General features: G+C 39.2%; 1 protein-coding gene across 3 annotated transcripts; it reads right to left on the minus strand.

Moving 5' to 3' along the window:
* Window positions 1-9,123: 9,123 nt before the first annotated feature.
* SLC2A9 (solute carrier family 2 member 9) lies at window positions 9,124-117,718 on the minus strand. 3 transcript variants are annotated; one of them, XM_074865772.1, is made up of 12 exons: window positions 117,618-117,718; window positions 113,807-113,905; window positions 105,565-105,725; window positions 98,715-98,839; window positions 97,149-97,294; window positions 79,408-79,540; window positions 70,324-70,511; window positions 64,721-64,831; window positions 54,433-54,534; window positions 52,036-52,111; window positions 32,249-32,376; window positions 9,124-12,605 (listed from the first exon to the last, which is right to left on the minus strand). In XM_074865772.1, the coding sequence occupies exons 1-12, from the start codon at window positions 117,696-117,698 to the stop codon at window positions 12,348-12,350; spliced, it is 1,608 nt and encodes a 535-aa protein (XP_074721873.1). In that variant the 5' UTR covers window positions 117,699-117,718; the 3' UTR covers window positions 9,124-12,347. The 3 variants fall into 3 exon arrangements, with proteins under 3 accessions (XP_074721873.1, XP_074721876.1, XP_074721874.1); XM_074865773.1 differs by lacking the exon at window positions 9,124-12,605 and adding an exon at window positions 18,682-18,780; XM_074865775.1 differs by lacking the exon at window positions 32,249-32,376 and having other exon boundaries at window positions 12,377-12,605.
* Between the last annotated feature and the right edge of the window lie 26,461 nt (window positions 117,719-144,179).

Genomic DNA, 144,179 nt, shown 5'->3' on the forward strand with positions numbered 1-144,179 from the left:
TCCAACCTTGATGATTCTGTGATTCTGTGATTCAAAAGCTATGTATCAGTTTCATTTTGTGTCAGTGCGGCTTTGTCTTGTGACCTGCCAGACTGAACTGCACCTCGTTGTGAACCCTCAGTAGTGGCTCAAACACGCTTGGTGGCCTTGAAGTCTGAGCGAAAATGTGTAAATCACAATTCTCATCAAAAGCCTGCAGGACCACAGGCCTGAAAAACGCTGTCTGTGCCAACGATGCATAAGCTGACAGAAAGCAGAAAACAATGTGATAGATAGTATAAGGAAAGGGCTGGAACTGTGTGAGGAGTGAAGATGCTGTGGGAATTGTGCTTAAAAGAAGCAGCTGAGACTAAGGAGAAGGATGTTCTCAACGGGTTGGTGTCATTTTGAAATGGAGTCAACAGGTAGGCTGAATAATGTGATTTTCCCCTCCATATCCTTAGCGGTTTTTCTGAAAACATCCAGCAGGAGCAGTGATTTTGAGCAGGCCAGGCAGGCTGTGAGCACCCACTGAGCAGCTGTAAAGATGTTTGGCCAGTTCAAACATGGAGAACAGTTCCAGTCTGTGCAAAAAAAAAAAAAAAAGTGGATTTTGCTTTAGAGGACTGAATTACAAATTGTTTTACTGTACCTGAGCCATCTAGTCATGTGTAAACCTAGGCTTTAGCTGTCAAACCCCAAAGAGTCTGAACCTATTTATCACACACATTTTTTTTATGAACATTATGCTAGAATATATAAAAAGATGCAGGCATCAATAGATGAATATAGCTCCCCATTCTAATGCCAAAATAAACTAAGCAATACGGAAAGACCTTCACTATTTCAGTATTAACAAGATAATAAAAATTCATGAAGCATTCAAAGCTGCTAGTTAAGCTGTGTGAGAATTTCTGAATATGCTTTATATAGGACTAGGCTGAAAATAACTAATGAAAACTTATTTTCAGTGGCTTTCAGTTTTTTGTTTTCAGTTCAGCAAGAGCTATGATTTGCAGCCTATTATTATTTGGCCCTAGATTTTCATGGACAGCTCACATGGAAGTACACTGATAGTTACCACAAACTTTGCATCAATAACTGGGAATGAACGTAGGAAAATCCAAACCAGCAGGGAGCTGCAATCCCTCTTCACTAATTGTACACAGTTGCATTTATATTTCAAGGACTAGAACTATACGAGTGATGATTTATAGAACTTCTCCTTTCTAACTCAAGAAAGCAAATCACTAAACTCTTGACAGATACATAAATAATTTAATTTAAAAATCTGTCAGCTGTTCTGGAGAAGTGCTTCAGTTTGTGCAATTTAATAAAGTCATACTTAATCCAATGTGTGCAAGGAGATACAGTTTACTGGATTTTATGGATTACTGCTATTAGCATATGGAAATTTATTTTTTTAAAATCTTGTAGGGCACATAAAGTTGCACTTATTTTTATATATATATATATATATATATATATAAAACACCATACAATGACAGGCCATTTTTGTACACATTCTCTGTTTTGAATAAAAAGATCTCTGCACTTGTAATTTTGGAAATGACTCACATAGCTGCACTATTAACCCAAGAGCAAGACTCTTCTTGACTCTGAGGTGCACATTTCTCTGTGCATAACTATTATTTGAATCTATTGTGGAAGAAACAGCTGGAAACAGCAAAATTATCTGAAAATAACTATTAAAAAAAATCAACTACCATCATAACAACAGAAGGCATTTAAAATTCATGAGCATTCTTTATACTCTACTGAAAGTATACAAGGAATCACTGACTATCTAGCTTTCTAATGTATGTTTTGCCTTCTGTTTTGTATTGGGATACATCCCATGCAGAGCCATTAGTCACTACAGTGGCAGAACTGTATTTGCTCCACCAAATAAAAGTGAGGTCTAACCAAACGGGTGTATGATTGCAGTGTCATTGGCAGTGGACTATCACACCTGAAGATAAACAAACTTTTGACCATTACACATTTTTTTTTTTTTTTTTTTAGCAGTGATTTTTCCTTGAGCTAGAAATGTTTGTAGGTGTTTATGCTATCTTTTAAGTCTAATGTGCTAAGGATGCACCTCAGGTCAGAGGGTCAGCTGGCAGAGCCTGGCTGGTCTGAGCTTGGCATTTAGCTGCTATTTCTGCTTCTCACATCTCCTTCACAGTTTGTTTTCTGTCTGAGAAGCTGTTGGAAACATTAGCAAAATGCAGCGAGGTAGAGTGGTGCTGCTCCTTCTCCTGACATGTGGTAGGAGCTTTGCAGCCCCCAAAGCTCTCTTGCAGGTGAGAGGTGAGCTGGTCCTTCCAGGACAGAGGCAGCTGGAGGAGGAGGGACTCTTCCAGCCTCAACACCTTCATGTATCTTTATGACATTTGTCTTGCGCTGCTTTGTCCTTGTTCTCTTATAGCCCCCAGGTAAATCCAGCTGACAACAACACAGACTTTGAAAGGGGTTGCGAAGATGTTATTTGATGAAGTATTAAATAAATACAGTGCAAGGTTATTTTTTGGTTTTATAATGCAAAAGAATCTGATCTCCCAGCTGTCTGCTCCAGCTTAGAAAGAGGCAAGGGCTGGAGTTCTTTTGCTATGAAAGACATCTATACAAATGAAGAGACCACCAAAAAATACAGAATAAAGCAACTCTTGAGTTTCATAAATATGAAGCACAAAAGGTCATAGAGCACATTAAGCATTTATGATGTATTATTTCACTCAGTTTTATGGTTTTTGTCATTTAAGTAACTGTTAAAGGACTAAACCAAGCACTTCTGCCAGGCTGAGGGGGAGGGACTGGATCTCAGATCTGCTGCCAGCAGTGACAATGTGTAGGAACTCGGTCCAACCCAATCAGTTTTAAGGAGGGCAGATCGCGTGCTGGTCGAGTTGTGTATGTAGGTCAGATGAAATATTACAGATAAATGCCCAGGGCAAATCTGTTCGTTGTACTAATTCCTACAGAGCAGTTTCTCAAAGCAGAAAACAAATTGTAGAGGCGGTTTTAATTTCACTCTTTTTAGGTGGTAGCAGTAGTATTCTGGTTAGCTCTGTAATAAATATATAGGACCACAGAAGGGGGAGACTGGTAATATCTGCTGTATCTTCTGTTTACTGAAAAAAGGACACACTCTTGCTAATTTTTAACATTCTGACTAGCCCTCATTTATGATGGTAGTCAATCACTTTCACACTGCTACAAGCATTTACGTGAATATTCAATGCTGTGTAAAAGTTTTGAGTGAAATCCTGACCTATGAGGAAGGGAAGGGTAAAATACCAATTAGCTGCCTTCAGCATAATGCCCACCACTACATACCTCAGATCCCATCTACAATATTTAATGGTAAAACCTCTCCAGGAGCTACAGCCTGGAACCCCAGAACTGTATGGCTTTTATATTTGACTTGTCATTTTTGTTTTGATCATGAAATAGGAGCAACCTAAAAGAGATCTCATTATCATGTGGGGGCTGGAAAGAGCTTTCTGTTGTTGGTCTGGTGGAGCTGTTCATGGTATAATTGATCAAAAGTGGTCATCAAATAGACATCCATGATCTAATATTGTGTACAGAAGAAAGTGTTGTCAAGAACTTTTGTTTGAAAGAAAAAAGAAATGTATTTGTCTTCAAAATCTTATTTTTGAAGTAGTCTTGAGCTTAATGACAGTGAAAGGATGTATGATGTGTTACAATTTTCTGTCACTTCTAAATTTAACCAAAAAAATTGTCTTAGAACTGTGAACAATTTTGCATTCCAGAGTGATCATCTCTTCAGCACTGCATACATCCCACGTGCCAACATCACCCATTTCATTTGGACTCCATTTCTTCAAGCCGTTAGTTTGGACTGCAAGGCTGACCCCGTTTAGCAATATAGTTTGAGAATATTTAAGAAGCCTACTTATTAGACTTTTTAAATTTCAAATAATTGAAGCCAGCTGTCCTAGTTCATAGAAAACACACAAGCTTGCCAGACTTGCTGATTCTCCTCCTCCTATTGCTGAATTGTTACCACTTTTTCCTGTCTTTCCTGACGCTCATTTCTAATGCTTATTAAGCCAAGGCTGTGAGCAATCAGAAGAGGCCGAAACTTGTACCATAAAACAGCTTTGCAAAATTGAGTTAATAAAATGTAGCAAAGCTCTTAAAAGAGCAAAGAAAGTTCAGCACACAATTTCCCAGTGATTATCACTAGACATGATGTTCCAACTTTCATCTGAAAAGCTCCCTTGTATAGAGAAAGCTTAGGGTTTTTTTTGTTTTTTAAACAGTTGTGAGACTTTATTTATATGGGGAGACCTTATAGCAGCCTTTCAGTATGTAAAGGGGGACTTACAGGAAAGATGGAGAGGGACTCTTAATCAGGGAGGGTAGTGATAGGACAAGGAGTAATGGTTTTAAACTAAAAGAGGGTAGATGTAGATTAGACATAAGGAAGAAATTCTTCACTGTGAGGGTGGTGAGACACTGGAACAGGTTGCCCAGAGAAGCTGTGGCTGCCCCCTCCCTGGCAGTGTTCAAGGCCAGGTTGGACGGGGCTTTGAGCAACCTGGTCTAGTGGAAGGTGCCCCTGCCCGTGGCAGGGGGGTTGGAACTAGATGACCTTTAAGGTCCCTTCCAACCCAAACCATTCTATGATTCTCTGATTTTACAATAACTTGGTCTGATTTATTTATTTATTGGGTAGTGCTGGGATTTCCCCACTTCTATTGTATTCTGGGTCAGCTCATAGTGCTTACTGCAACCTCTAAGAATTATGACAGCATGTCTGAGCAATGATCCAGGTAGAGTGTCATCTTGTCTCCATAAATTATCCGTACATCTCAAAAGGTGAAAGAATGATCTAACGGCCAATTATAGGCTACTCAGCTCCTTAGAGAAATTTCTTATCTCCTATTAGCTGTAGCTTTCCCCTATTTTATTTCTGTTGCCTAATTTAAATTTTAAAGTTATCATAAATTTAAATATCTAATCCTATAAAAATTCATTAATTCTAATTTGTGCCAATGAATTCTACAGCTTTAGTTATGCGTTTTTGAATTTTATATTACTTTTAAATTTGCTTATTGAATAGATCCTGTGTTATGTATTGTAAAACCAAGACATCCATCTTGCATCCTGTTTTCTCATCCGTGTTTCTTCTTAACTTTTAAACTCTCATTTTCCATTAGAAAACTTCAAATAATTATCACCTGCCTCCTCCTATGCCCTTTTTTAGAAAGGAGGACCAGATTTGTAATATTATATTTTTCTTGTGATGTCCTTTGCTATCCCTTTGGCCCTTTGTTTTCTTTGATTACTGTTGCAAAATGAGCAGTGCTTTTATCATTAGCTCAGAGTGATACCTGAGATGCCTTCCTATGTTTTATACTAATTAAATCAACAGTAGCAATGTCTAAGCCACTCAAACAATTCCTCAGACACAGATTTCATCTGTCAGCAACTGCTCGGTCACAAACTCCATATCTCTACCACCTTCTTCATGGTTGCAGCGTTCATGCCCTCTCTAAAGCCTACAAAAAAAGTTTAACAGTGAAGCCATACCTGTCTGCAAGAGGGCCACACACGGGTTGCACAGCATCATCCTTTTGTCCTGCTGAGTGATGATCCCCCCTTTCTTCCTCTCAATACTCTTTCACTTCTCAGTTGATGAAAATGTCATTTCTAATGACACGCTGGCTCACCTCATCCTGGAGCGTGTCAGCACAAGAAGCAAAGCACAGTCTGTGGCAGGGGAAGGTGGGGTGAGAAGAGGGAAAGGAAGTGAGAGGGTGGCAGTGAGACCTTCCCACCAAAAGGTTGCGAGCTACTGGTGTACAAAATACATCTGAGTTTCACTAGATACTGGAAGAGTATATTTGGCTTAGCCCAGACTGAGCATTATGCTAATACATCCTGCTTCTTAAGGGCCTTCAGTAAAAATTTTTTCTCTAGTTGGATAAAGAGTTTTAATATTTTCCTTTTATGTCTCAAAAGAAAACCTGAAAGTTACAATTAAGGATAACTCTTTTATTCACAAATTCCTCTTGAAGCCTATTTGATGAAAGGAAATTTATTCTCTTACTACATGTTAGCAATTATTTTAGTATCAATGTCCAGAACTGGAGCTACCCTGAGAAGGATTTTCTCCAGCTTTGCATCAAGGTGATTCCTGTGCTGTGCAACAAGCACGTGAAGATCTCTTGCTGACTGTTACTTATCCAGATGATCAGTCTATCACAGCTCAGTGAGTGTATCGATTAGGAAGAGAGGCTTCAGCCAGCCAGCGATAGAATATAAATTGTCTAACCTTGGTTTATTGGAGTGTTGTGTTAAAGTAATATATAATTTCTTATATTATCTATTTACCTCACATTTGTTTACAAAATACAGTTCCACAGAATTCAGAAAAACTCTATTATTTTTCCTTTGAGGAAAGTAAATTATATAATATTATCTATGTATCAAAATGTTATATATTTTAATACATAATACACATACACACACATGAATATAAATACATTTTATATATGTAAAAGGGGACAAAATTTTTGTCTTTTTTTCTCTGTCACCATGGAAAGGCCACACCTTCCTTTTTTTTTTTTTGATAATTTTTCTGTTGCTAGCACCAAGGTGCTACAGAAGATATATCCTGACATTGCCACTGCATTGTATTCTTTCCAGAGTAATTGCAAATGGATAAGGAACTCATACTCTTTTGATCTGTGAAATCACTATGAGTGAGATCCAAGTAGCAAGAGATATGTTTGTGTTTGTACATATTTGTATATATAATATATATTTTATATATATTTCATATATGTATCTTATATAAGTAAATTTTTTAAATATATATAAGCATAGTAGCCTCCACCTAGCAATTTAGAAAAGTGCAAAAAGAACAATCTAAGGCTGGCCAAAAGGAGACACCAGACAACTTTTATAAACCTAAGCTCATGCAAACTTTAGCTAAGTTTGATAATGCAAGTATCTGAGTACCATCATAGTCTAGTTCACAACTTGACATAATATCCAAATGGCCCAATTTCTTTTATGTATGAAAATTAAAGCCGCTAAACTGCGGCTATATGCATATATATAGTCTGTAGAGTTTAATTCAAAGGGATGAAACCATATGAAATTTGTATTTAAGTGATTAACTCTTGAACTCATCTTTGAAAATATCAGCCTCTAAAGAAAACTGGTTTTATCATTTTTATAATCTTTGGCATGTTTGCTTTTCCTAAGTAACTACTGCTTTCCTGTTTTCAAATCTGAACAGTAAAAATATTTATGTAATTGGGTGGACCAAGTCAGAAACAAAAGGTGGCACAAATGCGAAGAGGTGAGCATTATTTTTAGTTTGATTTTTTAAATTGAAACAAGAGAAAAATGAAACAAGAATCAATGTCTCTGCATGGCAGCTGACATAACAGCAGACAAATTATCTCCTACCTCCATGCTCTTAATGTATTGTGTTTCAGGAGTCTGACAAGAGTTATATTTTGCTTTTTACCTTTTGGGAATTACCTTAAGACAACCAGCAACTCCAACAATCTCATGCTTGGTACTCTGGCATATGAACCAGACTACTAATGCTCCCACTTAAATTAAAAAACCCAGAAAATCACCAACCAGCCAACCAACCAATCCCCTGCCCCCAAACTCAGAAGAGAAGCATCAGGTTAGTGCTTTTGAAGCATCTGAATAATTATATTGTTTTCCCAGACTGAGAAAGCAAGCCATCGGTTTACTATCTAAAGAAGCTAAAAAACTGCAGGGTTTCCTAAGCTTAGAATTCTAAATATACCATGCCTTTCTTGGGTACATTTGTACAGTTGAAGTCACTGGAGATTTCTGTTGACTTCACTAATCACTGGATAAAAGCTTCCTGAAAGCTTTTCTTCTGTGCTTTTTAAAAATTGAAATCCTAGGTTTAAAAGAATTTGAATGTAGTGCAGCTTTAGCAGGAACATCTCAAGAAAGAACTTGACTATCCACTGCCTGTGTTTCTCTTAGGTCATGCAAAAAGCAAGGTTAATGCATCTTAGCTTGCAAGAGGGTTGTAGTGACTCACGTTATGCATGATTGCTTATTGAGCTGTAATAACTTGATTAGGAGTCCAAGTCCCAAGCTTCTGCCATGAAATTCACCTTTTCATAGGGCTCACTGCCAAATAAAATCACTTGCAGAGAGAATTAAGTATGGACCCAACCCTGATTTTTTTAATAGCTTGAATATTTGCATTAACAAACCTGCTTCATAGTTTGGGTCTATATAGTTCAGGGTTTTAGACTGCACCAGAACTCTATTTTCTGGAGTCAGGCTGAAAGTATAAGACCACAGGCGTTTTCTAAGAATGCTTTACTCAGATTTGTTCTTCCTGCTGTGTGAGGTGATGGGAGTCCTAAGAATCTATATGGTGATTTCTGTAAGGAAGAGCACATAAAAATAGCCAAAGGGAAGAAAGCAAATTTCAAAGGAGTTGGTTTTGGTGTGGGGATTTGGTTTTTTTTTTGTTTGGTTTTTTTTTCATTTTACTCTGAAGATGAAAATTGTCCCATATGGCTGAACTACTCACATCTTCCCCCACTAGAAAACAGATCCTTGTGGAGTGAAAATTCTTCAGAACCTGAAGTACGACATTCAGTTTTTTTATACATATTTCAGATCTTTGGTTTTGCATATCTTTGTAGCAGAAATAGTCATCTGACTGAATTTCTCATCCAAAAGTAAAGCTATAGCAATTCAAAGTCATCCATTGCAAATGACAACTTTATGCAAAAAAGCCTCTCCAGATTCAACAATTCTTATACACAGTAATTACTACTACTAGTCAGTTTTAATCATTCGCCTCTCGCTGATGTCTGTGTTTTTATTTCTAAAGCCCAATATAAACATATGAAAGTATGAAGTGTGGACTCTGACTTGAGAAGCTAAATGTAAAGAATAACCCCCAAAATATACAGTTTCAGGAATTATTTTCTTCCCCATAACTCCCAAATACCCAGCTGTAGAGTCCACAATGGCTGGGGTCATCCAGGTGTAGGACTGCACAGTCTTGTACCGGGACACAGAAAACCCCAGGGAATTGTACAATGAAACTTGCACAGCTGTAGAGATTCAGATTTATCCAGAACAAAATCTACATCATTTTAGTTTAATTCCAAAGGTTCATTTTGCAATCACTGTGCATGGACATAGTTGATCACACATGTGTAACCCACTTGCGGTACTCGTACAAACACCATCTCACAATACCTCATCCCAATGTGACAGACAGGAAAAGAGAACATGACACCACACAACACTCACTGACAAACACATGGGCTGTAGACAATTTGATACATTCAACAAGAAAAACCAAATGATAAATTGCTGACATTTTCCATTTTGTCCTCTCATTGCTGGAGAAGCTATAGCAGCATAACAATGGAAAAAAACATTATGGAACAACTTGAAGAACAACACAAAACTCTAATTAGGGTCCGAGATGAAAAAGTTAATGCAGTACTGGCACATCTGAAGTGTCCTCAGAAACTTACACAACCCAAGGCAGAGGCGGCTGCAGCCACCTTCCCTGGCCAGTGAGCAAAGCACCTGCACACATACACATCTGGAGACTGGAATTGCTTTTAACCTGTACCATGGGCTGCAGCAAACCGCTGGCGAGACATGCAACCACTGTCCCACGGCGTACTCGTCTGTAGCAGCTTTCTTTGCAGCCGCACAGCAAATGCCTCTTTGGAGTGTGTCTATCTCAGGTAGGGCAAGAGACGGGCAAACGGGGTTGCAGAAGAGGAAAACACAACCCCCTGTTGTTAATGCTGTACGAGCCCCTGAGCTGTGACAGGAAATTCTATCGAGCCATCTCTTTCCCAACACATTCAGAGCTGGGCTCCAAATGCAACTGTAAGCAACTGTAAGATGATTTTATCTCATTGATGTATCAGGCCAACATGGTATTTTGTTGAAGTTATCAAGTGGCAACAATTATCAACAAGTAATGACTGTAATGTACATTAATGAACATCACAAAGTGCTGAATTCTCCTAATTCTAATAATAGCAATAATAATAATGGTTTCCAATCTTGCCACCTTGACTCAAATCAGATCACATCATACCATGCTACTAGCCCTAACTAAAAGTAAGGTAATTCTCAATATGAATGAGAGGGTCTGAATTTGCCAGTCTCGGCTTACGGGCGGAAGAGAAGAATTTCTTCCTGAAGTTGTCTGGAGGGGTGGCATTCAAACACATTTTTTACACAGCCATTCACTTAGCAAGCCTCATGTAACACATGGAACAGGCAAATAGAGCCACTGAAAGATGACATGTTCATTTGTTATATATATAATTTTACAAGTGGTTATTAGAAAACATTTTTCTTCAGCTTTCTCCATTGTATTTGATTAACTTCTACCTATGATTATCAGTTAATATAAACCTGATTCACTCTGTTTCTTAACAGTAGCACCAATATCATAAATCTGATTTTTCATTCTTAATTCCCTTGCTCATATATATTTTCATTTTCTTACTTGCTGCTGTACCTCTATCCCAGTAAAAGAGCATAAATTCTGGCATAAAGGCTCAGATCAATTTTTTTTCTATTACCCAGTACTGAAATTGCCCTGTTAGGTCAACTTACAATGTATGCAGTAAATATGCCACATATAAATAAATCACAGTATAAAACCATACACATAATTTAGTAGTAATAGCTGAACATTAGGATCTCTGATTTTAATTTACAGTGTAGAACAAAACAATAAACAGCTTATCACTGAGGGAAATCTGAAAAAAAAAATACTGGAAAACAATTCTCCATTGTGAATATATATATGAATATAAATATTTATATTTCTATATTTGTAATATATCTATTCATATATGTATGTGTGTGTGTATATATATATATCAATATATATACTTTTTTTTTTTCCAAAATGCTCCAAACGTATGAACTTCTCGATTAGTAAATATAACTTGTGGAAGAAGCTGGCTCTACCTACATGCTGCACGTGCTTCTTGTGCCTTACTCGTGAGAGCAGCTCTAAGACTTACTGACTTTTCATATAAAACAGCTAACTAATTTTAAAAGTGCTTATTACCCCCTCAGCATCCAGGTACCTAGAAGAATCAAGAAAAACTATTATCAAAATTATAAACTCAAAAGATGATGTTCATAAAAAAAAAATCCCCTGTGGTAGGGAATGGATCACCTAACCACCGACAGCCTGATGAGTCTTTCTATCACAAATTATGCAGACTCTGAGGAAAGTTTTGCAAAGGATTAAATAGCTTAGAAACTTATTAATGTGAACTAGGCCTGGATCCTCAATCTAATGCCCAAATGAAAATCAGTGTTTAAATAAGAAATAGGTACCCAGATTAATTTGGAAAGATCTGAGTGTTAAGAAATGACATTTATTGGGTCCGGGGAAATTTTGGCTCCTAAGACTTGTTTTAAAAGGAACTTGTAAATAAAAGCAAAAAAACAGTCAAAAAACCCCAGCCCTTGGAACATTTGATGTTTGATTTTTTTTTTTAATGCTACACCCTACAACGTACCATCAGAGTTCTCTCACTTCACCATGAGGTTTAGTTTTCTTTTCATAATAAAGCTTCTATAGCTATTCTCAAAAAATAACATTTAAAAAAAAAATATATCCACAGAAATGCAGTGCCAGCAAACCCAGACACTAGGGGCAACTCTATTACTAGTTGATCAGGATTTGCAAGAGAGACAAGGAAACCCATCAGGACTGGGAGCTCCCCATTTGTGGGAAGGTGGGAGATGTTCAGGCAAAACAACTGAAAGTCAAAACAGCTAGAAAAGGAATGGGAGGTCAGGGGAGTGTCACGAGTCTTCTTTCAAGTCTTCAGTTCTCATGTGCAACTTGAATGATGTACTGGGAGCCAGCAGCACTTCAGATTCACTTGCATCAATTCTTAGCAGACTCCTACTGGGATCTCTTCCCTTTTCCCTGCCTCCTCCTCCCTGGTGACTTCACACACACCTCCTTGGGAGCACACAGGGTGCTCAGCGAGCTGCTGCTCACAACCCCACCGCCACTTTACTTCTCCGAGTCTATATTCCCCACCCCACTCACCACAGCACCGATTTCATGGGTGCCCAAGAAAACTCTGGCTCCTAATTATTTAATCAACTGCCACTACTCACACCTCTCATTTCCTCAACCACCACCCTAGCTGCTAATGAGTTTACCCATACGCACTTAAAACATATTCGGGGGAAAGCAGTTCATGCTGTCACATAAAAAATACAAGTTGTGCACTGCTATAAGCATACTGAATGAAAAGGGCACGTTCTCCCCCATCCTCTGAAACAGCATCCTGGGTTTACACAATCCCTTTTTTGGTTTCCCCATTGTTCACTGAAGATGTGAAGGTTGATTCTTGTTCTGCACTCGATTTCCTCTCTCCTGGATAGTGGTTCATTTCTTGCATTTCCAAAGACACTTTATTCCTTTTGGCGAATGCCTGGCTGATCTCATGAAATGTCTTATTTTTTGTTTCAGGCAGGACAAAAAACAGGTAGGCAGCTCCTGCAAAGCAGATGGCAGCAAACACTAGGAAGCAGTAGGTCTGTAAACCACCCTGCAAATAGAAAACAAAGGAGATGGTCCTTACGAAAGAGACAAAATTCAGAATAAAAGCAACATCAGGAATGGTTTGAAAGAAAAAATGGGTGGTATGGAGCAATTTTTAACAAAGAACAGTAAGTGCTGGCATTCATTGCAAGTCAGAGTGCTTAGAAGTTCATAAAAATGCATGAATCATTAGTTCTTCCAACACTGCCTGTGGCCCATCAATGAAAAAGCAGGTTCCTGGCAGAGGCATGTAGATCTGCAATCTGGGTGACACCAGGAGACACCAGCCTGAGCTCAGGCACCGCGGGTGCGAGGGGAGCAGGCGGCAGCAGGGCTCCTGCTACACGCATGGCTTGACCGAGCCTTGTGCTGCTGCAGCACTTCTGGAAATGAGGCAGATGTTTCACCGCGCTGTTCTGCATACTGTCTCGCAATTCCTAGGTACAAAAAATGAGGCATGCTTTTGCAATACTGTGCACCTGTACACAACACATGGGAAACCTGCCATAGCCAGTGGCATCTGCATCGCAGTAGGGACAAGCTTTGAGATTTGCAAAATAAAAAAGGAAAAAGCCCCAAATGGCAGACGTTTGTATCATTTCTAAGGTTACGGGAGCTTACAGCAGGAAAAAATCCATAAAATACAGTTCTTCCATGCTAGAAACTAGTGTAAGAATTAACTGAAAACAAACTACAGGCCATATTTGAATGTTTTGTATTTTACTTCACGGCAAAAAAAAAGAATATGGACACAAATAAGTTAATTTATAAACTGATTATAAAGGGTCTAACCAACTAGTAGGAGTTACACTTCATTGAAACAAAGTATTTCTTGCCTGATGATTATTAGATCCTTTAACAGCTTTCAGTTATGTTTCAACAGTACAGTTTTGAAAAGCATTTGATAATTACAATATTTCCATCTGCATTTTGTTCAACTTGAAAGAGATTTGGTATTGTGGCTCCAGTTAAGCCACCGCTGGCCTTTGAGGAAACCTCTCTTCCTCCTCTATTGATTTACCTCACTCTGTGTCCTGAAACCAAATGTCCAATGAACCTATATTTTTGACTTGTTTTTATTAACAAGGCTGAATTCAACCAAAAGGGGTATCCTCCAGCTCCAAAAATAAGGCAGCCTTTCTGTGGTGCCTTGTGGGAGGTCATGAACAGTGAATACGAGGGGAGCTGGACCCTTCACACATCACCTGAGGTATTGCAAGGTAGAGGTTACCCCCGGGGAAATCACTCAGGATGGAGGAAGCAGATGTGGCATGTTTATGATTGCCATTAAAGGTATGTACCTGAAACATTTAGGACATAGTGAGATAATGATGTAACCCTGACTTTCCACATTTTTCTAATATACTCCCATCATCGTTAGTTAATACCAGTCCTACACAGTAGGCTGGTTAAGCTCCCTGTTTTGGGGGCTCAGGGTTTGCGCAATTCGTAGGACTATTTTTATGTTTCACTTGCTCAGTATACATCATATACGGCATGGAAGAAGAACATGAATTGGTGTGTAAAACAATAAAGAAAATAAGGAAAAACCCTTTTCTGCAGCTGTTTTTTAATACCATGGCTGATTGCCAGCCTGCCTAGTCACAAAGTTTTCCGTGAATAATTCATTACTTAGTTCAGCCCTTCAACTCCTATCTGTAACAGGAAAAGCTGGAAAGTGTATGCTCTGATATTGACTGTGGACTCTTGAGATCATCAATGCTTTTTTTGTTAAATCCTAGAAGCACGAACTCCTGAGCAACCTGACAATCAGAAGCCAAAGAGCATGGGTGATGGTGGGGGGAAATATTCTGGCATGGGAACAGATACAACTTTCAAGCTTTTACAGAGGCAGAAGCAAATGAATTTAGTAGACAGGAAAAAATAACTTCACAGTGCCTCATAAATCATCCTGTCATGTTAAGAATTTAAATTTTGCATCTGGATCTTCTGCATTTGAAATTGTTGTTCAGCTGAATGTTAGAGCTTCAATCTGGAATCATGTTTTTCCCTTTTTAAATTCTTCCTTGAACTAGATCTCCGTGATGAAGAGGAACCATTAATGCCTACTACGAATAAGCCCAGCAATCAGATGCCACAAGTTACCTACATCTCTTGGTGGTGCAGCCACAACTTTGTCCCACCTTTCTTATTCCCATTTATTTCTTTGCTGTCCATGATCTAAATTAGCATTTATCTTCTTCTTTGATTCATGTTTCCTTAAACCTTTTCTAACTGAACAAACACTCTCATGAGTGTTTTGTTTGCAATTATTTTAAATAATGTATTTACATTTATTGGTAATAAACCTGCTCTCCTTAATTCTTGCAGATCCCTTTAGAAGTAGCCCCCAAGGATCTCCAAATGAAGTTCCACAGAAAATAAGCTAAAAATTAAATTTTGTTATAAATCCTACAAATGGGATTGTGGGAAGAGACCAAGACATTGCACTCCTTGTGTTCAGAAGGATTAGCACAATGGAGCCCTAATTCCTGGACAGGAACACTGCAGGGTGATCACAAAATGCCCTTTTGTTACTTGCTAATATTTCCTTAAAGCTGGTTATTATTTTACACACAGAGGAAAGACAAACACTCATATTCATAAGCCTTTTGTAAATCATTCAGAGTTCAACTCATATCATCCAAACCTGCATTTGGCACAGAAGAACGTCATGTGTGAGTTAAATTACTCATTATACGCATGAAACCTTCTACCTGCACTGCACGCTGATAAAGGATGTAGGACAGAAGTACAGGATAAAGTGGAAGGAAAAATGTTAAATCCTGAATCCTAACTCAATAGAAACCCTTAGTGGGACACAGGTGGGATACAGCTCAGCCTAGATGTTTAATTCATTTTTATCTGTTTCTGATATATTCTGAATTGCCTGGCACCGGAGAAAAAATTAACAGATTGGCCACAGCATATCTGATGTGCCCATCAAGGGATGAGAAGGTAGGATAATGTGCTGGGAAAAGGGTAAATGCTGAGTTATTGAATGATAGCTACTACAGAAAAGGTACTGATAGACAGATCTGAGAGGAAAATGGATCTGTGTCTTTGTTCCATGAAATTACTTTCTCTGATTTAGATTATATTATATTATACCCATGAAGCCTGTATCTCTCATTTACTCTTTGACATCTGTAGTCTCCAAATCCATAGTCTCTCTTTGTTTTACGCCTTCCAACTTGCTAGAGACAAGACATATATACAGACTGTGAAGTTGCCACTCCAGAACTAAAATCCCAGAGTTTTGCTTATCTTGGGCTGGAGTGAGAGTGAAAAACAGGAAGAACTTCAACTAAGTCTTTGTTGGCAAAGCACAGATACTCTGCAACACTGTGTATTTGGCCCAACAGACATGGTCTCGAGATCCTTTACTGACATGTACATTCTCAATGATATGAGAATAATGACAATATATATGATAAAATTTGAAAAGGTAAATATTTTTTTACACTTTGTGACATTATTTCACTAACTACATAGGATAGAATCCTCAGTTTTCAAAAACTGAATACCTGTATCCACCCGAAGAGTAGTTTGACTCAATAAAAAAATACCATATCCAAACAGCTGAAGGGGAGGGTTAAAAGAGGAAGGGAAGGGCAGGGGAAGAAGCAAAAGCAGGTCAATTCTGAATGGAAATTCTAACTAAACACAGAATGAATTCAAGGGAAGTAAGTATGTGGTTTCTGTTACTTCTCAGCTTTCCCATGTAAGGATGGGTTATTTCTTACACTCAACTCCCAGCAGCTGCAGCATCAACTCTGGCCATGCAGGAGGCACTGAGCCAGCCCCATCCATATACCCCTGCCACATCCACTCAGGCAAGTCTCTTCAGACTGCCTGCATGTATTGCTCAGGTTCAGAACAAGCTGCCACCTTCACAAAGGTGCTTCTCCTCCTCCAACACCAGACAGGCTTGCCAGACCTAGGAACACATTTCTTTAGCAATATCTGAAGCCAGGCTTTTACATCCAAAGTTAGAAACCAAAAGATTAGAAGGAAGACAGAACAAAGCACTACATTAGTCCATGCTTTGTAGATGTTTTCCCCTGCATGAACATCCAAAGTTCAAAGTCACCCAAGGTTTCAGGTGGTTTCCTAAATAACAGCTCTATCTCTAGGTAAGAGCTTTGTGCTTCACAGCTGTTTTTCCCTGCATGAACATCCAAGGTTCAAAGTTGCCCAAAGTTTCAGGTGGTTTCTTAACTAACAATGGCTCTATCTCTTGAAAGGCTCATAGATATTTGTTCAGAGGTAAGGTCAGATACACAGGTGAAGATCCTTGAAAGGCCAGGCTTTCTGTGAGTTATTGAAGGTCACCTGCCCTCCCAGGTGCACAGGGAAGGGCAAGAGAACAGCAGACACACTGATGCAATCTCCCAAGGAAAGCACCTTGTATACCTACAGCCTGCTCTCAGTTAGTCAGCAGGCTAATAAAACCTCTCCAAAGGAGGATTTACATTGGATTTTTCAAGGGTGGTGAGGGCTATTGCTATACAGGATACTTAAAAGTTAAGTATAAACTTTTAAACGCATCACCTTCTATTTTCATACCAGCTTTCTAAGTAGGCTATTTAAAACACAGCATTTCTGAAAATGTCCTGGCAGCTGAATATTGAATTACTCATTTTTATCTTTTTTTTAATCACTTTTCTGCAGCTGGTCAAGGCTCTGTATTTGTCAAAAAAAGGAAAACCAGGAAACGATTCACCTAAGACATGCATGCAATTACCACAAAAAAGAATCAAAGAACTCAGGCAATTCCCCCAAATGAGATCCCAGGCGTGGCAAGCAATCAAACCTGACTTTGAGGATGAGATGTAGCTGCATAAACGAGCTGTATGAGTAAGCAGATGCAGCCCAGACATATTTTCTTAAGTAAAGAGGTTAACAAACATATTCCCAGCTTGTGTAGGGCTGCTATATACATTAGGCAGAATGCACAGGCATTTCCTTCCCCTCCCTTTAAAGAAAATGGTAAAAAATACTTAATTTTTACCACTATGAACAGACTTAAAGTGCCCAGAATGAATAACCAAAAAAGCTCATGTTTTCAAGCTAAAAAGTAAGCTGAAACAAATAAAAAAACTGGCATTGAAATGGTAATATTTCTGGTTTTGATTAAAAAAAAATTAACAATTTGCCACTTCTAAAGTCTGCTAGCTGAGAACAGTCTTCCTGCTAATAGCTTACGTGCTGTGAACACTGTAGTCTGGAAAAATATAAAAGTAGTTGAGTAGAACATCATCATGTGCTATTTAATGATGGTTGCTTACTGCCTTAACTCATTCCGTAGCAAAGGTTAAATTTTAAGCCAGACTGTGATACTGAAAAGAGGGAAACAGATATTCTAGGGCAGATATAGCAAAATAAGTGAGCAAATGAACAACTTCTGAATCAGGTTTAGCAAGATTAACAAATTATTATTTTTTAAAAAGAACTTTCAGCTCTTCCCAGCAAATGCCAAAATGCGATTCTAAATTCTCAACTTGCAATGTCACAGCCCCTTAGCACTGGTAATGGGTGCTTGCATTTGGAAGTTGCCATGAAGATTAGAGTCATGAGATGGGGGTCAAACTGGATTTTTAAGTGATGAGGTCAAATGATAATGGTTAGATGTCTTACTAAAATGATCAGCAGCAAAACAGTTATTCATGTAGACATTTGAGTTTACTTACTTTGCTTCACATTAATATAACCCACTGAAACAAATGGATGAGTTTGTGTCCTTTACCCCTTGACCTTCTTCAGTTTCAGAGATAATTTAAGATTCTGCTGAAGGTGCAGGACAGTGAAGAAGGACAGAGCACTAAAATATAATGTATAAAAAATACTTCTAAGAAAAAATAGTGACATTTCCAGACATGAACTGCAATTTCAACCTGAACACTCACACATTCACTACCTCCTCATAACAAACTTAACAGATCCTTGCATTTTATATTTGGAGTAGGTTGCTTTGAATTAAGAGCATTTTTTCTCATATCTAACCTTCTGATAGCTTATATTGCATTTTCTCACCTTTTGAGGGGAACTTTAGCCATTTCCCTTAATACAGGTGGACTGTAGTTACTTTAAACATCAGATGAATTTGCAAAAGCTTAAAATAGCTTGGCTGAAGGAATCTATAGGCTTCTGTGCACATCTTTGTTAGTGAAATTCTTGTACTGCATAATAGAAAAGGTCAAGGGGTATTATTACACAGTAATCTCGCTGGGTAAATGAATCTTGATGCATGAGAAGGAAAATCTAAAGTGTAAAAATAAGGAAGAAACAGAGCAGAAGTGCAAGAGAGCCTCCAGTAACAAGTATAATGACTCAGATTATTACTTCACAGGCAGAAATAAATCCGTTTCTGAAAGGGGGAAAATAAACATACAGATCTTTGCATCGTACTAGTAAGCAATATGAACTAAGGCTACAAGCCTTGTAGCACCTGTATCCTATGTGATACTGAGTTCCCTCTGGATCACAGATCCAAGCAGGTCATTTTTCAAGACACTTTAGTCTAAAAATAAAAGAAAATCAAAGTTTACCCAATTTCTAGCTAGTGACGATTTGTACTTCACTTCTTTCAGATGCCTTCTACCCTAGCCTAAGTAAAAAGCTCATATGAAGAAGACATGAAAATTCAGAGTACTGTCTTGGAGTTCCTCACTTAAAAACCTAGCTAGTAAAAACACTCACACTTTGAGTGACGTGATGTCCAACCAGCTATTTGTTCTCCTCTCCTGTCATCTCACCATCTGCCTACCAAAACAGCTCTGACCTACTACACCAGGGCGCAAGAATTAGACCTCCACCCACCATCTCAGAAACTGGACACAATCTGACTATGACAGGCTGCAGTGAGCTGCACATCTACAGCTTTGTCCTAATTTTATTGCCCTTGTTGATGCAAACATCAGCACTCAATGCCAAGGATTTCTTCACTGAAAAAGTGTTTTGAGCCACAGCTACAGAGGATATAGGCAGCTCTTCATAATAAATACTTAAAACTGATCTTTTGTCACACACTATTTACTGTATAATCTTCCTATCTTTCTTTGCTCATGCTCTTACACTGTTCATTGTTTTAATTTTCTGAGAATGAAGATATTAATAGGACTTTTAATTATTTTAAAGCTTTTCCTAATGTTTGCTACGGCTCAGAATATGCTATCACCTTGTTGGCTGAACCTTCCTGTGAAAACACACCGTTATGGGAGGGACACTGATGGGGAGCGACAGGACAGCCCTAAAACTTTCCATCAATTTCTCAGAGATTATTGAAGCCTGCCCCAGATCTAGTGACTTGTTAGTCCATCATAAAACCCACATAATTTTCCATTGCCAGTGAACCGGACAGGAATTACAGAGGTCATTTCTGTCAGTCACTTGGTTCCCCAGCCTGAAGAGCCAGGCACCTATCTAAAACTTAAGCTTTTTATGCAAGTCTTCACTGAGGTCTGAGTATTCATCTCTGGAACCTACAACACAATATATATCTGCTTTATCAACATGCCCCAATTTCCAATTACAGGGAAACAATGCAAAAAACCACGTGATGGAGGATAGATATAACTATTATTACTTTGTAAAATAAAGCTGTTTTTTTATAAGTGGGCAAAACATGCAAACTGCAAAGAGACATTTATTAGTCCCTGCAAAAGTGAGATTGTCTACGTTACTGCTCTGCCAGAGAGCTGCAAAACATCTTGCAGTTTATTACTATTATTGCCTCAGTCTTGCTGCAAAAATGCTGTAAGAGAATGATGCCTTTGTATCCCATTCTGGGATAACACAAGTTTCTCCTGTGGGAGAAAAGAGGGGAAAAATTCCTGCAGTCCTCAGGGGCTGTATGTAGGCTTGCCAAGATGAAAAAGAGGTTCCTCATAAATGAACCTCATTTAAGTCATTTCTTTTTCCTAGGAAACCATAGCAGCAATTCAGTTCTTTGTCATTTCGATAGGGAACACATAATTTTCTAGTACAACCGTGCAGACAGATTTGAAGACCTCCATCGATCACTTCCCCAGCACTTCTACTGATTTCAAAACTCTCTTTCCTTGCTGCACACGTGTAGCCCCACAGAGTCAAAGGCAAAAGTCAAACCCCAGCTGGGAGTAAAATGAGCTTTCCACTTAGTGGTCCTGTAATCGTAACCGGGTATTGCTCTGTGATCCCTGATTATTGGAAACATTTGTATTAGGAGGAAAGCAGAAGATGAGTTGTTCTGGAAAATTACTGATGGGATAGAGAGGGAACCAGAGGAGCAGTAAAGATGCAGTTGGTCTCTGCAGGGCAGAAAGGTGAAAAGGAGAGCTCTGGGTGGTCAGTTTTGGTTGCGGAGATGGAGCAACCAGGCAGAGGTATCTCCCCAATAAAGCACTCATCAGACTGAAGGCCAGTTGAATGAGGATGGCACAGGGTCTAGCAAAGAAGGGTACAAAACAGAAGCAAACATAAGCTTTGCCAGCCGCTACCACCATAACCCAGGGAGAGGGAGGATATGCATGGCGCAATGGGGTGAACAACAGGCAAAGGTAACACAAGAGATGTTTACAGAACCAAGTATGAAACCCCAAGAATATTCATGAAGGATAAAAATGACTTATTTCCTTATTTCCTCTCTGGCTAACATCTGCTTCCAGTGTTACTGGGAAAGGAAAGCATGTTATTCTACAATGTAGTTTAGTGTATCCATGCTAAGATTCCCATTTCAATAAAATACATAGCAATTTAAGTATTTCTTGAATATGCACGGAAAATATACCATGACTTTGACACCAAAAAACCCCTGCACAGTCTTCTAGAAAGAGAAAGTATTATGACAGAAAACTTCTGGAGAAATCTGCTATGTTGTCCTACAGTATAATACTAATTTATCATGTAGTCTTTAAGTGCCTTATAACAACCTAATGGAACAAACTGAAACATGAAATAAGAATGCATCAGCATGTAATGAAAATAACGTCATAAAATTAATTGCTTATTACTAATGCTTAGTAATTCTTTGTATTTACACAATGCATTACAAAAAATAAACAGCACCTTTTTCTAAATAACATGTAATTTAAGGCCCTGCTACACCATCGGATTACAGAAGTCTGTCCCTGCAAACTTACTGTTACTGAAGGGCAATAGCTTAACACATGCCTATTCTATGGCACCAGAGGGTTTCAAGCCTTTTAGATTGTGCTTTTTTGCTGCTGTTTGTTGTCCCCTCTGTCTGCTTCAGCTCATTGCACCTATTTCCACATATATTTACACTCTGATTTCTGATTTACCAAGTGTCCCTGTTCCCCACTCTAACACCTCCTCAGCATACCAATTTCTACCAGCTATCACTCACTCTTTAAAACAGATTTTTGAACTGCAAGCTCCAGCAAAATCAGGCACGGCCTCAGATTTTGTTTTCAGCAACATAAAACAGAATATCTAAAGAGGTGGTGCCAAACAATATCCACAAATAACAATTTTGAGTTTGGCTAAATTAATAAGGGTGTGCCTGTATCCATTTGTGTACGTACACATTTACAAGATTTGGGGTTTGTTCATCTGAGTGCTTTGGAAATAGTTTCTGTTTATACATGTGCCTGTGAGAAAGAGAAAGCAGAAGGCTTATGGACAAGCAAGCTTATTTGTTTTCTATGTTCTTTAGCCATTCATTATTCTTCTGTTTGAGAAGTTCTTCATTAAATCAAGGACTGGAATAAATATCCTGTGGGATGATGAACTCCTCATGGTTTGTGAGTGACTTAGAGGAACTTTCCTGCCTGAAATACATTCACATGAACTCCTCAGCCAACAATTAAAAATTTATCAAGCCCGCCAGTCTGTTTTATTCAACAGAAGATTAAACAAACAAAAATTTGCAAGAAATAAAGTATCTGATGGCTGAAGGATGAAATTTGTTAAATTTAAAACAGAAATAGATGCAATTTTGAATGCATCAATACCTTATTGAGAAATATGAAATCCACTGGAAACATTCAGTGGTAACTGAGTACTGTACACGTGAGACACACTCTTATGCAATTAGGAAATACTAATGCAGAAGTAAGTAATATTTGATGGCTTGTACCTTAAACCAGACAAGAATATATAGGTTCCTCTGGACATATTTGTTGTGTTTTTCTTTTTTTGTAATGAGTCACTACTGCCAGAGGGAAAATGATCTGTTTCTGCTCATTATCCATAAAAGAAGAATATATTAAATAGTAATAAGCTTACAGAAGGATGACTAATATAACCTTGAAGGCCTTCAGGTTAGAGATTCCTCAAATTTCCATGAATGCTTGATTCTTGCAAGGTTTTCTTCACAAGGTTTTCTCTGATATGTTAGAGAAGTTTAACACGTTCTAATCCTTTTAAACTGAATAAAATAGTGATCTTTTCTCCCTCCTCAATTGTTCACAGTAAGCCTTTCCTTTCTCAAATCTTTTCTCCAGATGGAATATTTTTAGGTTTGCTTTCTTTCACTCCAAGTTCATTGCAATTTTTGTTGTTCTTCCTCTTAATTTTTCTGCATTTTTCAAGATAATTTACCCCAAAGCATCATTACAGTATTCCCACTATGCTGTCACCATTTCCAAGGAGAGGAGTAATTGCAGTTGTCTTCTACTATTTTTTGGAGTTTGGATTCTCCTGCCATCACAGCCTGCAACAGCCCTCTTGCAGCGACACTGATGTATCACAGTAACAAAAGTAAAAAAGCTTAAAAGATCCTTAAAGGAGCCACATGCTGTGTGTACACTTAATGAGAGACACTTCCTGCTCTGAAGGCTTTAAAATGTCAATGAACTCATAGAAAACCAGGAGCACAGATGCCACCCCGTCTATTCCCATTACTAAGGCAGCCTCAGTTCTTGAAAAACATCTGTCTGCCTGTCTTTTATAGATTTCCAGTAATGGACGAGCTACAATTTCTCCACACATCATTACACAGCTACACTATCCTCATGATTAAAAGGTTTCTTAATATCCTTCTTGATGCAGTTATCTGAAAATATAACATGCATTCTCTCTGCTTCATCACCATTCTTGCTGGTGAAATCAGTGAACAGAAACAGGCCTGGACTCAAGATAAATAAAGAACGGGGAAGCAACTGCAAGTGGGTCTGGCATGCCTGGAAACTTTCTAAACTAAACTGTCTATCAAAGCATCTCCCTACTACAGCTGTTATCTGAACTAAATCTTTACAATGCTGTTAGTGCAGAGGACCTTGTGCTGGACTGCATTAAATGTGAACTTCACATTCACTGTAGTAATCAATAACAGAATCAATTAATTCCAACGGAGTTTGATAAAAAAGGTTTTATTATGCTTCATGAGGGTTGCAGAAGCATGAAGAGCAAGGCTCTGCTCCTATCTAACAGGCAGCAAAAGCCACCTGGAATGGGGACACATGCAGCTGAGGAGGTGGAGTCTCTGACTGCTATCATGGTGCAGACAGTAATAAAACAGCATCCCCTTTTTAAAAATACATACTAACAGTCTCTTAAGTGTTTTATTCCTTCTGTATAACCACAACTAAAAGGAGTATCCCACCACCACTGCCACCACCTGACTTTCTGAATGTGTGGTCTCATCTACCATTGAGTACTTTGTGCTTGTCTTTCAGATTAAGGCATGGTATCAGCATCTAGCAGCTCTGCTCTTGATTAGGTTAATAAAATTCCTAAGGACATACACTACTGATCAGTAAACACTACTACCAGTGAAGCTGGGTCCAAGTGCCCTGATGAAAGTGAAACACAGCTTCCAGATGAGCAGGGATGCAAATCTAAATTGCACACATTTCAAGACTCTTCTGTGAGAAGAGGTTTAGGTGCAAATGCAAGCCCAGTCTGTTTTGGGGTGTGGGTAAGCAGGGAGAGAAAAAGCATCATCGCTGGAGATTGGTAATGCTAATATAGAAAGGGAAATACAGGCACTAATATTGTTCCTAATGTGTCCATATTTAGTAATCAAGCAGCTCTGTGCAGGAAAATAGCTTTGCATGTTTTCCAGACTAAAACACCCTTCCCACTGACAGTGATGAAGATGCTCTTAACTGACTTTGACCTTAAAGAATACTTCTTGTGTCTACTATTCCAGCATGCATGCTTTCATAGCGTGGAGTCACTGTCCAGGAAAGAAAGTTAAGATTTGGTATCTATCAGGCTCTACGTGTTGGAACAATAGTCAGCAAACTTCAGCCACATAATCTATTACCTTGGGAAAAACAGAAGCCACATAAACACTGCTATAATTAGTCTAATTTTAAAAGGCCTGCAAGTGCAAGTCTAGATTAAAACCGCACATTGCTAGGAAGAAAGCCCACAGAGCACAAAGAAGAGACCTTCAAAATTCTCCTTTATGCTGCTTATGAACAAGTACAGTTTTGCTCCCCACATAAAAACCTCATTTCTTTTTTTAAATCTCTTTGTGAATTCTAGTAAAAGACTAATTGATGTCATGTATTAAGCTTCTTAGCAACCTGGAGGGTTTATAAAATACCTACAATGTAATTATTGAAAAGAATGCTTCGGTCTAACCACACAAATGAATGTATTACACATATTGAAATACCTGGAATTCCTCAGTAAAACTTACATATTCACAAAAATAACAACAAATTAAAAATATGTATGTTCTTTCCTTAGCACTTCCATTGGCTATAATAAATTATGGAATGACGTACTAATTATTCTGCTAGTGCTATCCATCCTAGTCAGCTGATTTAACCTGAAAATCTGACATCTTCAGGTTTGTTATCCTGAGCTGTGATTTAGTTACATATAGTTGTTAAGATTAGAACAGAGACAGAACTGAGGCATTTAAAGAGGAAACCCTTTGTGATGAGGAAGACCTTCATGTAAAGTATGTCTTGGTGAAGATGGCTTCCTGCTCCCCTAGCTGGGGACAGTGCTAGTTTTAGCCCCAGCATGAAAAGGTCTTCACAATGGCTACTCCTACAGGAAATAACTAGCATCATCGACACTCGTGCTCTCATCAAAATGGCATTAGTATTTTTCTCAGGAAGAAACTAAAGAAACTGGTTGCTTCCCACTGATTTCTGCTGACCATTAATATCACTGATCCATAATGCATAAGGTAGGAAGCGTCCCAGTGTGGATCTGTGTATTGGAAAGAACCATTTGGCTGCTGCTTTCTTATTCTGAAACATGAGAGAGCTTGCAATGCAAAAGTCTCTACTTCACTGTTACAAATATTTTGCACTCTGATATGCACACAAAGTTCACAAAATTCACATTATACAAGAACTTAAAATGGTCCTATTTTGATTTTGTTTTTCTTCTATACATCTAACTGTACAATCTCCCTTTTCTCTCAAGATGATCAGCGATTTTGAGAGAAAAGGGAGATTGTACAGTTAGATGTATATATGTCCCATAGACTCTCATAGACTCATTTGCCCACAGACCCTGATTAATTTTCTAAATATAGTTTCACAGAGGAAGAGTAGAACAGATTCACCTGTTAACATTTATTAAGACAGAGTGAAACATTTGTCATGATTTACCCTATAAAATACACTGATGAGTAGCAGGAAGTCTCAATTGCTTTTCCAACTTTTTAGCATGTTTTATTCCAACTCAGGCTTGACAGTGAATAATATTCAATTTTTAAAACTGAGATTAAAACTGTTCTCAGAAAACAGCCAAATTCTGGTCACATTTTAGCTACCATCGGTTTTGATTACTGAGTCCTCTGAATTTAAACACAAACTAACATAGAAGTACCAAATCTTGGAGGCTTTTAAGACACAACCGGACAAGGTCCTAAGAAACTTGGTCTGATCTCACAGCTGATGCTCTCTGAGCAGGAGGCTGGACTAGAGACCCCATGGGGTCCCTTCCGGTAGGAATGATTCCATAATTAAATCCACAATTGCCTAAAACTTTCAATCCAAAGACTTTTTTGGTTTGTTATGTCTGCTCACTTGAGACATAAAATAGTATCCCCATTCCCAATGGATGAGGTGAATAAATGATGAAATGGTTTGTGTGGATGACTACAGATGCTCACTCTCAACACGCTTTCTGAACACAAAAAAAAAAGGTAAATTGATTACTCATAGGTTTGCACACTGAGCATAAACTCTTTTCAACTATCAGCAAACACTTAAGTCTGTTTTATGATACTCTATTTGCTCCAGGTTTACAGCTAGCTTAGCATTTACTTAGAAGGAAACCACAAAAAGAACCTGTCTTATAGTCCCAGAACCTAAACCCTTAGGAAACAGAACTTACACTAGCAACACGTGGAGAAGGTGACTAATCCTCTGAGCTTGCCATGTCACATTCATATGTTGAAATACTCTGTCTATATCATAAAGCAAACAGAAGTCATTTCCATCAATGCATACTATTTTAAAACAAGTACGTGAATTTTATCAGTGGGGACAACACCTAACACTTCTTCTCAAGAAGACAGACAACAAACTGTCTACAAGCGAATTTCAAACCACATTCATGCTCCCACTGCAAGCTCAACTGTGACACAACTTATGTGCCACATAAAGATTATGCTTGGGTGATCAGTACACAAGATGTCCATGATGGAAATACTTATTTTATATCTCAAGAAACTGCATTATTTGGAGGTCTCAGGAGAACTGCTAGCCTTTGGAAGACTTGATTTAATCTCTTTTTCATTTTCTAAAATAATTTATTAGTCAAATTTTCAAAGACTGATATGTAACGAACATATCAAAAAGACCAGTTGTGTTTTTATATGCCTTCTCAGCGAGAAAGTGCTTTAAAACATTTTTCAGAGGATATTAGTCACAAAAGGAATAATGGATGGTTTGTAACACTGCGCATCAAAACTGCAATATAGGGCTGAAGTACGAATCAATATGATTTATTATGATTGTGAGACAAGCCCTGCTGCTGCCTTGAATTATCTACAGCAACTGAATCATCACAAAAAGCAAACAAGGGAGAAAGATCTGGTGTTTGAGGGAGTTCAGCTGAGTTGGGTCTCCACCCAGCCAGCTATTGAATGCTTTCTGTGAGATGCTGAACCTGGAGCATTTCTGCTGAGATTTCAGCAACATTGCTGAAAATCAGATAAATTTTGTAATTTGGATTAAGAACTTACAGGAGTCTATCTTTAAAACTTTTGGCCATATAGTGTGTATAGTGTGGCGTTTAGTGTAGTAATTTCATTTATGTGGAGGAACACACTACAAAACCATGCATTTTTTTTCTTTTCTCTTTTTTTTTGCTTTTTAAATTTGAATCATTTATGTAAACTTTTTAATAAAAGAAAAGGTTTATAAATCTTTTAGGAAAGTGAAAAAATTAGACACGAACAAGCAAAATGCTATTATTTCCACCTCTACATATTGAAACAATGAAAAATGTAACAAACAACAGAAAACAGACATGATTTGAACAGCCAGTATTGGATATTTTAGGTTCAGATCTTTCAAAGGCAGATGAATGCACATTGATAGCTTTACGAATGTAAGCTGCCTTTAAATCAAATGCCGGAATTAAGCATTTGCATAAGGCTCTCTAAGAACAAGGACACAACATACCTATTTAGATATGACAATATATTCAATAAGCTTTTCATCAGCTCAGACAAATTTTGAACCTTTCTAAATGGCAAACTCATTTTGGTTAGCTCACAAAAATTTAAGATTCAAATCCAATCACAGTGCATCAAGACTATGATCAAGTGCATCAAGAGTATATAATAGAAAGGGAAAATGAAAAGTGTTAAAATTGCGATTATTTCAGATAGCATTTTAATTCCTTCCACGTCACACAAGCACTATTGTGACTTCCCCAAATGGGTAAATTACTTCTTTACTATGACATGGTTGATTCAATGGCTCCATTCTGAAGAGAAGCTCCCAGCACCACTGCTCACAGGGTGTGAAGCAGAAGGTTGCTTATGGACTGCTATGATCTTCTGACATGCAAGCGCCATGCAAAAGCATGAGATATGCAAGTTAGAGGAGAGGGCAGAGCGCTGAAGTGTTTACTCAACTACTCCAAACGCTCATGAATGGGTATTTCGAGGGAATGAAAATTTGGAGATTTGGCACCCAAATAACAGAGCACTGCAACCTTGCTTTAGCACCTGTAGAAGCACTGAAATTCTTTGAAAGGAGGGGTCACCAAATCTTGATGCTCTGGTCTATCACCTTATTAAAGCTGTCTTTGTCTCTTAACATCTCCTTGTTCAGAAAAGCCTCATGCCTTCATTCTCAAGTGACAGCAATGGGAAAGAGACACTGTTGAGCTTCACTCAAGGTGACATGTTTGATATTTCATAAGCTCAAGCTCTATGTTAAACACAAGTCTGAAATGCCTTCATACCTAAAACAAGATCTTTTATAATTTCTCTGGATGTTGCAAGATCACATGCAATAATACTTTTTCAATTACTCTATTTTGCACTAAAAAAAGATTTTTAAAAATGTACATTTTTTTGACACGTACAATCAGACACGTCCTAGGAATCACACAACATGAAAAGTACTTGTGAATTCAATATAGTATCGGTTGCCATTTTAACCTCAGTTCCGATCCTTCACACAAATGAATTTCTCAAATAGGCAGTGATGAGGGCTGGAACAGTAGCCATATTTAAATTGTGTTTTAATGTGTCAAAGCTTGATTTGTATACTAGCTTTTCAATCTCATCCATACATTTTAATGTATGACTCAAGCCTGTGTTTTATTCTATTATATGAATCTACAGATGGTTGAGGGGAAAAAATATAGGCATTCAAACTAGTTAATTGGTGACATTTGGAGAACTAACTACTGTTGATTTTTTGAGTACCTCTAAATTTAACTTATTTGTTTCCCAAACATTTGGGATAATTTTGTAGAAGCAAACCAATGATCAAAAAGTGGCCTCTGTTTCTCAAGCTATCAGGTTAGCATTTAGATACACAGAAGGGATTAGGCATTCGTTCTGTGAAGGCATTTTAAAGATTTTTTTCCCGTTTTAGACTTATAAAAATGAGCTGAGAAGAGGCTATTACCTTTCTGTAAAGGAACAGGTGACTCACAAACTGAATTTTGAGAATAAGGTTGACTGAAATATGAAAGAAGTGAAAGTTAGGGAAAGAGGAGATGTTATAGTTTGATCTTGTGAAAAAGCTTTAAAAATCAAAGTCTGAGTAACATTGCTTTCATCTCTAGGTGCAAACTCTAAGACTTTTCTCTTTATTACTTTTTAAAGAAGAGAAAACCAAAAGTCCTGCAAGGTGGAAATATAATTTACCTTCATTGAAAATAAACTGGTAATTTTGTAATCACACAATGGGAAATTTTTATGACACAAAATTATAAATGCCCCAAGGCTACAGCAAACTTCATATGGATGCATACTAAATCACTCAAAAAGCTTTAATATGCATACGAAAAGTTAGAGAATGTAGTTTGACTTCTTGTTCGAATTAACTGAGGACCTTTTTAAACAGTTCAACCAGGTGATCTGTCAGGTAGGACAAGAAGAGGAGAGCCCTGAGTTGCATGAATTCAGATCCGACAGACAGCCAGAGCTCAGGTAACTCCTCAGTTTTGTGCAGGAGGCAGACACTGCAATTTTTGAGAAACATGATTATTCCTTAAATGTCTTTGGATAATTTAAAAATGTAACAAATAAAAGTATTCTGATTTTATACCCCTACATTTGAGACCTTGTTCCCTGCCACCTGCCCAGCTGCCACAGAGGAAGGTGGTGGGTCTGCTACTGCCTGGCCAGCCGGGGTGGAAGGCAATGTGTAACACTGCTTAAACAGTCAGTGCCCATCTTCTTGGAGAAATAGCTATTAAATCCCAGAGAAGCATCTGCTTGCTGGATGAACTCATGGCTGCCTCCTGGACCATACTGATGCTGATGACTAAGGTTAGGTTTTCAAAAACACAAGGGAATTGGCTAATTCTTTCCATCATTCAGTAGATGTTCTAATGACCTCAGTGGAAAAAGAATTATGTGTCTACCTGCTTTTGAAAATCTCACCTTAAATGTCTAAGCTGGCAAGCCCTTCATCGTGAAACTGGTGAAAAACACACATTAATTTCAGTAAGCATTAAAACAAGCTCTTAAGACTTATAGCTCTGAGCAGTCTAATTGAAGTTAATATTAGTAGAAGTGCAGAGTTTGGAAGGATGACAGCCTTTGACTTTTGAAGGTGATCCAAGCAATCAAAATGACTAGAGATTTTTTTCCTTTTAGAAGAATTTTAAATTAAGTGTCAAACTTAAATCAAGGGTCAGACTTTATAAGGCTTTCAAGTTCTCCCATAAACTATCTCATACAGGTAATTTTTAACAGTACTACTTAGTAAAAGCAGTTCTACTTGTCAAATGAAAATGAATATATGAAGTCTTACAATATGATATAATTTTACAGTATCTGCAAATACTGTTATGCATATGGTATTGCAGTATCATATAATTTTAAGTTGTAAGAAGGCACAAACAGCAGTAACACCTCCTTGCCTGTTATTCAAATCTCTTACTCTGCAATGATTTGAAGAATATTCCAAAAATCTCTCTCCTGGGTGTTAGAACCTGCAAGCAGCCTGGAGGGCTTGCTCCCCCCGTGCCCTTCCCCTGTTCCTAGTATCTTCCTCTGTGCATTTTAAAAAAAACAATTAGGACTTCTTTATTTTGTTGTGTAGTTGTAAGACTCATTCTTAAAGAGTTTGGACATGGTCAGCCAGGGGACTGATCAGCTGTCCTTCAGCTCCTGAGACAGAGAATCAGCTCCTGTGTGAGCTCCAGAGACTGCAGACGGTCCCTGGGAGAGGTTCATGGTCAGGAAAAGGACCTCAGTGTGGCTTTGAATGAGAAGCTGCTTGAAGCCTCTTTGCCATACAACAACAGATCAACAGTGATGAAGTGTTCTTAGGAATCAGAGAGGAAAAATGCTGTTCTATGTTGAACTTTGAATTTTATTTTTAAATTTTTTTAAATAACAATTTTTTTTTAAGAAAATAAACTTATGTTGTTAAAATAAAACCACCAGTTATCAGAGAGCTCTTGATGAAACCGGCCTCTGTCCTCCATGCGACTACTTCAGTCAAGCAAACAAAGCAATCCACTAACAGCAAAGCTTATGGGAGCCTAGGGAAGGCTGGGACAGGAACAAATTCATCCATGCAGCAACTAGGCTGCAGCAAGAAGTAACCAGCTGAAGATGATAAAAGCCTGACAGGAGGGACCAAAAAAAAGAGCGCCATGAAGCCAAGCTTAGACGAAGGAGCACAGAGCACCTATCCCCCAATGAGACTAGTAAAGATTCTCAAAGAAAAGGGTATGCAGAAGATGGGTAGCCTGAAGGCTGAAAAAAGGCAGTGACAATCACCATGATGACTGTGACCTCCAGACACAGCCATCAGACTGTGGCTAAAGCACTCCCATGGGGAATTTGCCATATAGGGTTGTCCATGATTACAGTCATTTCTCTCCTGCAGCACAATTTTTGCTGAGACATTCAAACAAGGAGACATGTGGGTAGTACAATTGAACTGTATCACAAACATGGTGGTAATTTCATCTACTTCAATAAAAAGACATTTATTATTACCTGAAATTTTTATTCAAACATCGTATGTCACACTATACCAACTATATCATAGTATATCAATTATCAAGAATGTTCAGTACCTGAATGAAAGGGAAGAGCAGTCCAACTGCAAAGTTGGAGAGCCAGTTGACTGTCCCAGCTATCATGAATGCGGCCGGCCTCTGTGACTGCTGGAAAAACTCTCCAGTGAGGACAAATGGAATCCCACCTGAAACGGGGTCCAACAAGTCAGTGGTTTTAGTAAACTTCCTCTGTCAACAGCTGTTTCACTTACAAAGATGAGCATGCTCTGTGTTGCACACTCAGCGACTAGCACTGCTCTACAGCTCTCTGCTCAGGTGTATGCAGGGGCTTCTGAGCCAGTAAAACATGATTTGTCAAAATTATACTTTAGAAAAATGACACATCTCTCTTTCATGCCACTGCACCTCCTGTTTTACGTCCTTCCAGTGATGGCAAGCAGGTAACAGAGCACTGAAACAGTTTCCGGAGTACCACATGATGAACCACTTATTAAAAATAGGAATGTTTCTACAAATGCTTGAAATTCTGAAAATTCAGAAATACTCCAAAATACTTTTAGACCTTAACAGTTGGAAAGATGGCTCCGAAGAGGTTAAACAATATTTTTTAATAAATATTGTCCACTTTATTTCAGCAATAAAAAAGGCAAAACATTTGCTTCTCTATGAGCACACTTTTCATTGATGCTTATTTAATACACTCCCTTACTAGATATACTGCTGGCACTTCTGGCAAGGTCTATTTCTCCCATCAGCCAAGGACTGTGATCTCCGTAATAACAAGCTCAGTTAAATACCACATTTGTCACCCATGTTTCCTTCCACTTAGGCAGTGGACTATTTTGTACAGCACTGGCATACTGCTGGCCTGACAATAACCCCCAGGGAATAGCTGTCTAGTAGCTGAAAGTCTCAATTTATGATCTTCATTCCAATAGGATATTTCAATATAAATATTTCTATTTTTATAGAATAAAACATGGATTGCATTTGCTGATTGGTTACATATTTCAGTTAATGTTGCACATTAGACATGCATCTACTTGCAGAATTATTTCACCAGTTTGGAGAACTGTAAACCTAGTAACATCAGTCAGGTGCTACCAATTTCTACCTCTAAGTCTTCATGTGTGCCAGTATTATCTGCCTCACCACTTAGCTTTGTAGGCAAGATCCATGTACACACATACTACGTAAGCCCTTTCTCTATTTTAAGCATTTTAACAAGTTAGTGTGAACAATCAAACATACACTAATAGACACACTTCCTTTCAAAAACCTCTATAACAATCCTGACTTCCAAAATATGTATCAATTAATATAAAAACACCACCAAAGACTTATCCATCCACCAGATCTTCTCCTTGTATGTCTCTGCTTGATCTATGTGCTTATCTTTTGCACTACCCTTACTCTTGGGCAGTTGTGAGCACATCTTCAAGTGCTTTATAGCGATGCACTGTCATGTAGCCCTTTGTATTCAACAGCACCAGAAGCTGTCCTATGCGTGGTATGAGATAGGAACTTGTAAACACGTAACAGGATATAGAGATGACACATGGCATCAGATATTCCTCCATTCCAGATCTTTCAAATGAAGAGACCATGAATGTGTGCATAAAAGAAAGGCAATGTGATGCAGCAAACAGCTATATACATTAGTAGGCATCACTCTCCATCACCAGCTAATGTGACTTTGTAAGAACATATCTACAGTGGTAGCAAAGGCTTCAACTGAACTTTCGGTCCCAAAGACTGCCAGTATAAATTACACCAAAAAAAGTATAGAGCAAATAAACTTATTTACTCCTACTTTATACAGGAAACTGAGATATGGAGAGTTTAGGCCATCCAACTGCAGCTTAGTGTTTTTCTACAAGCCATATGTAGTATCTGAATTCTGTGACTGAAAAAGTGACCTCTCCCAATAGCACTTTGAACACTTAGAATAAGCAGCTGATCATGCATAACTTAAGGAAATTTGAGCAACATGTGGTCTATCAATCCTTGGTGGCTTCCAGTGCCTATTCTTTCATACACTTGGGATTTGGATTCAATCCTAAGATATAGCAGGCAAAAGAAAAATCACATCTGTTCTGTCAGCATCTGTTTTAGGTCTCAAATGCCATGCAAGGCAGTGGTTTGCCAGAGCACTTGCCCATTGGAGAGAGGAACTGAAGGACTGGAAACACAGAAATCATCTAAGATGATTTATTTATGATCATTTATTCTGTCATGCCTTTGCTGTAGGACAATCTACAGAGGTGTTGCTGTTCTTGTCAGTATAATACAAAATGCTGTTTGAGACCCATTTGGGAAAATACACATTGTACAAGAGAGGGAAAAAAGCCAGAGGCAAAAAAAAGAAAAAAAAAAAGTACAAAAGGACAGAAACACATCAGAAAGCATAAATGTTATGGAAATAAAAATGCACAGACACTATCCTGGAAAAAGGTTCCTTGAAATTCAAATGTAATTTCTAGATACATGTTAATTATCACTAAAATTTATTATTAGTCACACTTGCCAAAAAAAGCTCTTAATTAATCAATTAATCTAGTGATCATAAAAATAGTATTTTGTGAAGTCTAAAAAAAAAAAAGAAATTAGCAGCTCCTCTGAGCTTTCAAATGTTCTGTAGAGGAATGGGGAAGGTGGTACAGACAGACCTCTAGACTTCCTTGTAGCATAGACAAGCATCTCTATAGCATCACAAAACAGAAAAAGTCAGTTTCCGTAGAGGGATGACTTAAAAATTATATGGAGGAATCAAGGAACCTGAAAAGCAATAGGTGAGTTATCCGAAAGACAGACCAGGTCTAGAAACATGAGAAACCAAATGAAGCCAGGTCACTGCTGTATATCACTGTATGTGTGGAAGAGCAAAGTCTCGACCTTCCTAGGTTGCCTACCAATAGCGATACCACTGTAAAGAACACACTTACACAACTGAGTGAAGTGAAAAAGAAATCTGGACAAGCCAAAGGAAAAACATAAAGCCTTAAGACACAAACAGTGAAGGCACCTGACATCAGCTGAACCTATAGCCCGAGGAGTGCACCCTCAGACATTTTAAGATGTCAGAGGTGTGCTCAAGGACCCCTTCTTTCCTGGAACTTGGTTTCTTTGAGATAGAAATCTGGGTGCATGGGGTTGAAGGAAGCTGTCGCATTCCTTGACTAGGTCTGTTGGATCTGGGCTGCAGAGATCAGATCACAATATTATGGCATCTCACCGACCATTCCTTTCAGAGTCAGTCTCCTTGCAAGGTCCTATGATCACTAGGTCAGATGGGTCCATACTGGCCTGCATTCAAACATGGATGTTTGGAAACCACAGCCAAAAGCAACCCAACCAAACCACTGTATTTTTTGAAACAGTCTTTAAACATTTTGTCATGGGTTTTGCAACTTTAATATGTGTTTGAATGTGGGTGAAATCATTTCACCAAAAAACTAGCTGATGTTCTTTCTCATGGGGGATGAACCTGGCATTAGCATTTCCCCTGGAAGGCTTCCCACACAATTTTCAGTGAAACAGCTTTATTTCAGCTCTGATCATAAAAACAAAAACATATATTAGGATTTCCTGTAGCAGTTTTTCAGCAAGGTAGCTTCTGAACATGAATTTAAAGAGGTAATGCATTGACTACAATAATTATAGTGATTTATTTCTAATACTTTGTTCTTTTCAGCATTGCAGTAAACATAACGGAAGAAGCTCTTCACATACTGCAGTGCCATTAAAGAAAGACTGTTATAGCTGTTAGCATGCTACACCTATTGGAAACTACAGATCATTTATTGCAGGACTTGTGTATCAATGGGCTGTGTAATGAAACTAGACCACGTGACACAATTAGACATGCAATACTACTTCTACATCTGTGTATTTTATTAATTTCCCTCTGTAATTAATCCAGTTACACTTAGAATCACTGTCAACTGCTGGTAAACATCCAGAATCTCAACCCAATAGTCTTTTGTGCATGAAACTGGAATACTAGAACAGAAATAAAATTCTTGGTATACATGCTATAGATTTTCAAATATATATTTAAATTTGCACAAGTATTAACGTGTTGTCTTATGAAAAATGAAGTACACATATTTACTGTTTTGTTCAGTGAGCAGCTACAAATAAATACTGCTTAGCAGAAGTTACTCAGTTCAGTACAAAAATCTGAATACAGAAACATGAAAAAGGAAGGCCTTATTCTATTTTATCGAGTACTTAACTGGGAGTTGAAGTCATGGCTATATATATGATTTATGAAATGAGACTGTTAAAAGAATAAATGTCTAATACAAATCAGAGAGATATATTACATTGGCAAGTTGCCTCTAAAGGCAATGGAAACTTTGTACCCTAAGAAGTCACTCCCTGAGCCCGCAGCTCATCTTTCTATACACACTCAAGACAAAACTCTGTGTGTTCAGGCAGAGGCTCCATGGCCAGCCGTAGGGTTGCCAGCCCCACCAGGGAGACCACTGGTGGCCACGCAGCCTAGGGGCCTCCTGCACAACTCAGAACTCCAAATTCTGCCCATACAGGAGGAAGTCTGGAAATCCTGAGAGCCCTGATTAGGGCAAGAGTTCCCAGACTTTCCAACTCCATGCTTCAAGAGAAGGAGTCTTCAAAGTGAGATGTTTTGAGAAAACAGACAAGTACTTTGGAACAACGTTCTGTTTTTGGAAAAAAAAAAAAGTCTGTGCAGCTCTAGACAAGATCAAGTAAAACAGCTTTAGACTTCAAGGCAAGGCACGTAGAGAAGACTGATATACCTAATAGGGTTGGGAGATAAAGTACCGTCTCAATGAAAGGCTTCAATATTTGCAATTCAAGGGGCAAAGACAACTCTAGAGGGAAGATGTGGGAGAGAAGCAATGGAAGATCATGAAAGAAAACTGCTGGAAAAACAACTCAATATTCTTCATTGAGAGAGCAAAAGGCTTTTAGTTTCTACCCAGACCTACACTATATTAAAAAAACCCAAACCAAACAAAAAACCCCAACCAACCAACACCTCCCCCCAAAATAACCACCAAACCCCATGGGAAAATATACTGCAGGACTACTTCCAGTGAGGGATGCAATGCAACTACTGAGTTTCTTTCATCTCTATGGGTCTACAGATAGAATAAGAATTTTGCAAAATACATATCTCAGTCTTTAAAGAGGTGTTCTGTAACCTGTCAGGTTATTTGAACCTGTACATCATATTTGATAGAATAATACCCCACCAAACATTACATAGTCAGGTATGATGGCTGTATTACCCAGATAATCCCGTTGAGAGAACTGGGAGCAGAACACGATAGGGGTCTACTGAGTCACAGCTTCATGCTACAGACTGCTGTCTGTTTCCAGCTCTTCTCCATAGGAGAATGGCTGATCTCATCTACCACAGAATTAAGCAAAACAGGCACTTTGCTTGTATAAAATAGCACAGTTCATTAACCACATTAATTTGTACCATTTTAAAGGCATGGAATTTTCCGCCTTAGATTAAAGGCCACTTGAATAAGGAACATTAAAAGCTAAGTCAGTTTATGGCAAACCAAAAGTACAAACTAACACCAAATCAGAAAACATAAATAATACAAAACCTGGCAAAACCCAATAATATAATTAGTACCTATAGCTATTAACAGGCTAGTTTTTAGTACAGTATTGTGTAGAAAGGTTTTCTGCCCTGATTAACTGGCCTTTGGTTTAGCACCCACAAAATCTGTCACTCCAACGGCATACAGAAAGCCAGTTCTAGAGGTATTCTAAAATTTGTTGGTGCAAGGTAACCCATATCATTCAGGGTAAATAAACAAACTCAGCAATGGTGCAGAACGAAAATACTGACATACTCTGTTGTAACATCATTAGTTAAAATTCTAATTCTTAGTTCTCAGGTAATTTACACTAACATGGTTGACAAACAACAACAAGGCTGTTAGCTAATGAGGAAACCACACAGTATTCTTTCTACATCCATTTAGGCAACTATTTCTAAAGCAGATATTCCATATAAATTTATAATGCAAAAGATGTAAGAATACCCTTATCTGAACCACCCGATAATTTCTTCCTTCAGTGAAATTCTCCCCCTCTTGAATAATAATTAGTGCATTTTCCTACAATTTTTAGTTCCATAAGGCAGTGCTCTCAAGCAGAGTTTCATGAGCAGTTGTTTACTAATTTTTCTCTGAAAATTTGTTTAATGAATGCAAAATACTTACTACATAACTGATGAACCCCAATAATTTCAGTACTTTTAAGATACCGTGCTTTACACAAGTTATAATAACTCCTTTTAAATACAGCTGTTTCCTGGAAGCCTGAATAGTATCTTCACTCTTTAACAGCTTTTCCTTTTTTGCTTTTTTTATTGTAATAGAAACCAGCAGTCCAGACATAGGTCATTCAGCCAACTGCTGTACAAATCCAATGCATCTTTTTTTCTGATGTTTTGGTAACACTTTCAATCTGGTGGGGTACTTTGTGATTATTTTTTTTTGCTACTGTTGTTGTTCGATTTTTTTGTGTGTTGGCTTTTGTGCTGGGTTTGTGTGGTGGGTTTCTGGTAGCAGGAGAGGGGGCTACAGTGGTGGCTCCCTGTGAGACGCTTCTCAAAAGCTCCCCCAGCTCCAAGTCAGACCCATCTCTGGCTGAGGCTGGGCCAATTAGCAATGGTGGCTGTGCCTCTGTGATAACATATTTAAGAAGGGGAATCTGAGAGGGGGTGGACGACTTGTGAGGAGGAGTTACAGGGACACCTATGTGAACACCGAGATCACTGGAAGGAGGAGGAAAGGGGAGGTGTGCCCGAGCAGAGAGAGCCCCCCTGTATCCCATGGTGAGATGGCAGGGCCGCCCTCCCTGTCACCCATGGAGGTGACCAGAGGAGCAGAGATGTGCCTGTGGCCTGTGGAGGACCCCTGGGACCTTCAGCCCCTGCTGTTGTAGTTTGGCACTGGGGGGACTGCAACATGAGGGAGTGACCCAAGCCAGAGCATCTTAAGAAGAATGCATCTTGTGGGGAGGACTCATGATGGAAAGTTTGTGGACGACTGACTCCCCTGAGAGGGATGCCACGTGGAGTAGGGGAGTGCTTCCGCCTCTCTTGGAAGAAGAAACAGCAAACTGACTGCACGCCCCATCCCCTGCGCCGCTGGGGTTGAGGAGGTAGAGATATCGGTAACAAAACTGAGCCTGGGAAGAAGGAGAGGTGGGGGGAGGTGTTTTTTAAGATATGGTAACGATTCTCACTGTCCCATTCTGACTATTAAGTGTTGTTGTTTAGTGTTTTGAATTGATGTCCTTTTTCTTCCCCTAACGACCCTGTCTTTTGCCTGTGACCATAACGGATGAGCCACCCCTCCTGTCCTTATCTTGATTCCTCAGCCTTTTGATTCATTTTTCTCCTTCCCAGTGCTGGGGGGGAAGGGGTGAGCGAACAGCTTGGTGGCATTCAGTTGCCCTCTGGGCTCAAACCATGACAGCTTGGTTTTTTTGTTTTTTTGTTTTTTTTTTTTTTTTTGTTTGTTTTGTTTTTTTTTTATGTAAAACCTGAATATCAATATTGAATCTCTATTGTAGTACTTAGCAATATTTCTTTTTGCTTCACCATTATAATTCTGCATAACTACTAAAGAATAAAATACTATTAAAAAATACACTCAACTTTTAACTACATGCAAATATTCTTTTAAACATTTCTGCTATATTTTCAAACTCACTTTATCATATCAGAACCCTAATTACAGCCTGACTTTCTGTTCTTCTATTTGAATGTGAAGAAAAAATTTCTTTACTGAGCTGTGACTAAGAGTCTTTATGATATAATTAATTTTATAATTTTTCTCACTAACAATGATGATCAGAGACTGATTAACATCACTTCTGTTAATATTACATTACTGAAAACAATGATCTCGATGATGAGAGAGTTTTTACTTTAATAAAAGAACAGAAGTGTCCCTTACATTTTCATCCACTATACAGATGGCAATATCATGGAAATACCTGAATTAAAGACTCGCAACTGTGTTCAGTCCTAGGTAAATGAAATATTCATATAGTCACATGACTATGACAGGACTGAAAACAGAAAAAAACCCAACCTCTATCTAGTCTAGGCTTATTATTTCTACAATAATCTACTGAAAGAAATATAAAGTCACCAGACATGATTTCCCTGTCGGGAATTCAGGTTGACAGCCCATTAGCACAAAATGCTGCTGGTTGTAAACCTATGTAAGCTAAAATAGTCTTGAAAACTCAGTGTGGCATGTCAGGCTTTCCTCATGAAATATCTTAACAAACAAGTTAATCATAGTAGCAGTGCACAATGATGTCATTGTATAGCTGCATTCATCCTGAAGGACCCCAAGAGTAAAAATAGTGGACCAAATTTTCAGAGAAGCTGGGACAGAAGAGTCTCTCCCTGTCCTCCTCCTCCTGTTTAAGATGGGTAACAGACCATGTCTTCACTGTTTATGATTTCTGGTAACTGTTGAAGTCTTTAGGACACAGGGCCTCAAATGCCAGTAATTAAAGAATTTGGCTGCAGCTCCAGGATGGTAGACAGGGTATGGAGAACAGTAGATGCAGAACTAATGAATGCAGGACAAAATTTTATTTTCCTTACTGTGGCAGATAACCAAAATAGATATAGCAAATAGCAGTATCTGATTGCTACCAAACAGAAAGGAAAATTAAGAGAGAATCAGAAGATGCCCTTTGACTAGAAGTACCAGCTTGAAGAAAGACAGTAATAGCGTTGCTGCAATGAAAGATATAAACCTTCTTGCTGATGAAATCCAGAATTAAGTCGCCAAAACCAGAACTGTTACCAAAAAAGTGAAGTTTCTGGAGTAGGACAGATAACAGCTGGAGATTGAAAGGAAACAACTGCTTACTTGGTCAAATTGACACCATCAGACTACCCTTGTTCATGCAATTGTTTTTCTCGCCTATTTTTTCCCCTGAAAGTCTCTTACTGCTGTTTATTTAGCTTTCTATGTAGTAGGCTATCAAGAAACACTGTCTAGACCCTAGAGCAACTTTCATTGCAACATAAAACTAGTAAACATTTGCATTTAAATGCTATCCGTGGAGCTTAACCAAAAATAGATGAGATGAATTTAGAACTTTGCTGTGTATTGCGCCAGGGCACAAGGAAAATAAAATATTTTTATTGTCTTACATCCATTAGTGCTACATCTACTGTTCTATATATTTGTTTGCACTTTTGTAAGTATAAATATTTTATACTAATTCACAGAAGAAACAGTATATTTTTCTATTAGGCTTTCTATATCCAGTCCCCATTAATCTGAACAATGTACTTAAGTCACACAGCTTTTGAATAAATCAATTTTTCACAGTTACATGAAGCTCTAAAACACATGGGTGCATTTTTCTAGCGGTACATCAGTACATTTCTTAAGTGTTGGAGTTGCGAGCCATCAGCAAGTAATTAATAATCCTTCAGGAAAACATGCGAGTTCAGGTAAGAGGAGTGCTCTCAAGTGTCAAAGCATTCACATTTTGAAAGCTTCAATTAAGATAATTTGTAAAATCTGTGGTTAAAGGGATAAAATTCGCAAGTTTTCCTGCTGCTAAGAACTCTATGTGTCATCTCCAGCAATGCTGTTATTCAACAGATACAGTTACCTTTCAAATACTAGGGGTTCATTTTTTCTTTAGAACTTCCACTAATTATAAAGAATTGGTATCACTTCTGTAATGGAACTGTTAAAAAGCTACATGTTTACTCTATGCTGCTCTTCAAAGACAGAAGCATTCAAATAAAACATAAAACAGGTATTAATCACAAAGTATATGTTGAATGACACTGTATTTAATATATTAAAGGGGCATGTTATCTTTCTCCCCCCCCCAAAATTCAATGAAGATGCAGCCAGATTGAAAGCAATTCTAGTTTTATTTCTTAACAGTTCAAAGCCTCAGGTTGTTCACTGAAAGGCAACCAAAAGAGAAATTCTCATGTGGAGCCCTTAAACTTCCCAGCCTTTCATTTCCTTGACTTAGTAGAAGTAGTTGCAAATACTCCTCCCTCCAAGTGTAGGCAGGAGCTTTTTCCGTTGCTAGAGAAAACCAGAAAAGGAAAGGTAAATCCGATCTCCTGCTGCTGTGCTTCACAGCCCACATAAATTAAAGCAATGGCATTAATATGGCAGCCCGTGATGGCTGGCAGCTTAAAATGCCAACCCTAAGGCTACTTGTGTGGGATGGGTGGCCATCTGCAGCAATGGAGTGGCACAACAGGGCAGGGGATGGGGCTAGAGATCCCTCAGCAAATCATCCACTGAGACTGGTCCCTACTGCATAATAATTATATATCTCTGGGTTATTATGAGTTCCTGAACTGAATTCTAACTCACATTTGGAATATTTAACTTCTTTCAGTGCAGCACATTTTAAATCTACTGTTGTGCCCACAAAAGCCTTACAACTATCAAACCAAACCTCTTCTTAAACAGGCAGGAAAACTAAAGGTTATTTCTGCACTAATACTCTCTGTATCTGATGCAGGAACTATTTGACATTATCAAAGGAGGCTTATCTGCTGAAAAGATTGTAACGGCTTCTAATTTACAGAATAAAAGTTGTTTTGAAAATTAACCTCAACTTTCAAATCTACCACTTTTTAATTGAACATACAGCAACACGGGTTTATTCATTTCTTTTTAACATCATACACTTTTCTAGTACAAAGAGAAGTTTTATCCCACTCAAGCAAGCTCCAAACTCTTTCTCAAAGTGGACTAAAAGAATACCTGTGGGAAGTCACGAGCGTTAGAAATTCTTACATCCCACTCTAAGTGGAGAAGCTAAACCAACATCACACAAAGCTTCTGTAAATGCCTATTTCAGGCAATAATACTGATGCTGCCTTTCATTTCAGTACTTTTATGTCTACATGTGTGCTATCACACCTTTGTTTGTGCTTCACATCCAAGACAAGATTTTTTTTTCTCTTCCTGGATGGCATTTCAGACTGAACAAACCTCATGACTTTCAAAGTGACCCTTTTATCACAACTGCTCTGCTGTCAATACAGCTGCACATTGGCATTCAGAGTAAGAGCACAGACTGATTTAAACTTTAAATACCAAAATATCTTTGATACACCTCAGGGCACAGCAATGATTTCCTCTGATCTTTCCCTTGTTTACTTCATAATGTCAATTTAACAAATGCTGAATATACCATTATCATGTTTCTACTATATCCGTATTCAGCTGTGCTAGGAGACTTCACTCACATTCCATAAATCATGACAAGTATTATAAAACTCAATTATAAGACAAAACTCTCAGAGACAAAAAGCGAAACATTTTTCTGAAATGGTCTGGTTTGTCGATGTTCCTTAGCTGTGTCTGAAAATGGAATTGCTATAAAAAGCAACAGTCAAAAAAATGAAGATCTCACTACCACAAATTCCATTAGAGTGCAAATTTTACTGATTTCCCTTTTCTGTGATAAGAGCGTGACTGGAAACATACCACTGATCTGATTTTGGCATCTTTATGCATACTGAATAGGAACTGAGTAGAAACTGAAGCAAAATCCCACAGATTCATGTTTGAGCCTATTCACACTAAACTCAGACTTACAGAAACTCCACTGAAGTCAGCAGGACTTCTGAAGGGAAGTGCTATTCATCCACAGAAATACCTACAGGATTTAGGACTGGAATAACTACTTCTAAGATGTTACACAGCGTAAGATTATAAAGTCAAGATGCCCTGAAGCCGCTGTGTAAGGATTAACCAAACTCCTGCTTTTTTCTCAGTATAGCACCACTGATTTAAAAATAGCAGCTATTGATGTAAATTAAGTCAGGGGCTGCATGCTCTATGTAATGACCAGCTAGAAAATCCCCTCTGAGAACATGCTCATCTTCACAGACATGGGCTTTTTGACAAATAGAAGCAAAGAAAGACTTTACTCAGAGGATCAAGCATCTTAAGTGAGATGGAACCCAGGATCAGATTGGATCATCTGGTTCAAATCCAATCTTCAGCTGTTTCAGGCAGTATTTAATTTATAAAACACATTTGTTTAGTTTCTCCTTTCACTGTTTCCACTGAGAAGCTGATACAGAACTCAGCTCCTCTAGTGGCTATGAGTTTTCTTCCAATTTCTATTCTAAATTTATTCATGGCTAGCTAGCACTTAAGTTTGGGTTTTTGTTATTTTCTGCAGCAACATTTGCCTTCAGTTTATTCTCCCTTCTCAGTGTTATTTTCCCATGTATTTAGAAACAGAAATCATATTCTCAGTCTTTGATAGTCACTATAAAGTTATTCTGTACCTTTTCATATAAAAATCTATTCTCTTCACCTTCACAGTAGCCCTTCTTTGCAGCCTTCCTGTGCTAACTGCTGCATGAGCAGTTTTGTGCTCCAACATTCAGCTCTACAGTCATCATAACAAAAATGATGACATGACACACGACAACACAATGAATATTTTTCACATTACCATACAGAGAGACAATGCATGACAGCATGATGCATTAGGTCTCTAAGAAAATGTGTAAAAGAATATGCATAGAGTGTTAATATAAAACAATCTTTCATATTACTTAGATAAAATATAAACAACTATGGAGAAGTCTTTCCATGTGATACTTCCAGATATCATTCATATATTCTCTCTTAGCTAACTGGCATTTTCAGACATCCTTAAATACTCACCCCGTTCCTGAGTTTCTAAGCCCCTGTTTCTCTCCAATTACATGCAGCTATACATGTCCTATTACTAGAAATAGGGAAAATGTGAAAGAGGAAGTGAGATTTCAATGAAATCACTAATCTCAAACTTGAAGTGCCACCAAAATAACACAAATGTCCAGCACAAAGATGGCTTGAGTTAACATGATCAGGCAATGGATATAAAAGCAACTCCTCAGATTTCTGGAACTTCCCCTAGTGTTACTGATTGTTTTAATAAAAGCTGACTTTTTTCCTTCCAGAGGACTCCAAAGAACTCCTGGGGAATATCTGATGGAAGAAGGAACGTTACTGCATGCCTGCCTGTGCAAACGTGTGGCTGACCTCCCTCCCAGCTACAGTGGTTGAAGGGCAACACACTTTGTGCTACACAAACACCTTCTACAGATCTTACTGCAACAACAGGGTCTCGGGTTATTTGTATTTATTCCCAATGGTAAAGTAAGTCCAGTGCTCCCTTTAATTTGAAAGAGACAATACTTTTTCAGTTTCTGAAGGAAGATGATAAAGGAAGGATTACTTCAAAGCCGGGTATATTATTAAAACAGGCCACCTCCTCACACTCTTTCATTTAAAGACAGGCATCATACCTAACCTCCCCCACCAGGGTTTCCTTTCCCTTCTCTGCAGTATTGCCTTCTCCATTTATCAAAACTGGATAGAAGGTGTTACACTTAAACAGAATATTCTTTTAAGGAAGAAATATCAATAAATCTCTTCATACAAAGATAATGCATGGAAATGCTTTATGCCAAGTTTCCAAAGTTCTCAAGGTCTGGCTGATTTTTGTCACACTTATTTCTATTGGAAGGTTTATCTGGAAGTCCATGCCAACATTGCTGTAATCCCCAATTAATCAGTTGATTGTTCTTTTTCCTCACATGTTCCACCATCTGGGGTGAACCTCTTGACACATGGCAGAAAAGCCATTCTCTGGTTCAGAGAATGAACATTTAATTGTTTTATACAAATTGGAAAAGCATCACAAACAAAGACTGCAAGCCCCTCATCCCAAAATACATGACAGACTCCCTGACAGGTGGGGTCACATCCCTGCAGGCAAATAAGGAAACTGGATTGCACACTTTCTGGGTCTTTGTTTTTGTTGTTGTTTTTCTGCTTTGTTCTGGTTTTTTTTAAACTAGTTGGCTGGTAGATAAAAGGGGCCAATCTCCAGCAGGTTTATAAAATGTATCTCAAATCACCCAATGCACACATATACATATAAATATTTTTCAATTCACTCAGCGAAATCAAAAATCATTTGTTTGCATGGCAACTGTTGCAAAGGTACAATGGGTGAACTGGGAATTCCAAGTAAACAGATAAAAATAAGCAGAACCTACACTTTTTCTGTTTAAGTCAGATTTTAGTGTGGTTTTCCAGAAAGAGACATTGATTCTGCAAGCACAGTTCAACATGCCAGTGGTCAGTGTCCACAGAGAGGCAGCCACAAAGGTTTAATTGCAAAGTGGGGATAACTGCTTTTAGTTTTTCCTTCTTCCTTAAATAATATCTAAGACAAAGTTAAAGAAGGAAGACATTTCCCATGGGAATGCCCATCTATCACTATGCAAATTTCCAAGGAGCTGGACACTATTTAGGCATTCAGTAAAGGCATTCCAAATCAATGCATTTGCTCATGATGCCTAACCTGAACAGCACAAATGCTTTATTGAGATACTGAAAATGTTCTTTTACTATTTTTCTTTTATTTGCTTTCTCTAATGATTTTGGTTTTTTGCTTGTTGTCTCCTTAGCAGTCAGAACCAACCCCCTCAGTCCTTTCTATTTACTCTTTGCCGGATGACAATTCTTCAGTTGAAACGTATCCTACATTTATTTCAGGTCAAATGTGTGACCAAGAAAAACATTTCCATGAAGCTTCTTCATTTTGCTTGAAGTGAAAACTGTGAAATTATTTACTAACATGTTCCTATAATCAAAAGTAACATTGGAAAGCAGTATGTTTCTCTGCAACCAAATACCTTCACTTGTGTATAAATAACCAAATAGGCACAATGAAGCAACTGTCTGGAATGGCATGGCTCCCTAATCTGTAAAACAATAAGCAATTTTTGAAGGGTATTTTTTTCAGATCATAGACTGACTATATTGAACATAAGGGTCCCTTGAATTTTTAGCAAGTGAAAGCTTTCTGCTGTTTGTCTTTTGATAAAAATGATGAAGTACCAAATCACACAGATGCCTGAACGTACCTGTTGTTAGCATTACTGTTTCACTCCCTAGCCATATGCCTAAAAACATCTGCAAGCTGAAAAGCCAAGTTCAGAAAAATGAAACAAATAAAAAAACCCCACAGTTTATAGTAACAGCTGATCCTAGCTGTAAAGGAGCAGATGGGACTCATCCATATGCTATCAGAAAGTGGGAGACCACACAACATCTAAGCTATCAGGAAAGTATCAGATGTTCTAACAAGACAGAAAATACTTTATTTTTTAAAGGCAATTTTATGCTCTAGATAGCTACAGCAATATTTTTATAAGCTCAATTCCTCTTGTTATTTACTATTTTCAGATGGGATAATTCTTCCAAGTACCAGTAACTCAATGAACATAAAACTGAAGTCATCCTAGATTAAAATCTCTATCTATAGAATCATTAAAACCATGTGGGATTTACTCTGATGAATGCTGAAATGCTCTAAATAACTACAGGAGGAATTAAGTAAGATACTGAGTGTTAGCAATACCATGGCAATAGTACCTGTTTAACCAATACAAACAAATGACACTCACAACTTCTACAAAAGGCTAAAAACCTTAAAAATCTGCAACTTAATAATAAAGAATATGCATTCATTTTCCTGGGGAAAAACCCTGTTACTGACCAGAAAGGTGGGAAAGTTATGCCTAAACTACAGTCCTGTCTGATTAAACTACCAGAGTGCTACAAAGAATACTAGATAATGAAGTGTGAAATTTTCCTCCTGACAGGGTGTCAAAATATCACCAAGAAGGCAGCAATAAGAAATAGCCATTCAGTCTGAAAAAATCTGGCGTGTTAGCGTAAAAGTCTGTAAGATCACAAGAAACTTGAAGAGGGAGGAAGGAGATCAGCTGTTCCATTTCTTCCAAGGCAAGACTTAAAGGGCATCACACAGAGCACAAACAAAGGATGTGTTTATGAGAGGTGGTAGATGTAGTTTTCTTTGACAGGGGATGCTAACATTTTGCACAGCTTCAGACGGAGAATGAGCAAATCCATGGAAGACTACAAAAATCTTAAGAAACTATGCCTCAGGAAGACTCTAACCTGAAAAAAAAGGTGTACTGGTTCTGCAAAAGTGTCTCACCTGCTTGCCCTGTTTGTACTTTTCTCTAGACACTCTCTTACAGCCACTGCACTGGAGGCATGTTCAAAAATATGTTCTTTCCTACTTACTTGCTCTTGGTAAAACTCTAACATTAGTAGGAAATGAAAGATAAGGTTGCTTTTCAGCAGTGACTTTCCCATTAAAAGAAATTATCTTTTTGTGTACCATGATACTCCACTGGCATCGCACACTTCCCTGAGAAAAAAATTAGTTCTTTAGTATATGTATGATACATATATATGTATATGCTGAATCTGTCACATATAAGGTATCTTATTGCAACCGTCACAGTACATTTCTGAACAAAACAAAGCCAACTTTAAATCCATTGATAATTGCTCGTGAGAAGTACTTGCCCTATCTAGGAAGATCCAGAAATACTGAGTTTCCACTGGACTACAGAGTTTCAAAACAAAGGAGCAGAAGTACAAACTACGCAATACTGATCTTTGTGTAGTAGTTAAGGACTCAAAATCCTTGGTGGCCTGATCGATTGTCTATAAGCAAAAAGCTTTTCCTTTTCCTTTGCAAAAAGCAAAAAGTCAGTCTGCATCTTTCCTGTTTCAACATATGCCTTTTGTCTCTCTTCCACCACGCAGCACCAACAGGAGCCTGGCTCTGTCACTGCAACACCCTCCTCATAGGTACTGGGGCTGCTCTTAGGTGCAGCAAAGCTGTCTCTTCTCCAGGCTGAACAAGTCCAGCTCACCCAGCCCCTTCTCACAGGGCAACTGTGACTTGGTGGCTCTCCAATGGACTTGCCCCAGCTTACTGAAGTCTCTTCTGTACTGGGGGGCAGGGACGAAACTTGACACAGTATTTGCACTCAAATGTTGAAGTTGTCCCTTGATACAAAAATCAGTGGATGCAAAGTGAATGTCTCCCTTTTTGGCAAGATTTTATTCATAAAAAATATATATGCTCTCTTCTCATTCATCCATTTTAAAACATGGCTAATAATGGAAGTTGCTCTCATATTCTGAAAGAGAACTGCTCCCAGCTAAGAGGTAGCAAAGTAGTTCAGATCTCCTAAGCCCCACTAAACAGAACAGAGAAGTTCAATGAGGTCAGATTTATCTTCAGTGAAAGTCAGCTAAAATATTGCTATTGATTATAGAGGAATCACAGTGTGATTCTTCGCAATTTCTTCTCAACAGCTGAGTGCCAATTACCAAAATTTTCATAAAAAGCAAGCCAATGTTCAATGCTACTGAAATATTCCCACTATTGCCAGGTATTCAAAATGTTTGAACATACACAGTAAAGTTAGAGAAGCCAACTAGGTAGCTACTGGTACAGTATTAATGTTCTTTGGCTTTAAAAGCAATGAGCACAGCAAAAAATGCAAAAGATTTAGTTTTTAAAAAATTCTGTAGAAAGCAAGTAAGTAATATCAAACAAAAACTGTTGGTCTTGCATGTATCTGCAGACACTTTGCTCCAAAGTACAATGGAAAATCCTGAATAGCATCAGTACAGGGAAAGAAGCTAAATGAAGAAAACCAGAATTCATTCTGAAGAATGGTGAGGTGAAGGAGAAATGTAGAGGGTTAATCTTAATATGCTGAAAATATAACATGTAAGAACATGTTGATCTGCAAGTTCTAAAAATTGGTGAAACATGTCTGTAATATGGAAAAAACTGCAATGTGTTTCGGCAGAGGTTGTTCGGAAAAACAAAGGTAGATGTTGCAAGTAGCTGCACGTGAACTGTTTGAGCTACTTAAAACACCAGAAAGGAAGTTCTCAAGAGGTTTCAAGTCAACATTTGACTTTCCTTAGGTATAAAAATGCAAGAGCAGTTCCATTCCACAGAATTCTTCTTTCAAAAAAATAATCTCAGTCTAAGAAACATACATCAGCAATACTAGGGACTTAGCTGAACCCGAGATTTGTCCTTACAGAAGGATAAAGGGATTGCAAGATATTTTGCAGTATTTGCCTTGCAAAAAGAGCTGGAGGTGAGGAAGAACAGTCTTCACAGGCCACCTACGTTAGGTGCATTAACGACCCTAGTCAAGCCTGTTTGACTTGTCTGTCTTCCAGCCAGCTACTATAAGCAAAGGAATATGCACAGAGATTAGTGACAAACTATCTTCTCAGAAGCAAGGGGAAAAGGAGTATTTTGGTTTTCTCTTCACTTTCCTCTAAACCAGTACAACTTTTCTTCAGCTTTTCCAAAAGAGGATCCACAGAATAACAGCAAGGTTTCATTAGAATCACATGAAACATCAGCAACTCTTTCTTTCCCCAAATAAACCACAATCAATTAATTAGATCACTTCAGTGGTGAAGATGTACAAACAGTTGATTAATGTTTAATGTCAAACTCTTTATAAAGAAAAGGAAGCAATAAATGGGACATGAAAAAAAACGAGAACTCAGGGGAACAGAAGTCTTACTTTCAGGTTTACAGTGAACAACTGTGAAAAAATTCCTAAAAAGCAGCTGATTTTTCCCCTTTTTGTGGAGAAGAGTTTGTAAGAGAATCGTTGAAAATTTAAACACTGTTTTGACATCTTATTCTGTACGTGAATTGAATTTGGATTAAAATCCTCTTTATCTATCTGCAAATCATTTTTGTTAACATTTCGTTATTTGATAACTGCAGGATCCAATTCTGATCAAGTATCTGAAGGCTAGAGCAATACTGTTTAGAGAAATACTATACTCAGGCAAGTACTTGCATATTATGCATATCTATTAAAATGCATTTCCCAAACATATGATGCAATTAGAATCACAGAATAAATTAGGCTGGAAGGGACTTCTGGAATTCAGCCTCTGGACAAAGGAAGGCCAGTTGCTCATGAACCTGTCCAGCTGTTTTGAGTAGCTCCAATGATGGACATTTCATGGCCTCTATGAGCAACGTCTTCCAGCGCTTAACCACTTTCAGTATAAAATTTTTTCCCTTCTATCCAGTCAGAATCGCACTTGCTGAGACTTGACCGTTGCTCTTGTCTTTTCATTCTACACTTCTGAGAAAGGTCTGTCTTTATTACTTGTTGTATGTTAAACATGTTCTTTGCTACAATGAGATACGAAAATTACAACCTGTGAACAATGGGTTGTCTATAAAGTTGTATCCATATCTAAGTAATCAAAACTTGGCTGGGAAAATAGCTCTGGTAAACTTTTACAACCTACAAAAACAGCTACCTGAAAGCAGCAGATCTGAAATGTCTACAATCAGTAGAAAACTGCCAGCAAGAAGCAGCTCCACCATCAGGGCATCTACTTTTTCCATCATCTTCCCAAAAAGAGTACGTGTAAACCCTCTTGCACAATGCTTCTCTATCTTTGGAAAGGAAGAGAGGAAAGGAACCATAACTGTCCCCTTCCTCCCCCTCCACCAGTGTCCCATTTGCATCCTCCCAGCATTGAACTGCTAACACAAGCATTGGTAAATAAACACAGCTTCCAGTCTGAGTGTTTTTTATAGATTTACAAAATCATAGCAATCCTACAATAATAGCCAACATTTTAATTTGGTACTGATTGCAATTGAGGCACTAATTCTCAATTATGCTGACATCTAAGTGGGAATGCATATGTACATGGATTTTTATCAAAAATATTGCTATCACTTTGTGTTGCTGTCACATTTTTTTGTCTTAGACTACTTGTGGTCTTCAGATAAGGGTAAAGCGAAGTTCCCTACAAGTGATTTGTTAACATACTGGGAGTGCAAAAATGCCTGTGCTTTGATGTACACAGAAATGTGAAAAAGTATAGACATACCTGGTCCAATGCAGAACGATGCAATGATTGCAAGGATGCAAAATATACTGAGGTAAGGAAGCCAATGCACTGTTTTCTGGGTAGATAAAAGACATTCACATTAAGTATATTGCACATATCACCAATATCAAAAAAATCACAGATAATAGTGTTTTCCACAAATCTTTATCTATTTCAGAATTCAGTCTAGGATTACTTTAAAAAAATCACAGTTTTTCTGTAGAACCTTACTACATGATTTGTGTTAAAGGTCTTGGTCTCTGTGGAATCCCTTTAGAGAAACAGTAGACAAGCTCTTGCACCACAGAAGTCACAACTCTGATCTTGTGCTAAAGTTCAAGCAAACCTAGGAAAGACTTTTTCTTTCTGTTGAACAAATTCAGCACTTCCATCCTCTTCAGGTATTTTAGTCATGTTTAAAAAGAGCAACTATGATGGCCCATAGAGCTTCAACGTTCACCAGTTAAAGGCTGGACTGAAGTCTAGACACAACAGCCTGCCTTTCTGTAGGACAGTTGTATCTGAAACTTAGCAAAGCATGTGAAAGCCATAGTCCAGGGATTTTTAGCCATAATCTGATATTGCAGACAAGGAGGGCCATGTGTGCAAACAGGTACAGGGGAAAAGAGAACAAACAATAAATAGTTCTGTAAGGGAACTGTAAATGGAATTGCCTATCTTCCTCAGAAGGCACTCTTTTTTCTACTTCTAAGTAGATTTTTCTTTATTCAGACCTCTAAATGACAGGAACTTGAAATACAATGAATGAATTCATTCATGAGTTTTCAGGATGCTGTTTCTTAATCATGTATGTGAATGTTAGATAACAATACTAGTAGATGGGAAAAACCCATGGAATCCCATGCTTTTCTCTCTTCATCAGTGGTTTTGTTTTCCATAAGCAAAGTGTGAATGACATTTTTATTAGAATTTTACTATTTTTGCAAAGTTGGTTAAGATATGTGTAACTGTAGTATCACAAAATATCACCTTGAGTGGCACTGTAAAAATATACTTGCTAAAACAGGTAATTATTTATTTCAGTGTTAAATAAAGACCCCAATTTTCCAATGCTTTTTCTCTTCCAGTCTGGGTTATTCCTTTAATTATGTGGAAAACATGGTCTCCCACACATTAACATTAGCCAACAGACTTGTAGATCTATCAAAATTACACATTATGGAGTCCTTATCTGAACGCAGATCCAAGGTCTCTAAAAGCTCTGAGAGAGAGAAGGTGCAAATACGGAGTAGATACAAATCCTCTGACATCAAGCCTATTTGTACCCTGGTCATTTGTTCAATGCAATACCTAATCTCTAGTACGTAACTGATTGAGACACTTCTGAAAGGAAGTAGAACTGAAAGGCACTCAAATTTCTGAGATTTACAATTGCTGAAGGTTCTCATGCATCAAGGTGAGTCTTAGAAGATTTGGAAGAGAATTTTTCACTTAGGATACAAAACTTGCAGTAACATCTCTCTTCTGGAGAGCTGTCTTACAGCTGTCATGATGGATATGTGAAGTAAAGCTTTATCGTGCTGTACACACAGGTAAGTCAAATAAAAATTTACAGTGGTGTTGGCATGTATCTGCTAGTCCAGATGACTTACTGACACTTCAACCAAGAAACTAAGATTTGAAAGTCAGATTAACAGCTAGACACAGGAATCAACGACACCAGGAAAACAACCTGGTGAAAGACCAGTCAAACCCATGCCATTTCAGATGTCTGTTTTACTTCTCAAACAGCCTCAGGAACAGAAAGAAACTGCATCATTATGTAAATGGAAGCTAAACAAGGGAAAATGACCCAGGGTCAGTATTTAGAGTGCTTTAATAATTCTCCTCTGACCATCTGAAATAGCTGGGGAACTGACTGCTAATGACATCTGAGAATGTAAGTGCAAACGTTCTGCAAAGGCTCTTTGTATTTTCACTAAAAATATCAGAAATGTAACTTGAAAGAAACAGCAAACATGGAAACTTTTCACTACTGGGAAAAAAGAATAAGGATGACATATAAAGTACGAAATAAATCTCAGAAAGACTTCATTACAAACAAAGATAAAAGCACGGAATATGGGTAAACTATTTACCCAACTATGGGTAAAATTGTCCTCATAATAGTTCATGATATGTGTGAATCTTTGAGTTAAGGAGACTGAATGTGACAAAGCCCCTATGGCTTTTTAATGCAAAAGCTGCTATGGCTAACCATAGTACTTTGAAACCAACAGATTCATAAATAAGCAAAAGACAGACCTTTGAATCCTTACGCCAAACCGATTAAAAGGATTGACTTATGTAGGAATGCTGAGGCAAACCGGTATCAAGCATCTGGTGCTTAAAACAGGCAAAAGAGAGAGTAAAAATACGAAGTGACCACAGTGTTACCTGCAAAGTCAGAGAGACGGTAAGTACCGCGAAGAAGACAACCATCAACCCAAAACCTCCGATGAGAAGAGGCCTGCGTCCAAGCCGTTCAATAACTAAGCCCTGGAAAACAAAAAGAGGCATTTGACTTTCTTGATAAAGCACTGAAGAACTCAGACCACGTAACATGTTCTAGTAAATACGAAGATCACAAACAAAACCATGAGAGTTGATTTTATACTATTTATCAGCTATGACATGTTCATAATCGCATAACTGCGTTCACAATTATGCTTACACAATTTAACCTCTTTGAAAAAACAAGTCGGCATAGCATCCTTATTTGAGACCGCTGAAAAAAACTAGGAAACCATCAAAGCAGTACTTGGTATTAGTTTTATGCCTGGAATTCCTACTACAGAACAAATATGACCATATAGTTAGGAAAAATGTGCAACTAGTAAATTCAAGTTTAATACCGTTAGTGTGGTAGATTTCAAAGTTATTACTACAAGTGCAACAATTTATTAATAAAACAAGTGCTGTGCATTAGCTATGTAAAAATAATTAATATGATGATAACTATGTGACGTTTGATTTTCTTTCAGGGCATAAATAATTATACGTTCATTGAATGGTTTAAAAATTTGCACCAAATTCCTATAATAATGTTCTTAGAATATGTAATTTTTAAATATCAAAATGTTGAAACAAATGACAGTCCCTTGCTTTTGCATTTTGACTGCTTAATTTCAACATCTCTCTGAATTTAAGCTGAAAAGGCTTAAAATTTAAGATTAAAAGCTTTCTAGCATAGATTTAATTTCTATTATTCTAAAATTTATTTTTAATTTATTTTTTCTCCAAACACAATATAAAGATTTAGTCATAATTTCGGATAGTTAATGTAATTTGAATATCCAGCTAAAAGAAATCCACCCAGCAAAAAGCTTTGCTCAGACAAGTGATTGTAACAGATACTTGTGCACTCATGCACATTTTGAATTTATATTTAACACCGGAAGATAAATCAACTTTGTTAAAAGCAAGCACAAAATCTGAATACTTGTCTGCTAAAGAGCATAATGAAGAATTTCTTGAAAAGCTGTAACATGAAACTGTCTTTGCTAGTCTGACTCATTAAAATAGGCAAACATATTTTAGGTCATAACAGCTGATGTACAATTCTTACTGATAACTACTATAATTACTAATTACAGTTGGCTTTCCTGTGAGAAGGATAAAACAATTTTACGAAGCCCGAAATAAGTTAAACTCAGAATCACACAACTGTTTGCCAAGTCATTATTTACTGGAGACTTTAATTCCTCTTCCACACATCCTTTGAGCAAAAGATAAAATGAGCAACTAAATGCTCCCTTAATTCTGGGAGATGATGCACAGCGTTCTGCTGTCAGCACCTAGAAGAAATGTGTTAAAGGCAAGTACAAAGTCACCCAGGGAAGACACACCTTGTGTGGCAAGTGCTTCTCCTGCAGCGTTGGGTTCACCATCAGATTTTAGGACAGGCTTCAAAACACGCCAGCCTGGACTTCCACACCAGAGGTGCGCACAGTGACACTGCAGAAATGGAAAGCAACTCTGGAGAGAGCTTTAGCACTCTCTATTTCTTTAAATGAGGAAATATACTAATTTTGACAGTTTCCACAGCTTCCATAATAGAATTTATTTCAGAGTCATGTTTAAAATAGACCTGCACTGATGTTATTAACATCATTGCGTTCACAGGGGCCAAATGTTCCAAAACTGAAAATGCAGGTCAAAACCTCTACAAGATGCCAAATATTTTCCACTATGATTAATGAATTCATCTTGCAAACACATGTGGCCACACATACATTTAGCTGAGACATTTTTTATGGTTCCAAGGGATGAAAAGTTATCTGATGGGTCTGTAAGAAGACTAAGACTTCTGCAATAGATGCTGCACGTGTAATTTCACATACCAGGGAACTTCCCTTATTTTTTTCAATTCTGGATTGGTGATCATGATTAAACAAATCTTGGTATTACACCAGCTGTGGATTTTGTAATTAAAATGGGGTAAAGGATGAATGTTTCTCTTAGAGGGGAAAAAGGTTCATAGATGCCTCTCATACAGAGCATAACATGGGAAAAAAGTGATAGATTGGTTTTGGTTGTAAAGCTCAAAGTAAAGCAAATCCCAGTAAGGGAGGATAGTTTGGACTAAGTCCTCTGAAAAAAACATGTGTATGCACTTGTGCCTACATACACTGAGAATAAGTAGTGTGGGCATATTTGGGCAAATCTAGGTGAGTTGGTGAGGCACTCACAGTTGAAACTGAGACCTGCCAAGCACAGATACAGCAGATCTGCAGGTTCCATATTGTTTTTACAGAAGAGGATAGTAGTTTCTATATATTTAAATTCTTTTTTACTCAGAGACAATTCAAGAAGAAATAAAACAAATCCATGTGCAGTCATTCTTCTCCCTGAGCTGATGCCATGCTTCCCAAGCATTCACCATTGCTATTTATTTAATACAGTAGCAATGCAGAACTAGAATGCTTCAGCTTCTGGGCACTCTCTGCAGTTTCTGCTCCAAAAAATTTATAATTACAATTCTTGGTGACATTTCTTGTGATTTATGGAATGGACCAATTTCATTCACTGGAAAAAATAAGCAGGAATTTCGTTCTTATTCACAGGGACACTATGATGTACCAGAATTGCTGGGAATCCTATAATCATTTCCAAAGTTGATATGAAGTTAAGTACGCTGACAATACTAATAAATCTAGGAAATACAGACATGAAAGGCTTCTCAACTAGACATGATTAAGTTGCACAATTTTGAGGGGAGAAATCTCTACTTCCATTTTAAAGCTAAGGACACCTCTAATTTGTTCAAATGCATGACCTACCTCCTGTATCACGAGTTCCAACCCAACAAAACAGATGTGCTTATGGCACAAATTCAAACAAGGCACACCAGTCTCTGCTGAAATGAGACACTACACAGAACCAAGCTCACGAAAAGCCAAATGCAACAGTCAAAACCATGCTCCCTCCCTACCTGGTTATAAATTACAAAGCTGTAATCTTGCGAAAGGCAGCATGTGTGTTTGCAAAGACATGGGTCTGTGGCTTTGCTGGTCAGAAGGCAATGCAGAAGCATCCCAGGGCCCACTGGCAGATCAAAGTTGTTCAACTGTGAGCCAATCCACAACACAAAACCCTCTCAGGAGGCACCATCTTTCACCAAAGCCAGAAAGGTTTTCTGAATCATTTAAGTGCACAGACGCTTCAACAGCAAGTCCATCAAGCTGTTTAGGTCTACAGTATTTCTAAGTAAAATCTGATTTATTTTTGAGGATTTCTTAAGAAAACCCATGACACTACATCAGTACCTCTAATTTGCCTGCTGAATTGTTTGTTACCCCTTCCTTGATGGAAAAAAAAAAGCGCTCAGATATTTGCTGAAACTTCAGAGTTTACTTGAAAAGAAAGGTCTAATGTCTTCTAAAACAGCAAGTATCCTTGGTTTTGAGGTTATAAACAGACATCAACTTCATTTTTAGTTATGACTATACAAATCCAAAACTTGTTAACTTGCAAAACCCACTATGATGCTTATGACTCATAAGAAGTAAAAGATGATTCACCAGTTTTCAAGTATTTAGTTCTGAATGCTCCAGTTGTTATGTGCTGGTAACTGTTACCTATTGAAGACCTGTAACTATTCAAAATATACTGTATGGTAGAGTAAATGAAGTAACAAGAAATCCAGTATATGCTCAAGCACAGGCAAAAAAAAGAATCTTACAACTGTTTTCTGTGATAGCACAGAGTTATTTGCCAAATTGTGTAGGCTGATACTTGTTTATGTGTGATCATAAACATGCATTTGCAGAAGACTATACCCAGTCATGGTAATTAACACAGCTGAAATTACTGAAAATGTGTAAAAAAATATTGTAACCAAAGTTCTCTCAACACAAACGTTTGGTGATAATAAGGCAACTAATATGCAAACTAAGTTAACAGTTCACACAACTTACTTTTGTCTGGCAGGAAACGCGAATAAAGTTAAAAAAACAAATGTCAATCTTTTCACTTGAGTCAGCTGCAGATACTGGGGCTGACATAATGAAAGCAGAGCGCATTAAAAAAGATCAGACAAGCTTCTCTGGATAAAACGAATGTGTAAGCAAGTTCCACAGCCCAAATGGGAGGTCACTGAATACTATTCCCTACTCATTTCCTGATCCTAAATTATACTAAGAAAAACTCACTAGATTTTCTTGATGTCTCAGCTCTCTAAAGAAGTTTGATCTACACGCTGACATCAAGAGTAGCCACACTTTTTTTTCTCATGTATTTTGGATATAGGTCTGAGTAAGTCTGTATGTCTAGATTCAGACTTAACGTGACAAGCTAACTCTGTGTTATTTCCATTTTAAATAGCAGAATTAAAATGGGTAATCACATTTATATCACTGTCAAGTCTATTTATGACACAATGTGTAGTATCTTGCATCCAGGAAAAGGAGAAGAACAGAAGACTGATGGTTATAAATTGTTTTTTAAATTTGTATTTTTATGTATATCCATTTGTCTACTGTATGAATTATACAGCTGTATAACAGCTGTAAAACAAAGAAATGGGTTATTTTATTTAAGTATCTAAACTGGAATTTAGAGGCCTAGCATCAATTTTGACCATATAAGCACAAGCCTTAAATAAATCTGTGCCTACCCTGGTGCTCTCAACAGTTTGCCTATATGTATGTTAATGCCATGACAGGGTAAGATCCTACACATTTTCTGTAGGTACCAGGCTAGGGATAACTATCAGCAAAAGGTGGAATTAATTGCTACGTTTCTAAGCTCAGTCTGAACTATTTTTCAGTAAAGCATCCTTAAACAGCTTCACTTGGCAGTGAAATTTTCCATTCACTGGACCAGCATGACCAAGATGTAGCCCATGGAGGGATTCACTCTAGCCAACTGCTTTGCCTCAGCAGTACCTGGGAACAGCCCTTAGGGCAGCACAAAAAACCCCCATTACCTTATTCCTATTATGTCGCTTCAGTAAACTGTAGGTATTTTTGAAGCAAAGCTCCTGCTGTTGATGATTTATTTGTTAAAAGCATTAAGTTTTGTCTTGTGTCAGGTTCACGGTATAAAAGCTAGACTAGATCTTGACCTTGATCTATGACAGATTATTGTGGCTGGTGCTTTATTTTCTAATGATGGTATTTGAATGCCCTGATGCAGATCATTTTCAATAGATTAGGAAAAAAATTACTCAAAACGGGGTTTTTTTAATACACAACAGCAGGAGATACATCTTTACAACCTTCAATTTTTGAAAATATCCTGCAGAAGGATTTATACTAAATAAATGCAGTCTTTAACCTACTACACCTTGGGTCTTAGGAGTGGTGTTGTAAGGTGGACCTTCATAAGGAGACTTTTTCTCCCAGAAGGCACGGTAGCTTTAACACAAGAAATCTTTGTCTATCCAAAAGCCTAAGTGTAATACAATGATGAAGAAGGAATAATGTCATTGCCTAAGTGATTCCATTGACCACTTGTGGATTAATGTAGCATGCATTAACACAGTCACATGTGAGATTCACCCTGCAGTGAAAATGTGCCCACGTGCACTCTGGCCATCGACAAATGACAGCATTGGTCAATCTGCTTGATTTGGTCAGTATCTCTTTTCTACTGCTGATTTTTCTGATTACCTTTTGTCCAACACAGTGACTTTTGAGCTTCTCCCTTTGGAGAGTCTGAATGACATAGCTGATTACAGAAGGCTCTTTGTTAACTCTCCCATATTATAAATGGGTATTTTTATGATTAACTGACCCAGGACAAACCAGCACAGAATCACACTTGATATTTCTTTGTATGACAGTGAAGTGTTGATAGCTACTCTCCAAGAATAGTTTTGCAGTCAGCTGAGCATTCACACTGTTATAATTTCATCCAGCCCACACCTACTGTATCTTATATTCTCTAATCTCAACATGACGGACTTTTTCATACAGTATGTATGAAAAACTGTGAAATTCACTGCTTTAGGATGCTGTGGGTTCTAAAAACATACAAAAGTGGAAAAGTAACTAGACAAATTTAAGGAAAAGTTTCTATCCAGGCTGTTACAGGCCTAGATATTACCTTCTAATTCCGGTACTTCTTGAGCAACAGTTTGTCAGGGTGAAGGGAGCAAAAGGGAAAAATGCCACGTTTGCCCCAATCTTGCACTCTCCTCTACTTACAGCCTACTGGGGATTACAGGTAGGTGAAGATTGACTCTGACCTAGTGTGAACAGTGTCACATGGGACTGCATTAAAAGTCTTCCTAAAAATCAGATTATAGCAAAACTCTCTAAGAAACCTCAAGATTAAAGCATTTGTCACCTCATTTTTCCCATTGCTATGTCTGGCTGTCACTGGAACGTATTTCTTCCTGTTCTGACCCCAATGGAGCCACAGAGTTTCAATGGAGATATCTTGCATTACCCTTTGGATACCATGGAGGAAAAGCGTTAGGGATGAGAACACCTACTGAAGTGTCTGGAGTACCCTTGTTTTAAGATGTGTCATGCTCTAAGCAGGGAATCCCTTCTTGTATGTTAAGATCGATTAACGTTAAAAGAAACACAAAACAAATCTAAGAGCCCTTTCTCATGACACCCCAAAGCAGAATAACATCATCTTCACCTAAGAAAGCTGGCTTCCTTGACTTCTGTGTGATACTGCAATGGATTTCCTATATTCTTTTATGGTCTACTACTGAATTATATTTTAACTCATTCCAGGCTTTGCACGGCTTGTCTCTGTCACAGGCTTTGGAAGGCACATTAGTAACACCTTGATGCATCACCTTGTGGGAAATGCTTAAGGCATAATCTTCTCAATATAGTCATAGCTAGTATCTTTCTGTGAACATTATATAAAGACCAAATATGGTACCACAGATGGCAAAACTGGATGTGGGATGCTTCATCTGAATAACATTCCCTTTTATTCTGTGCTGATTTCATGGAGGAGGGGAAGAATCTTTTCACACGTTTACTTCTGTCTCCCTTTCAATTCAGCCTGTTGCCTTGTCAAAGAAAGGTACCAGCAAATTGTTCTTTCTGCCCACTAAGAGTAAGACAACTAAATTAAATAAACCTCAATTACTAAAAATTACAAAATGCCACAGTAACCAATCCTACTAAAGAACAACTAAATTTGTGGAGTCCCCTTACTGCAGAATTTAAAGAACAGACTTCTAATAAACACTTATTTGCCAGGGAATTATTTAGGTATTCCATCCTGCTTCAAAGCATGGCATCAGGTTAGATAACTTACTGCTGCAACACGTCTATGAGTAGGAAATCTATTCAGTATTTCATTCCAGAGGATAATCAAATTTCTCCAGAAGCAAACTGAAATTAATGGGCTTGCTCATTAAAAAGTAGCTTGTCTAGCCAGTCCTTCAAACTGAATCTGTGTGCAGCAGAATGGGTGGAGAAGTCTACAATTAACCAAAAAACATACAGAAAGTTTCTGTCGTCTCCCCAGAGAGAAGCCAGGGTATCAAGTACGCAATGCTAAAACACGGATATTTCATGAAGTGAACTAGGAAGTGATGGTGCAAGCAGGAGTTGCAGCCAAATTATATGAATGAAAGGAAACGTAATGATGCATGTTTCATTTTTCAGTGTCTTGTTTATGTGACTTTTGTTTGAAAGCAGGAGGTATGAAGCTGTAGGTAAAGCATGCTACCAGCAGGCACACCAAGTGATCTGAGGCAATACAGAGCTATAAAAGGGACAGGATGTTATTTGCCCTTCCTCAAGGACCACATCAACATTATTACTGTTATGCTGCTGCTCCCACAAGACATGTTCAAGGGAGACTTTCAAATTTTTCCACAGTTTGAATGATACTTTATCTCCTAAATATTACTTTGCTTCTTTATGAAATAAATCTATTTCAATCTTTTCATTTAGCATTCATACAGGGCTCATCAATAGCTAAGTATTCTTACCGAGTCTCATGACCACCTAACACATGTATAACCATCAGAGATGGTACATGATTTCATTGTGGACCTCTTCAATAGCTATTTCATTTACAAGAACAAAAACTCTACTTCAATTACTGATAGGAGTACCTACTGAAATCCTGGAATTTATTGTTAATAAAATCTGGTTTCTGCTAGAAAGCACAACATATTAACACCATGAAGATTAAGTTCTCCCCTTGCTTTCTCCTGCTTCTTCCCTTCTTCTCTCTGAGTAGTACATAAGACATATGAACCTGACTTAATGATGTCAAATAGATTTTTTTTTAAAAAAAAAAAAAACAGCAGCTGAGAGGTTGGGAGTGGGAGGAAAGGCAGAAATCCCCCATCCTTAGTTCTAGGCATGAAAAAAATTTAGAGGAAGTTACCTGTAGAAATGAGAAGCTGCAAAACTTCAATTTAAAAAACAAATTCGTGTTGTTGTTTAAACAGCAGCAATGAAACATTTATAAAGATTACTGAAATAAAATTAAGGCTACAAAGCAGCATTTCTCTTGAACTGAAAGAGCAAATTTGAAGGGAGCAGAGATATCAACAGATCAGTATTTTCAGAGGCACAGCAAGTAGCTTAAACAGAAAAAGTCTTATAAACACTCCTCTTGGGCATTAAAAGAAGATACTGTGCATACCAGGAACCAAAGCAGACACAAGACACATCCACCTCAGTATGTATGAACAGTGTGCTCTGAATAAGCCCCACAAACTGATAGCACACACGGAACTGAAAAGATGACTATAAAACGCTATTTATAGAATGGCTTTAATATTCTAATTCTATGGTCATAGAATCATCTCCACATAATTTTCATCTGTTTCCACAAAAAAGGTCTATTTTTCACTTAAATCACTGGCAGAATTGTCATTATTATTTTTACACATATCTTAAACATAGAAGCATTTCTGCAGTGTGACAAAGAAGAACATGTAAGAGGTAGGGATATCCATACTTCCCTATTTCCACATATTAAAAAGAATGTTCCTTTAATTACAAAAAAAAAGGTTTACCCCAAAATAGATTTGTGGAAATTCACAAAGATTAGAAGATCTTCGTGACCTTTGAGAGTTCTTATGTCCTAGACTATAAGAAAATACACTTGATAGCTGAATTTAGTTTAACATTTTATAGGTCATAAAGCAGTTGCTCTGCCACTGGAGAGGATTTTTTTGCCAAAACCATTCTTCTGACATTTAAAAATGCTTGTCTGGTGTGTCCAGTATTGTGTAAATACAGTTGGTATAGAATATACAAAGATAAGGAAAAATTCTAAGAAAGAAAGAAAAGAGTATTTGCTTGTTTTCAACTTTCCGTTCCAAAGATATCTCCCATTGTTTCTTATTTATTGCAGTGCAAACAGAAATGTATTTCCTTTAGCAATTAATTGTATATTCTCCCACTAAAACTTTCAAGTTTAGTTTGCTCATTTAGTGTATATTTTTTTCCTAGTGAACTTTTCCATTTTGAAATAGGGAAAAAAAAAACCCATGGATTTTTTTTCTATTCATGTCTTCCTCTACATTCAGTGCATCGCAAAGGTACACAACTTACTCAGGAGCTCATGTGTTATGAAAGGATGCCTGCTTGCCCTTAGAGAATGAGACAGCAGAATTTAATACAACATGGGACAACCTTGTTCTAGCATGCTGGCTTACTTTTCCACCAAGCTGGGTTACAAACATTTACTCCCGTATTTTTAAATGGCTGAAGAATTCTCCTTACTGTTTTTAAGCTGCTACAGAAAACACGTCACTAAAACATGCCCAGTAAGATATATGGCTGTTTCTGCAATCCACACTGAACACAGCTACCTGTACTATGCCTGAGCCTTCTCCAGCAACACTACCTGCTTCCCAGCAGGCACACAAGAAGACTCTGGAATGTGAATAAACTGCTACCAGATAAAGTCATTCTGCCAATTTATGAGTTATCACTCAATATACTTCGGGCCTTGCTGTTCCTGCCTTCTTCCTGTTCAGTCATACAAAGCACCTCAGGATCTATCAACTTTTTATGCTACTTTTATGTAACTAAAACTAGAGAGCATCTTCTTTAAAAAAAATCCCAAGCCACAAAACTGGGTTTAGGGTTAAACCTAGAAATAATATTTTCAATTGCTTTATCAACCATTACACTTAATCCTCAATATACTATTCTGCTTACATTTTAACCTGTATAAAGAAATAAAATCAGTAATTTAAATATCAAGCAAGTTAATGGATTTTTATAACCATACTTACAGAAAAAACAGCAGCCACAGTCTCAACAGCACCAGTACTCAGAGTAACATAGGGGATTGTTTCATGATTGATCCCAGCTTCACTAAAGATGTTGTTTGTGTAGTACCAGATCTGTATCAGAGAGCAGAAAATGAGTTATTAATCATTATGGCTTGAACTACAATATATTGGTATTCAATTCTAGCATCTGATCTGCCAGAGACCAGACTTGTTAAAACACTGAGCACCCCCGAATGACCAAGGGCTGGGCAGGACAACAAATGAAGGGAAGGTGCAAATTTCAGGTGGATTAGTCACAACACTGCTGTACTTCTGCTTGCAGACCCAGGCAGAATTACAAACAGCTTTAACTCGATTTAGCTTAATTCACTTTAGGAGTAAAATCAAAGAAACTCACTTTAAGCTTGAACAAGGGGATACAAATAGGTTTTGTGTGGCTGAGCAACACTGCTTAAAAAGCACGTTTGGGTGGGTTTATGGAATACTTCAGTGGCACGTAACAACAGAGGAAAGAACAGGAAAGAGATGCTGAGAGGCACTGCAGGAACCGCTCCTTTTCAGACAGAACGTGTGAGATTTGTCTCATTCCAACCTCACTGCAGTATGGACATCTGCAGTCAAGCCATCACCTTAATCCCTCTATTATCAACAGAAAGAAAAGATACTTTCAGAGTGAGAGTTGTTTGGTGAAAAGTAAAAGCTGCTTTTAGGATGAAATGCATCATAGGGTAGAAGGAGTTGTCGCTAATGGACAACAACACAGGGAGCATAGGGTTAGTAGCTTAGAGGAAGTCATTCAGGTTTCGTCAGAAAAACCACATCCAGTGGTGACAATATCCAGACAGAGAACAGGTAGTGGTAATACTCTAGAATAACAAGTCTGGTAAGTATCAGAGCCCCATTCACATCACAAATGAAGTCTGAAAACCATATAATATTTATGTTGGGCTCAAGGTGACAGCAAAGAACTAGCCAAAGCTTTTGGCTGCCAAAAGCACGCAACAAAGAGAGACTGCCTTGGAGAGACAAAAGATAATTGATTTACTAGAGAAGATGAAAAACAATTGAAACAACTGATTATCAGAAGAAAATAAAAGTTCTAAACCACAGCTGATTACCTGTGACAAAACTGAAAGCCAGAGATAATGATGTCACTAAACCTAGAAGTAGCAGTGATATTTTTCCCCATTTGCTGTTCATGTGACAAGCCCTAACAGGGCAAGCACTGCTAAAGAAAAGGCTTGAATGGAAATGTTCTGATCACATGAGGAAAACCCTGCTGCCGGCCAGCACATTATGCGCATGCTACATCTGTTCATCAAGCCACTAACTCAGGAGCTTTGTAAAAAAAGTATTTCTAAATTCCCAACTAGCCCTTTAGCAAAGCTGCTTGCCCCAGACCAAAGAAGAAAATCCAACTCATCTTACATAAAACAAAAATAAAATAAAATACCATGGACTAAAAAGTCACCTACATCACCTTACAGATAAAGAGAAGCTGACTGAAGACTTTTATGTCTACTGCTGGCACATCAGCTCTCACCAGAATAGACACAGTGACAGTAAGTGATAGTAGCAAACTTCTCTATATGAAGTATCTATATATATATATTCATGTAGCATGCACTGGTGTTAATTATGCATTTCACTGGCCTGTTGATACAGAGCAGAGACTGAAGCAAAACCAAGGATCAGCTCCCAGTTCCCTCCAAAATGTTTATGCCCATTGACAAATTTTTTGTGACCCAAAACTCTGACAACCTATTCACCTCCCATACACCTACACAGTATATAAGGAAAATAAGGTAGCACAAAACCATGATAAAAGTAGTTTTTTCTCCATACTACCTCCATAAAATTGAACATTTCATGCAAGGAAAGTTAGAAACCATGTAATTTAGGCATTTCATTCTTGATATCAGTTTTACATAGCAGGTACAGCTTCTAAAAATGATGGTGATATTGCAGGTATGCAGACCTTGAAAGAGAAGAAAGAGGTCAAAGAGTCACTTAAGCAGACAACTCCTGAATGTAATCTGCCACGATATAACGACTAGAACATAAGACGTTTCCCAAGCAGTTTTACAGAAGAGCATGACTGACCATTGATGGTAAGAGTGGTAGTAACACAGCTAGATGAAAAAAATGGCAGAGCAAAGACAGGATGAGGTTCACTGACTTATCAGTCTCTGCAGCAGCACAAATATAAATCAGGGTAAAAATTAACAAGATGTACACATTTCAAAACAATAAAAGTGAATGTTTTTCGGCCTGTGTATCATTAAACAGGGAAACACATTGCTCTAGGATATTACCGAGACAAACTTACTAGGTTAAAATGATGACTAAGTTAAGTTATTTTTCCAACATAGTTTTTGCTAGCTAATGATTTCATTAGCTAACAAAATTAGCTAATGATTTGGCTAAAAGTTTTGGAATGAAAGAGTTGTGGAAAATGGGGCAGAAGGTCCCAAAAATCAGAAACAACTGCTGCTAAGCCCAGATCAACACAGGTACATCTGACTTCCTAAACCCATGGCGGGTCACTGTTGCTTCACAGGCTGAAGTAAAATTTCGCCACTTACATACATTTCTTTCTAAGAAATTCAACTCTTCAACAGGAAAAGTAAGCAACAAAAAAAATATGGGTGACAACACAGACGTATACTGTGATGCACGCTGCATACTCACCCCTTCCTACACTACCTGATGCCAGGTCTTCTCCATGCCAAGTGTGAAAAGCGCACCATAATAGATCTTTTGCATACCAAAAACATGCATTGCTGCACAGACTCCCATCCCCGGCACGATTTTTTGCCATTTGTAATACAACCCTCTGCCTTAAGGACAGATCCCACAGAAGCCTAGTGATCCCACTTTGGGAATGACTCTCTTAAAGCAATATGCAGTACAGTATATTTCTTGATATGAAAAAGGATAAAGTTCACCAGTGGGAACTTCACTGTAGTTTTGTGTCTTCTTTAGGACTGAAATACAATGGTAGAAGACAAATATTACGGATGATAGGCATCATGGATAAATTTTATCAGATAAAAAGAGACTAATATAGATTAATTTATTTATGTGAATTTAGGTCAGACTGTCTGGTATTTCGTTATAACTGAACACATTAATATGATCAGGGTTTCACCATGATTTCTGTTCCATGTGGAAACCAACGAATGTACTGTTTTTAAGCAAAAAAAAAATTTATCGTAAAGTAGAAGCGAGTGTTCTCAGATACCAGCAGGATGATTATAGAAGTCTGCCAGTTGGTAATTTCCTTGGAGAGTGACCTGAGACTCTCACCTGAAAGAAGTCCAACTTTCCCATATGTCCTGCCCAGATGGCAACTGTGGAAAAGACCAGACTGACTAACAGGGCACTACAGACAAAGCAAATGATGGGTGCTGTGAGTTAGAAGGAAGCATTCTCAGCCAGTTAAACCTTGCTGATGCTGGCTCACACCCAGCAGGTTAGTTCAGATGCAGTCATGCAAACCAAGCCCCGGGTTCAGCAGTATCTGTCACACCTGTATCTATCCTCTAATCTCTGAGCTTCATGTGACTTGAGCAAGATCAGTCAGGAAAACCATGCAAAAGACACAAGGAATTGAAACCTGGTCTCTTAATCAAGTGGTCCAGCTATTTCTCTTGACTTTTCTTATAATTTGTTTGGTTTTACTATTAAATATTACTATAAACTATTTAAATAATCAACTTCAGAATGCCAATTTTGTGTGAATACTTTTTTTTCATGTTTAGTAGCATTGCATGGGAGGAGAAACAATAATAATAAAAAGATAAGGCTTGAGACAGCCAACTTGACACACAGGTTTCCTGACAAAGTTTTTCTGAGGCATTTTTTCAGAAAGTGGCCACTCAACAGCACTGTAAAACAACTCTGGCATCCATTTTGAACTGGACATGTCTTACTATCCCCCTGCACCCCCACTCAAGCTATGAAAGTGTGGCTTTGTTCTGCCACGGAATACTGGACAATTTCTGTCATCTATTAAATATCTTCAAAGCCACAAAACTTTTCTATTTCCCCTGAAAATTTAGCTGTGGCATTCTTTTTTTTTAGGCAATGTGCTTCATTATTTGCACAGTCTGTTTCTTACTATAAGTGTCACTTTATTTCACTTATGCGCTGATAAATCTTAGAAAGACTGGATGACAAGATAATTCCATTTCTCTTCTTAAAAAAGTATCCACAATGAGGAACAAAATAGCCTGTCATTAGCACTGAAATCCTACAATTAGAAAACACCACCTATACAAACGTTTTTATAGTTCACCCCACAGTATGAAAATATCTTATAGTTCCCTCCTAGTATTTTGTTAAAAACTTTTAGATACCAGAGTTCTAATTGCATTAATCTTTCAAACGGTCTTGGACAAATTACTCTGTGTTAGGAGTTTTAAAGCTATAGAGATACCTTTAGATAAGCCTGAACTGGTTGTCTGACATATCAGAAGCATTTACACTTATCACTGATTAGCCCTGGGAGAAGAAACTAGCTGGAGTATGCTGTAATGCACAAAGCCACAGTGAGAGCTCCTTTCTGCAGTGGTAATACCGCCTTCCATATATTTAAGCAATTAACACCTTTTAACTATGACGAAAACCCCTTTTGCTTTGAGGTGCTTCATGAGAACATTCATGTTGTGCAACATAAAGCATCTAAGCCAGATGTCACAAGCTGCAGCAAGGAAAGTTCTGGCTGGATATAAAGAAAATGCTTTTCACAGTGTAAATGGTGAAAACACCTGGCACAGTTGCCCAGGGAGGTTGTGGACTCTTCACCCTTGGACATATTTAAAACTCAATTGCACAAAGCCCTTGGTAGCCTAAGCCAACCCTGAAGTCAGTCCTACTCTGGGCAGGGGCTTGGACCAGATGACCTCCAATGATCCCTTCCAACCTAAATTGTCCTGTGATCCTCTCCTAGCTGATGCAATAGGCTCAGACAGATGGAAAAGGAGACTTTGATATCCATTAGCCTCAGACACATTAATGGTCGCTACTGACTGTTCTGTGTCTTTTTTCCTCTTTTGCTCCACTTTCCAAGAAGGGCATATTGAAGCACAGCTTACTCTTCAAATTGTATGAAACAACAACAAAAAATCAAACATCCAGTGCAACTTCTTAAAATCACAGGAAGCTTTGCTGACTTCTATAAGCACAGAACTGAACTAATCCAAGCAGAAATGTCTACTGAAGAGACCAAGTTTACCCAACGTGAACAAACACGGGACATACCAGACCAGATCTTAACTGACCAGAAACAGAGAATCTGAGTATCAGAAGCAGAATCTGCACACTTTCTTTGTTGATCTGTGTTACCTTTTCATGTATTCCTTCAAAGTTAACACAACGTGGTTTTCTTCCTTTTTTTTTTTTTTTTGGTTTAAAAAACCCCCAAACAATACAGCTCTCCATGTACCTTCCCACATACTGGTGTAACAAAATCATTACTAATAAGAAACAGCCAAAACTGAAGGTCATAGATGTTGCTGAATGGTATAGCATAAACCTTGTATTTAAAAGAAAGAAAGGAGCATCCCAGGAGAAGCCATGGCCTGAAGAAGGACACTTACAGCATTTAGCCCACAGAGCTGGTAGCAGCCCATGGTGACGACCACAGTAATAACCTGCCATCTCACAGCGCGGGTTCTCAGGAGCTGAAGTATTGACACTAACTTGGTGTTTCTTTGGACTCGAGACTCTGCCAAAACTTCTTCTACTTCATGAGACACATCGTCTTTCCCAAGGAAGGTCTGAAATGCTACAAAGAGAGGACATGTACTTTAGGCCAGGCACTTGGCAATATGTGCATTTATAACAGACTTGTTTCACAGAAATGGAAATGTGTGACAGAAACAGGAGACATACATGGGCTACAACTTAATTATTCTTCTGCCAACAATATCATTCTGCTCTGGGTATGATCTGGCTCATCCCTGCAATTGGTCTCAGAAACTGCAACAAGAATATAAATTATCTGGCACCCTACCAGACCTCTCCTTATATTATTTCATATGTAATATAGCCTAAGGTCCAGTGTGGAGTCAAAACCCTGCGTAATCTGAAAAAAGAGTTTAATAGCAAAGCAGTTCTGAACATTACTTGACTTGGCCACTTTTGCAGCCTAACAGTGTATCAGACTTTGTTGCTAAAGATAAGATTGGATAGAGAAGTAATAAGATGTAAAAACATGTAAGTCTGGTAGACCAAGAAAAGGCAGACATTTGAAAGGAATAGCTATGACTCTTCATTTTACCTTTTTTTACTAGCATATAGGCAAGAATTCCCTTTGTCAAGATGATTAATATCAGAAAAAATTACCCAGAACAGTTCAAAACTTTCTGTTTGTCAATGCTGGAGACACAGGAGTGAATTTGCCTGGCAAATGTAAGCGAACAACCAACCTTGTCTCCCCAGAAAAACACACCATTTAGAATTATATTATTGCACATCGATGACTTACTGAGATACCCTTCCACTGTGAATAATATAAGCTTTCCAACTCATACCTCCTCCTGGAGGGGTACTACAGATACCTCCTAATGGAGGTGGTGTATCGCCACCAACCTTGTTTTACAGGTACTGTATATGCTGATTATACTTTTGTCACAATCTTATGAACATACCCCAGGGGTTGGTTTTATAAGAGATGTTTAAAATGCTCATCATCTTGGAGTGACTGCAGAGAAACAATTACATTACACATACCCCCTCCACAAGGCTTTGCAACCCAGTAGGATGCTAACTCTAAAAACAATCCTTTACACAGCAGGTCACTGTTACTTTTATTAAGTGAATAGGCTGGTTTAGTCCTCCTAAGAGCCAAGTCAATCTTCCTCTTATCCACAGCTTTGCACAGTACTACCTATAAATAAATGACCTCCACATTTTTCAGTAAGTATGCATCACAGAGAGGACCTAGATGGTCAAGAACACTGACTAGCCATGGTCAAAATGCCTGGACTCCATTTGGGTTTTGAGTTTACAAAACTTTGACTTTACCCAGTAGGTGAAAAGGCCAAGTAGTGGCATTTCAACTCTGTGAGGGATAGGTCACACAAATGAACCAGTGGTCTCCTCAGAGCAGCCCTCTCCATCCCTTTGGTGAAAGTGCAATGCTGCACACTCTGCCTGGCTCCCAGTTTGGCAGTGCGGGGAACTAACTCAAGCTCTGGGGCAAGATTTTCAGAGACAGTTAGCACTTTTATTGCATTTTAAAGGGCCCTACGTGACTCTGATTAACAAGAAGGATGGGGTTTTTTTTTAAGGGATGTACACTGACCACCTCTGGGAGTCAATCATAACATTCATTTATTCTGATATCCAGTTTCTCTCTCAGGATAGGAGAGGTCAGAATTTTTAAATCCCTCAGAAACAGCATGAAATTCATCTTTTCACACAGGCCCTACAATCAGGAATGAGTTAACAAATTTGGACCTCAGAACCCAGAATTCAAGCTGCTGAGTTTTGTCCTTGTGCCACCGCTCGTTTATTATTAAATGACATACTAAACACTCCTTAAAATGAGTGTGATGTATTCAAAGACACTGGTAAGAAATGTAAAATTAGAATGTGTGCCTATGGTATGTCAAAGTCAATGTCTTAAGCTCAAATTACACTTTTCTCAGTATTATCAAAGCACTGATAAAGAAAAATTCAGATAAAGATGAGAACCAGACATATATCACCATACTCATCTTTGAAAAGATTCTCTCAGATTTTTAAGCATCTGGTTTATCAGTGTAAATTAGGTCAGTGCACAATTTTCTTTATTTTTCCTGTCCTTAGAATCCTTGGCATTACTGTAGGGCACACAAGCCAAAAATATAGGTGCAGTCAAGTAAAAAGAAAGCAATCTGTCTTTTCTGCACAAGGGAGCTTGCTATATTTCTAGAGGGACCAGGAAGTAAAAAAATGCAATTATCAAAATTACCAAGTACAAGGCAAGAAAAATATAGACACCTGCTTTCTTTTTCTTCCCTCCCTGGTATTAGGACCAGAGATGTAAATGCCACTAGGAAACTTTGACAGATACTTAAAATTACAAACAAGTCAAGAAATGCTAAGAAAATGCTATGCTATACATGCATAGTTTTGAGTAGACAACACTGTCTTCTTGGAAAAACACATTTTCCTTCTACTCAACACATCTTCAATTTTTTTCCATTAACGGTTTTTCAGTACAGTAAGAATCACAATTTGATACATAATTAATGTGGAAATAAATTCTGCATTAGCAGGGAGATGGGAAAACTCCAAGGTCTTTCAATGTGTGATGTTCAATTCTATTCATTTTACATTTTAAACCCCTGCATTATTGGCACTGAGAAGCACAGCAGTTGTTCCTCTCCCCACTGCAATGACTCATTTCCCTCTGTGACTGGCTGCTTCTCTCTATAGGGAAGTCTTATTTTCATGTCACGCTTAAAACCATCTAAGGAGTCACAGTTCTAGAAACTTTTAGACCTTTCCCAGATTTCTTTTTAATTCCCTCGGATCAGAAGTTCCCAGATGCTCAGCTTTCAAGTGTCAGGACACTGCCTTTATAAATAGCAAAAGAAGCGGATGGTTCCAGTCAAGCGGAAAGGAGCTAAGAAACCCTTCCATTTACACCACCAGTTTTTATTCATTTCAGGTAAGTGAAGGTGAAACATTTGTAAGTGATTCAAAGGTCTGAATGAAATCAGTTGGTACTGTCTTTAAAACCAATCACGCCTTTAAATTAACTGAAGATAGACACTCAAGAGCTCAACTACATGAGGAATTACTAATTCTTTCTCCACCATAGTACTTCCAGGACTGTGCAAAGAAAGCAGTTGTTATTGTAAAGACTGAAGAAGCACATAAACTTTGAGAAGGCATTTTAAAGGATCAAAACGCTATTGTGTGGTTTACAGGACAGAGCCAGCCCCAAGCAAGAGTAGGCAGAAAAAGAAAGAAGTGGTCACAGGTAGTAGTTCGGTCTTATGCCTTTAAAAATCAGGAAAAAAAAAAAAAAAAAGCTGCATGAGTATTATTGGCACCTGTTTCCCATGGACATGTTCACTTTCACTTCACTGATGATTAAGTACATTAAACCCAGTGTCTTTAACACAAAGCTTTGTCTAAGCTCTGCTTAAACAGCATCTTCTTTGGCCGCTGTGGCAGACAATACTGGCTGGATGGACCCATTCAGGCATCTCCTGATCACTGTTCTGAGTGGTGCTAGACACATGGGGTGCCTTGCTGTTTGCCTCAACACTTGCACAAAGTTCACCCAACTTCAATGCTTTTGGATATGTATTCATTTCCCTATAGTAACTTCATGTCAACAAAAATATTTGGCAAAATGAAAAAACATTTTCATATACCACTAATTTTATTAGAGTACTGAATAGCCAGAATAATAATTTAGATGTACCTTGCTAGAAAAGACTTAAATGGCTATTTAAATCTAGCAAAATATTAATTAACCACTAGCATGTAGCATAGCAAAGTTTAAGAATAAATCTCAAATTTGCTATTCCAATTCATTAAATATAACTGCAAGCAAAAGGCTTTAGGCTTTTCCCATGTGTCACCTCCTTCTACTTCTAAGTAAAGGAACACACAGATCTTCTGTGGGTTATCATCCAGTTTAGGAATACATCTTTACCTGTTCTTATGTCTGGTTTCACAGACCATCAATACAGAATAGGCCTGTTCAGGTTCACTTGAAACCAGCCAAGATGTACAGGTAAAACAAAATATCTACATGCCACCCTAAAATAACACAAGAATTGGTAAATCGAGTTTATCAAAGGTCCAGTGAGCCAAATATCCTTTGTAAAAGACAGAAGGTTTAAGAAAAGTTGAAAACAAAACAGACACATCACTCCAGCTTTTGTCAGTAAGAAACCATCTGAGATGGAGCCTCTACCATAAGCCAGCAAGTGCCATAGTCATGGATGTCTCTTCCTTTCCAATAAGCATTGCTTATAATGCTTAGAGACATACAAAAACCACAGATAAGCAAAAATAAATCATACATGTCCTTGTTGTCAGTCATAACAACTTTATTTAAATCACTGAATTTGAAGCAATTTGTTCTTGTTGTAACTTTGGTTTTAATCGCTCTCCCATTCACATGAACCCCATGAGGGGCTTTGTAAAAAATTAGCTACCTGTTTACTTAAATCAGGAATGGCCTCACTCTTTTATCACATCAAAAGATATCAACTCTAATCCATCCTTCTAAGAATTTAAATCTACACTTCTTGTTATACCTATTGTAATGCTTCTTTCATAACCATGGGAGTTTTAATGTATGACTGAACATACTAAATGAACAGATTTTGTACATCACCAACAGATGTTACTGTGACATCTTATCTAAGTTATTTGACCCTTAAGACATAACAATATTCTTGTTCTCTGGCAAGCTTGGATGCCTGCTGAATTCCATTACTGATTTACATGACCTGCTACTGTAGGAGCAACGAAAATGCAGGTTTCCTCCTTGTAACAGTATTCTTCAAAAGACACATGTCAACTCTCCAACTGAAAGTATTTATAACCGATGTTGTTAGTCATACAAATGTTCCATTTTATCACACTACTACTACTGGTTTTATTTACATTGCATCACTGCCACAGTCACAGATCAGTGGTCCACTTGGCATGCAACTAATAGACAATTAATAGCTTGTCCTACAGCTTGGATGGTAAACTGCCTGATGTAATTATAGCAGTGGGTTTTTCTTTTTCTTCCTGTTTCTATCCCTGTTACTCTTCATTCCCACTGTTCTCTAGCAACTAAAAAATGATCTTCCAAAGTCCTTCTCCTCAACAATTTAAATACCCATTTCTCCTCTGCTGTCTGGTGAGTATTATGAAGAAGGATCACACTGGGTAAATGCTAGTCATTTTTCTCCTCTTGCCAAGAGAGAAGAATGTTCGTTATGGGATCTAGGAGGGGAACTGGGATGGTTTTACCCTCTCCCCGTTACCAGAATTTTAGCTTCTTGAGCAAAGCAGGTTTACAGATTGTGCTGTTGGTCCAGTCGACCATTCTCCTCCCACAACACATAAATCAGTTCTCCCACATTCAGCAGCGATACAGGAATATGGGAGATAGTTCAGCTCCTGTTGGTCTCAGGGAGTCGGATACAGGATGGTGACCTCCAGGAAGACAAGCAGAGCTCGGCTGTGAACTTTGCTTTTGGCAGCAGACAACTGCAAGTCAGCCACGGTGTCTGTACGGCTGATTAACCAGACATGCCACCCACAGCATGCACTGTTTGCACTGCTAGAAAGGCAAAAGCAGGGAACTGGGCAGATCCCCATTTAAGGAGCTCAGGAGACATCACTCATCTGAGTCCTCACTACTCCTGTGGTCACGGACTAGCTTCTCTCATGGTGGTGTAGTTTACGTTCGCACACGATGCCTGCCTGCTCTAACCTCATCACTTACACAACACACTTTGGTCCTTCTCTCTCTTTCAGTCTCTTATTTGCCACTTAAAGGTATCATGTTCTTTCACACCTCTGCCAAAAAAGAGAATGAGGCCACCTGTATTTTAGTGCTTCTAGTCTGGTTATCTCCTGAGGACAGAAGAGAAGAAGGGGATGAAAGCAGGAGCAGAACTTTGTGGAAACTCAATGACCTACATTATTCCACTGGATTTTTATTGCTCTAAAAGAGTTAGGAAGATTAATGTGTCATCTCCATTTTAGAAGCTTTGACATACATGTGCATTTTAGAGTATTTTATACAGACTAATATAGTCATCTGCCTTAAATATAGCAGACCTTTCACAAATAACAGTTTTATATTTCCCCAACAAGATATAATCCACAGTGAAATATGTATTTGCATGAATAGCCTTGATCCGTTAGGGGAAAGAAAAAGGATTTAGTCAGAAGAAAGACTTGCACATTTCTGATATTAATATGCAGATTCAACCTAAGAGGCAAGTAATTCAAAAGCATATACTCAATACTGCATTGTCATTATATGGCTTACAAGCAGTAGGGTTTTTAATAACCTCAAAACTCTTCTGTCTCCCTAACACTCAGGCTTTTCCTCCCCCATTTCTGCAGATAATGCTAACATCCAGATGATTTTTCTTGATTGTTGATTCACAGTTATTCATCCTCCTATTTTGTGAATTCCCCTCTGCACCTGCTTTCGTTATTCCACTGCATTACTCCAGATACCTAAAACTTGGTGCATGCCTAATCTGGATTTCTTCAAATGCCCTGGGGTGGGTAAGAGGCCTCCAAACCTCCCCCCCTCCACTAGTCTAACATCACAAGTGTCCTCTGCCTGGTCATTCCATGAATCAACCAAACTCCTTCCACACCTACTCACATACTGAACAGAGATCTGAAGATACTCTCACTTGCAAATGTAAATTAGGAGAGGAGCAATTACAAAGAATGTGCTATGGTAATAAAATTGCTTGTGTTCCTAACATGCTTCATAATAAGGCATACTTTATAACACAGAAGTATAAGATGATATGATCTATGCTGCCTTACAGGTGGATTTTATGAACTCAAAAATGATGTCTAAGAATCATCCTTACCTATTTTGCATGTGATATCTATCCTACAGGCTACCTTGCGTGTGCAACAAGGTGGCCAGTTCTGGAAGCATGGCTGCTTGATAGGCAAGGGACGGGAAGGAAATTCAGGGGTATGTATACACTTCACTGTCCTATGGTCCTTTGCAAAACTCTGTCTAGAATCATCAGTCCCTAGCTGTTTCAAAAGCTCCGTAGACTCCACTCAAAATAACTTTCACTCTGAACTACCACGTATCTCAGTATTAATTTTTCCTTTAGAATTAATCAGGTGCAAAAGCTTCTATTGATAAGTAGTTACTTTGAAAAGTTTATGTCAGCCTCCTCTTTTTTAATCATAGTATCTATATTTATAGTCTTTAAGGTGGCTCATGAAAGCCACCCTCTCGTAATCAGCAAGCCAATTGCTAAAGCTCATTTCCCTTCAACTACCAAATAAGGTGTTGGTAACTTTGCTCTCCAAAATCCACCTCTAATGTTTCTAGATTAGCTTTCAAATCCTTTTCAGAACACGTCTGCTGAAAACATCCCAGACTGCAGTTGGCCCACTACCAGCAACAGTAAACGGTGTGAATTTCAAGGCGAGTGGTGTTATTTTACTACCAATTTTTTACAATTTTTACACTCTACCTATGAGAGGCCCAGCTTCACTGTCAGTGCTGAGGTTTCCAGGTACTATGGCAGGATTTCCAACAGATCCCTGTAACAAGTGTGACATTATGTAACAGCATTGCAGATGTGGACTCTTTGCCAGCCATAGCTCTGGAAATACATCTACCGTTTTATCAGGTAGAAATCAGCCAGTTTAAACTTGGCACCCAAAGGCATTTCTTCCCAGCCCAGTCGTGTTGCTGCAGAAGTTACTACCCAACAGCCAGGCCCAAGCTGCTTACCACTACATCCCTGCTGGGTGCTCTGACCATGGCTGGCAGGCAAGCCCTTTCCTTTGCCATCCCTGGAAAAGCTCTTCTCTGCCTCACCAAATCTCTGTTGACTCTGTAAAGCTACAGAACTCTCCCCAAAGCCTTGTTGCTTTTGTGCTTTTTTAAAAAAAAAAAAAAAAAACCACTGAACTGCATCTCTAAATGTCTGAGGCTCCAACATTTACAGAATTCTTAATTCAAGATCAAACTGAGACAACATGAGAGTCTCTTCATTAGTGTGCCATTTCTATTTCAGAGCAATCATCTGAACAAAAAAGGCCAGTTTTTCATTTCATAGTAGAAGAAACAGGATAGAATGCTAAAAGATTATTAAATTTAAGTTTCAGGTGCTGATTCACACTTTGCAAGTAATTTTGCAAGCAACTAGTTAGTGACTGAAAATGTTAAGGCTTATATTCAAATGAAGTTTTTAGGAATAATTTTTAAAGCACAGTTACGTTTTGCAAATATTTTGGTATTATAATCAGACTCCTTTCTTCTTTGTACACTCCTATTTTTAATATGCCCCTATAAAAAGTAAAAACATTTCAAAATTTTCAACATTCTTTCAGCTGTAACACGATGATATATTGGAACTTACAACTGACTGCAGTAATTTTACTGGGGCAGAGTATACAGCAGCTGTGATCACACAAGCAAATTCTTTTATATATAGAACCTAAAGTAAGAACAAAATATTCTGGTCTGTGTCTCTGAAACTGAAGCACTGGAAATTTTCAGTTAAATAGGTGTATGAGGTTTTTATTAGATCTGCAAAGGTTAGTGAGTTACAGAAGCACAGGGTCAAACACAGTGACAGAATCAGTGTTTGTGTTAGCCAAACTGCAAAGACTGTAGATACAGGTGAGTCATGAAGACTGAAACAATCTTTCAGTCCCAAATGAACCCTGCATATAGTGGCTGACACACAACAGCTGGATGATCTGTATAGGTTTGTAATCACCATGAATAATGCTATAATAGGTTAGTTTGTTAGAGAATTTAATTTATAAAAAATTCAATGCAACAGTTATATTTACACACACACAAACAAAACAGGTGAGGGAAAAATAATTGCCAAGAGAATCTCTCCTACTGGAATATTCTGCTTTCAGTGTGATAGCAGAATTACTTACCAGCCTGCATCCCTAATAAATACTCTTTGTTGCAAGAAAGTAACACATCATACCTTTTTCTGCCTTGCTCGTGTTATGTTTTTCAAGGAGGAGGTAACGAGGACTTTCAGGAAGAAAAGGCAGAATCACAACTTGTATCAATGAAGGAACAATGATTGCTCCAAATAAGTATGGCCACCGAGATTCCTGCAAATGGATGCAAACATAAGTCAGTAATACTCTCCCATAGTGATACTAAGAAAAAAAATAGCTTTGATGGGAAATGCTGTAACTTTTCATCATTCGACATATTGTGCCAGTGAGCAGAGTGGTGTCTTCTGCCTGAGCTTAGTAAGCAGTCTGAACACTTCCCGCTCAGACCACCTTATTTAAGGGCCAAGGAAGACAGAATTCAAGCCATCAGTTGACTGAGAATGACAGGGAAGCTGCAGCAATACACAACATGTTTTTCCTTTCCTTCAGCACCAACAAGTATACATGCAAAAATATGATATATACTGACTTCTACAAGTCATCCCCACTCACAGTAGGATCACTCATTAGCTTTAAGAAACAGTACAACACTATTTTCATATAGTTACATATACCTGCATGTTGTCTCTTGGTCTAATCTAATTGATCTAAAATTATATATACATGTGTGTATATATATATTTATTTGGCTCAGTCATCTATTTGTCACAGTATGGGTAAAATCCTGATAACACTTCAGATAAGCTGCAGGTTAGCACCGTTTTGTGGTTCTTGGTGTAATGCAGGCAGTGATCATTCAGCATTTCACAGCTGCTGGGAATGAACCAAGCTGGGCTGAGGTCTCACCATAAGCCTCTTCTACTTGGCAAAACACATTTGCCTTACAGGTACAACTAACACATAGTTGGGCAGTTTTCATTTCCATTCAGAAAAGAAGACATACACAGTTCAACACAATTAGAGTGAAAGACAGCCATATAATTTAACAAGAAAAAAGGTATCTGGATAACTGATGTGAGGTTGTCTTTATGAATGTTTTCTCTTGCAGCCACTGATTCCACCTCTTAAGCTGGCTTCCATGCTAATTTAAGTATAAGAAATGGATTTCACCTATCCTCCTGCCCAAAGTCCATGGGACCTTAAAGAACTCCTTTGGTTTTATGGTAGTGTAACTAAGAATAACACATTATACTGTTTCCCACTCTGAATTAGCTAACCTAGCTCAGGTATTCAAATGAAACGCTTGACAGCCCTGTTCCCAAGTCAATGAAATAGAAAGTACTTTTTCTACTGCCTTGCAAGTGATCTGCTGGAAGTCTCCAGCAAGGACCTGAAACACGAGAACCATCTGCAGCACCCCCACCAACGCAAGGCACTGATGACACCTCTCTGGCAAGTCCCCCATACAGAAGCTGGCAGTTTTAACCTGCCATAGTCCCACCGTGGTGTAGGTGAAGAGCACAAGATGCTGCACTATCCAGCACTACTTATGTTAATCTACTCAACTGCTAGCTAGATAGTTCATCTAACTCTCTGGGCTTACGGTCAAGAGAGGATACTTTCAAGTAGCTGAAGGAGAAAGGTGCCAGCAGTATTATTTTCTCCCGCAAAATGGCCCTTGATCTGTCCATGTTCTTAAGATACCTTCTGTTCCAACTGAATGCCAAGATGAAATTTTTTAGTCATTTTCTCCAAGTTCAGTATTCATCTATTTAATTCAGTGCTTTCTAATCTGAGACTTGGTTCTTAATTGAAAAGCCTGCTGAGACTTCAGTGGGCCTACTGTTCAGGCATCATGTCTAGCACATTTTCAAAAGCTTGGCTAGATCAAAGGCAGATTGCACTGCATCCTGGCTGATGGAGCTCTGAGAGGCACCGGGGCTTTGGATCCCGTCCTTCCATCAGAATGAATCTATCCATTCAGAGCCTGTATTTCCCTAAACAGAGCTGGATAAATTTTATTTCAATATAATTTTTCACAGTGAAATTGGAGCTCAAAAGCCCCCAAACTGTTTTCTGTTGATAGTTTTTATTTTACATTCACCTATTTCAGCAATGCCTAAAACACCATGTACTGCATGGTACGTGATGCAATCCAAGCCCCAAACCTGAACTAAGCCCTGAGATAACCGAGTAACTCTCAGGCAGAATATGTGGGGTACCTCCTAAACAAACTTTTCACTTGCCCTTTAAGTGATAAAGGTTTGGGTTTTTTTTAATCTCCTGGGATGGAAAAACAACTTGAGAAAGGGATTTTTTCATACAATTTAAAGCTCCTAAGAGCCTCTATTATTGTGAAGACTTCAAGATACTATTTCTTCATTCCTTATTTTTTTTTTTAATGCAGTTGATTGGAGAACTTTACCTAATATAGGAGAGTCAAGAGTGGTTAATAATCTGTTTATAAACAAATGAGCCTGAATCTCATTTTAAAAACTAGAAAATTAAACTAAGGTTAAGACTTTAAGAACAGTTAATAATCACATAAACAAAGTAGGTACCTGTTTATAAAGAACAACTTAAGAAAACAGACAGTATAACTCATCAGTTTCATTCTATGTCTGCCTGGAATAATTTCCTAGAATATAAACACACTTGCTATGTACAACAAAAAAGTTTATAGGGTGTTAGAAGTTTTTACAATACTTCTAGATAAAAATCTTACTCTTGATCAGCACATCATATTTTCTGTTCGTTTTTCCAGTATCAAGGACACTTCCTAAAGAAAGTATTCTCATTATACTGTTATTATTAACATTCTGCCAACCTATGAAGACTTACCTGGAATATGCTTACACCCCTTTTAAAGTCTCCCATAGTGTATGGCTTTTCAGTTGGTCACATTCCTCTCAAATAACTCTTCTGAAAGTGTTATTTTGAAAAAAGCTATGAACGAGACTGAACCTTTGAACTTACCCTTTACAATAAATAACAGATCCTGACAGTATAATAAAAAGCCCTCTATTTTCACACCACGAGACACGAGCTTCCTTTACTTCCTCTATGAAAGATTTCTGTTTTACTTTTTATTATGCTAACTTTTAAAACCTTAAGGTAAACAGTCACAAAGATGCTCCCACTTGCCATTGCTGGCCTGAGTTGATCAGTAAGTCACTGAAGTGGATGGAAACTTCTCCATACATTTCAAAATTTTTCAGGTGATGCCTATTCAATGCTATAGAACATGTGTTCCACTTGCTTTTCTCTTAATTTACATTATCCACATACAAATTATTCATCCCAGTAAAGAAATAGGAGGACTAAAATGAGTTTAGAAGATCCATAAAAAATTGCTGAAAATCAAGCTGAACAAGACCCTATAAAAAGAATTGAAAGAAGCAGGGAAAAGGAGTGTTCCCTAACCTCCTTAAGAAGGAATAGGACAGGATACAAACTGGGACAATACTCAGAAGCAATAATAAGGTAAAGGCAAAAGACTGCGTAGGTGTGACTTAGAAGACATATTAACACTTTGCCCCAGCTGTCATCAGTAAGGAGAAGCACACAGGCACTGCTGAGAGAAATGAAAACAACACATCCCATTTTATCTCAGGAAAAACTTAAAAGAGCATTAAATATTTTAATTACAGGGGACCTGACTCATCACCTGCTCAGAATCAGTACAAATAACATGTCAAGATGGTAAAATTTTAATTTTAAACTGTCACATTATGGATATTTGATTAGGCTGGAGCATGAAAAACCTGGCTTTGGTCTATTTACAAAAGACAGTTAAATAGTAGAGCAAGTTTGACAACCACAGACTCATTCAAAGGCTGAGATAATAAAGTGCAAAGCTGCAGAAATACAAGGTGGGGGAGGAAATGGATAAAGCACGACATGGATTTATCAACTGCAAATGAGACAGGATTAAACTATACCAGAATACAGTAAATCAAATGTTACCATGTCAGAGAATCATCAGCTAAAATGCAGAACATGGAACTTACTGTAACAATTAGAAGGTGGGAAAGAAACAGGCATGTGGAAGTGTCAACAGGCACTGCTGACAGCTGAACTATTGGTCCATATGAAGTTCAATGACTACTTAAGCACTGGTTACATTGAATATTTTCACTAATTAGGAAGATTTTGATAAAATTTGAAGACACTTTCAACACAGAAAGGTTAGGAATATACATACAGATATAAAAATTTTAAAAGGGAGAACTGAATTGTTGACAGGGTCATACAACAGAGGTGGGAAGAAGTGCTGCACTGCCCTGTACGTGAGGCATTCATTTTTTGAAAGATTTAGTGAGGCCAATTAAGTATCCCAGTACAAGATGATCATACAGGATCAAAAAGACTGAGTAAGGAAACACACAACTGCCACGAGCTCTACTTTCTCTCTCCCTCTAAATAGTATTATTTATTTCTTTGAAAAGCATAATCTGGACATGCATCCCACTCCCCATTCCCAACTGAGTAGCAACTCCTACAGCACAGTCAGGGTCCTTGTTTGCTCTCTGTCCTGCGTTTGGTTTTCTGTGCTGTGGAGACACCTGTGTCCAGCTGAGCATCCCTGACCCCAGCTGCCCCAGGGCTTCCCACATCCCTGTCTCCTGTCCATTCTAGAGCCACAGGGAAATTACTGCACCCCAAACACAATCCCCAAACATGTCCTCCTAGGCAGCAACCTGCACACGGTGTAGCACAGGGCACTGTCCAGAGGACTCCAGCCCTGCTTTGCATCCCAGTATGAACAGCAATGCAACCTCACTGAGCTACTGAGGGCCCGTTTAGCTTTAATGCTTGAAATGTGCAGGGGATCGTATCAAATCCCTTTGTCTCATTCAGTGCAGGATGAACTATGATCTCTCAGTGAGCAGGTCTATTTACTAGTCACTATCAAATAGGCACTATTTAAATATTAATTCTGGAATTAATTCCTTGGGGGGGGTGGGGTTATGATGGGTTTACTACAGCACTGAACACTTTACAAAGAGAGTGATGTTTTTGTATAATATCTTTCTCATGTAAAATGACATATTTTACCCATTTTATACATGGGGAGCAGAGAGAAAAGCCTCCTGCATCCAATGCAAGATACTCAAAATATCCTGGAACTAGTGATTTTGCAGTATCTTCTTTTTCATGTACCTATAAGAAGCAGAAACACATTTAAAACTTTGTTTTGGCAAAATATAATCACACACATGCAGACAAAAGGAATTATATCTAGTATAATTTCTAGGTGGCTTGAAGCATCTTGCCTCACCTCTGGCTGCAGTCCCAGAAGGATGCAGGTCTCTGCGGTTTTCTGTGTCACATCTGCCAATCCCACAGGGACACCTAAGGTACCCTAGGGCATCAAAATGATGCTATACGCTCATGTTCAAGCAATTGAATCCTATTCTCTTCAGTAGAGACTTGGCACAAAAAGTTCATATCAGAAATATTCTGTTAGCCACACAAAAAAATCACATCCCTGCTCAGAACAGACTGAGTAGACTTAGCTGGGTGTGCAAAGCTGAGAAGACTGCAAGAGTCCAGTGTTCCTCTGTTAATGTTACTGTGCCACATAAAACACCTCCTAAAGGACAGCCTCACTGGCCTGGGACCAAAGACTGAAAAAGCACTGAGATGGAACTGATTTCTTAGCATCAGGACTGCCTTTTCTTCCTTGAGTCAAGGGTATGGCACAGCAGAGATGATCATGAGGCAGCTGAGAAATGAGTATTTCTGTATCTCAAGACTTCAGACCGGCTACTCACATAGGGTGCAGGACAACTAACTCCAAACACTGCTCTACAACCTCCTCTGGCTGCAGAGGACACTCATCTCCCCGTCTAACAGTTGCATCCCTGCTGGAGACAATTTTCTGTTTGCATGACCACTCCTGTAACCCACTTCTGTCAAAACATGTTTTACTAACAGAGTTACCAGTTGCTTACCTTCTGGTTTAAAACAAAGGCAACCCAGGTAGAATTTCACCTCTGTTCTGCACCCACACAGATATTTATTTTACATGTCACTACTACAGATACAGCTCTGACAACAAGATTACTCAAGTCTCAGTGTCTTCCCAGGTACTGAACCATACAGAAGGTTACCAGACTGAAGGCTGTACAATCCTAATCTAAAATTCACAGAAGTCAGCAGGACTGAGTAAATCACTTTTGGATCAGTACTTAAAACAGCCTTGAAAGTGGTTGGTGCCCAAATCCCATGACCGTTAAATTGCATGTTAGATCATGTTCATTACATTGAATGTTAGATCATGTTGTACATATTGAGAGGGAGAATTAAAGTGTCTGTTACAAGTTCCCAAGATGCTTTTTGGTCCAACTTTTTATTGGAGTAACAACTAGCTTTTTACTGAACACTTAAATGGCATAATTTGTCTTCATTGCTTATTCATTTCTGAGAAAGGTAAAAATTTCTGAGAAAAGCAATGGGAAATGGCGAGCTTTCAAATGGGATTGTTAGCAGCAGCCAGCATATATACTTGAGCTTCTTTAGAAAGAAATATTAGAGGTGTGTTGGAGCTATGCAAAATTTCTGACAAAACTTCCTTTCAGCTATGCATGTAGACTCAGGTTAAATTCCATAAACAATAAAATATAAAATAGTAAATTAAAATATTTGAAGAGGATAAGATTCAGTTCCTCAAATATGAGCATGCAGTATCATTTTGATGCCCTAGGGTACCTCAGATGTCCCTGTGGGACTGGCAGATGCAACATACACAACTCCAGAGACCTGCATCCTGGGACTGCAGCAGGAGGTGAAGCAAAATGTTTCATGGCATCTATAAATTACATTAGATACAATTCTTTTTTTGTGTGATTATATTTTGCCAAACTGAAGTTATAAAGGTTAGACTAAGGTATATCAACAAGGTTCATATACCTTAAAAAAAACCACAACATCCCCAAAGCACATTTGTTGTTTTAAAAACAACTGAATCAGCTGAATATTTAATCTTCACACTTTTTTAATGGTGACAGATGTGTTAGATTTTTTTAAAAATCTCATTTTATTTGACATTTACATTAAATTTAAAAAATCCCTCAAAATTCTAATCAAGAATATACATCCTGATTTTTCTTTCTGCCAGTGGTTTCAAAAGCAGACTAATAAACACAAGCCTAGAAAATACACCTTGCTACTCAATACAATAGCTGCATGCTACCCTATGAGGCTTGACCAATTTACGACAGCATTGATATTCAATTTGTAAAGGACAAATTTACATTTTAAGACATGAATTTGCAATAATGGATGATTTTACAAAACTGAAATGTTAATCATCCGGAAGCTTCAGAAAGGTTTAAACGGTGCATATCTCCCCAGCATGTGAAGCACACTGGGAAGGAAGTCACAGGTCAAATAATTGTAGATTTATTGCTTAATAACAGATTTGTAAATATTACCAGATACTCAAGCACTAAGGAGACAGGCAAATCTAAAATGTTTACTTGCTCATAAACTTCTGAAGCAGAGTCCAACTAACACAAGATAGGATGAGGTTAATAGACAGATACTGCCTGTTATGAGGTCAACTGCAAGTAAAAAAGTCCACCTTTTGAAGTGTGACAAAGAAGCAAAAAGTCAAACCTTAAATATATAGACAATATAAACAAATGCTCTAAGTTTAGTTATATGTGTTAACTATGTTTCAGCGGATCAGGAGAAAGCAGTCTGACAAATTATAAACAACTGTTCTCAACTTTCATGGTATTTTGAAGTCTTTATTTACTTCAGACCTGTTGAAAGACATCTTTCCATGAAAGCTTTTCCAACTGACCAAATAAAATGTGAAGTACTCATGAAAATCCTATCTTCTCAAGAGTTAGGTGGACACTGTTTCAACTGTCTATGTGAAAGTAGTCCTCACTGATGATAAACTTTCATCCGAACGTTACATGGTCTGACAGTCTGTTGTTCAGCAATAAGTCTAAAAATAAATAAATAAAAAACTCTCCATAGTCCTCTTTCTTCTATAACCATACTTCCACATTCAGACAAATCCTCTCCTGCGGGATGTTCTCCTTCCCAACTACAAAACTGCAACATTTGAATATTACATATGGCAGATCAGCCATGTGTTGTTCCGAAAACTTCAGGAATTGAAGTCTGACAGACAACTCTAATGGACTGAAACTCATTTGCAAATATGAAGACTCACAGCTGTTTTCCCATGCATTACTTAATGAGTTCTGTACAGAAAAGGGATGAATAAATACCTTTGTATCTGTCTGGGGGAACCAATAAAATTTGATTTATAATCTTCAGTAAATACATAATCTCAGCTGGTTCACAATAGATATAAACAAAATACCTCATTTAATGTCTCCATTACAAATATATCAACACTCACCACATCCCACCAAGAGGGCTGGTATTAACAGAGCAGACCTTCTCCTCCCATGGGTACTGTTGAACTACGAATATGCAACAGCCCAGAAGGTCCTTCTCAGCACCACCAAGGCGGTGTATCTCTAGCCTGGTGGCTGCACAGCAGCTTCCCTTGGCTGCATCAACCATTCGGTGAGATGACCTCCAAGCTCCTGATCAGCAACTCACAGCTTGTAATTAAGTGCAAGTGCCTTGATAAATGACATGGAAATGGCTTCAGCAGTAAGAAACTCTGTGTCTTACCTGTTACTGTGAAAAGATGAAGGAAATTTCCCATTGCTAGATAAAAAAGGAACCCAGAGAATATTTTAAAAAGAATTGTCATCTTCAAAATACTACCTGAAGCAATTCTCAACTGGCATGTCTGGTACCAGACTGCAGGAAGTGCAGGCAGACTTCCATCCAGATACACATAATCAATCCAGGCTCAGAAAGGCATACAAACACCTGCTGAAATCAGTGATTATCTGAATAAGCACTGAAACATGTTCTTGTTCTGTTTTTGTTTCTTTCTCTTTTTTCTTTTTTTTTTTTTTTTTAAGATTGTATTTAGGAGAAGTTCCTTTCTTTGTAAGGTAGTTTTTCTGAGCTATTAGCAGATATGATCCCCTGGGTTTGAGTAGCTATTTAGAAGCACCAATGTGTATTCTGTATCCTCAGCAGAAGTTTTAAAACACTCTTCTGGGAAGACTCTAGCCTTTAATTCAGAGGTTTGCATTTTACTAAAAGAATATAAAGAAGCTTTGCTTCTGTGCTTTTAAGAAACACTGTACAAGTTCAGCAGTCCAGAGGAATGGCAGGGACCAGGGTAACCTGGAGTCAACTTTTGCAAGTCTGGGTCAATGGCAGAGTGTTTACAGGAGTACTTGAAACCACCTTCTCAAACTCTTGCTCCAAACGTACGTGACTCCTGATCAAAAAAAATAATTAGGGACCAGAACTGATGAGCCAAATTCCTAGTTTATTTTTCCCATGTCCTACACTAATTTTTTTTCTTAAGATCTTACTAAGAACTAGCAATTTAGATACAATAGGCTCCACAAAGCAGCATGTTTTTAAGGATATAAACTGTCCCACTGAAATGAAGAGGACTACTCACATATTTGGGCATATGGTTTAGTGAGTCTTTGAGCTCAGGTTTAAGAGCCTTAGGAAATCACTCTTCAGAAGTTCAACACGAATACACCGAGATCTTTGCATTGTAAATTATTATATACAATCTGCATACACTTAGTATTTCACAGAATCACAGAATGGCTGAGGTGGGAAAGGATCTCTGGAGGTTATCTGGTCCACCCCCTCTGCTGAAGCAGGGTCACCTACAGCAAACTGCCCAGGACCATGTCCAGAGAGCTTTTGAATCTCTCCATAACCTCTCTGGGCAACCTGTGCCAGTGCTTGGTCACCCTCACAGTAAAAAAAAAAAGTGTTTCCTAATGTTCAGAAGGAACCTCCTATGTTTCAGTTTGTGCTCATTGCCTCTGTTACTGTCACTGGGCACCACTGAAAAGAGCCTAGATCTGCCTTCTTTACACCCTCCCTTCAAGTATTTAGATACATTCATAAGATTCCCTTGAGCTGAGCATTCTCCAGGCTAAACAGTCCCAGCTCTTTCAGCCTTTCCTCAGTGCTCCACTCCATCATCTTAGTGGTCCCTCCCTGGACTCTCTCTAGTCTGTCCATGTCTCTCTGGTACTGGGGAAACCAGAACTGGACACAGCAATCCAGGCGTGGCCTTACCAGTGCTGAGTAGAGGGGAAGGATTATGTCCCTGCTGGCAGTACTCCTTCTAATGCAGCCCAGGAACTCATTTGCTTTCTTTGCCACAGGGGCACATTGCTGGCTCACATTCAACCTGGTGCCCACCAAGACACCAGGTGCTTTTCAGTTGGGTGGCACCAGCATAAACTGATGCCTGGGGTTGTTCCTCCTCAGATGCAGGACTTGGCACTTCTCCTTGTTGAACTTCATGAAGTTCCTGTCAGCTCATTTCTCCAGGCTGTTGAGGTTCTTCTGGATGGCAGCATGGCCCTATGGCATATCAGCTACATCTCCTAGTTTGGCATCCTCTGAAAACTTGCTGAGGGTGCACTGTGTACCATCATCCAGGTCATTAATGAAGATACGGAACAGGATTGGACCCACTATTGATCCCTGTGGTACACCACTAGTTACTGGCCTCCAACTAGACTTTGCTTCGCTTTCTTGTATTTCTAGAATAGGCAGAATTTTCTATTCCATGCAGCCAGATGTTTGAAATCATCATGAACAGGACACTTTGGGAATTTGAGAGATTCTGGAAAATGCTAAACTAGTGGATAATTTTGTCCTACTCTAATGGAAGCTACAAACACCTTTTTATATTCTGTAGACAGCATACATCCGTGAGGCATAAGCTGCTTTCATTTCCAAAATACTTCACGCAATTGCAAGAGTTTACCTGTCTCTTACTGCCACAAGAACTCTCGGTTCTACATCCTGAAATAAATTCTCGCTCATATCTTGGAAAATAAATATCTTGTAACTATAGCCACTATCATGGCTCAAGGGGAAGATAAACGTATAGAACAAAAGAGCTCACAGAAAAATATGAGGAAACTGGTTGATTTATACTTTGTGTTATCATGCTAATGTGTAAGATTCATTTCAAGAGCATCTCCAACAGACCATTTTGTCATTGGAATCCACCTGCAGGCTGCAGGTCCCCAGAGCAATTCTGAATTACTTTATTTTCTCATCTATAATTTACTGACAGTTTTTAAGGAATCCTTGAATCTGAGTCAAGAGTCTTAGGAAGAAGGATCAGTTTAAAAAAAAAGAAAAACAAGGGGAAAAACACACTAAAAATGAAGCTTTGACAAGTAAAATCAAAGCTTAGTTTTCAGAACAGCCTTCAGCTGCACAGGCTGTACAACCACCTAATCCATCACTGTCTATTTTAGTGCAAGTGAAGGAGTACTTTTAAAAGAACTCGGTAAAGCAAAATGAAAAATTCCTATATAAACTTTCCTAAATACACAACTATGTATCACTTCAAATATGTCATTTTTAAGAGGTCTTGTAAAGAAAATTAGAGTTTGACATGGCACCTACAGAAGTTCTTAGTTTGATTTTTAAAAAAGAAAAAAAAAAGCACAACTACTCCTTAGCAAGGTCCACTTGCGTAAAGAACTAACTTGAAAGGGACTCATTACAGAGATCTTTCCTTACTAGACATACAGTACAGTGTCTATGAAGTTCATTAGTCCTTTCCCAAATTTAGCTCATTTTGTTGCAGAAGTTGATATTTGTATCAACAACAGAATTTCTTTGCTAAAATTATCAGCTGGGGGAGAGGGCAGTTTGACCAGTACTACCATGTGTCACAGACATATTTCCACCTAACTCCTTTTTTAAAAACACATAATCTCTAGCCAAATATGCATTCAAGCTGCTCAAATTCCTCAAAAAAGTGGAATGTAAAACTGTAATTCATGTTGTTTCAATGACGAAAACAACATCCAATTAATAGTTTGTAACTGTAACCACTTACACAACAGTTTTGCAATGTGACAAATTTCAAATGTATTTAAAGAAAGATCGAGGAAAATCTAGACAAAGACAGTGTGTCACCTAAAGACAAATTGAGTCTTATCTGGTGTACTTTGTTTTGCATTGGTTAAGTGTTTATCCAGCATGGGGTTTCCCATAAGAAGTGTCGAGCCTTAACCCAGCCTTCTCAAGAAGCCACTTCCCATCTCTGACCATTGCTGCTTCCTCCTGTACCTTGTATTACTCAATTACACGCTTTTTAAAGCAGGATGACCAAAACTACCTGCAACATTCAAAAGATGGACACATGAGGAATTTTACAGTTTTTCTGTTTGCTCTACTCTTTTTTTTTTTTTTCCTGGAAACACCTACAGCAGCAATAAGGATTATTCAGAAAGTGTTGCCCTAATCAGTCTTAGGATGCAAGCAAAGCAAGGTTTTTAGGATGACATACTATCCACTACAAAACAGTGGAATATAGTTAGACAAGCTTGTGGGTGCATGACCTAGAAACACTTGACATGTATAAAAACGTGTTCCCGAAGTAAACAAAATCTATTTTTCCATTGCCTACCTATAGCAAACAGCTGTTCTGGTCAGAGAAGCAGCCGGAGCCAGCCAGCTACTGAGTGCAACTCCAGAGGAAACAACTACAGCTCAGCAAAACTTTACACACCATGCACGGAAACGGGCCTCAAAGCAGAAGTCAGAGGAAGACATGGCAACAGGCAACAATTCCAGTTTTATCTGTCCTGAATACATATACACACTGTGAAACTTTTTTTTTCCCCTTTCTTATATATAGATGAAAGAGGTACTGAAGGTCAATGTATAAAAAAAAAAATCAATATTGTAACTACAGCAAATGTATTCATAAACTAAATCATCTATCAATTAAGGAAAGATTAAAGCTCACCTTCACTAAACAAGCTGAAACAATAGAAAGAGACAACATTTAAAAGATGCTACCATCCTAAGGAAAACCTCTGGAGCAGGACATCACATGCAGGAGGAACTAGATGAGTTAGTTACAGAGAGATACCTAAGGATACACAGAATATGCCAGAATCAGGCCAGACAATATCCCCCCAAGACAGTAAGTATGAATTTGAACTTTCAAAACTGAAGCTGACAACGCACCGGCCTTTGCTTTGCAGGGAGCAATCTGTCAGAAAAATGGGCTGGATGATCAAATCACAGAATCACAGAAACAGAGAGAATGAAAACACCTGAAGGGCAGTGTTTGAAGAAGTGAGAGGTCTAAAACAGTTCCTCCTTATCTTAATATCTGTTTTTTCCTTCAGTCAGATATATGGAAAACTGCACATGCTATACAACCAAAAATGCCCCAAATTAAATAATCTTGTAGCCAATAGCAGTAATTCAGTGCCCACATTACAGCAGATAACATGACTGCACACCTGTGGGCAAGCACCAAGTTGTCATCAGCTGTCATGGCTTCCTGAAGAATTAAGGGCTCTGGCTTACAGAAGACTAAACCAAGATGCCAGCACACTGCTCTCAGCAGTCAGAGTGGTGGAGAGAAGCAGGTCACCAGCATGGAAAGTCATTGTGCTCTGTAGTCTGATCACCCGCCAGCTTTACCACCGTGTAACTTCCCAAACCTCAACGGAGACATAGTAGATGTGGTTTCCCATAGGTCATGACCTACAAGAATCAGAATCTTGAATAAAAAGCATTGCTGGGATTTGTTGGATGGAATGGAATTAAGACAGAGGAAATAAAGTAAGAATATCAAACCACAGCAGCAGAGGGCCATTGTCAGGACTGCAGCTTTTCTCCTTCAGATAATCTCTCTTGGTAAGCATTTCACGCTAAAGGAATACCTTCTTCAGACCCAATACTCTAAAATTAGTACCTTTGGAGACAAGTAGAATAAAAACCTATATATTCAGAATCCAAAATAATGCCTGCATTTAAGTTTTACAATCGTTATTAGATTTTTTTTTTTTTTTATCTGCTCTTTTATATTATAATTTTAAAATTGGATGTAGTAGTGTTTGGCATGTTTGTGGCAATATGGCATGACACAGAAAAAAAAAGTAAATGCATTCCTGCAATATTTCAGCCAAAACATTTCCAGGAAAACCAGGAATAAGGAAGTATGTAATATATTTGTTTTTAAAAGTATCATTTCATCTGGTTTACCTGTATAATATTGTTCTCCTGGGTTCAAATTTAAAACCAGAATTACTACAGAGAAAGGCACATAGGATGAGAAAGAGATTAAAGAGTTTGTTTTACTACTGGAGATTAAGTCTATCCTGGAACATAAAGATCACAAATGATGGGGAGAGGAGAAAGGAAACACACTGCGGTAGTTGGGGAAAAAAAAAAATAAGAGAAAGATATTAAGGGATAAATAACAGTTGACCAAAAGAATAATGAGACTAAGTTGACAGAACTGGCATGAAAAAGGTATTAGAAGAAAATGAAAAGATTGTTAACCCTCATCACTTCCAGTAGAAAACTTGGGAAGGCTGAAGGAATAGGAAACAGTCAACCAGTTTTAAGACAGTAACACAGCCAAGGCTGACCACTGCCCCCCAGCACGGAACCCGGGGCTGCTCACATGCCTCCTGCTTCACCTGGGCTGGTCTTCATAAATAAGATTGCTAAAAAAATCACTTTAGGCCTGTTTAACCTACTTGACACAAAAAGCAGTAAGGACTTTCTGAATTGCCTCAAGTAATACTTGGTGCTTCAGACCTATTTTTATCACAAGTCCATGTTTAAAGGAACATTGTTGCATTCAATAACGGAGGAAGTTATCAATGAGGTTGTTAATAAATGCTTGTAAGGCTATGCCCCACAGCCTACATAAACACTTTTTTTTTCTGTGGAGAGACTTCTACAGAACTGCTGAAGGCAACAACCTCATATAACCCAGATAAATGCATCGAGTTCCAATTTAAAAGTTAAATTTTCTGCTCAAGCTACTTCAGCTGGGAGTCTGTTCTAAACATCAGCCTGCTGAATTTCAGCATACAATTATTCACAGAACATTTATAAAAAGTTATTCTTGTAACAATATTGTCCTTGAGATTAAATCTCTCTGTTCCTTCTGCAGTTCTTCTTTCTTGTGTTAATATGGTGCAGTCAGTTCCTCTCCCTTTTCTCTATTTATCCGGCCACACAAGCAATGTTGCTGTCACCTCCTCCTACAAGGCAGGACCTCGGCCATGCCAGCAGACCTTCCCACGCCCATTCCTGTTCCAAAGAGTCTCTTCCAGCAAGATGTCCAACTTGGTCTTTGCCCCTCCTTTCTTCAAAAACATCACTGCTTAGGCACTATGGTTAATAACCTCTTAGATTTGCTCAAGTGACACATAATAGATAAGAGCTCAGGAGAAAACTCTTATGAAACCATGACAGAAGATAAGTATTTGAACTAGTATTATTTACAACAAATTCTGATAGAAACAATCAACCACCACAGAGCAACAAAAAAATATTCCTGTGAGGTTTTACACCACAATCATTAAAATGCTGGACATTGTTAGACAGACTTAACAAAGGTGTTTTTCCAAAGCAGTTGCGCAGAATGGTGATCACTGGTGACAAGCTCCTACTCATCACAACTTTCCTGTCTATTTGCTTTAAGCAATTTATGAATTTACAAGGGTAGAATTCAACCACAGATTGCCATATTACAGAATGGCTTAAGTATAATGCAAATGACTGCAGGCTTCTGAGGAAAGCAAGAGTTTGCTTTCCAGTTACAGCTGAGATCAGTAAGACACCATGAATATATAGCTGTCTCCAAAATACAGTGGCTGTGGATCTGGAGTACTGCTTCACTTCAAATGCAACAAAGATTTCTCCAACAGAAGAAAAGGGAGGAAAAAAAATGAAATATGGGAATGATTTGATAAGAAGCTTTTACATCATTAGTGAACAGAAGTCATGACATCCATCAGAGAGAAGCCTACAACTAGAAAATAGCCTGCAAACATCTTGAACCTACTTTTGAACTTCATTGAACAAAGTGACAGAAATTTGAGCAAGGTGTTTGCTGGGGAGGGGAGAGGGGAAAGTGTTGCAAGGACTAAAAAACTCAGAAGGACACCATGTCTGTCGCCTCCCAGCTTCAACAGAAGTGAATAACTCATCACACATAACCTCTGCAGGAATGTCCTCTTGCAACGACTGCTGTTCCTGGTGCAAAGCTCCCACCGAGTTCAATGGGAACCACATGAAGCTAGAGAAGAAAATCCTGGCTTGACTGAAACCAAATGTTGATAAGGCCTTCAAAGTAGGATAAGACTGCACTAGGGAATCATATTTCAAACAGCCTGAGGTTTCCTCTCTGTGCTAAATTTTATTAATACATCAAAAGGAAAATACACCCACATACCCAACTGGAAAATTCAAGTTGGATCCAATAATTTTGCTGGAAATACGCTAATTTTTAGCAGCCAAAACTTTGCTCATTTTACATGCTGATGTTACCCATCTTGAAAAGAACTAATTCTACTGATAAAGCATATTTCTTCCTCCATAAATTAATGGCTGGCTATCTGTAATGGTGTAATATTAATTAACTGCATACTAAAGCAGGCTGTAGAAGCAGAAACGCAACCATGATTTGGTAGTGACAACAATTGGGAGGAAGGGAAGGGGTGAAGAGAATAAAAAGAGCAAGAGTGAGCTGAAATCAAGGAATAAGTATGTCCTATTCAAAATATCCCAAAGACCTAACAGGGAAATAAGAATTTGCATGACACCTCACTTTTAAAAGTGTATGCATATTAAAAAAAAAAAAAACAAAAAAACCCCTACTATATAAGGGCTGACATATATTCTAAGCAGTTGAATCAGCCTCTTGACATTTAATATGCTCGTTTGTAACAGAACAGCATTCAAAGCAAGAGAAGGGAGATCTGTAGAAGTCACACAATGAAGGTCAGTGAAAGCCATTTTAAGCTTTTTCCTAAAATCTGTTGCTTTGGCTGGGGGGAAGTAATCTGTCCTTCAGTAAAGGGTAAATTGAATAAAACCATTTGCCTTCAGGAGAGCTAAACAGGGTAAGTGAGCCCAAGGATAAAGGGACAGAATAGGAGAGCTGGTCAGACAAAAATAAAAGTGTCAGGGAGGATGGTATTGTGTATTTACAAAGGAGTTGAATTCGGATGGACACAGAAGGAGAACATGCCCTCCTCACTTTTCAACTGTTTACTACTTTTGCTGGCTGTCGGAAGGGATTCTTAGGTCAGGTTTCATTGCGAGAGGATTGCTGCACATGTTTCCTCCACTCCACCTTGAAGATTCATCTCTGGATGAAAAGTATTTCCAAGTTTGAATAAACCTCGACTTCATTTATTCAGAGTAATGACGACATCCAGTGGCCACCAAGTTAATCTCAACCTATGACAGAACTTTTTGTATCAGAATAGATAGTCTCTTTCCATAAACGTATATATTAACTCTGCTCTTCCACCTCCTAGTCTAAAATTAGGAGTGCATTACAAGGAACACTATAATCATTGAGCAAGAGTCTTCCTATTCAGATCCTCGTATGAACTCTAACCAAGACTTTTTCAGTTCTATCTCACACTGAAAAATTATAAATGAAAAACGCAAAAACTCTTAAGCACTTCCATGTTACTCAAAGAAACTGGAAACCAGCAAAAATAAATGTACATCAAGAAAGGGGCAGGGGGAACCTGCATATGCCCACACACAAGCCGCTCAAGCTGTTAGAACTGCTTGCCACATCTACCAAACTTAGTCACATGTACGTGCTTTTAAAAGACGTGGAAGAAACCACTCTTCAAAGTGCTTCAAAACAAAAAAACAGTGTTTCTGTTTTCCACTTTTGTAAGGAACTCAAGTCAAAATATGAAAATATAAAACTTCAGGCATTCTTGTGTTCTTTCACAGAAAACATCTGTTAAATACTTACTTGTCCAAATATTTCTGGCAGTCCCAAAACTTGACCAGTGAAAACACCAACACAGATGAAAATCGCTGTGACCTGACCCAATGAACCACGGATTTCCTTAGGAGATATTTCACTCAAATACATGGGAAGGGCACTCAGAGAAATGCCTACGAAGGAAGGAAAAAACGATATATTGACTTTTCATTATGCCAGGTACAAAACAAACATCTACTGAAAGGAGTCTGAATGCTAACCTGCTCACAAGAGTGGCATAAAACCATGCAAAGAACAGAATCATATCTATCCACAGATAATATGAATTATCTTCTCTGCATGTCTAATTACTCTTGCATCATTTAATAACCATGGGATTGATTATCTGTTACAGATCTAGTGATGTGCGTAGACTGCTATTTGATGAGAAGCACCAAAGGTTACTCAGCGATGAGAATCACCAGAACGGATTTTACGTTTTAAATTTGCTCATCCCAAAGCAAGCAAAATCACGTTAGCACTGGTGCAAGTAAGGAAAAAACACCCCAATGCATCAGGCAGGGAGCAGACACTGTCAGATAAAATATTTTTACTGTAAATGGTATTAGCAGATGTTTCTCTCAATACAGGCTTACAGCTGCAATGAACTCTTAATAGCAGGCTGTACCGGGTCTGGCTGAGCCAGAATTGGTTTTCCCCTGTAGCAGCCCCAAGGTTAAACCACCACACAGGCATAAAGTAAGTGTGAGAATGCTGCTTGAAGCCAGGAGAAAACAAATGCACAGCCCTGGTTAGTACACTGACAATATTTATACAGCTCCAGAAGTTTGGTCGCTTGGTGGTAATCTGAAACAAAAATTAGCAGTCAGCACCAAAATTACCTATGAACTTCATATTGCATGTGATAGACACATGCACTTTCAAACAACCATAGTTTGGGCTTACTATAAACATAGCCAAAGCTTGTCAGAAAGGGGGCTCAGGGATGCAAAAGTCAAGGCACTTTCCATTTAGAGTCATGTAATTACACTGAGAGTGTGAAACAATCTTAATTCATCAAGTCTGCCTCCACATTAGGTAAACATTACTCACCAGCTAGAGATCTGTGAAGCTGCCGAGACCCTCACTGCTAGACTACTCTGGTGCAGCAGTGCCTCCATAGTTTACTTTTAAAGAGGGAAGACCGTGTTACTAGGAGCAAATGATGATGTACCAAACCTTTCATTTAATCCTACTGATACTAGCATGGGATCCAACAACTTCTAAACACAAAGCAGCAAGCAGCTTTAACAAATACACTACACCCTCCTAGTCAAAGGATTTTCATGGCATGAATACAGATACGCTCTACTGGGGCCAGAGGAGGAAAGGGGGAGGAACAACCAGGGTGGACACAGCAGCTAGCATCCATTCCAGTGTCTTCTCCAAACATCAGATCCTCCGACGTTTAGTCTGCTGTTTTGTCCCAGTGAAATCAGTGTGGCTAGTCCCTGAAATGCCTCTTTAATGTAAAGACAGATCTTACTGGGGGAAAGGAGAAGGATTATGCATGGCGCAAGCATTTCAGATATATACAGCATGATAAAAGCTTACCTGCATCAACACCCATTATAATGCGGCCCAATATGAGCATTTCAAATGATCCCACCAACAAGGAGAGAGACATCAACAACGCAGCTGTCACTGCAAACACATTATTGAGCAGCAACGTACATTTCCTAAAAGGAAAAGATATTTTATGTAGATACCAGCATCACAACAGTTAAATCTAGTCATATTCTAGGCTATTATTCTTAAATATCCCTAAATAAAAACAAAAAGTGCCTAACAAATACTGCCTCTTGGATGTAGAGTTCCAAAATACAATACTATACCCAAATGGATACACTTCCAAACCTATACCACAGCTTTAAAATAAAACATATCATAGTTAACTAAAGAGCTGTACTTCAAAGGCACGGCAATTAGCCATCCTACGCATCTTAAGAACCCAAGCGCCATGCCTGAGACTCTGTATATGAATATAAACAAGCCAACTCTGGGTAAATGTATGTACGTAGGAACCAGAGAATATACTTCAAATAGCAATAAGCTGATATAACTACAGGCATTTTCATGCTACCTGCAGTTTTTACCATTTTGAGAACTACCCACACTGACATATTTATGTCACTATAATTCACCCTTAAATTCATGATATTAAAAACATACATTAAGGAAAATTACTTAATACTTGTAGAGTTAGAAAAAACACTTGGGCTCACATGAGTGATAAAAATCAACCCTTTTCCAAAAATTGTTGAAATTAACCAAAATAAAAATTTACATTTTTTTCCCCCGATTTTTAAATTATTTCATTCTATAGCAGTCAAATAAAACATGAAAAAAAAAATCTAAGAAAAGAAATATTCTTTACTGAAAATTATTACTTTGTTGGAAAAAATAAACAAAATTACAAAAATGTATTTTAAAAATTTCAAAACATCTCAACTTTTTATTCATACTGTACCAACAGCTGTACAGCTGTATTTCTTAGTTTTCATCTTTCAGAACTTTCTGCTCAAGTTTAAGGGACTGATTAATTCAAAAGTGACTCCTAAGTCTCATAACTTCTTCAGAAAGAAATACTTTACAAAAGAAATGATATGTAGGATTTCATGGGCTTCTGACAGTCAGACTCAAACACTGACATCCAAGGTCTCATTTCCTGAACACATGGAAGAAGAGTGGTTAAAGATATAAGATCAATAGCTCTGCTGCAATGACTCTATTGAAAGATGAAGTAGAAAACCCACCCAGAACTCAGAGAATCACTGCTACCTTATACACATATCTCCATGAATTGGGATTTAAGTGGCTTTTTGCTAAATGGCAGCCTGCAAGTGAATGGCTGGAGAAGCCATTATCATCAGGTTCAGCCTTGTGAGCAACTGAAAAGTTTCTTACGATTCCCAGGCAGAGTGCCAGGGATATCTGCTGGAGATGTGGTGGCCTCTTTACAGCACATCACAACAAGATAGATGCTTTGAATTGCTTATGATCTAACACAAGACAAAACACCATAATTTTCACAATTACGTGGCAAGAGAATGATCATACCCTATGTTTTCCATCTGTGAGTCACCTCATACATGGTAAAGCAACAGAGCTTTGTCTTTACCAGGTTTTGCAGTCACGTAATTAAGCACAGTGTTGTTTCTAAAGGTACAACTTGGCTCTAGAGGTACAACCCAATACCGAAGCCTCAAATCACGCAACAACATATGAAGGAAACAACTGATCTGAAAACAAATTTACCTGGAGTTAAACACAACTGATGATGTAAATTATGAGAAATCCATTAACTTTGACAGTAAATGACACAGGATGAGAATACACCCATTTTATTAAAAAAACTGAAGTGGTATTAAATTTGTAAGTATTCTCAATGGATTTTCAATCTCTATGTATTGTAAATACCATGCAAAAGAAGAGGAATGACCAGAAAGGCTGTCTACCCTTTTCTTTTCCAAAGCAGGTAACAAACTGACCCAGCAGTCCTCATTCATCGACACATAGGTACCAGCTGGAAATCTCCCACCCATTGAACAAGTCATCCAACTTCTTACAACACTCCAGTACGTTTTTGATAGGAAATATTTTTAATACTTGTATTTTTAATTACCTTTCCTGCTTTCTAGTGACTTTTGAACACTAAATGAATAACATGGTTTGAAGATCAAAAAAATGAGATACAGCTCATTTAAAGTATATGTTTATACAACATAGCTGTCAAGAGTGATGATTTCACTGTTTGAAACAGATTTTTCAAATCAATATAATTTGAGGGGGTTGAAGTGATATAAATAATGCCAAAAATGGAAAAAGGTCACACAAGTGCTATACATTCATCTGAAGATACAACTTTCTTCCTCTTTAATTTAAATGAAACCTACAAAATATGTATCTTTTCAGAAATGTTGGCCGGTGACCCCTTATGCTATGCATCAAAGAACAGAAAAGCACAGCCTAACTAACCAAGATAAAAACAAAGGATTTTGTCCTTGACAGATTGAAAAAAAAAATAAAAACAAGGAAGTAACACATTGTTTAGAGTGTTACTATGTAAAGCATTTAAATTTTTGGTGATGAAAACACTGTGCTGGGTGTCTGTGGCAAGGTTTTGGAAGTGAAGGGGCTGCAGGGGTGGCTTCTATGAGGAGACAGAATGAGGGAGTAAGAAGGTCAGTAGAGGACAAAGTGCTGCAGGACTGAGCAGATACATCCCCAGAGGGACTGTGGCCCATGGAGGACTCACACACTGGAGCATACAAGAAGAGTAAGAAGCAAGGAGCAGCACAGAGAAGTTGTTACACACTAACCCCAACCCCCTGCACTGCCCATTCTCTCACTGAAGAGACTGAGTGTGACCTGCCGTGGTACAAAGCCTGGGAAAGTGAAAGGAAAGGTATCCTAATGTTTGTCTTGTTTCATAATATCTGATCAGTAATTAAATACTTATGCTAACTGGCAATAAATTAAATTCCCCAAGTTGAGCCTCTTTTGCCTCTGACAGTAATGGGTGTTTCCCTTTCTTTAGTTTGACCCATGAGTCTTCTTGCTCCTGTTTCTCCTATTTCTTCCCAGTCCCTCCAGTCCACTTAGGGGTTGGGGAGTGACGAGCAGCTGGGTGGGTGCTCGGCTGACAGCTGGGGCCAAGCTACCACAACCATAAACAGTAGGAACCACTTCTCATCATAGCTCCTAAGAAAAAACTACAGCAAAACTCTTCAAACTCCCCATCTGTCTGAATTTACTTCCAGTCAGGTCATATTCAAAATTGCTACAATCATACAAAAACCCTATGCTTTCCTGGTCACATAGGCCAGGATTATTACCTTGGCAACAAGGCACAGCAAAAAGAAATGAATCAAAAAACCCCAACAAACCACTGCTTGTATAGCTCTAATATAAGTGATATAAAGACACCACACTTCAAAAAGCACCACAGCAGACACCTTTCCTTTGAAAAGAACCAATCAAAGATCCAATCTTGTCAGATAACTGTGCTCACCACACTTACAAAGTGTAAGCATGCAAACTTCAACATTAAAGCCACCCTAAGAAAAGACACACACTGATGTGTTGGTCAGCCTAATCATCGCTCTCACATCCCAAATCAGAACCTGGTCAAGCAATTGTCCAAATGGTACATGAAGCCTAGTGAAGTATAAATATCATACCTAGTTCTCACACAGCACATTTCATTTTTCAGTCCTGCTGAAGGTTATAGAGCATGTCAATACCCCTATTTCTGTAACTGGGTAAACAGAGGAATAGATAGAGCAGCGGACCTAACCTAAAGCTAACATGCAAAACAGTGCTAGACCTGGGAAACGGAGACTGGACTCCAAGTTCCAGTCCAGAGCCCCACACCATTCTGCTGGAGCTACTGCACTAAAAATACTAGACGAGCATTTGTTTATATATGAAGATTTTTGTTCCTTCCATTCAAATAATTCAGAATTCTCTCCAGCCAAAAGAAATAAAGCGTTTTTGCATTGCAAAAGGAAAATACTTTCAAAAACTTTTGATTGAGCACAGAGCATTTGTCACAAGCAGCTACATCCTAAGCCAAACAGTAAGTTTTGCAACTTATTGTCAAAACCGGTTCTCAGACTATCCGTACTGCTGCAGAAATGTAACTTCCAATCCTGTACTCAATCTGAAGTAGTCCTAAGAGAAGAGAAATTTGCTCAGTGGAAATCAGCTTTTATAAGCATCCCAGCAGAGACAGACAGTTCACCCATCAGCTAGACACAAATAGAGCTAAGCTTTAAGGATTTTTTCTGCCTTTTTCTTTTTTAGGCATTTTGGATATTGAAATAACTTGAGAATCTCTTCCTCAGAATTGTCCTTGGCTTTTTGCAAAATCACATATGATTAATCTTTTGTGATTTCAAGGTTGTCATTTGCTTTCACGATATTGGATAGTTCCAGAGGCCAGAACAGAATCCTAGCAACTATGTGCCCTCCATGGCTGTAATAGATTTAATTAGAGATTTAAATTAATAATATTTTTGTCTAAAACTTGCAACTAGGAAAATGATAGAATTAAAGTTTCATCAAAAATGTATTGTTGTCTCAAAATTCAGTAATAAGAAAGACTCTAAAAGCTCCACTTGGGAGCAAATATAATACCTTATACAAACAGTACAGTAAGGAAACTAGGTGTTTAAATAACAAGCTGTGTGCTCTTTAAACTAGGTGTTTAACTAAAAGCCAGTAACAGATTGAATACCAGATCAGCATTTCAACTACAGCAGATGACTTCAGAATAACAAAGTTGTAGCATTACTAAAATAATCCAGACAAATTCCCTTAATCACTTCATACTCAAAACAGTTCACTGTGCTTGAGGGAAGGCCTTGTTCCTCTCTTGCCAATGCCTCCCCAGCAGTGGGCTAAGCAATCCAATGAGCATACTGCTATGAAGTGTCAAAGACACATCTGAACATGGGATTTAGGCTTATGTGGATGAAGGCTTTCTTTCAAAAAATTACTCTACATCTCTCTTGGACTAAGTAGGGCCTAGAAATCCAGTAATTTGGAAATTACGTTATTAACCTTAGAGCAGTATGATTCAAGAGTGCTCTTTTAAAGTCATACATGATTTGTGACTAATGCTTTTGATCCCCCTTAGTTCATTATTCTGTGTCAGTATAAATGGAGCTCAGCTTCATCATGCATACAACCCTCCAACCTACACTTCAACAATTTAACAGCAAAGTATTTTATTGTTCTGTCAACATTTAACAATGTGCTCCTCAATTACCGTACTGATATGTCAGTCTGGTTTCCTAGACCAGACGAACACACTGCAGTGTGAACATCAAATTCAAGAACCACACTTTGATGAGCTGCCTTTATCCAGTGTCCCCAAGAGATGCAATCCCTTCCCATCTATAATCAAGTACTTGCACACCATGTCTATAAAAGAGCTGTTTTCATGATTTAACAGGGATAAACGTAATAAACAGGGGCAGAGTCTGCAAGATTTAAAGCTCTGCCATTGAAATATAATCCGCTCCCATCAAAGTGGTATATGTATGACTGAGATCAGACACCACTTTAACAAACCTGCACACAAAGCTGTTCTACTCTTCACCAAAAATTCAAGGCTTCTATGAGCCCATCTTTTACTTCACTTTTTAATAAAGTAAAGACGACTCAGCGACAATTCTGGGAATTAATCAGTCTGAGTCAGGCACAGTTTCATATATTTAAGAAGTGTGTAAAAGCCAAATTGATGATTTGGCAGAAGAAACTCCAAACCTAAAAAAAAAAGTGACTATGAAAAATATTTAAGAATTGAAAATCAAATGGTGAAGTGAAGGGACAGAATAAATAAATGAAGAATGGATAACAGATTTACAGAGCAGAGAATACTGACTTTCTGTAAGCATGAAATGGAACAACCTGAAAATGTACCCTTTGAGGTGAAAAAATGGGATGTGGAAGAGTTGGGAGAATGACAAACAGGCCTAGGAGAGCACAGTCTAAAGGGATGGAAATAGTCAGAACAGAAAAGTAAGAACACTGGAGGTGAATGCTTATATTTAAGCCTCCAGTGATTTAACTGAGAAAAAATTACCAAATTATATAGAATTTACAATTAAGGAAAAGCCAAATGAGCAGTTAAGGTGAATACTATAATCATTTTTCTTTTTCCATGCCCTTCTAAACATAGGTAAATTACAAATTACTTCTGAAATTCTCTTTGGAAGACTGTATGAAACAAAAATTTGACAGAAATATCTAGTTAATACCTGCAGCAAAAATGCAAACACACACCAGCACAAACATTCCTAAAATACTCATATTCCCTATGGTCAAGACTTGGTCAAAAACTGCATTGTATTGATCAGGGAAGGCATCCTCAAGCTGGGGGAAGACCAAACACAAACTTCACCCTCGCTTAGTTCTTCAAACTGTACTTTAAGTGGACACAAGGAAGAAAAAACAAAAAGAGCAAATTTTTATGACTGCATAACAACAAATGTTGTTGAGAAGCAAATGAGACACGTTGATAGCTTATTTGTGTACAGTGAGATACTCAGCAGACTCATGAGACAAGAATCTGTCAATCCTTTGCGGAATTTTTCCTATTCTATGGTATTTTCCTTTTGCACTCTTGACAATTCAACCTCCTCAACATCTCAACCCGCTGCCCATTCAGAATAAATGGCTTCTGTGACTCAAATGATGCACCGTAAGTCCAGAGAGAAAGGTACTAATCTTACTCTTGAAAATTCATAACTCTTAGAAATGAGCATTCATAATTTGAAGATGTTTACATTTGCATTCTGGTGAAGAGGGTTTTTAAAAAAAATAAGAGTAAAGCCTTCTAGAAAGACTAAGTGAGAAACTGCTTTAGAAAATACAAGTTTTCCAACACACTTACCGTCCGAAGAACTTCACTATTGGGGTAACGATAATGGCACCCACAAGGCCACCAATGGCAAAAATAGAAACAGTTATGGACCAAAGGAGAGTCAGTGTGCTTTCATCCACTGAGAAGCCATATCTTCTTTCCCAAGTTTCATTGTAAAACTTCTTGATATACTGAAAGAAAATACAAAATGTAAAAAAAAAAAAAAAAAAAAAAAAAAAAAATCACACTTTAAGAACACAAGTGAGAGAAACAGAATTTAAAAAAAACCAGTAGCTTGCTTGCAGGAATCACTCTTGCTCTTCTATCTCCCTTCTCCAAAAAATGAGGCCTCACTTGCAGATGCAATTGTAATATAGACTAACTGAACCAGTCAAAGCATACATATGATTAACTACCTGCTGGTCATAAACAAGATGAGGTAAAAACCACAGGTAGGCACGAATGTAGAAGAGGCTTATAAAACAGAAACTCCTATAAAGCAAGGATGTTACCATTTAGGCTGTTGTTACAACATTAACAACAGTTTGCTTTAGCCTTACTGTGTACGTGTATGTAAACCCTTCAGCCTGAACTGGGGCTAAGGGCTCAAACACAGAATCACAGAATGGTTGAGCTTGGACCTCTGGAGACCATCTTGTCCAACCCCCCTGCTCAGGCAGGGCCACAAGGAGCCGCTTGCCCAGGACCGTGACTGGGGTTTTTTTAATATCTTTAAGGAGAGAGACTCCACAAAACCACATCACCCACACTTGCCAAGGTACTGCACATCAGCTGAGCTCCATTCACTGCTCACATACGTACTTTTAACCTCAGACAGGTGATGTATCACATCCTAGTGTTTTGGACTAGCCAAGGCAAACCGCACTGCCTAGTATTTGCCATGACTTTACTAAAAAAGAACATTCACCAATTCTTAAATGCTAACTACCATTAGTCAATGATCATTAATCACAGTCTCACGTTAAGAGCCGTGTTGGGTTTGTGTGTGGCGGGGTTTTGGTAGCAGGGGAGGGGCTACAGCGGTAACCCCTGTGAGAAGCTTCTAGAAGTTTCCCTGGCTCCCAGGCAGACCCGCCTCTGTCCAAAGCTAAGCCCATCAGCGATGGTGGCTGCACCTCTGCAATAACATATTTAAGAAGGGGAACCTGGGAGTAGGAGTTGAGGGATATACCTCCGCAAACACCAAGGTCAGTGGAAGAAAGGAGAAGGAGGAAAGGCAGGAGGTGCGCCAGAGCAGACACCCCCCTGCAGCCTGTGGTGAGAGGGCAGGCTGTGCCCCTGCAGCCCATGGAGGCCACTGGTGGAGCAGATGCCCCCCTGCAGCCTGTGGAGGACCCCACGCTGGAGCAGGTGGCTGTGCCTGAAGAAGGCCGGGACTCTGAGGGAAGCCTGCACTGGAGCAGTCTGTTTCTGAAGAGCTGCAGCCTGGGGCAGGGACCCACACTGGCGCAGTTCATGAAGAGCTGCAGCCCGTCGGAAGGACCCACGTCAGAGAAGTTCATGCAGGACTGTCTCCTGTGGGAGGGACCCCACACTGGAGACGGGAAAAAGTGTGAGGAGTCATCCCCCCACCCTGAGGAGAAAGGAGCAGCAGAAACAATGGGTGATGAACTTACTACAACTCCCATCCCCTGCCCCCTGCACCACCTGGGAGGAGGAGGTAGAGAAATCAGGAATAAAGTTAGGTCCAGGAACAATGGAGGGGTGGGGGGAAGGTGTTTTTAAGATGTGATTGAATTTCTCACTGTCCTACTCTGATTGGTAAATTAGTGGTGGTGGTGGTATTCAAATTAAATTGATGTTCTTTTTCGCTCCCCAATCAAGTCTGTCTCTTGCCTGTGACCCTAACTGGTGAGTCATCCCTCTCTGTCCTTGCCTCGATCTCCGAGCCTTTTGTTTTATTTTCTCCTCCCTATCCCTAAGAGGGAAGGAGTGAGCGAGTGGCTGCGTGGTGCTCAGCTGTCCTTATACTAGAACAGAGCAAATAGTTTTACATCTATTGGATCTACAGTGCCAATAACTTGGAACTAAGGAAGGAAAGGAGGCTCCAGTAGCAGGTAGAGGCAAAAATGTCTTGAAGAAGTTGGTGAATGGGTAGAAATGCAAAGGTAATGAAGAGGAAGGGAGTTGCAACCAATTCCTGCCAGATGGCAACATGACTGACATTAAGAGTTTGGCTTGTCTTACAAGGACACAGCACCAAAAGCCTTATGTTGATAGGTTTGGGGGTGTGTGTGGGAGTTCACATGTAACTTAGGAAATTCCCTGGAAAATTTTTAAAGATGCCTTAAAAGTTATAGAAGTAGGAATCCTTTTGGCAAAACCCTACACCGTGCTCACCATGAAACAACATTTATCATCTCTATTTTGTGTTTCAGTCCTAGAATGCAGATCTCAGATTTATTCAAAGTTAAGTGCTTTTCACTAGTCTATTTTTTCCAAAGGGCCAGTATTGTGAAAGTGAGTGATTCTACAAATTCTTTAGCATAACACTAGGAAAAAAAGAAAGAGAGAATTGAAAACAATTAGCATTCATGGACTGAGGGAAGAAGGGAGGCTGTGTCCACTTTTGCACTGTATTTATGACACTGTCACATCTGGCAGCCATACAAAATCAAGGACCTACTAAGCCAAGCAATGAAAGATAACATTTTTCTCCCAAAGAATTTACAGCCAAGACAAGTATCTGTTAGAGGAGGAAGGCAAGATCTGACAGCTGTTGGTTTGATACTGTTGGGGGGAAAAAAAAGGACCACAATATTAGTCAAAAAGAGCTAGTTGTCTGACACTGTTAAATTTCAGAATCCCAAATCACTTCTATATGTTATAGCTGCAATTTCTTTTCAGTAATGAAACATGTATCAAACATGAAATCAGACACCTAAGACCCTGATACGAATCTATCTGCCAGACAAGCTGGTTCTCTTAAGAAATGAAAACCTGAGACCTATCTTCTAACTCTTCAGCTATCTGAGACCTACACTATTCTCTCATGGCAGCTTAATTTTCTTAAGAGCCTTCCATAAGGGCCCTTCCAGGGTATCTTTTGAAAGTCCAAGTGTCTCTTGAATCTCTGGAGAACTCTGACAGATGCCTGAGTTACAGTTCTCCTTTGCAAAAGCCATACCAGCTCTTCCCCAAATTCTCACTTTTCCACTACAGTTTCTGCTATCTTGTCAGGTACAAATAATTAATTCTTAGCGTGTATGTTCCAAATTTTCCCCCTAAAAACTTTCTTCTTAAAATCACATTAACCCTCTCAGTCCCTCTGTTACTGAGGTTATTTGAAAAGAAGCTGAACTGCAATAGAAAGTTATTTTTTCAGTCTTGAACAAATGTTGAGGTATTCCAGCAACTTGACACAAAATTATCGCTGAATTTATTCCATATCTTGAGGTTTCTTGTTCTGTCCTTGTATTTTCTGAACATCCTTTCTCAGCTTCATCTATAAGCCTTAAATCCCCAAGCCCTCTGGACACTTTTTGTGCCCGCTGAAAGTACCCAAACTCCAGGACCAGCTCATTTTTTAGCCTTCAATGTGCCAGAGCTCATATTCTTTTTCTGCTTTCCTCACATGAGCACAACTGCAGGTTTTTGAAGGGTGCCTTCTAACAACTTCCCTTCCCTGATGTTTAATTACACCAAAGTTTCTTCATCTGTCTAAAAGGTAAAGATGTCAGCTCCAGCACGACACTTTTACATAGTCTCTGTATCGCTTGCAGAGACATCGCCTATTTATTTTCTTTTTAGTCAAGCTTCCTCATTTTTATGCTGTTCCCATTTTGAAACCAAGCAAAGCTCTGATGCCACTGTGGTGTCTGATGCTCTGGCGTGGATACAGTACCAGGTGGTCACTACTGCGGAAGGGCACAGCACACTCATGTAACACTCTCACACATTCTGTGTCAGCCAACAAGCTCTACAGTACCACAAAGTTTCATCTTTACACTTTTCTCCAGTTTCTTCTCAGATTTCCTCCAGCATGTCATAGGTACTAAATTATCCTGGGTCAGAACTCAGCAGTATAAGCCTAACAGCACATTTTCCCTGTTCAAACTAGGAACTTCAAACTTCAGGTATTCCAGCCTTGGACACATGGACTACTGGATTTGAGGACTTTGTTTAGTCTGAAACACCACCTCTCCACCTGCAAAGTACCTAAGGTGGAGGTAGAGCATACCACTTCCTGCCTTCCTTCTGTAAAGTTTCTAGTAGGTCTCTTGTGCCCTGAATTAAAAGGAGAACAGGTATTTCTCCCATCCTCTCTTATATGTTTCTATACAAACAGACAGAAAAAAACACAAAAAAGAAAAAAAAAGTCAATTTGGTGCTTGGTCCATTTAGAAGAATCTCACAGTAAACTGCCAAATGAATCTCCCATTAAATCAAGTAATACATCTTATCTCTTTAACATCAATACTCAGATTATATTTAGATTCAGATATCTTGTTTATTTGAAGTTCATTTCTGGTAGTAATGAATACCAAGAGAAAACATTTTTAGAGCACTATTAGCATTTCTTGCTAATGATAATGGCTAAAAATAGTATGCAAATTATTCTCCCCTTGTGTTAATGACTAATTTTCTCAGCATAGCTTTCTTATTTACAAGAAGACACCAAATAACTGCAAATATTCAAGAAAAGAAAGTACAAACTACAACACTCAATAGTAACAGATAAATGTGCTGGCATGTACATCACCTGTGTCTGGATTCCCACTGTCAATAGATGGGAAGCTAATAACACATGCAGGTTTTGCAGAGTTGCACATGAAACAAATCTGATCCAACAAATCCACTGAATTTGAATGCACTGAATTCTGTAGAAAGGCTCCTTTGGGATTTTAATCAGATATCTGAACAACATTAATGGCATAAACCTGTATACAAAAATTTTAGCCCCTAACTAAAGTCTACAAGGAATGGTAGCTGACTGTTATCAGGACCTTGTATTCTGCTGCCTCAGTTCATTAAGGTAGCAGTGCTAGGGTGGGAAATATAAGGGATTTATATATCTTTATATATATAAGGGATATGTTTTAAATATAATGGAAATATTTTCCTTGTCTCTTTTAAGTGTAAATAACTTACATCAAGGGAAGAGATGAGCTGGTCTTTAAAGGAAAATAACCTCACCCCTAGTTACAAGGGTCACTCACACAGAATGATAACTACTGCACTGCCTGACAGCAGGCTATGATTTTTGCAATAGTCTCACTTTCCCCGTGTCAGCTCTAAAACAAACGCAGCACTGCAGCTGCCTGCAGGAAGCGAGCAAGTGCTGCATGGCAGTAAGTAGCAGAGTCTTCACTTCCCACACAAAGCACATCACTGTTCTACAGAGCTTGCCCACAATCATAGAATTGTAGAAATTCAGCTCGGAAAAAGGCACCTTCGACTTGTATTCAATTAAAGCATTTGTCTTCCTACTGTCAAATGCTCCCATACGCTTTTAGTAAGTTCTGATAACTCTTTGAACAAGCCCATGGAGACTTCTAACCCTGGGTTCCTCATGCGGTGAAGCGATGTGTGCAGGGGGAAGCACACCTCCAATAGGCCACTGCTCTTTCCCACAGCAAAGTAGGGGACTGAGTGGGAAGTGATCTCTGCTCTGAGCAGAGCTGGTGAAGTTTATTCCCACCTTGCAAGAAAAAGGAAGCTGGACTGACTCTACCTTAGGAGATGACCTGCAGTAAAGTTCACTGGTGAGAACTGCAGGGGTATTCTGTGGTTTGATGAGGTGGCACAACTTGCAGCACCAAAAGGAAAAGTACACAAGAATTTACAAACAGTTCTTCAATGCTTCAATCTTAAATGAACTTCCTTCCTCCCCAGCTCACTCACCATGCTGACGTGTTCAGTTTCAGGATCCTGGAAACATCCCATGTTTTAGTCAACAGTCATTATCAAGCATTTTTTCCAGTACCTCTCAAAGCATCACACAGTCCTTCTCTAAGGTTGGAGGACTTTAGACATCAAAAGGAATAGTACTGAAGTAAACTGGGGTAGAAGATATCCAACATCCCAGAGAGAGATGCCCATACAATGCAGGCTGCAAACTGCATATCACCAGTTCAAGTTATTTGACCTACCAAGTTTATAAATGAAACTCAGCTTACAACTTTAAGGAATTTCTGCACTCCCAATATAACCTCTTACAAGACTGTTGTTCATCTACAGCTTCAAGCTGCTCCCCTTTGGTTTTCCTCAGTCATCTCACATCAGCATTCCCAAAGGGTCACCTTGCAGCAGACTGATTTGTTGACATACAAGGGAAAAACAGATGGGGCAAAGGTTCCTTTTCTTGTGCTGCCAAAGCACAGCTTCAATACAGCTCACTCCTCCACACCATGCTTATGAGCAGTGCCTAGACTCTTCCCTTCAACCCGGTTGCTGCAACTCCAAAGACAGGGACAGGAAGGTGGCCTGTCCTAGGAAAACGGATGACACAGATTAACCCTGGGGCTAGAGAGAGGACCAGAGGCCACACTGGTATTTTATTCTTGAACTACACAGCTATGTATTCCTTGACAGTAGGACCACTCTTTAGCCCTAGCTAATGTATGGCTTAACATGAATAAGAAAGACACGAAGTTCCCAATCAAACACTGAAACACCATGCTGCAAAAAGGGAGACTTCAAGCATACCTGTCAACAGTATGACCAAAGACATCAGCATGGTGTCCAGTTTCAGTCCAAAAGCAACAGTAAAGATTTCAAACAAAAATGGACAATCCTGAAAGCATTACTAACCACAGCACCTGGAATTTAGCATTTGTCACAGTACAGTTCAACCTCACCACCCACACTCTGGTCACCACTATAATCTATCACATAGCTGAAATCTAACTGTCTGAGTGTTTCCAAAAAGCACGTCCTGTCATCCTTTCTTTGCTTTACTCCTGTAGAAAGTGACAGGAGAGTGCTGATTACTAGGACAGCCCATTTTTTAAATGGCGCTTAAAAGTTTAGAAACCAGATCATTCTCACTGCTCTGTTGACAGTATTGAGGCAGTGCAGGAATACCATCAGGACAATCAATACCATTGCTCACAGAATTTCAGCTTCCTGCTCATTTCTTCTAAGCCATGTTTATCTTCTGATGACTGCAAGGTGAAGTGATGCCTAGACAGGTCATGCTAGAATAAATATCTAACTTGTCCAACCCTGTGTTACTGGTACGAGAAGTACCAGGAACTTCAAGAAAACTCCCAGAAGTCACAAATGGGGCAACTAAAACTTCCTACAGGGTGAGTCTCTTCCTAGTCCCTTGGGTCATCAGTTTACCAAATAAAATACATATATGAAACATAAATTAAAAAAAATATTCTTTCATTATTTGCATAAATATTGCATCCATCTTTAATGTGACCAACCTGTTTAGGTGGAAACCTAGCCACACATTTATTTTAATAAGAAATTTCCATAAAAGAAGCAGCCTAGCTTTGGAAAGGAACTATTCTGAAATGGAATTTCCACAGTTAGTTCCCCAAATTTACTAGCTACTTTTTCAAAATAGTGTTGCATGCAACTCCACTGAATTGGCTATTGCTGTGCTTGACTGAATTAAGAGGATCTCTAGACGGCCAGCATAAAAACAAAATGTTCAGATTTCCATTTGTGGTAACTGATATTTTAATGAAATCCCCCCAAATATTGTACACTGATTTCACAGTACTCTATTCATCAAACGTATTCCATATGTTGCAGCAAACAGATGGCCAACACAGCAGTTTTGAATTCAGAACCAAACAAGGCATCACCATGAAATGCAAAAGAAGAGGCCCATTATTTAAGAGGAAGACAGAGGCATTATTTATAATATCAGCACTGTGGGAATGAAATGTTGTGCAACCCTCCAGAACTGAACGATGTAAACAAAAGTTGCTGAACATGTGCACAGAGCGACCAAATACTTACTAGACAGAAAGACACCATATTAAAAATACCTTATCACACAAATGTGCGCAAGAAGATTTAGTAATGGTCTGAGCTTGGGGATAATGAGAAGCGAACCACGTGCAACCACTCACCTCAACAGTGGCGTTGAGTTTTCTGACAGCTACTGAATTTATGTGAACGCCTCACGGACAGCAGAAAGAAGCATTCAGGCAAAGGAAAGTTACCATATGAGATTTAACCTCTTCTACTACGTCAGGAGGATTGTAAATGCAGGATGTTGAGAAGCGCGCAGTAGTTGGACAAGGCTGCCCTCTACTGATACTAAATTCTAGTTTTGTCAGTCACTTACCACTGCAGGAGCGTTCACCACCGAGAGATTGTAACCATAAAGAAAAGACGACCCAAAAGCACCAGTTAAAGAGGCTACAATAAGACTCCCAGACCAATTCTGAAAAACAAAGAAAAGATGCAACCATTGTTAGTCTACTTTAAATTAATTTACCTTAGGTTTTAAACACTCCTTATGCTACTTCGCATTGCTCCCGCAGGCAGATGTCCTTGCTGCAGAATAATGGTCTGAAAGACTTCCCCTTGTTGCAATCCAAGGAACAGTAAATTTGAAGTGACAGCATCTCAGTTAACATTTACCGAGGCATAAGTGAACATTTGAACTTCTTTCAACCTCACAGATTTTTGCTGCAAGCATCCCATCAGCCCCCACACCAAAAAGTAAAATGCTGGATAAGCACATTCTCAGCAAAGGAAACTGTTGGCAACATAACACTAACACAACGAAGCAAGATGTAGCGTATATTTGATGCAACAGCTCTGTGGGTAGACCTGACTTAGGTGAAAACCTGTGAAATGGTGTGCTCCCTGCTCCCGTGAGGATAAGGATTAGTGAAATTGTGACCAGGAAAAAAAAAAAAAAAAAGCCCAGAAACTAGGTTTTGTAACCCAAATGCAAGTCTCCAACAGTAATTTGCTGCCACACACACTCTCTGGTGGAGACGTCATTTGCCCTTTTTCCCCAGTGACACACCTGTACCTCTCCCTTCTCAGGTCTCCTCTCTCCATCCCCCCATCCCATTTTTAGTCCACCTCTGCTAACAATTTCTTCTTCCACATCAGCTGTTGAATAAAAGGTAGAACTGCTTTGGTTTGAGGGATTTTGCATTTCAGGGTCCATCACACCTTCCTCAGTATTACTTTCTGCCACTCAGTTCTCCTGCTGGATTACAGAAAACAGCAGAAGTGACCACTGCCACTCCCAAGAGACATTAAAGTTAGTGTTTTGGTGGCTGGTCGGTTGTGAATGTCATTTTGTAGACCATGGAAGACAGCTCGCCTTTCTTGACTTCTGAATACGTAAGAGTGGATGGCTTTTTAATGTGTTTTGTTTTTTTAAAAAAACCCCTCTGATAAGGATCTAGAATTTCAGGCACAGCTCACTGTCATTTTATGTCCAGCCTCATCACTCACTGAAGTCTCAATCCTTTCAAAAGGAGAAACACCTGCTTAAGCAGGTCTAATAAGCTCAGCTTCAGTTATATCACTTGTAGCAGTCACAATAGGTTAATGAGTCAATACATTCTGTCCACTGCCAAAGCCGTATATTCACTTTGGAAAATGAAGATTTGGAGCACGAACTAGGTTTGTGTAGGTAGCACAGGGCACAGCAGCAGCGGCGATGGACTGGATGGAGCTCCACCAGCCTCACAGGCACAGCAGGGTGAGTGACTGCCCCATGGCTGTTAGGCTGTGACAGGACTCACGCCCCACACTGTCACCGCAGACTCACTATGGCCCGTGAAGGAGGGATGAGACACTCGGGTGCCAGGGCAGGGACCGCAGTGTACAACCCAGCACGTGTGGGGCCTGCCACGCTCCATGGCTGCCATTCCTGAGGGCTCAAAACATGCCCTGTGGGACAGCTGAGTGTTTTAACTTTTTCCACATGTGGGAACTTCTTAAGAGATTACACAGTTCATTAACCAGCCTGTTTTCAGTCAGGTCAAGAGGAAGTATACAGGAGGAAAAAAGGCTCATGTAAGAAATATACCCTGTTGAGTTCATTATATAAGCCAAAACCAATTTCTTATTATTAGCCAGCTTCTTAAAATGAACCTGCCACACACACACAGAATTTTGCACCATTACTTTGGTAGCAAAAACCAGAAATTTTGACATAAGCCTTTATTTAGCTTCTGGTGGTAACACCTCATATTAGGTGCCCATTACCTCTACCATCCACAAGCATTCCTACACTTAGAAAAAATTGCTACTACTCTGAACTAATGATGCTGAGCAGAATATTCCTGGAGGTCTACCAGGCTGCTCCTAAAGGGTTCGCGAATGATAAGCGCGAGTTCACAAGTGCTATGTGGCAATCCTGATGCAATATTGCTAAAGGGCCCTACTCCAACAATGTTAGACCCATCAAAAAATACTGCGAACAAAATGATTCAGAACATATAGCCTAGCGTTTATTAAAAACTCCAGCAAATGCTTAAACCTTTCAGCACTGGCAAATTATATGCACGTGAGGCTGTGGAAGATAATGTAGTACAAATCACGGAAGCGCTGCCAAATTAGAAAACCCCACATCCACTTTATTTTCAAGTGTTTCAAATAGCTGGGCTTAGAGACTACTTCAATACCAAGAATTTTTCAACCATGCAGCCTGCTGCAGAAAACCTCAGACTTACTAGATTCGAAGTTTTACTGTTCTTGGAACACAAACTTCAACTTCTCCATGACCTGTCTCCTCATACACTATTTTAAATATTTGCTCAGGCTTCAGCAGTGCCAAATAAAAGACGAAAGCACAATGAAGCAAGAACGCAAAAAAAAAAAAAAAAATCAAACTGTTGCTCAGAAAAATATTAACCTCGTGGCAATGTTAACAAAAGAAAAAAAATAATGTGTTTTACAGTGACTGGGAAACAAGGCGGCAACCACGCCTCCCTCATAGGTGCTCCTTGACTACACTGCCATCCATGTGCTCATGCGCCGCTGCCACCAGCGCAAGGGCAGGTAGGTGACTGTCACCACAGCAATCAGTGTTCAGTCAGGAAAGTTCAGTTGCATGTTAAGTTCACAGCCAAGACCTCCAGATACCTGAGAACTGCTTACTTGTAAAAATCCACATTTTGGGTCTTACCACAGATCCCAGGACACCGTGCTCTGAAGGATGCTTTTCCCAACTCCCGTACTTGTTCAGCATGCAGTGTAACATTTGTGTCAGCTACTACAAGTCTTAAATTGTCTTTATTTTTTTAAATGATGAGAGTTTGCATTTCAGTTTTCAAAATACAGTTTAGAATACTGTACTTTGGTTAGTTAGCTAGAACCCCCTTCTCAGATTAAAATTAAAAAATTTGTAAGTGGTAAACGTTGCACGCACACATAAGGAAGCTTTAATATTCTTAAACGAATGTTGCTAAGGCTTTCTGGTGATACCGGGAAGCTGGACTTTGGAGCGCCTCACCCGATACCCTGAACGAGACTCAGTTTTAGGCGAGCACCCCGCGCCCAGGCAGCCTTCGGCTCCGAGGAGGGCCGTGCCGATTCAGCACGGCCGCAAGGCGGCCGGGGCCGGCAGGTGCGCCCGCGGACACGGCGGCCCCGGGGCTGCTCTGTCCCCGGGGCAGGCGGGCGAGGCAGGGCAGGGCGGCCCCGGCACCCCCACCCCCGGCGCGGCCCCGCCGGGCCGGGCGGTCTGAGGCGCCCCCGCCGCTCCCCACGCGGGCTCCGCCGGCGCTGCCCTCCGCCCGTCCTCTGGGTGCCGGCTCGGCGGCCGCGGTATTTTTAGCTCTGCCCGCCGCCGGCCTCTCCTGCACCCGCACCAACAACTTTCCGAGCGGGGAAGGGCTCGGCGCCGCCGCTCTGCAACCGGAGCTCTGCCTCGCTCCCGGGGGAGCCGCGGGCAGTTACTCCAGCTCCCGCCGCCGCCGTGCAGCAGCCTGGCTTCTCCTCCCTCCCTACCCCGCTGGGCACCGACCGAAGGCGCCCCCCGCTCCCGTTAGTCGTCCCCAAGGCGCGGGCAGCGCAGGCCGGGCTCGCTCCCGCCCCGCCGTTTACGCACCGCTTACCCAGCGACGGTCATTTCCAGACCAAAATACCCTCGCGGAGACGCCGCGCTGCCCCGCGCTACTTACGCTCCTGCCTGCGCGGCGGCGGCCGCCCCCTTCTCCCCGCGCCACCAGCGTGGCCGCCTCGGGCCCCGCCGCCGGGTCCATGCCGCTGCCGCACGTGCGCAGCGGCCGCGCATCTCCGCCGGGCAGCGCGCGGGGCGCAGCGGGGGCGCGGCCGCGGGAGGTGGCGCTGGGGTGAGGGTGGGGGGTGCCCGGGCGGGCGGCGGCGGCCCCGGCCCCGTTTCGCAGCGGCGGCCGCGGGCAGACATGGCTCCCGGGAGGGGCGGGGAGCGGGCCGGCGCCCGCAGGCAGGGCTCGGGGGGCGCGACAGCCCCGGCCCGTTTATTACCCGCGTGCTTGTGCATAATTTAGGGCAGGTGCGTGCCCGGCCCCTGCGCGGGTGCCGCCTGGGAAGCCGGGCTGCCTTTCTGTACCAGGCGCTAGAGCAAGGAGGGAAGAGTTTTCCCGAGCTGCCGAGGCTGGGCAGTGAAGATGCCACAAGACTTGTAGCCAATTAAGATTAAGTTAACCACGCGGCGTGGGGATGTCTCCACAGCCTCAGGAGGTTGAGATCTGACACTCAGGTTACTGCTGTGTAATGGATGGTGATTAGGCATGCTACCTGGGGAAGAGAAAAGCTTTCAGCTGTTATTTTTGAAGATACCTATTTGAAAACATGGGGATTTTGAACTTCTAAGAGTTAACTACACCTTCTAGTTGGCAGTGGATGAGTATTAGGTGCATCTGGGAACTACTCCCAGCAGTTAATATTGGTGGAACTCCGTACTGTTTCCACTTCTGGCATGCTACATACCTCACAACTAGCTTAGAGCTCTCAAAGACACAATAAGTAATGCTACAAAGCACTGCAGGTTTGAAAGCAGTATATGATGCAGCAACTTTGAAGTGTCGTTGGCTCAGATCAAGCTGAGCAGTGTTTGAATAGAAAGCCAGATGATACTCATTAACATGTACAATTATCGTACATATTGAGAAATGTCAGCATAGATAGCTGATCCAGACATCATTGATCATCTCTTTGAATGGTCATAAGCAGTAAAAGAGTCAAGTTAGGAGAATCAAGCATCTAAAATACATGGAGTGTATTTGGGATGAATCAGACACCTGTGTTTTATTTAGTTTCATTTTAAATAGCACAGTGCAAGTAGTTCAGTTCATACTCAAATACAAATAATATGGCTCCATGTGATTAATACGTACATAATTTCTCAACACACTCACATTCTTTGACCTTTTACAATCACCGTTAGTAAGCTGCAGAAACTAAACAGATGCTACTCTCTATACCCCTCAAATTTTTATCCTGGCAGCTTCCCCTTCCTCAAATCTCCATGTTTCCATGGAAAGAAGCATCATTTTGCTCTTCTCTTACATGTCAGAGTGGAAGGGGAAAAAAGGGGAAGAATATACAGCTTTGTGACTTCTTCTAGAAGAAAGGTGTCAGAGACAAAAATCAAAGCTTTTCTCCACAGAATACATCCTCCCAAAATTTCCTTTTGAAAGCACAGAAACAGTTCTCCAAAATGTTACCACTGTCCTCAGTGAGAGAGGACATAAAAGGGAGGCTTTAACCTAACCTAAAGTCAAGTAGTCCCAGAATGGTTTGCCAAACCAGACCTACATGTAAAGAGAAACACGGGAAAAAATGAGAGGTCTGTGGTGCAGGCCCATAGTAAGCCCATTAGCAGTCCAGGTACCAAAGGCAGAAAGGAAACAACAGCATTCCAGCATTCCTGTGTTTAGGACACTGAGCCTGTACCTACAAGTATTCATATAGGTTCCAAGTACTTATTTTCTGCCTCCAGTCCCCAAATAACAAACGTGTTGACAGAAGATTGGGGAATTCACTCACCATTTTTTTCTTCACCGCCTTATTTTCTTTCATCTCACCATTGCTTTGCTGTTTGTTCTCCATTCTGCGTTACCTTGTTAGGTAATAGCTGAGGGAAGAAAAGAGGGAAACTTGTGGTACTGTTCAGCTGAGGCAGGAATGTGGGCTTTTTTTAATAAAATTATAAATCTGACCCAGGAAGGACTTGAAAAAGCCTATAAGAAGTCTAACTACTCCCTTCAAAAGTCAGATCCTCATTCAGAAAGGCGTAGCAGCACTAAACTGAACGCAGTTAAAAGGAACTAAAACATACATGCTAACTGCGTTTAAGTAGTCTGCTCAGAGGGCAGCATGCTCTTTGGAGCAGGCATGGTAGTTCCTTGCACAACTAAAGCGTGAAGGGGAAAAAAACTACGATATACAACATCAGGCCCTTCAGTGTCTCTATTAGAATAAGATCATCAGACGCACTGCAACTACAAAAGGAGTTTAGATAGTCAGGTGAAACTCCATTACTATGTCTGGGTTGCAGCCAGGACATTTGGATTAATTGGTGGTGTGATTCTAATGATTATTAGACCTTATAATCCTTATAATGATTATTAGACCTTATAAACCTTATAATGCTGAGGCATTACCTGAACGCATTTGCAAAGGAGGGGTCCATTTATTTACTGCTCTGTCAAGAAAATTCTTGACATATGTGCTTTAATAATGTTAAAGGACATTTTAATCATAATCTATTAAGAAACTAAACTCATTTCTGGGGTTTCAGAGAGGATGGATTATCCATTATTTACACTGTGCTTCATTGTATGCTCTTGGGTGGTCTGTCAGTCTGTTCAGTCAATTTGGAGTATGGATTACTGGGTTCTTCTATCTTAACAACTTGAGATGACAGCACATTTCAAGATCTTTGCTTACTTGGTCATTATGGTAACCATAGATCCAGTCTTGAATGCAAGCTGTCTTGTAGACAAGAGTCTACAAGATAGTGAGCTACGATACGTGGGAGGGTAGCAGTCGATTTAGTGAAACAGTATGTTGGAGTGGAAATTGTGTTGACGCCATTACACATGCAAGAGGTTTTTTAAGAAGAAACCCTGTCTGATGCTGCCATTGGCAGTACTGGGGCCATTGGCTCAGCTAGTTCCAAGAAATCAGGCTGAGCTTTTAAGTAAGAGAAGTTAGAGATGTGGCAGCATCCTATAAGTGCCAAAGCCAAAAAAACTACCTTCTTCCCTCTATACCTCCCAGTGCAGTCAATACTAAAAACCTGCAAACAACTCCTTTCCCTCTGCTGCAAAGGGCCTTAGTCAATTCCTGTGAAATTACTCTTCAAAAAGAGCTTTCAAGGCAAATGTATTTCAGTTTATAGGAGAGATGCTTAGTCTCATCATCAGCAGTTCACCTGTCCCATGCCACATTTAACAAGCATAACAAAAATAATGTCAGACTTGCTCACTTGCAGCACCCACGTGCTATAGCAATATGGTATTTCATATACAGATAATGTAGATAATTAAATTAATGAAGGTGCTGACAGTATTAATAAAGCATCATCAAACTGGAATTTAAGAGTTTACAAGACGAAGAGTATATGGGGCATAGCAGTGAAACAGAAACAGCACAGGCTCAGTCAGAAACAGTCTGCTAAGCATCTAAAGAGGCATAACTCAACCTCACAGCTAAGCCACTAGCAAGAATAACTTGTGTCTGCCTTCCCTCACCGCTTTTTTTTTTTTTTATATGGCTGAATCTTCCTCTTGTTCTTTGAGCATTTAAGCTTTAAAATGCTTATGTTTGGAAAGTTTAATTGCTAGCAGTGAACCACCTGCAGAAGTGTTCAGACTGAACTGTTCCTCCTTTATTTTGCATAACCCTAGTTTCACAACTTTTTGAATATATCCACTGACTGTAGAAAAATATCCAGGACAGACATCCAACGTGATGCGAAAAATAAGGAATCTGGACTGGGAAGGGAGTAGAAATCACTGAAATCCTGCACAGATTTGTCAGTGTTACTTTTGCAGTCTTACTGACTTGTGTGCAGAGAAGAGACACATGATTACAGCAATCAGAACCCTGATCTTCAGACTGCAGTGTTTGACAAAATCTGAAGAAGTGACATACCAGTTAGGGGAATGAAAGTCTGAGATTTGCACTGCTGCTGGTGGTGGCCATTCACTGAAAAGTTTTAATAGGGCAGAAAAGTGTATTCGTTCCCCCTGATGTTCATATTGCTAGGATCAGGTAAGATGCTTAAGTTGTGGATCCAGAAATATTCATTCATTATTCATTCTTTATCATATGTACAATTACTCAGGAGGTGACCCACGAATGAGGAAAGCTTCATTTACGTCAGGCCAGGGAGGCACCTTCCATTTCAGCATTGCAATCAGAGCTTTGCTTACCTACTCATCTAGCAGTTTATTTAGCAATGTATAGGTTGAGTTCATTAGTAGGACATGCAGTGCAACTGATCCCTACAAATTGTTAGCCTTGGCAAGGATGGCTCCACAGTTCACAGAGTAGGAACATTATGACTGGCACAGCAAACTGACGTGAGAGAGGTATGAATAAACTTACTGCAATCTAAGTTTTGTTCTGAACTTCTGTTGAGCATTCAGCATTCATTAACTCACTGCAAGTAAGGAAAAACAAAACCTGTTGGAAAGCTGTCATGTTCACAAAAAGCAAATATGCAAAGGGAGCTGTTTCAGATGAACTCAGATTTTGAATAGTCATATTGGTATGTTAGATGACAAAATCTCTAAGGAGTTGACCACCTCAGAAAAGCTGACTTATAAGCCACATCTATTAAGGAAAAAAACCCAAACTAAGATGACCATAAGACCTGGAATAGATCAATTATTGTTGTTGTCCAGTCTGAGCATAAAGCACTGTTTGGGCTAGTAGCCAGTCAGGGCCCATTTGCTATCTTGTTCAGAATTACACCAAGCCACCAGTCACTGCACCCAAGGCACAACACAAGCAAGCTTCAGACAGTTTATTGGCGACATAAAAGGTTCTGCAGACACAAATTCCTCATGATGGGCACATACAGCTTCCATGTCTGTCTCCCATGTGCAAAATATATTACCTCTATAGAAAGATTATGTCTCTGTCAACATTGCACTACTATGGACAGGGAAAATGTGGAAGTCAGAAGAGCAGCCTCCAGCTGACTAAATTCACTTGTAATTGTAAACCAGCACAGCCTCTCAGGGACAGAAAGGGACTGCTTTGCGCTCCTTAGAGCAAACCCCTTTCAGGTGTAGCACAGAATAGTTTGGCTTCTTTTAAAAATGGGGAGAAAGAAGCACTGAGACAACACTGCAGTAGGGTGAGAATCACAAAGCTTTGGAAAACACATTGGTGTAAAAATAACCCAAACAGACTCGGTAAGTCCTGTTGGGCCTTTGGGAAGACAAAATCGTCCAACTGAAGTACTGTGGTTTGCTATGCATGTATGTATTGGAAATAGGTAGATGCTTCAGAAGACCTTTTTTTTGATTCAACACTAAAACCCTAGTAAAAGACAACAGAGGAGAAAAGTTTTGAATCTCACTCCTATCCTGTAGCTTATACACTGCTACCTTTTTTCCACTCAGCTACAGCCAAAATTCACTATGGCTGAGCACTTTTGCCTTTCAAAAAAGGTACTGTCCTTACGGTTAAACAGACTTAAGCTGAGGACTTCCCTGTGCTTCAAGCTAGATGCTTCTGTCAGTAGTCTATGGCATGTACTTCAATGAATGTGCTCCTCTCCCTGGTACTGTAACTCACACATACACACTCACACAAAAGAAATCCACCATTGATCAATGAAAATATTAATTAGAGCATCCAATGTGAGGAACACATTTCAAGTTTCTGTGTCCCCCAAATCAGGAACAATTTACGTATTAGATCCTGATGAGTGACATAACTATCTGTTAAAATAGATGTTCTGGAATGCCATTAAGAACTGAAGGGATTATTTTCTTCTCAAGTAGTTTTGTTAAGCTAGGTCTAGTCTGGGCAAGAGAGACTGTACAAGTCAATACTTCTTATGCTGTTTATGGAAAATGTCAAACAGTCCCCATATTAAAATACCATTGCTGGAGTCAGGTGTGGCATGAGTTCAATTTATCACAGAGCATTCCTATGCTGCTGAACCATTTAGCAAGAGTTAGTCTCAAATACTGTAGACACCCCAGCTTCCAGAAATACCTGTTCTCTCAAGTAATCAGTTTACATAGTGTTGAAAAATGTGTATGTCTCTTTTTTCCTATATCTGTAGTGTCAGTCCTAAAGCGTCTTTAAAAGATGATGAATTATTATATCTAGATTTCAGTATTTCATACAAGTCACAGTCTGATCTCTTATACTGAGAAGAGAAAGGATTGAATTTCTATTTCAAAATTAAATATTTCAGTTTGGTCAGTTTGGTTTTGGGTTTTTTTTTGTTTGTTTTTGGTTTTGTTTGGGGTTTTTTTAATATAAATTGGGGGGAAAACCAAAGCTATTTTCCATAGAAATCTGTTAACCAGGAGAGGAAGACAGATTTCAGAGTTAATGACTGCTTATATAAAAGCTGAGTACTTGACTAGCATAGGAAATAATTTGTTTACAAATTTCACAAATTGGTTTATACCAAGGGAAATCTATTCCTCCCTCCCCAAGTCAAACCCTTGAGAACATTGCTAAATTTGAGAAGTTGCTCCGAAGTATCAAGTCCAACTTCTAGGCTCTACTCACCCCTTATCCAAAGTATTCTTCACTTCCAGTAATTTCTGAAGTTCAGTGCAGTTCAGAAGCAGCCCTCTTCGGGATTGCTATAGCAGACCTCTCCTCTGAAATAGGGACAGTTAAATCATTGAATTAAATTCAAAGCCAGCTTCAACTCTTTTATACCTTTCCAGAAGTAATAAATAATTAACAGTAAAAACATAGTATGATGCTTCAGCTGGAATTCATGCAATAAATCTTTTCTACCCAATAGAAAACAATGTGCCTTGTATGGCTGCAGTACCATACAAGAGGTCTTTGTTTCAGTTGCCACACAAGCAAAAGCTTTGCTTCCCACATTCGGACCAATAGACATTTGAAATGCAAGTGCCTAAGGCTAGGACTCATTCATATACTCTTACCCGATTACAAGTGGCCAGGTGGAGGAACACCCACAGCATTCCATGTGCTGTAAATGGCTTTTAACAGTGGTGTGTTGGGCCAGTACTCTGTGTGTGAGACAGTGTGCGGTGTCAGGAGTCACCCCTTTGCAAGACTTTGAAAGGCTGGGACAAGACATACTGTACAGTAACAAAAAACACAGTAGTTCATAAAAATATTTATCTTGTCTGCTCCTCTGGCTTTGTGTCACGGACAGGAGCTCCATAACAGTTTACATACTAAGCAAAAGCAGTTTTGTCTTTGCTTTTGCTATCAGTTCCTTATGTCCCAAAGCTAAGCAGAGATAAGAACACTCTTGGGTGTGGAAAGGTGCTCTCTGTTTTGGCTTTTCCCTGCTGGTACATGTATTGCTTTCTTTGAAAATCCAATGTATGTTGAATTAGGCTTGTCAGCATTTCCTCAAGGACCTTGATAGCTAATTTAGCTGGATTATCTGTAAACTTGCAGATACCAAACTATCCAAGATACATTAGGTAGAGAGGCAGCTGTACAGATGTGAGTTGGCTGAACCTGTAAATTCTGGCTGGGATTTGAAGTAACCTTGTTCTTTTAGGGAAGGTGGCATTATTGAACATGTGATGCTTAGTTTGTATTTCAGGTTATGATTGTTGTGGCAGCTGTACGGATACTTTTGACCCTGTTGCATAAATCTCAATGAAGTTCTCAAAAGATATTACCATCAAATTTACTTCAGCTAAACATAGGCATTCTTGTCCGGTTACAAGATGCCAATCAATGAAAACACCACTTTTGAGGGACAGGAAAGAAGTTCTCTGTAAGGTCCCCTAGCATATTTTATCTAAAAGTATCTTTAGACTTGGCATCCAATATCTTACAATTAACAGGAAAAAAATAAAGTCTTGTACTTTAGCTCTGTGTAACATGGTGGTTATAAGGAAATAAGAGATTCTCTCCTCATTCACTGGAGTGAAAGTGAGGGAGCAGACAGCCAAGTTTCAAACAAATCTTGTATCTCAGATACAAGTGACAGATGATACCTTCCAGACCTATATACATTTAATTTATTTTTAAATCTACATTTTAACTGAAAACTTCACAAGTTTTAAATTAATCCAAAATGATTAGGTTGCGATATCTAAAACCAAGATGCACTACTTAGTAACATCCATCATTTGTGGAAAGGACTTGTTGCTCAGCATGTCCCATGATTAGCACAAGGACAGGAAAATAAGCAAGACAAGGCTGCAAAGCTGGCACTGCTACATTATAAACCAAGTTATGTGTGGTTATATAAGCTTCAGGAAGAGATGCCTGTTCAAAAAGCTTGAATTCAATGATCGTTGAAGAGCAGCCCACTCTGTGCTAGAACTAATCCTTTCAGACTAAACAAAGCTACATCTTTGATCCAAGTTTTTGATTCAAGTTTATAAATTTGGCCTGTATCAACCTGAGCAAGATTACAAATAAACCATCTTAAGGGCAACTTGTGCAGTCATGACCAAGAAATAGGACAAACAAAACAAGAATTGCTTTGTTAGATACCACCCTAGAAAGAAGTGAAATTTTTTTTCATGGAAATGGTAAACAGAAAAGAAAAAGTAGAGAGAATCTTTACAAGCGAGCCTCAGTTAAAAGCTTACCAACCGAATATTCAGACAGAAGTCTGAAATTTTAATTTCAGGTTCAAGATTAATTTTTTTCATTGTTAGAAAGTTGGAAACAGAAATGCTGGAATAAATGTGATAACCAGAGAGTATACAGTGTTTGTAACTACACATGTGAATGCTCATTTACATGTAAAGATGTAGTTGGTTTCTATGCAGATAGGCCCCTTTGGAAATGCAGTCTCAAATTGGTAAGCAAAACTGATACTTAGATTTTAGTTCTATAAAAATGCCCTGATCTGGCAAAGCAGTAGTATATCGTTTAGTTTTAAACCTAATTCCGTAGGAAAATTAAAGTATTTATGTACATGCTTGCCAGTGAAAGTGAGAACATCCATCTTCTCACTCAAACCCCCAAAACTGGAATTTGGTGTCTTTCATGGCTGCACGTCCTCAGTGGAAACATATTGCATTCCTGTACTGCTAAAACCATAGTTTTGAGAGAAAAGCTAGGACACTGACCATTTTTATTTAGTAGTCTTTTCAGCTTAAAAATCTCAGAGTTTCCAATATGTAGGTGTCAGTACAAGCAGATCTAACAGATCGGAGCGGGGGGAGTGGAACAGAACCAGGATATTGACTATTTTTAAATAGTTTTTACTGATTATTACATAACAGTGCCTTGGATCAGCTACAGCAGAGTATTTCCCAGTTCTTTGCAAGGAAAAGGTGGTTAATAATTATCCTTTGCTGTGTTGGCCATTAGTGTTGTTTTAGTGTTGTTTTAACTGTTTTCTCTCATTTACACATGCGAGTCTGGTATGTCATCATTTAGGAAAAATCCTATGAGCTATGAGTTTAATGTTATCATTATGTTAGGGTTATTTCCAACATTACCTTCCATGTAGATTAAAGCTAGTTAAATCTTTGCCAAATTAATTCCAGTGAAGTCAGCCTAGCATCCACCTGCCATTTAGCAAATGTTGAATTAAATATTGACAAGTAAAAGCTTTTATGTTGTAAGGTCATGCCCTGAATTAAGACCAGAGCTGCTCCTGGGTACAGGTTCATTCCAGGTGGAAAGGAAACACCCTCAAAGTGGTGGATTATGCCCCAAAATGAAGCCCTTCCAGGATGGGAATTTTGGTCTCAATCCTGAAGAAGGCAGAGTACCCAGCATCTAAGTGGGTTTTGGTTGAACATCAGAGAATACTTTCAAAACTCTCAAGACTGATATATTTGAGTAGCTTCTGTTGTCTTTATTGGTGCTGTAAGGAAGGAAACGTCTCACCAGGGCATTAGAGGGCTTGAGACTTCCTTCTCTCTTCAAGAAGTAGCAAAACCTGCTTCCAACAGGCCAATATACCCTGACAGATGGATTCTTTACAGATCTTTTCCTGAAGTTTCATTACAGGCATCAAGAACAGACAGGTAATTTCTACCAAAACAGTTCTTCTGATCAGTGGTCCTATTACACTTAGGAATTGTTTACTACTCCTCTTGAAACCTTCAGAGGAGAACCGTGGGTGATGTTTTTGAAAGATCACTTAAATTGCTAACCCTCCAGGTGAAGGTCCATGTTCTGACTCACACAAGGATCATCCTTAGACATGGCTCTTGACCTCTGTGGAGGGGGAAATGAAACAAAATGCCTTTGCATGTACTGCACTCTCAGCCAGTCTTTAGCTTGCTCAAAACTCAAGTTGCAGGGCTAAAGCTCCAGCCCCCTGGGAACAGTGAACACTGCTCAAGCCCAGAGTCCATGCATTCCTCACAATGCTGAATGTGCCTAAAAAGGATGCAGAGCAAGCCCAGGGTAGAAATACATACTCATGTTGCTTTCTTGTGAAAGTTGGTCCTGGAAATCAAGCTAGGAAAATAACTTTGCCCTATCCAACCTGCCCAGTTATTTTAAATAGCCCTAATCCCAGTTTTGCTTTAAACTGCCAGACCCTTTTAGCTTATCTAGCTGTAGTTTTAGGTCTCTTTTTTCTTCATCTAGGGACTAAAAATAATGCAGAAATATTTGTGTAACAAATTATTCTCTCCACAAATTCATGAAACCTGGCAAGCGGCAGCTCACCATTTACGCTCTTGAAGGCTAAGAGATATTACCAAAGTATTCCCCTCACATTAGGAAAATATAATGTAATATAAGAATTTGTTTTGAAAGTGTCACTACCTTAATTTGTGTAATTAAAGCTTCATATATAAATATGGTAAAACTCTACATATTGTGAACATAGGTGGTTTTCTCTTACTTCAAGGAACTGGAGAGTGAAAGGAAAAACTAGTGAGACGGTAGATACTCCCACCTCTCCCAAGCTTTAGCTGTGATTTCCAGGGACATTTAAGTGTCTTTTGTTGTAGCTTTAAAAATGTTACAGAAAATGTTTTGTCACACTCTGTAGGTTTCAATTACATGAACATAAAGATGTGAAACTCCCTTACATTTCCAGGGATTATGAAATACTGGAAAGGCTGATGACTGAAGGGCCTGCTTTGCATTTCAAAAGCTATTGGGGTCAAAGTCTGTTAGTTATTACCATTTTCAGCAGTTCTTGGTGTCAGGGCCCAAAGCACATAGCCTGTCCTGGCTCAGGGCCCGCTTAGAGAATGGGTGCAGGCACCCGGCTGTAGGGGAGCCCATCTGAACAGCGAGGATTCCCCTCCACCCTCACTCAGGAGAACATGGTAAGGGGACACTCTCAGCCATTGTTCTCAGTCCAGGTTAAGCTGATCCAAACCTTTGCCCTGACCAACAGGCCTGACTTTGCGGCTCGAAGTCAGACCTGCCTTGTCACCGTGGTCTTTCTTGCCTGTTGATCACATGGTTGTGCCCGACCCTGGGTGCTAGGGTCACAGGCCTGACCCTGACTTACTGACTTTAGTTCTCATCTGAACCCCGGACCTGCCTCAACACCAGGAGGTTCTCTGCAGATTGGGGCTCTTGGCTTAACCTGGCCATTGCTACCAGATGACCGGCAGCCAAACAAAGAAATAGTTAAAGAAATGACATGTAACTTGCATAAAAGGCACTGTTATATAGTAAATTCAGATGTCATGTGGAGCTACAGACCAATAAAAAGAGCAAAGGACTGGAGGTCAGATGATTTGTCATAATCCACTCCCTACCAGTGTGAAACCATCAACCTCAGGGCCCAGAGGAGCAGGGGATGGGTGAGCATAATGCTAGGGAGAGGAGCAGGATCTGAGGAGTGTGTGTATATAACACTTCTGACCGCATTGTTATTCTCTCTGTAATAAATAGATCGGGACTAATAACAAGACTATAATTGTAATTTTAAGAGTAACAAGCTTACAGTTAACAGTAAATTCTTAGTAGATCTAAGGTGTGCTTCCTCTTTGCCAATATCTTGAGCATAACAGTGTTTCCGTTCCATGTTTTCCTGCTCTGGAAACCAGAGTAATTTGAACTGTGATCTCCAGAAAGGGAGGTGCATGACGCTACAATTAGTATATTGTATATTTAGTATATTTATTTGTCAAAAGCAGGAATTTTTCAGCTGGTTAGCACTGGAAACAGCAAGTGGAATTCTCCATTAGAAAAAATAGTCTTTGCTTCAGCTGTAGTCAAATTGTAAAATAATTTTTCTGCAGTAAACTTAATTGTCAGTTTTTGCTCAGGATGCTAAGTAATACTTCTTAACCACCTAATTATTTAGGTGGACTAATCATCTGTAGAAATTATTATGTAAGCAGAACAGCATATTCCAGGAAGACATTAGAAGCGAAATTAATTTCACTGTGATTTCAAGTGAATACGGTATCTTTGTACTCAGTTTATGAAATAAAAGGGCATTGACAGAAATTTTGCATCCAGACTTTTCCTATGGAAAGAATAACTTCTGTAATAGGCAAACTTATGTTGCACCTCTTCACACAAGGTTTGATACATTTAAAGCCCATTTCTACAAGGAGCTGAGTATGTCTTCTGCAGTGTGACTGAAGGTTGAAGATAACATTTTCAGGAGTAACTGCTCACCAGTTCAAATCCTCTACATAATATTATGAAATAGCTCCATAAAACTTATCTCTTGTGCTCTCCTTGTGGCGTTGATTGTAATGTAAGGAACAGAACACAAATTGGTAATTAAGGGTGGGGGGAGGGGAGGAGGAGAACAGTGGCCTACCCAAGGACTGTTACTGTGTTTTACACTGCACTGTTGGAGGCATTGATGACTGATGTTGAAGAATGCATCCCGAGCCTTCAGAGAAGATGGCTAGACCCCACAGGAAGGTATCATGCATTTGGTGAGTGGCTCCTAGCAAAAAAGCTCTTCCAGTGAGAAGATCGCCTACCCTGTAACTGTACAAGCTTCCAGACAGATGTATGCACAGCTTCTCAGGTAGCATAAAAGCACCAAGTTATAAATCTGCATAACGCCCTGTGATAGCCCAATATCCTCTGTTTAGGTTGCTACTGACAGCTACCATATAAGGTTTCTTTTCATCATTCCTGCTTTGCTCATACTCAAGCATTTCCCATAGTAGCAACTTTTTGGTCTATTGAGTCTTAAGTACTGGCTTTTAAGTTCAGAGCTAGCCTCTGACCACTCTTGCTGATGAAGGTTTACCAGTTCAGCAAACTACTGTAATTTCATGGTGTAAGCTAGTATATGAAAGGAAAACCACTGATATGAAATGAGGCAGGTCATTAACAGTAAGATTGTCACTAGCTTATCAGAAGAACCTAGGACATTTCACAAGACTCAAGTTTTATTGCCAATTATACTAACAGGATGTGATAGTGACTGAATTATATCCAAGTGCATGACTCATGCCATCTATTTCGAAAAATCCTGGAACAACACTATGTTACTGCATTCCACTTTGCTGTTGGTTCAAGGGGCAGTACTTTCATGTTAAGACTTATGTTGTTACTTAATAAAACATTAACCTGAGAACAGAAAAAGGAATCTATAGGTAGTACACACTAAGCCATTGGGGACAACGTACAAAGTTGTGAGCTTATTCCCCAAGCGAGTATTGAAATAATTGGTAATTGCATAGCAGAGTTTTGTGTATAGGTCCCCTCACCTCCCATTTATGGTTGTAATGAAAATCAAGTTTTTAAGTTCTTAGTGTGACTTGGTCTGTGAAAAGTAATTCATTGTTCCAGACCAGTATTGGATGCAAGAACATGCTATCTAAGCACACAAAGAAGTTATGCAAGCGCTAAAACACCATGATAAACTGGATATTGGTCATACTGCTGAATTTAGCTACTTCTGCATAAAATTAATTCCATCAAATATTAGAGGAATGCACAATGCCACCATTATCTGGGGATTGTATTGCTCAACCTATCACTGAGTTATTTTGAAAAAGAGGACAGATGTGAGGAGAATGTTTGCGTAACTGTACTGGGGATGGTCAAATCTAAAGCTGATTGCGGAGAACTGTAGAAAGTCACTTTGTGTTTTAAGTGACAGATAAAATTAATATAAATGTATGAGTAATTAATCAATGTAGAAAAAACCTTAATACATATACAGTAATAGACTCACAAGTAGCTATTTTAGTTTGGGAAGATCTTGAAACCATTGTGGATAGCCCTGGGAAGCTGTCAGTTCAGTTCTCTGAGGCAGACAAAACAAACAAAGCATTAAAATAAATCTTAATAAGAGCCCTGTGTTGGTACCAATCCAGACTGCAGCCAACAGTACATTCTGTTATGGACCTTTCCTCTCAAAAGATGCAGAGGACAGAAATAATGAATGCTACTGTGTGAGACTAAGTATAATAAGGACTCATTAGATTAGGAAGGAGATCATAGATTCATAGAATGGTTTGGGTTAGAAGGGACCTTAAATATCATCTAGTTCCAAGGCCCCTGCCATGGGCAGGGACACCTTCCACTAGACCAGGTTGCTCCAAGCCCCATCCAACCTGGCCTTGAACACTGCCAGGGAGGGGGCAGACACAGCTTCTCTAGGCAACCTGTTCCAGTGTCCCACCACTCTCACAGTGAAGAATTTCTTCCTTATATCTAAGCTAAATCTGCCCTCTTTCACTTTAAGACCATTACCCCTCATCCTGTCGCTAGGTTTCCTGATCAAGAGTCCCTCCCCATCTTTCCTGTAGGCCCCCTTTTACATTCTGGAAGGCTGCTATAAGGTTTCCCTGGAGCCTTCTCTTCTCTAGGTTGATCAACCCCAACTCTCTCATAAGGGAGGTGCTCTAGCCCCCTGATCATCTTCATGGCCTCCTCTGGACCTGCTTTGAGCAGGTCCATGTCTTTCTCACACTAGGGGCCCCAGAGCCAAACGCAGTACTCCAGGTGGGGTCTCATGAGAGCAGAGTAGAGGGGGACAATCCCCTCCCTTGACCTCCTGGCCACACTTCTCTTGATGCAGCCCAGGACACAGTTGGCTTTCTGGGCTGTGAGTGCACATTGCTGGCTCATAGTCAGTTTTCCATCCAACAGTAACCCCAAGTCCTTCTCCACAGAGCTGTTGTCAATCCACTCATTGCCCAGCCTGTATTTGTGCGTGGGATTGCCCCAACCCATGTGCAGGACCTTGCACCTGGCCTTGTTGAACTTCATGAGGTTTGCACAGGCCCACCTCTCAAGCCTGTCCAGGTCCCTCTGGATGGCACATGCCTTCCCTCCAGCATGTCAACTGCATCTCACAGCTTGGTGCTGTCAGTGAACTTGCTAAGGACACACTCAACCCCACTGTTCATGTCACTGACAAAGATGTTAAACAGCACTGGTGCCAATACCGACCCCTGAGGAACGCCCTTTGTCACTTGAGTCATTGACCGTAACTCTCTGAGTGCGACCAAAGAGATGTGCCCCAGAGTGGTTTCCAGAGCAGAAAAACATGGAATGGAAACACTATTATGCTCAAGATATCATTTATTGGCAAAGAGGAAGCACACCTTAGATCTACTAAGAATTTACTGTTAACTGTGAGCTTGTTACTATAATTGGAATTTTAAGAGTCTTGTTATTAGTCTAGATCTATTTGTTACAGAGAATGAGATGTGTCCTTTTTCTTGACTAGTCAGCACTCTATTTGGTCCAGCCCCCTAGTCACATCACCACCATTTGTGCTGGTTTACATGCAAATTTGTTCATCAACTGTTTGGTTCCCTGGGCACACTCCTGTTGTGCCACATTAAGAAATTATGCCTCACAGGCATAAATTAGTTGCCTAACACAAACAAGTTAAGTCACTGAAAGTGTTCCTATTTTCCTAAACTTCACAAGACATCCAGTTCATGTGCTCCAAGACTTCTCTGCCTCACAGTCCAGAACACATCTTGGTTTACCGCAATTCAAACAAAAACACCACTATGGTTGCACCATAATCGTCCCAATGTGCCCAAGGAATCTCCCCTCATCTAATGCTGTAACAGGCAACCTCAGTAGTGGTTTGGTATGTTTATTTTAAAGAGCAATTGCTCTGCACAGGAAAGGTCTGTTTTGGTAAAATTCTCCACTTCTCCTGAGGTGCTGCAGTACTGCCAGGAACTGGTGCAAGAGATCACTCAGAGCAGAGGCAAAACCAAGCTGGAGCCAGATGCTCCAGGTCAGGGAGAATCAGAGCACTGCAGGCAGCCCTGCTTGTTGGGGAATCCAGCAAAGGGGAATTATCAACAAAAAGCAGCCTGTTGCTACTACAGAAGCAGCCTAGTATACTAGTGTAGTCCTACAATATAAATACCCTGTGCTAGAGCAAGAGGCTGAGAGTAGGAAGTGAAAAGTAGAGGAAGTCAATCTGATCTTGAAGAAGACTGGACTACTATCAGATTACTTTGAGTTATTAGTTTGTCTTTGGGGCAATTTTTAATTAATTTCTTTTTCCTCACATTTTCTCCATCCTCTCAGTCTTCCTGCAAACTCCTTGTTCAGTTGTTTACTTTCATCTCAGAACGGGTTTAATTAAAGTTCTGTCCCCTTCACTCCCATCTTGCTTGATAATTGCTTATGCTGTTTCTACTTCAGTTGTGATACAGCAGATCATTAGTGTCTCTTGGGGGGAGGGGTCTGACAGCTCGTGGCTATCTATTCCTAAAGACCTGGAACAGGAAATATTGTAATTACGTAAAAAATGTATAGATTCTTGTATTGGCCAGTTTTATGTAGCTGAGGAATACAACTCAGTGTTAAATATCACAAGTGTTTGTCATGCCTGCTCTCTTCTCCTTCCCAGCCCAACTCCTCCTCAGAGGACTGCATGCACATTAGGCTTTCAGAATGGCTTTTGTTCACTGACATTGCACAACAAAGGTTTGTGCATATCAGATGTGTAGAGTGTGCTCCTGAGCCCCACGAACTGCTGCAGTCCTGTTACTCTCAAATCTCACTATGGAGGGCTACACACAAAACAGGCCTATTGGCAAACTCATTAATCTTTTTCTGTTCATTTATTTTATAAAATCGAGTGGATTCTCAATTAGTGAGACTAGGTCTGGTCTAAAAATAAGAGCTCAGCCAGGAAGGTAACTGTAGCAGCAGAAACAGACATGTCTTATAGGAACTTCTGACAGCTTTTAGCAATATATATATAGTAAAATACTTCTCTGATCTTATGCACGTTTTCTCTTCTGCTCCCCCCCCCTCCCCCGACAACTTCTGAACATGAGACTTGCAAGTCTCCTCAATAGATTGTTAAGACTGCTCATTGATCTTCCATAACATATCATGTATCAATTATTAAGATGAAGACAACATATTAATCCTGTCCTTGAAAGAATCCTCTGCATGGTGTTTAAGCTTCAGACTAAACAGTGTAAAAAACATTACATGGTATTTTGAAGAAACACTGAGAGCAAATATCCACCCTGCAGTTTAATAACCAATTATCAACAAATGGTGTGACATTTAAATAGAACCAATACTGTTTTATCAGCTGCACCAGAACAAGCTGATAATCTGCAAGCAAACATGATAATAATGCCACCGCACTCAGTTTTTCCAACTTTGTTCTCAAAATCTTAATAGACAGAGAGAAGTGCCACCATGGAAGAGGGAAACACCATGAATTTGTCTAAACTGAAGCTCCTTAGGTTTCCCTAGTTAGTACAGATTCTATTTGCTATTTCCCCTTCTTCCCTAACAGGGAACAGATCAATTCTCAAGCAGTTAATAACAGCTGGAAAACTTGCCTGATTGTTTCATTAGGCTGCAAAAGCACAACTCAGGGAAACAGGAACAGTAGAAAACTAACTTGTGTAATTACTGTTGCAAAAGAGGCATGCTGTTTCTAGCCAGCCTGTAAGAAACAGCTATCTAGTGTGCCAGATTAAGATAGACAAACTTTTAATGTAGCCACTGTTACTCCTGTATGAATTCTTACTGTCTGAAAGGAAGCAAAACAATGACATACCATACAGACATAACCTCTCTCACTACAATACCTGCCGTCATAACTGCATTGGGTGGACACATAAGCCATACACTATAAACATATATGCTATTTTCATGGAATACCCTGAATATATGTAACTCCTTGAAACAGTTCAGTGCTGGAGTGCTGGTGTCAGCTCTAGTTTGATATGCTCTCAGTGATCCTCAAGGCAGCAAGGTACTGTAAATGCTATATTCTGTATATTTAAGAGACTTTACACTTCTCTCAAAATAGGAATTTGGAGAATTTTGGTGATCTTCTCCATTCAGTCTCCTGTGGCTGTTCTTTTGTTACTATGGTTTCCTGTTCCACCCCTTGCAGAATTTGGTCAAGGCATGAAATTTAATTCCTGAAGCTCCTTAAACTGCTGTCCCCATCTTGCCTTTCCTCATATTTCTGCAAGACCGGAACACGATGTTATCTGAGGCACAGTTCTGCTGTGTGGCCCCCACATCCTCATGGCTTGGTTTGTCACTTAATGGTTTTGATTACTATTTGTTTCCCTGTAGGTGAAAGCACTACCACAACATCCTGCTGTCTGCGATTATCCCAGCCTCAATTTTGCTTGAAACCCTAGCTTTCACTCTTCAACTCCTTTCTCTGTGTAGAAGTAATTTAGACCTACTTCCAGCTGGAATGAATACATGATGTGCTGTTCCTCATCTCTTTCTGGGGACATTACATTATGCTCACACTTCGCCCCAAAATCCACAAGAGCAGATACTTATGCCAAAGACTGTTTACCACACCAGACCCTATAGCATACAGACCTCATTAAGTGACCCCTGTCCTGACCTACATTGGTTGATTAAAGCCTAGTATCCTTTGTGGGATAGGATATACCAAGGACAAGATAATCTCTCAGATCTGAGGTTAGATTGCAGCACGGTTACATGCACATCTTTGCTCTGACTCATGCCTGTACACATAGCTCCACAGAAGCCACAGCCCTCTCTGGCTAAATCAAGACTTGTTTGTGTTATACAAGTCTCTGACTGACCACAGATTTTTGAGACAGCAGATTATGTGATGTTATTCCTCAGATCTACACTTTTCTGTTGCAGTGGGCTGTATGTGAAAGTGAATATGGAGAAGACTGACTGCATTTGAACACCAGCCATCCAAACCTATTCTAATTCACCATCACCTCTAAGCTGAAGTGATCTCAACTACTAATACAAATTGTTGTTCTATCCAGGTTGCCAAGGAAATGCTTGGAGATCAAAGCAAGGGAGTTTGCAGATATGAGTAGTGAAAGGGATAATGTGACAGCTTCAAATAACTGCTGAGACTGAGAACAAGACCTCACAACTTTCAATCACATGCTGCTTAACTTCTTTTTTCCAAAACCCAAGGAGGGAGGAATCTGGCTGTGACTTTCTTTTAAGTTGCCCTCTTCTCTACAACATGTTCTTTCATGTTTGCAGGGATTGCCTTGAGATACTGGCAGCTCAGCAGATAAATATTTATTTAACTATAGTTGCTCCTCTTCAAGGTTACTGTGAGGCGATTTCACATGAAATGGAACCACTCAGTTTCTGTATCAGTGTAGGATGACTTCAAACCCTTTGTCTGAGCGTAAGAGTTGACACCACTCTTCAAAGTGTTCTGGCAATACATGCTCTGTGTTATGATCTCATTCTATCTGCTTCACTTGCTCAAAGCCTTCAATAAGTTATTTTTTAATCCTTTTGGAAAACAGTTTGCAATGCAAAAAATTTGTACTGGAATAGTTTCCTATTATAGAAGCTGACCTTTTTCAGCAGGAAATCCAGGTATCTTCCAATATTACCTATTTGTTCTTCCTTTTAAACGTAAAATGTGTAGTTATTGAATGACCACAAAGAACCCTTGCCAATCTGTAAACTAAGAAGCAGTAATAAAGTAATGGAACGGCAATAAACATTTCTTCCCCAAACTGTCACGCAACTCAAAATCCTTCTGCAATTACAGCAAGTTGATTTGACAACTCACTAAAATCTCCGCTATTTTTCCTTCTACCCATTGTCAGTGATGTTTGTTCATAAAATTTCCTCCTAGTAAAACTCTAGGATGAGTCAAAAGCTTCATTGCCCCTTCCACTATAACACCAGGGTTAGGAATGAGGAACAGCTTCTGGCTACTAAGACAAATTTATGAGGGAGCCATGTCCCTGGATAGGATTCTTTTGTTTCAGTGCAGTGGGGAAGAAAAAGAAAGCCCTGTGTTCCATTACTTGTCCATTTTCTTCTTTTTCATTCATGGACTAATTTTGTCTGACTTGAAAGCCAGAATTAAAGATAAACTCTTTTCAGATTATAGGATTATAGCCTAGCACCAGAAATAAGGAGTTCATTTCTATATCTTATCTGCCACTTTTTACTATGAACAAGGACTGAAGATTAATCTTCAGTGATTTACTGTATGGTTATTGAATGTATAATTTGATGTTTTGTTACTGTAACATGACACTCACTGGGAGACATACATCCCTGAGGTACAGAGAGATAACCAGGTGATGAGGGTCTGGCACTGGATAGGGGAGACTAACCCATGCTTCAGCACAGTGCTATTCAGAAGGTTTTGGTTTTGAGAGGAAAACAAACAACCCCAAAAAACACAACCCACACAAATTACCAGAACGGAGAAGCAGACTTTTTCCACCCTTTGGTTTTCTCTGTACAGCCACTTTGTGCCTCCTCTTCTCCCCTTGCCCTCTCACCACTATGCCTGAGCAGCACAGAGCAAATCTCATCTTCAGGCTGAGGGCCAAAACTCTTCCTCAGTGTGAGGAGGAAAGGAAGGGGTGAATGGGGAATATGAGGTTGGCAAGACTAGAACATGATCTTATAGGGAGAGAGCTAATACTGTGTGGACTAGGAGCCTGGGAGTTATCAGGTCTTGTTGCTTAAGAAGCAAATAGGGCTGCATGCAGACACTAGCATCAGCTCGCTCTCCTGTTCCCTGCTAGCGGTACTGAGCAAGTCAAGCCAACCATTATGGATATCTGAGACTAATAGGACCATTTGGATTTTATACATATTTTGATTCATCCTCTTACATTACAGCTAAATACATTCACTAGGATAGTCACCAATACCAGAGGGAAGTGCTTACTGGCACGCTATGGTTCTTGACCAGCCTAACTTCCAGCTTTGGAGCCTTAGAGCTTTGAACTCGGTGACTTAGTGCAAATGGATTTTTTTAGCTCTTCCAAATAAATTATTTTGGGATTGAGCCATTATGTGGCACTCCAAAACACTGCGGACAAGCAATGGGACTGTTTCTGAACCAATACGGAGAAATAAAATTCAAAGTAAGCCAGTAAGCAAGCCTACAGACTCCACCTCTGCTTTTGCCAGTTATTGCCTCCTGCCTCTGAGGACAGATGCCCCCAAAAGCACTTGCAAGAGGAAGGTATTTTATAGGCCTTGAGTATTGTTCCTCTTAAAAATCTTGAAGTGAAAATTTAGTCCAAATCAATTAACACCAAAGATTATTAAAAAGAGATGGGCTTGTTTTTCTGATCTACTTGACAGACTTCAGGCAGTCTGTGATCTTTGCTTACCTTTTACCCTGTGTGCCTAAGCAAAGGGTGCTTTCTGTGATTTCTTGTTTTCTTCTATCTTAGGACTAAAAGAGATAATGGATAGAGATACAAGATCAGAACCTCTACACCTACAGAACTTTTCAGTGTTTTTCAGGAGAACAGCTTAAATCTTTCCTCCATGAATTACCTTACCATAAGTAACATGTAAAACAGAATTAAGCCTCTTGACTGAGTAAGGAATGTCTGTCTTTATTAAGAAGGATATGGTGCAAAGATTTCTCAATCCCACCTTCCAGTTAAGAAAATATCCTTCACAGTTTTAAAAGTGTAATTAGACCTAAACTAGATCCCATAAGATCAAGTGGAGAAATTCCCATTAACTTACACAAATACGTGATCAGCCCTCTTAAATACAAACAAGCAAGGATACAAGAGTCCCTATCTGTTGCAAGTTTTCATATACATTACTACACACTCTAGGAAACCACCATACCTACTCCCTTTTTTCTTTAGATCTTACTATTGTAAGATTATTTCCTTGCGTACTGGTTAGAATACTTGTGCCAGACCCCAAGTTTACAACTCAGAATTTGTGCCAAGGAATTGAAGTTCCCCATGATTCCTTGATTCTTTTTTTTTTTTTTTTTATAATAAGCATTTTACTGCGCTTGAAGACAGAAGCAATTTACAATAAAGCCACTTGCCAAGTTAGCATATGATTAATCTATACTTACATCAATTAAAGAAAGCATCAGAGAATTTGTCGTCTCCAAGGAATGCCGTGGTTACAGAACAGTGCCTTCAGAAGATAAAAGCTATGGCATTGCATGCACAGATTCCTCTCAATGAGAGATTTCCCTTAAAAACAAACCTTTTGTGAATCAGTAAACAGATGAGCGACTGCTGGGCATCCTCTGCTGTGCTGGCACTCAAGAGAAAGGATGAGAAAGTAAAGAAAGAGCCTCTTCCTTCCCTTCTAGTCAGCAGAAAGGGCTCCAGACAGTATTAGGAAAGACAGCCAACCCTATGTTGGCAAGTCAAATTTCTGTCAGTGCATGGCTGATGGAGGTGTACCTGCCGTCCCAATTGTCTAGAAACTGCTAAGGTCTCACTCTGTCCCTCTTGAGTAGAGTAACCACACAGATCATAAAACATACCTCTCTGTTCACCAAGAAAACTCTCCCTACATCCTGCACATTCACTCCCTGCATTGGGGTGATAAGTACTTAGCTTTAAGTTTCTCAGGAGGGAAGAATCTGAACGGTATGTAAGGAATAAAGTCAGCTAGTAGGGGAAGAAATGTACAGCAGCTAAGCTAATCTGTCTTAATATTAAGCAATTAAGTGTACTAGAGATGAAAGAAGAAAAATCAGCATAGACAAACCATGCATTGCTTTGTTTCATTAGTTTTCCTGTCAGTCAATCTGTTTTACTGCAACAAAAACCTTAAAAAGGCAATAACACCTATCCTAAAAGGTCTTCGAGCTAAGTAAAAAGTTTCCTATATTAGATTAAAACATTAATATGGAATTAATATTCATTGAAATATCCAGTTCTGTACTTGCTATTTTTTGTTTGATCTTACCTTACAGAGAGTTCTGAAGAACACACAAGCTGAGTATTTAAAGAATAAGCACATCTAAAAAATCCTGCATTTTATAGCTTCAGTCACATGGATGCTAACAAATTAAGTAAATTTGAAGTTGACTCCAGAATCTAGTTGGTTCTTTCAGAATTCTTTTCAAATCAGTATATTTCCCTGTCTGAACTTTACTGGAACTCAGCCTTGGACTCACAACTATCACAGATATTAGCAACTTCCACAGACTCAGCACTATCCAGCCAAAGTGACCACGCGCTGCTTGAATAGTCACTGACAGAGAACACACTGTTGTATTTACATTAGTGCCTCACTTAAGGGTCTGAGTGTCCTTCCTCTAACATCTGCTAGATCTTCTGGCTTGGATCCAGCAGATGTAATAGCAGTGCCAGTAACACTTATGGGTGATACACCCTTTTTCCCAAAGAACCATTATCATTGATATTAAATATTTACACAGTAGTGACTACAAGCCCCAGGTTTAGCATTCTACTTCACTATCTAGTAGATAAATACTTCTTGGTAGGGAGTTCACAGCACTTTGAATGAAGAACAGAACAACAAACAAAAGAAGAAAGGGCAAGTCCCAAGTAGTCATGCAATACACTTAGATCTCATCCTGCTCGAACCTCCTGACCACCACAGTACAGGATTATTCTAAAACATTGATGAGGTTTTTCAGGAAGTACTGAACAGTTTTGCTAGTTTTCAAGACTGACTGAGTCATGAAGAGTTTGCTGAGGAGTTTGACTCAGGACTATGCAAATGCTTTAAAGACAAGCATATGCCATGGACAGTGAGTCAGAGTGTGCTGCCAAGTTTGTCTCTTATAATCATGTCATTCTTACTGCTTTGGAGATTTACAGCTCAGAAACCTGCTGTGAGGACAATGCCAGCAGCTGTTCTATGCCAGCAGACTAACACCCACTGCCTGTTTCCCCCTCCCCCCCCAAAAAAACCTAACACAGTTATGATTCCAGAAATGCCACTACTATCACCCCTAACAGCCTACAAAGTGGGAAACTTGGCTTCAGTCTGTCAGCATAAGGACTTTCAGTCCCATTGCTCTAGTTCCTACAGAGATCAGTCTTAGACTACAGGAGACTTGAAAAGGCACTGCTCCAACTTGTCCTGATAAAGTGGTACTCAGTGTTCAACAATGAAGATGAGGTTCACTAGGGAAAAAAACGTGTAGCCAAGGGAAAGCTTGAGGCTGTGGCATAAGTGGGTATGGCACTCCAGTACAGAGCCAGGTTCACAGCCTAGGAGACACCCTTACCAGACAGGTACAAGAAAGACTGTTGTTGGTGTGATCTTTTGCAGAGTGACACAGTCCTAAACCCTTCAGCCATTCAAGAGCAGCCAACAGCCTGTGACTTGGCATGAGCAAGCCTTTGAAAGTCACTGGAGTGAAGAGGGCATTGAAGCTGCTCCTCCAGCTACATGTCAATGGCTGCCTCTTTTTCTCAGGTCTGGTCCTAGCTGCTGCATTAGGGCATGCAGTAAGTACACCTGCTCAGAGAGCTTCTCAGCATGCTCAGAGCAGATTCCTGGTTGAAACCATTTCTCTCACTTTAGTCTAAACTAAGCACTATGGCTACTGCAGAAACAGCATACATCTACAGAGTCAAAGTTGACTGGACTTTTATAAGGTCAGTTTTGAATGTTCCAATTCCATCTAAATTGTGTGTTGAACTAAACCTAGTATGCCAAATAAAGCCCCATATAATCCTGTTAACCTGCAGTCACCAACTGATCATCATTCCAGCCTGGAGTCAGATTTACAGGAGATTAGAGAGGAGAGGCTCCAAACTGGCTCAGAGACAAGAGGCAGTGTTAGGCACATCAGCCCACAGCAGCACAGTGGCCACAGAGCTGCATGCAGGGAAGGACATCACACAAAACTGGAGTCCAAGACCTCACCTTTCACACTGAGCTGGGGGGTTGTACCAGGTCACTGCGCTAGTGAATATGGGAGTCTCAGGCACTACACTCCTATAGTCACTGCAGGAGTAACTGCAGATAGGAAAAATAGGCTGTGCACAGACTGCACAAAAATGAGTCTTGAGAAGTTTTCCTATTAACAAGACAAAATGTTGGAAGTGTTGAGCTAGCAGGGTGAGTATCAAAGGCTGTTAAAACCCTCATTGGTCAAGTTAAACTGAGTTTAGATGTATCTTGGAAGGCCACAGGCCATAGCTGAAAACAATATACGAAGTATTCAACCCAGTGATTAATCTCTGATCACAAGAGAGTGTGCTGACATTCATGATGTCTCCTGTACCAGAATGGCTTCTTGGTGGAACTGCGTGACCGCTTAATCCAGAGACTAAAACTTTGATGAAATAATGGAAGAAATTTCATGGACTTAAATACTCACTCAAGTATATTTGCAGTCCAGCCATCTATCCTTATTTTCCACGGGGAATCTTTTACTATACGTATCTGAACCTTATGCTGAACCAGAACAAGCCATACTTAATCTTGGAGCATGGAACAAGGAGTAGAAGGTAAGTAATAACCCTAGAAGATAAGTAAAAACCCAAGCTTAGTTTCAGTGTATAATATTTATGTTTTAAACAATTGAAGACTTGGCCTTTAAAGTTAACTTGGTTTGTTTTTTAAGAACTTTGTTAACCGTGCATAGATGCTTACTTGAAATTGTAAACAGCACAAACTCTATTTATTATTGCAACATTTATGTAACAGATATAGCTGGTCCTTTCTCTTAGTATTTGCATTGATTGTTGCTTTATTCTACTTATAAGAGTTACCTGCACCTAAACCAGAGTTTAGTCTTGCATGAGAACTTCCTGTTCTAACACCCCTGTCTGATCCTACTAAATACAAGCTAATACGAGAGGTAGCACTACTAGACTAGATTACGCTAATAAATATGCTCCATTATACATAATGTGATGAACTAAGATTTTGTGGAATAAAAACATGCCTCTGGGATTTTATGGTAAATGCTAAATTTCATTGAAGAATAAATTGTGGTTAATTATCTGTCTCAAAGGATGGGACTTCTGGGGTTCTTATTGCTAATGCAAACAACCACAGTGTCAGTTATTCAGCAGTAGTAGCAACTCAAAAGTTATCCAAAGGAAGAGACCCTTCTTGGAAGCTGTGCAAGTGCTGTAGGCAGGTCAAGGCACATAAACATTTCATAGCTTTAAGGTCTGTTATAAGTAACATTAGAAAAAAAAAATTTACCATTGCTTAGAAGTGTTTATTTTTTGACCTAAAAGCCATATCCTGAGTAATTTGAACAGAACAACAGATATAAAGTTGGACATACAAATGGAAGACTTGGAATCAGATCTGTGACAAGAAAATTGTAGTAGATACATTTAAAAAGAAAATATGCACACACCATAAATTAAACCCTTGCCTCAAATACAAGACAAAAAACATATCTATGGAGACAGCTAAGTGATTTTAAGGAGGCAGTATTAGTCAGCATGTAAGGAGTCTGGTCA

Source organism: Strix uralensis, chromosome 4 (assembly GCF_047716275.1).
Source record: "Strix uralensis isolate ZFMK-TIS-50842 chromosome 4, bStrUra1, whole genome shotgun sequence".
NCBI classification, from domain to species: Eukaryota; Metazoa; Chordata; class Aves; order Strigiformes; family Strigidae; genus Strix; species Strix uralensis.

Coding starts and splice junctions, on each gene's coding strand:
- SLC2A9 (XM_074865772.1), bottom strand. CDS start 117,698: ATGGACCCGGCGGCGGGGCCCGAGGCGGCCACGCTGGTGGCGCGGGGA. Junction 113,906..117,617: donor GCCGCCGCGCAGGCAGGAGC/GTAAGTAGCGCG, acceptor TTTGTTTTTCAG/AATTGGTCTGGGAGTCTTAT. Junction 70,512..79,407: donor CACGAGCAAGGCAGAAAAAG/GTATGATGTGTT, acceptor CTCTCTTTGTAG/CATTTCAGACCTTCCTTGGG.